The sequence below is a fragment of the Corythoichthys intestinalis genome, chromosome 9 (assembly GCF_030265065.1).
Source record: "Corythoichthys intestinalis isolate RoL2023-P3 chromosome 9, ASM3026506v1, whole genome shotgun sequence".
NCBI lineage: Eukaryota > Metazoa > Chordata > Actinopteri > Syngnathiformes > Syngnathidae > Corythoichthys > Corythoichthys intestinalis.
The window spans coordinates 32,958,581-33,061,975 of record NC_080403.1 but is presented as its reverse complement, the minus strand read 5'-3'; the positions used below and the strand labels follow the sequence as shown (position 1 = coordinate 33,061,975).

The 103,395-nt window shown below is 40.6% G+C and overlaps 1 protein-coding gene and 1 long non-coding RNA gene across 3 annotated transcripts; one reads left to right on the top strand and one right to left on the bottom strand.

Moving 5' to 3' along the window:
- Positions 1-6,696: 6,696 nt before the first annotated feature.
- Positions 6,697-74,282, top strand: LOC130922350 (uncharacterized). Of its 2 annotated transcripts, none has more exons than XR_009064493.1 (3): positions 6,697-6,938; positions 45,117-45,224; positions 72,012-74,282. It is a non-coding gene; the product is annotated as an uncharacterized LOC130922350 (long non-coding RNA). The 2 variants fall into 2 exon arrangements; XR_009064494.1 differs by lacking the exon at positions 72,012-74,282 and adding an exon at positions 48,266-49,423.
- On the bottom strand, positions 7,422-8,478 carry id1 (inhibitor of DNA binding 1, HLH protein). Its single transcript, XM_057847084.1, has 2 exons — positions 8,036-8,478; positions 7,422-7,954 (listed from the first exon to the last, which is right to left on the bottom strand). The coding sequence occupies exons 1-2, from the start codon at positions 8,399-8,401 to the stop codon at positions 7,919-7,921; spliced, it is 402 nt and encodes a 133-aa protein (XP_057703067.1). The 5' UTR covers positions 8,402-8,478; the 3' UTR covers positions 7,422-7,918.
- Positions 74,283-103,395: the final 29,113 nt, after the last annotated feature.

Sequence of the window (103,395 nt, the reverse complement as noted above, 5' to 3'; positions counted from 1 at the left end):
GAAGACTGCTGTTCACAAACACTCTCCATCCAACCTCACTGAGCTCGAGCTGTTTTGCAAGGAAGAATGGGCAAGAATGTCAGTCTCTCGATGTGCAAAACTGATAGAAACATACCCCAAGCGACTTGCAGCTGTAATTGGAGCAAAAGGTGGCGCTACAAAGTATTAACGCAAGGGGGCTGAATAATATTGCACGCCCCACTTTTCAGTTTTTTATTTGTTAAAAAAGTTTAAATTATCCAATAAATTTTGTTCCACTTCACGATTGTGTCCCACTTGTTGTTGATTCTTGACAAAAAATTAAAATTTTATATCTTTATGTTTGAAGCCTGAAATGTGGCAAAAGGTTGCAAGGTTCAAGGGGGCCGAATACTTTTGCAAGGCACTGTATATTTGAATGCTTAATCTTACAATTTACACCATGAAAATATTGTGTGATGCAAGAACGCGACAATAAAATGAGAATGTAGACATGAAAACAAAACAAAAAAAAAGGAACCGTGTGAAATGAAATGAGTTTAGTTTTCTAACGTGAAAATCAACAGCAAAATGTTTTTGTAGTTAATTCGAGAACTTGAAGAAATTTGAACAGTAACTCACTTAGATGTTAGCTTGCCTGGTTTTGAATATTAAAAAATGGCTCTATTAGGAAAATCTGAATGGTTCGGTGAATGCACCTGTGAAACTGGTGGGGTTCGGTACCTTTAGCAAAGTTAAGAACGCATTACAGAATACCTTTCTTTAAATGATAAAGAAAGTGGAAAGATATTTGCTTCCATGTACAGTATCCCGAGATGTAATTTTGATATACAGTATTTGATACACTGCCAATGGGTTTTCCCATTGACTGTGTATCAAATACTTGTTCTCCCCACTGTAGTTAGTCATGTCCATTTTTTGATAATTAATACTAATGTCAGGGTTCCTATTCCAATTGTTAACCATTTATAGGGGACGTATTGAACTCATTTGCTGCAAATGACATCACTACATGTCCAGTCCAAGTGCGTGGGTTTGCATAGGAGTGGGAGAGACATAACACTACCAACTTTTCAGGATGCTCAAATTGTCCCCACCAACTTTTAAGCCACATTATTTGCATTATATCATGAGTTCAGTTATCCTAATTTCTGGACTACAAGCCGCAACCCACCAAATTTGACATGAAAACGGCATTTGTTCATAGATAAGCCACACTGGACTATAAGATGCAGTTGTCCTCATTGTATTATGGGATATTTACACCAAAAGATATTAACTGGTAACACTTCATTTGACAGTGGCATCATAAGATTGTCAAGAGACCAAATGAAGCACCAGTAAGCTTTGAACCAATTGGGTGCAAAGCCTTATTGTTTCTAAAAGCTTCATTTGGCCATCACTGCTCCCTTGGGGGAGACAGTCAACCTCTGCTGCCACCTGCTTTCAACACTGTTGTCTTCCAACGTTCCTCCTAGCATGCATTGCAGTGCTACAGATGTAAATAGCAATCAAAATTCATGTTCTGTGCTGATTATTTCTTCAGTTACTGTTCCAGTTGTTTCATTAATTGCTAGTTATGGTATTTGGTAACATTTTCTTGGATAGTGGTGCCATAATACTGTCATATGACAGTCATAATTATTACATGACAAGGTCATAAGCATTAATGAATGCTTATAATAGAGGTCGGTTAGTGTCATGCAGCAAATTATCTCACTTTTGAATGGCCGTAAAAGATCTGAGCTGGACATAAATGGAGTTAGTGAAATAATATGCCACATGACACATATTGACATCTGTCATAAGCATTCAGTAATGCCCATGATAGCGTCATGTCATAATTATGATGTTCTTATGACAGTCTTATGATGCCGCTGTCAAATAAAGTGTTACCTATTAACCCAAATAAATCAACAAATAAGCCGCACTGGACTATAAGCCGCAGGATTCAAAATGAGGGAAAAAAGTAGCGGCTTATAGTCCGAAAATTAGGGTATATAGGTAATTTAGATTGTTTTCCCACATTTTGTAATGTTGAGACCAAACCTACGCCCGTGGTCCAGTCCATTTGGGCTTGGAAAGGCTGGCAGCAAATGATTCTAGTAACAACTTTCAATTTAAAAAAAGATTATCTAGTCATTATTATGATATAGTCAAACCCTTAAAGCAGAGGTGTCCAAACTTTTTGCTAAGGGGGCCAGATTTGATGTGGTAAAAATGTGGGGGGCCAAACTTGGCTGACGTCCTTTAGATTAGAACAATATATCTGAGCAAATTTTAGCAAGCCATTCTGTGTGTCACATTTGCTTTATTATTTTTTTTTCTTAATTGATAATTTCAGCAATCTCGCAGCTAGCCTTAGTGGTGTTCTCTTTCAACTCTTGGCCTCTGGCAAAATACTGCTGCTGTGAAATTACACTAGCTTCAAGTTGCTTCAATAATCCGCTGCGAATCTTCCCTGTAATCTCGTCGTACATGTCAGTGTGGTTTTTTTTTTTTTGTAATATCGCCTCACATTGAACTTTTTAAAAACAGCGACTGTCTCTTTGCAAATGAGGCAGACACAGTTGCGTATTTTAGTGAAGAAATAGTCCAATTTCCACTTATCCTGTCGCCATTTTAGAAAATTGGAAGTAAAGGGTCACACGGGGTAATGTTGCTTAGAGTGCTGCTGCCTTTTAGTGGGTAAATGAGGAGCAGCATTTAGTGTGTAAGCTACTTCATATGCTGGTAGCAGTACTGCTGACCATTTTATTATGCGGGCCAGACGTTATTGATTTTACGACAGAGGCTGGGGGCCAGATGAAATTTGACCATGGGCCGCATTTGGCCCCCGGGCCGGACTTTGGACATGCCTCCCTTAAAGAAACATTTTAACCTATCAAATCTCATCTACAAGAGACCTGGCTTATCTTGTTTTTTTTTTTTATTATGAATAATCTTTTATATTTTTTATTCTATTTATAATGGTTTCTATTTGTTTTATTACATAAATTGCTCTTTTTTTCTATAGCATATATAAAAAATAAACCGTTATTATGTGCGTTTTAATATTTTTTGGTCAATTAGATATATTTGCTAGTTTAAATAAACATTTCTTTAAAAATTGTTTAAAAAATATTAGGGCTGTCAAAATTATCGCGTTAACGGGCGGTAATTATTTTTTTAAATTAATCACGTTAAAATATTTGACGCAATTAACGCACATGGCCCGCTCAGATTGAAATGACAGAAGTGTAATGTCCGCTTGTTACTTGTTTTTTGTTATTTGGCGCCCTCTGCTGGCGCTTGGGTCCAAATGATTTTATGGGTTTGGGGAGTGAGCATGGTGTAATGACATCAACAATGGCGAGCTACTAGTTTGTTTTTTATTGAAAATTTTACAAATTTTAATAAAACGAAAACATTAAGAAGGGTTTTAATATAAAATTTCTATAACTTGTACTAACATTTATCCTTTAAGAACTACAAGTCTTTCTATTCATGGATCGCTTTAAGAGATGTTAATAATGTTAATGCCATCTTGTTGATTTATGGTTATAATAAACAAATACAGTACTTATGTACCGTATGTTGAATGTATATATCCGTCTTGTGTCTTATCTTTTCATTCCAACAATAATTTACAGAAAAATATGGCATATTTTAGAGATGGTTTGAATGGCAATTAATTACGATTAATTAATTTTTAAGCTGTAATTAACTCGATTAAAAATTTTAATCGTTTGACAGCCCTAAAAAAATATATTTTTTATTGAGCATATTGCATTTGATATTATATCTCACAAACCAACGTATTTTGCACTTCAGCCAACAGGAGGCAGTGTTGCTTTCTAATGTCAGTCCATCAGTGTATTGCACAGTTTTTCTCATCTTAAATGAATCGCAAGAGGGCGCTGCTCACTTGCAAAACATTGCATTATAATTTGCGATTACACGGTGCAAGGTTGCGGTCATCTTTCCTATTCAACCAACATAAAATCCTTAGAAATATTTTCCTAAATGTAGACTACATTTCAGGTGACATTAATCCGTAGTTAAATTAGTCGGATTCTATCCGGGTCGCAGTTTATTACGTTTATTCAGAGTGTGCAAATATGACGTGTTGCAGCAGATCTCAATCACGAGCCAGTAGTGTGGGAATCTTTGCCAATTTCTCTCTCTCTCTCTCTCTTTTCTTGGCAGGGTTCCCGGCCCATCTGCGGCCTGGCCCGCGGATTACTGTTTGTTAATGTTTCAATCAGCTGTGTGTTGAGGAATGTGGAGCTATTTAACCTGAACTTCCCCAGGTGTGCAGCGGCGCCGCTCAGTCTGGGCCCGGGCCGCCCCCCTCACTAACCCTCCCATCCTCCCTCTATCCATCCCTCCTCCCTGCCCTTGGCACAAAGCTATCGCACATACAAACACAATCACACGGCGCCCGAGCGGCCACGCCGGCCCGCAGCTGTGCGCATCGCACCGCAGGGAAAATGGGAAAAACATTGCACGGGGGAGACTGAATAAATCTTAGCAGCCATCTCAAAACCAGAGTCTGTTTTTAACCCGTGCGCCGCCGACACACATGCTAATTTACGCAATTTTCCAATTTGAACGTCTGACGCCTGACTCAGGGAAACTCCTTAGCTTCGTCATTTGACTTCGGGCAGAGTGAAACTCGTGCGAAAAATGATTAATAATGGTCCACTGTTTGCGTCAATGTTTCAAAGCTACGAACAATCCAATCAACCCGTTATTTAGCACTCATTTAACTCACTGGATGCCATTGACGGCGCTAGAAGTCCAATCCATGGGTGCAGGGCCGGCCCAGGCCATTTGGGGGCCCTAAGCAAAATAATGCCAAGGGGCCCATATTGTTGGCCCACCATTTCGTCACAGTGTACTGTGAAACCCATACATGCAATCCAACCTATATGTCCCTATTTTGTATATTAATCAGATTTTGTTACACTGCATTCTTCAAACTTCTCACCCCAAATGATTGTCAGTACTTACAGTAGATAACGCCAAAACTTTTTCTAAAAGAGGAAAGAAAGAAGTTAAGGAAGAACTTTTATTTTTTTAAGCTTGTAATCAAGTATCAAAACTCACAAAAGTCAAACAAAGCAAACTGTAGTAAAGACAATAGAATATAAATTAAACAATTGCCAGATTGCCCCCTATCTGGGCCCCCTAGTGGTCAGGAGCCCTAAGCAGCTGCATATTCTGCGTATAGGCTGGGCCGGCCCTGCATGGGTGGCAATGCTGCCAGCCTCTCCCATTGGACGTCTAGCGCCGTCATTGGCAGCCAATGAGTTAAACCACTTTAAAAAATAATAATTTTTGCATGACAGGGTTTGATTTAGTTTTATACATTTTGTTTTCATTTGCATTTTATTCATTTATCAACGTATTTATTGATAAACATTAAAATAATTTATTTTAAAAAAAACTATTAATAGGACAAAAAAACACCACTTAGCAGGTAATTTTTTTTTAATGTTATGTTTATATCATCCGGCTCAGATGGAATGAAAAAAATACCTGTTTTTATTTTTTATTTTTTCAAAATGAAAAAGTCACTTACTGCATAATATTCTAATATTATACAAATATTCTCATTTTGTAAGGGGGGGAAATTATATGTGCGTGAATTTGTAATTTTTCAGAACAACTCTCCATTTTACAGCAAAGTTAAAATATTACAGGGGGGAAATAATAAGTCCCTTTTTGACATGACAACCAATAATTAAAAACAATTAAAAAATCAAGAAAATTCAAAACAAAAATAAAAGTTGTAATATTACATGACAACCATTTGTATCCTAGGATACACAAAAATTTGATGCAAAAAAACGTGTACATTTTATAGGGGGGAAATGAAGCATTTCATGGGGGATTAAAATGTAAAGCGGTTAGATTTGTAGGAGTGTAAAGGTGTAAAAATATTAGTGGGAAAAAGAGGAAAATACAATAATGAACAACCTTGAAACATGGAAAAAAAGGTTTTTTTTTTTTTTTAAATATATAATTAAGCACACAACTGTAACACTATGCAGTTAAAATAAATGCCATACAATTAATTGTATTCTACTGCACATATACATCTTTTTTTTTTTTAATCATAAAGATTAAATGCAAATGTCCTGAAAAAAAAAAAAAAACATACAAATTACGTGTACGAAACATGTTTTTCACACTCACATTCACTCCAAGGAAGCATGGCGCCTGACTGGTTAGCCAATCGGCCTCACAGTTCAAAGGTCATGGGTTCAAATCTCTGTTCTCTCTATGGTTGCTTGCATGTTTTTCCCTGGGTAGTTCAGTTTCCTCCCACATACTGAAAAACATGTTCCATAAGTTCAATGAGAATCCTAAATCACTTTAACGGTGTGGTTGTTTGCCTATATGTGCCCTGCGATTGGCTGGCGACCAGTCTGGGGTGTACCAACTTGAGCTGAATATGCGGTTTTTCGTATAGCTTCATGGTGTTTTGGGTAAAAATGACGTTAAATCTAGTGAGGAATAGACTTTAAAATGTTCTGATTTTGTAAAGGTTCAACCGACGACCCCATAGAGACGAAATACTCGGGAAAAAAAATCTCATTCTATGTCTTTATTTGTTTTAATTTGTCCTGTGTTTATAGTTTTTGTTGTCTAATGAGGTTTGCATATCCACCTGTTCACACTTCCCTTGTGTTAACCAATCAGCTTTACTCATGTCTTCGACAGGTGTCTCGTCAATTTGTTTGAATCTATTTGTTGTTTCAGGGCTAAAAAAAAAAAAAAGTGCAATAAAGCTGTCACATGTTAATTTTTTCCCACAAAAAAAGGCAACAACAAAACAGTTAACGTTCTCACATCAACTTTCTTTACGCCATTGTATGTAATTGAAATGTTTACTTTTCGTCCAATGAGTTTCTTACTAAGTGACATGCGTATGCATTCTGGACTTGGACAGAAAGAAGACCCCGGCAACAGTAAGAAAAATGACTAAATGTTTAATTTTGGTAATGTTAAAATTAGCTTAAAGTGATTTGTTTCAAAAATTGTATGATTTTGCACAAGAGCACTGAAACCCACCGCTGCTGCTCTTTTCTCTAAGCTAATTTTTAAGCTAATAACATCGTTTTTAAGCTAACTTAGCATGAGTCAATGTTATGGTTAACTCTGCTAACTATATTTTCCTGAAGAGATTCAATTCAAACCTTCTCTTGTAACTTCATAGCTTCTGAAATCTCTCGAGGTTTTTGGCTTTCTGATACCAAATACAGAATTTACTGGCAACTTCTTGAGTGTGACAACGCTTATGGCATTCCAGCTGACATTTCGGTCCAATATGGCCCGTCACAGCACCATAATAGCAAAGTGTTAGTTTTCACACATAGATAAGAAATCCGCGCGCAATGCCTTGTGTGTGGAGTAGATGCAGCGATACATGCAAAGAGTCAAGTTTGTCAAAAATAATTCTTGTTTTAATAAAAAACACAGTTAAAATGTACATTGTAAGAAAACAATATCTTCACACATAATGTGGCATTGTAATATACAATACAGTTTGTTGCTCAGGAATCTGAGAATTTTCTTAAAAATACAAATTTGTGGAATGATTTTTCTTTTAATATATATACTATATACTGTAGTTTTGATACAAGAATGTCAAGAGAAGCTTTAGAGAACATGTAACAGGTTCTGCTGGTTGTGCTGGACACAACTCATCTCGGTCCCTTGCAGTGGCCAGCCCAGTCCGTTCAGTTCTTCTCTCTATGAACCCTCTGATGAATCGAGAGCCTCGAGTGACTTCTTGCTGGACGTCCTCTCCATAGTCGAGGACGTCCATGCATCGCTTCTCGCTTTTAGCTTTTCCTGGGGGTGTGAAGCGCCCACCATTAAGCAGTTCAAGGTTTTCTTGACATCTTCGGAAAAGCCTTGTTGAAGCTCCAGATGCTCCGTGAAGCTCTTAGCGGCACATAATTCTGTCATCCGAGCATCCGTTCTGAAAGAAGCGATGGACTATTAGGACACTATAACAGAGTAGACGTGAAATGAATGACAACGTGAAGTAAGTTGTTTTTACCTCCACGGTGATGCTGGCGAGCTCCGCGTTGAGCGCGGTGAGCGGCGTGCGAGACTGCACTCCACCGACTTGCTGGCGGCTCTTCTCCGGCTCGTCCAGCTCTACCTGCAGGTCCCAGATGTAGTCGATGACGTGCTGCAGGATCTCCACCTTGCTCGCCTTCTTGTTGGTAGGCAAGGTGGGCACGAGCTCCTTGAGCTTGCTGTAGCAGCTGTTCATGTCGTGCAGGAAGACGCTCATCTGCTCGTCCAACAGCGGGATCTTGCACTTGGAGATGGCGAGGCTCTGCTCGGACAAGCAGCGGACCATGTCCTCGCCGCCAACTTTGCTGCTCTTGAGGGCGCACGTAGATCCAACGACCTTCATATTTGACGGTTAGTACTTTCCAAAGAGGAGTCGGCGGATGTAATGTTGACAGTTTGCGACGTGCACATGGAGAGACTTGCTCGTTTATATCAGGAGACCGGTGGAAAGGGGCGAGGCCTCAGGGATGTTCAGCCAATAGCGTGTCCGCTTTTAGATAAAGGGGACGGCCCGCGTTTACAAAAGCGTCCAATCAGCGAGCTCGCCTGGTTATCGGGCTTTCCAATCTGTTTGAGGGATGGCGTTACAAATGGAAACAAATGTGTGTCTTTTATGGCTAATATGTGGGAATCCAGCTGTCCGTTGCGAGGCTTGGGGACTCTGCAGGTGGAGATTGCCTGGGGGACAGTCACGGGGTGCTGCGGTGGGAGAAGGAAGGAATGAATGCGCCGTGTTAATTAGGCTGCCACACATTTGGCCATTGTTGCTGGCGCTGCAGATGTGCACCCCTGTAGGCAGAGCTGCCCAGGGCGAAAGTAACCGTTGGGGGCTAAGAGTTTCTGTCTGATGTTGATGATTAAACTTATTTTGAACAAATCAAGAAATCTCAAGAATAATATCAGATATCAGGCCTAAACTGTATTTGGTCTCTTCATTATCGATGTTAAACACCATATAAAAAAAAAAAAAAAGCTATACAAAATGTTCTGTATAGGTAAAAGTATAATAACAAAATAGCTAGTGAAATGCAATATAATTTCAATGTGAAACAAGCAAGCAAAAAAGTCTACCATAAGGTGTGCATTAATTTTACATTTAAATGACCCAGAACTATCTGTGCAGTGCACAAAAACATCTCATGACTGGCTTGCCCTTGAGATATTGCAATGAGTTAAATAAGGTGGCTCCGGTTGAGTGAAAAATTCATTATGATAAAGAACAGATGAATATCATCCCTGTGTCTATGCTATAAGTGAATCCAGAATCCAGTGTAAAAAGCATTTATTGTACGTCATTGTGTTTATTTTGGGTTTGGTTTAATCTGTAGTCCAAGAAAAACCAAAGAAAATAATTTCGATATGTAGGACAAGTAACTCTTTATGAGGCATTTAAAAAGAAATAATAATACTAATAATAAAAAATATTTGGCAAACACATACGAGGACATCACATTCTGGGGCCACAATATTAAGATATTATTAACATGTAGATACCAGGTTTCAATTATCATTTTTAAAAATTGTTAATCCTTGTATTTATTAGCATTATTTTTACACAATGTTTTATGAAAAGAAAAAAAAATCACTTATGTTTATGGCCCTTATAAAAACTTTTTTTTTTTTTTTTTTGTACATCAGTATTTCATTTTAACAGCGAATACTGCCTGTTAATGCTCATATCCAATCAATTGTAACTGGAAAGGTTGGCAATAATCATTTGGTGTCAACCTCTTCCAGTCAAAATGGATTGGACGCCTAGCGCCGTCATTGGCAGCTGGTGAGTTAAATCAGTAAGGGTTTTAGAAAAGTATGAGATGATTGTGTTTCTTTATGAAAACTATTTAACGAAAACATTATGGTGGCCGAATGTCATTTTAATCTGTTTAAACTGAGAGAACTGATTTGCCCCATAAGAAAATGGAAGTACGAACTTGAATTGAACTCTCGAGTCTTTCTGCCCGCTTGTTCCCTTCTTTTGAAGCCTTTTCCGCATAGATACAACTTGGACGAGTAGTGTTCATTTTTGGCAGATTCCTTCACATGTTTCTGCAGCCTCACTCTCTCACTCACATCGCTTGTGTCTCCCCCTCCCTCTCAGATTGTCCAAACAAGCCCGCGTAGCGCGCAGACTGGCAGGCGCCAGCGCGGTGACGTCACCCATTCATTGGAGCCTTGACGCCTGTCAGCCTGGCGCCGCTCGGGCGGTCTCCATGGAGACGTCAAACAAGAGAACTCGCACCGCCTCGCTCCACCATTCACCTGCACGCCGAGAACAAACCGGCTTCGGAGCTTTGTCGTTCATTTATCACCTTGGAACAGTCAGATGAGATTACCGCCCAACGCACCTGCACAGGCAGCACTGTATATAGCATTGCAGGAGGATTTGAATTAGCATTTTAACACACGTCACTTGCATTCTTTCACATGGAAACTAATTGCATGTGTTTCTTCATTATGCATCACATGTTTTACTAAACCTTTCAACGCACATCAAGCTACAACTACTAATAGAGGTAGCGAAGTAATCAAAGCTAAGTAGAAGCGCAGCAACTCCTTGGCTGCAATTGACGGTTATAAAAGTCCAATTAATTTTGATCGGGAGTGGGAGGCCGAAAATGATCACTGTCATCCCTCCTAGTGAAAATGGGATTGGGAGTTTTTAAATATTCCTTCATAGAAAAGTTTCCGAGGTACTTCCGTTGTACTTCTGCATTTCTGCTCGCGACTTCCGTTTAACTTTTTCTAACCAAAACAACAGTGGAGCTGGAGTGGCATCACACTCATCAAAATCCCTCAAAAAAGACAATTTCGAAATACCACATCCATCTGCCATCATCACGACATGGGAGGACAACATGTTCATGATGGCAGATGTGGAACCAAGCCAGTGCCACCACAAAGACCTGGTGTTTGTGTAGTCATGTTGCCGCTGTGTTATGGAAGGTATGTTCTTTCTATCCCTGCATTTTCATGTGTCCAGTGCTCCAAAAATACAAAAGCTTGCGCATGAAACGACTTGTTGCCTTTGAAATTGTTTTAACGATGATGTATGTAAATATCAGTGTTGTTTTCGTCAACAATGATTATATGGAAAATATTTCGTCAAGGAACAATTTTTACATGACAATGACAAGACGACAACAAGATATAAACGTGTCTTGGGAGACTGAAACATATCGACACGAATGCCAGTTTTTGTCTGACGAGACAAGAACGAGACAAAATTGCGCCATAGTTTTGTCTGTTTGTCACTCATGTGATGTGCTATGCCCCCCCCCCCATTCACCTGCTAGTGTCCTCTCCAGTCTTCCCATTGCCTGTTTTGAGATACATGCGCTTTGTCTTCTTTTCTTGGCAAGAAGAGAGAATATGCAATGTTGCTTTAGCCTTTAAAGGTCTCTGCTGAGTGATCATCACCCACTAAATGTAACTCATAGCATTCACGTTCACGTTAGCATTAGGCTATTGCTAACAGCGAGTGTCCTTCATACACGAAATGTAACTCGTAGCGTTAGCATAGCATTCACATTAGCATCAGGCTACTGCTAACGGTGAGCGTCCTCTTAAACTCTCTGTGCTGGGTGGCGTGGCTCAGTCGTAGAGTAGTTGTCCCCAAACCCAGACGTTGTGGGTTCGATTCTCTGCCCTGATGAACTCTCTTAAGTATCCTTGAGCAAGATACTGAACCCCACATTGCTCCTGGTGCTGCGTCACCAGTAGGTAGATGGCAATGTAGTGTAAAGCGCTTTGAGCACCTTGAAAGGTGGGAAAGCGCTGTCCAAGTATAACACCATTTACCATTTGATCATCACACACTAAATGTAACTCGTAGCCTTAGCATAGCATTCGTGTTAGCATCAGGCTACTGCTAACGGTGAGCGTCCTCTTAAACTCTCTGTGCTGAGTGACCATCACACACCGCATGTAACTCGTAGAGTTAGCATAGCGTACCGTAAATGACGATAGTTTTTTTCTTCCCTAATTATTCTTTTTTTCTTACTGGTGATAGAAGATGGTTATGTTTCAGCTACATCACCTCTTTTTAACTGACAAATGGAGACATGCAGAAATATCACATGGGGTCAATAAGAGCAAAGCTGATGTACAAAAAACGGTGATCCAATTTAGCAAATAAAATCTTCATATGGGTTATTTAGGGAAAATCATTACCCAATATTTCAGACCAATTAGAATAAACATTTTAAAAAACAAAACAAAAAGCAACAACGTATCAAATATCTTAAAATTGGCATTCTTATCTCTTTAAAGCATATATCTTGAAAAATATGCATTTATTTTAGTATACCTGCCTTGCACAAACATTCAGCATTTAAACATTTTTGTTGTTGTTTTTAAATATTGGTTTCATTTTAGACTAAAAGCTATTAAAAGAGCCACTACGCATTGTTTTCTTTTAACCAGTCTTACTCCCCCTAAGGCTTTTTCTTCTCCCTGTAGCAGTAACCTGTAAAAACTTTTCTCTCAAACTTTCTTTTTTTTCCCCCTGCCCTCTGTCCCAGGTCGCAGCTGACAGGGCGGTGGGAGGGCCGGGTGGGCAGAACAATGGAAGCCCGATGCAGGGATTGTGGGAGAGAATCTAGGCTGGAGCCACAGTGTCTGGAGCGCCCCTCCACTCCCCTCATCCAGCTTTTGTTCAGCTGCAAAAGCTATCAGCACTTCCTACTGACACCAACAATAACTCCACACAGCTGGGCCCTTTTTAGCCTGTTTACAGCACATCAAGGCGAGAGGAGACAGAGGGAAGAGGCAGAGGAGGGCCAAGAAAAGTGAACCATATTAGCTCCTGATTTTAACTGACAGAATGGCAGTGCCCGCCAGCAGCGCCCCTTCATTGCCGACACGGGGTTCATTTCCCAGCGGACCCGTTAGCTTCCCCTCATGATCAATATTTTACATTTGCTGACAGGCTACCGTTTGTGACGGTCTGTCGCAACATCCTGCAGCCATCAAACAGCAGAAAAGCTTTTAAAGAACATTGCGTCTCCTGGCCATGTTTGGACTTTTTTTGTTTTGTTGGAGACATTGTTCCATTTGGTCCAGGGGAAGCATATTCAATAATACGCCCTCTTTATCACATGTGTGAGTAAAGCACATTAGAGGAAGTATCCAGGAAAAGTTGATGCAGGAATTCCTCCTGAGGAAATGGGACATTCCAACACACTTTTGCTGCTGTTTTCATTACTGCTGGGACAATACGTAGCAGTCTTACTACTTCCTGAAACATGAAAGAAGCCGAAGTCACAATAATGACAACTGGGAATACATATTTTTGGTTTCTTGGGCAGAGGGTTTCAGAAATGTATTATCATTCAGCATACTTACAAAAAAAAATTCTCACAATTATTGATTGATTGAGCATTTATATTTCCATGTGTGAGCTCTAACACAAACATGAGAGAAGGGAAAGTTTGGGACAAGCCTGATTGTGAATAGGGAAAATCCACAAATAATTAACTTTCCGTTATAATTGAAACATGAAAAAAAATAACAAAGAACGGGATAGTTTCCCCTCATAAAAACACAAATTGGTAAATTCACACACGTGAAATTGCAAATAGGAAGGGTTGAATTATACTACATATAGTACAAACGGTTGTGCAATTGCTAGCTCGAGCTGTCCTGGGACCGAAGGGTCAGCAGTTCGATTCCCGGCTGCCCACTGTTGAAGTGCCCTTGGGCAAGGCGCTGAACCCTAATTTGCCCTCAGTGGGTTGGCAGTGCCTTGCATGGCAGCCACACCATTGGTGTGTGTGTGAATTTCTGCATGAAAGGGTAAATGTAAAGCGCTTTGGACATTGTAACAATGTAGATAAATGAGCTGTATAAGTACTCTCCATCTCTCCAAACACATTTATTTATACACCCGCACAGTTGCAATGTACACTTTTACTCCTTATGTGCCTAAAGAGACAGGCAACAGCTTTTCCTTATGCATCTAGGCGGAAAAAATACTGTTTATAACTTATTTTTCTGACGTGTAATAGTGGGAAAATCGTAAATAGAAGGCAGTATTTCCAGGAAATGACCACCCTTAAGCCCCTTTCAGACTTATATCCTGGTAACGTCCCGTGTTAGGTGACGCTGATTGTGTCATGGCTTTCATACATGGGGAGGTATCCCGGGAATAACACGGGTCGGACACTTTCACTGACTTGCCCCATGTTGCAGCCTCGGCGCTCTCTGTGCGGGGAATTGCGGCTGGCGTGATTTTATAACCCGGACATTGCGTCATTTTTGGTCTGCATCATGGATAGATGGACGATGGACGCTCTTCCTCAGCTTTACCATCCAGTAGCAATTTAATATCGTTATGTTTTCAGTTTAATTTAGCTATTTCCATCTTGCCATTTTGATAATTGTGATGTTTTTTTTAACCATTTACCTCATCAGCCTTTGTGCTTTGACCCGGGAATTTAATGCCTGCTTTCACGCGTCTCATCCCGGGAAAGTCCCAGGCGTATAACTAAGACAAGACCCGTTAAATGTCCGCATAATCTCTGTGTCAGTCGACCCGGGAAATTTCTTTCACACATAAGGGCTACTCGTTTATATCCCCGTTTTTAAACGGTGTTCAGGTATATGTGAAAGGGGCTTTAGTGTGGGCAGAAATGTTGTTAGTGCTGATACTAATTTAGCCAAACAAATGGGAGTATCCCCTGTTCGTGATATAAATAATACCAATTACTACATGTACTTTTGAGCGAGTCTTTCGGTCTTATTTGTATGGGCATAAGTGATGTCACAAAACTACTGCGCTCATAAGTGGTGTCATTTTTTTGTGTGCTTAAACATTTTCTCTATTATCAGAGGTCTAAGAAATTGGCTACTTGCATTCTTATCTAGACAAAACAAACTATGCAAACATATCCAAGCTGGGATCACTGCAAGACTTCCCAGTCAAAAGGGGTTGGACGTCCATCGCCAATGGCGTCAAAGGAGTTAAATATTTTGAGAAAGTCTTTTACATGAAGGTCATTCATATTAGGTGTTGCCTGTCTCTTTAGCATGTATCAACATGCAACATGTTTTTCCTTATTTGGATTCAAATTTGATGCGGAACCGCTGTAATACATCCTTGCTGCTTCTCATTGTACTTTTTTTTTTTTTTTTTTTTTTTTTTTTAAATATGCTGTTGTGACAATCTAATCGTCCATCTACTTATTGAACACGCACGCACATATACACACAGGTTGTCTGTCGTACCTGTGGGATTAGTTTCCAGTTCCCAGTCAGGCTCTTCCTGTTTGTCTGATAAAGATCACACCTGTGTGCAGGTGCGTAGGTGACTGAAAAGTGTCATGTGAGAGCTGTGGAAGGGCTGCGTGCGCAGTGTCAACTACAACCGCATATATATACACATTGTAGCATCAGCTGGGTGACGATGTATACGCCCGTTACAGGAAGATGAATGTGAAATTTGGAGTTGCATTGTGTCAGCTGCTGTTCTCACACACCCCGCCTGGATTCCTGAAGATACTGGGGCGCCGCGGTGTGGCTTGGCACCTCCCTCTGTAATGACTGAGGGCCCGCGGTTGGGAGTCACTTCCTGTGGGAGTCCCGGTTCAGAAATGTGTCATCAGCAGCACAGACTGGCCGGAGCCGACCGTTGACTGTTTTTTTCTTCCCTGACTGGGTAAGTGGGTGCCCTTCTGTACTATCTGAATGGGATCCTTGAAGCCGCACAGGTGTCCAATGGTCTGGGTTCTTGGCCCAACAGTGACAGTTTGGTCTCTCGCCTATGTGTGTGTGCGCGTATTCACCAGACCCAAAACTTACCCCTCCTCACACCCCGGTGGCCATCTCCCACTGCCTGGTTCCCACACACACTATCAAAGCCCTTTAATGGCTTCTAATTAGCTCCCCATCTGCTGGTGACAGCGCACTGGTGGCATGCTAAAGCACCCATTGAGAGCACAGACATTGTACTCTGGAATACTTTCCACTCCAGTGGCAATTGCCTGGAGAGAGAGCTTTAGTCGGGGGTGTGAGCTTGGGGGGTGTTCGGCTCGAGTTTGGTGAGTAGGGGGTGAGACGAAGGGGATGCTCGCTAGTGTTCTCTACGGTCATGGCTTGGGGGACAGCAGGGGTGGGGGGAACACAATAGGGGACAGTGTTACGGCTTGTTGCAAATCTAATAATGCCGGAGTCCCTCTTCCGTCGGCTGGTCATCGCCCCCTCACGTCCTGCCGTCACCGGCAAAATTTTTCCCAAAACCAACTCAGCCCTCCCTCCGCTGCTTCATTCTTCCAGCAAACCGTCTTGCTGGTGACATCATACATTGTAGTGGACTGTCAGGCGAGTTTACACTGACTTTGCATTGAGGTCACAGGAAAACTGACAACACAAGCCAATGAGCCTCTCCATTGTCCTGACTCGCCCAGTGGTTGTACAGTGAACAATAGACGCACCTCTATAGAAACTGTAAGTGTAGTCTAATGAGGCCTCTTCATTAGGGGAGCCTGTCCATGTTTGAATCCTATACTCGCTTGTCAGATCCCATGAGGCCATCTCTTCTGTAGGACTCCAACAGAGTCCAGGTCCACTGGTAGCAGAAGGGGGACCAGCTGTTCCCAGCTGGTAGCCAGAAGATGCCCATGGGGGGACAGGCCTGACTGCTGCTGGCCAGCTGGATCATCTCCCCAATCTCCTTTTTATCAGAGCAGAGAAGACCTAACAAACCACAAAGCCTTGGTTAAATCCTTATGAATACTAGTGAACTTTAATCTCGTGAATATATTGTATTTATATAATGTCTTAAGATCCCACTCTGAGATATCTTATTTAAAAGTGAAATAAATCAAGCTCTTATCCCTTGTGTTCTATCAAGGTCAGCCAAATTTTGATATCACATTTTTGATTGTCCTGTCATGTTTTCCAGAGTAGGCTTATTCTCTGTGCTTTTTCTGCAGTACTTTGTACTTTTTGTGTGAAAGGCATTACTATAACAGTATAATAAGTAATATACATGCTGCCTTGACATCCTTCCTTCAAACTTTTTCAAAACTGTTTTTCATTGCATAGCCCCAGACATACTTCAGATTATATATACTTCTCTCCAAACAGGAGAGTTTCCACAGACTTTAAAAACTGCAGTAATAAAACCTCTCCTAAAAAAAACCTAATCTGGATGCCTCAACCATTAGCAATTACAGGCCAATATCTGACATTCCTGGGGAAAATTATCGAAAAGGTTGTGTTCGAACAGATCCAGACTTTAATGATGCAAAACAATCTTTTTAACTCATTTCAGTCTGGATTTCGGCCACAACACAGCACCGAGACCGTGCTTATCAAAGTCCTAAATGATATTCGTCGGAATACCGATGCAGGCAAATCATCTGTTCTGTTACTATTGGATCTCAGCGCCGCATTCGACACTGTTGATCACAACATACTACTCAGCAGATTGGAACAGTGGGTAGGGCTTACTGACACTATTCTTCAGTGGTTCACATCCTATTTACATGATAGGGATTTCTTTGTGTCAATCGGAAACTATCAGTCAGAACGAACCAAATTCACGTGTGGAGTCCCTCAAGGGTCAATTCTTGGACCACTCTTATTTAACATCTATATGCTTCCGTTAGCTCAGATAATGGAACAGTATGACATCTCCTATCACGCCTATGCAGATGACACACAACTGTACATTTGTGTCCCCACATGATTATAGTCCCTTAGTCTCCCTGAGTAAATGCATTCATCAAATCAATGAATGGATGTGCCAGAATTTTCTCCAGTTAAATGTGGAGAAGACAGAGGTGATCATTTTTGGGCCAAAAAAAGGAAAGGTCAAAGATAAGCAGGCAACTTAGCACAATGTCACTTACAGCTACAAATCAAGTCAGAAACCATGGCGTAATTATTGACTCAGACCTAAAATTTGATAGCCATCTAAAGTCCCTCACGAAATCCGCTTATTACCACCTAAAAAATATAACCAGAATTAAGGGGCTTCTGACTGAACAAGACATGGAAAAACTTATACATGCATTCATTTTCAGCAGATTGGACTATTGCAATGGTATATTTACAGGTCTTGGTAAAAAAAGTCAGGAAGCTGCAGCTAGTACAGAATGCTGCAGCCAGAGTCCTCACAAATACAAGGAAGCTGGACCACATTACACCGGTTTTGAAATCGCTACACTGGCTTCCAGTGAGTCAAAGGATAGACTATAAAATACTACTGCTCGTCTACAAAACACTTAATGGCCTTGGACCAAAATACATGCTTGACTTGTTAGATTCCTATGAGACATCTAGACCCCTAAGGTCGTCTGGAACGGGTCTTCTGCATATTCCAAGAACAAGAACCAAGCAGGGTGAGGCAGCATTTAGTTATTATGCTCCTCACCTCTGGAACAAGTTACCTGAACGTCTGAAGTATGCTCAAACTGTTAGCTCTTTTAAATCAGGGCTAAAAACGCTTTTGTTTAGCACTGCATATCCATAACTGGCTATATATTTCAATCTACCTGCTTTCTATTCCTCTTGTGCTTATCGCCATTGCTGATTTCAATTATTATTATTAGTAGTAGTTTTTGTTATATTTTTGTTTTAGTTTTATTTATTTATTTTTATTCTATTTGTGATTAAATGCGATCTTTTGTCTTGGTTTTTACGTTGTATTGATTTAAATGTGATTTTTATGATTTTCATGTGATGTAAAGCACTTTGAATTGCCTTGTGTTGAATTGTGCTATATAAATAAATTTGCCTTGCCTTGCCTTGCCAACAAAACAAAAACGGTAAAATCTTTAATCAGCACCTTTACAAATTGCTTTGACAGGAGGTATAACGCAAAATTAGACCCAATGAATATGGGTGAAAATCATAAATTCTGTGATTTCATATCTATATATATATATATATATATCAATTCTTTGGACAAATTTATTATTTTCCGATACAGTGATCCCTCATTTTTTGCTGTTAATGTGGACCACAACCCGCCGACATAGGTGAAAAACTACGAAGTAGGTTAATAAAATGTGTTTATTCAGATTTAGCATTGGAAAGAGATACACATGAGACATGTTTTTTTTCATTTTTTCCCCCAAAGTATAATTTAAAAAAACTTGTATTCAGTATATTCATATATGTATATTTTGTTTTCAAGCACTTCAAATGTAATAATTATGATACGTTTTAAACATGTGACTTTCCCACCGAATTATTTTTAAACAAGAATAAAGTAGAAAAATGCTTGTCTTGATTAAATGCTTCATTAAGTGGGTCCACTCAATCTGCTCACTTACAATGAGTTGCCACATCAACACTTTAACAAGTTAAATGATGATTGGCGCATGCGGCGCTTTGAAGTTTCGGCTTCCAAGCATCTCTGCCAAGATCAAACCTTAACGTCTGTCAAACATCGTTAACTTTAATAAGCAACTCCAGCGCACTGCCTGACGAAGAAAAGCAGCAGGAGGGAGAGTGAGACAATGTGATCGGATCGGGACAGCTCATCTGTATTTATTAATTTTTTTAATTGAAAAATAAATCCGCAATGGACTGAGGGTGTGAAGTTTGAAGTGCGAAGGATCACTATATTACAAAGTCTACCACGTTTCAATTCGATTCAAGGGCCTTCGATCAACTTTATTTTCGGTATGTCTACATTTAACACAATAAGTTAACATTTCACCTTAAGCAGGGGTGTGCAAACTGGTCCTCAAGGGCCGCAGTTTTTGCTCCAACTGATTCATCACAGACAGTTTAACCAAAGAGATTTCAGCGGAAACCAGAAGAACCTGACTGCAATCAACTGATTGCACTTGTAAAACACCAGATTGTTGAAAAGGTGACCTCTTGTTGGGTTGCAACAAAAAATACTTTGCCCAATCCGGACCTAAAGCAATAATAAATATTAAGCAATGTTGATGTTGCAAATTTGCAGCTGGAACATTTCAGACATTTGAGTGAAAACCATCCTTTCTAACAAGACTACCCTTTTGAAAGATGACCATCTTCCAGCTTTGTTTTGATCGATTTGATTGGATCGTTTTTATCTACCCGTCAAGATAGATGAAATGACATGTATAAATACACCCAAAAACTGCTTACCAACTGTCACATGACCTTTCATAAAACAACTTGAGGAACCCAGGCACAATAAAAACCCAACGACAAAACTTAATCTCTTTTTAATAAAAGTACTATTTACGAAGTGATTTACAGTATTTTTCTTTAACTTTAACCTGTGTTCCACGAATGTGTGTCATGTACCTAAAACAAGTCTGTGGTGCAACACAAAGTCATGAAGGGCTTTTAGTGGACTTAACCATAAGGAAGGTCAATGGTCAGGAAGTAATTACCCTGAAGCGCCTAAGGCTCTTTGCATGTATGTTAAGTTGACACACTTTTATGTGTATTTATCTTATTTTATTGATGGTTAAGCATTTGCAAGAATGGCGCGAGATTCCATGGAAACTGAACGCGGCATTTCAAAATGACAAGGGAGGGCCCACGTAAAGCCATCTATTTGTGCGTGAGACGAATAGTCCGTCACCTGACCTCTCTCTTCATCTGGCGCGCAAACAAACGCTCACATCCCCACAGCTGCACAGAGGCGTCCAGTCAGCACGGCCAGGGGACATTGGAGCCCAAGCCCAAAGATGGAGCATGGACAGTGGCAGCTGGGGAGCTGACAAAGCCCCATTCAGAGGGCCCAGGCCTGGGGACAATGGCTCGGCCAGGCTGAGCCCTCTCCTCCACTCTTCTACCCAAAGATTAATACTTCAGATGGGCTTCACAGTGGCAGGCAGAGCTAAAAGGAGAGCCCTCCTGTTTGTCACTGGGCATTGTGCAAGTCGCCTGAGAACCAACCTCTTGGATGGGCTTGACAAATGAGAGCCGCCATTGACAGTGAACAGATTGGGCCTGACACTTTTGTTTTGATTGTGGCGCGGCTATAATCAAGTTATTTGGGCCTCGGGAGCTTTTTGTATCGCTCTTGACACTTAAGTCGCACCTCAGCCAGCTTCAATGTATGCTTGCGCTCAGGTTTCCGCTCTTGTTTGTTGTTTCCCTTCATCAAATGTGTATAGAGGGCGCAACAAGAGCAAGTTAATTTCCGTGGGTGTGGGAATCAGCTTATCCATTCATGTGCCCTCCGGACAGCAATTCAGGTGCAACAGGTGTAGATGCATGTATTCTTGTCACCGTCAATGGGGCTACACTGCAAAGGCTTTGTAATACTCCACCATCCCCTGAGCACCTCACCTGAATAATGTACCAAGGTAGCGAGCAACCAGAGACCCTGTTAGGTGAGATGAGATGAGACGAGACACCGCCCCTCCACACCCCCCACCGCTGCCGTTTCTGCCTCACTCAGTGACTCTGTTGCAGGTGTTTAGCCTTTAGCAAGGCGGCAGTTCAGGTTAAACTGCAGGAACGCCACCCCGCCTTCACACTGGGATCCAGAAGTGGTTGCGGAATACACAGCGCCACACCTGCACACCTGCTCGCAACAAGAACCACCACGGAATCTTGCCCCGAGGGTCAATCACATTTAATTAATAATTTGTGAAGTTTGGCAAAATCAAACAGCTAAATACATTTATAAATCCACCACTGGACAACTGCCTGTTTTATTAGGCAAGGAGAGTCAGGTCTGTTCACACATGATCTGAATTCATGTACACAGTGCAGCATCGAATTACCTGAGTGAAAAAGAACTTCTATAAAAACGGTTTTTAACTATTACTGCTCAATGCACACTTATGAAATGGAATGTTTTGAACACATCATTTACCACATGGGGTGGGACAATAAATTACCAGTGTTATAAAACCACATCACTTTAATAGTAAATATTGACATTTAGTTATTGGATGACATTTTTCGACCCAAGTTTAAAATGTTTGAGAACTTTTAATCTTGATTGTTTGTCTTTGATCTTCTCTAGGTCACCCATGCTAATGCGTTGCAGTGGCCTTTTGAACATAGTTGGTAATAATACTTGTTTACTGTCTTCGTTACTGGCAATTTTTTCCCCAATTTAGTAGCAGTGGTGATGTGTGTTCACCAGTGTTCTTAAAAACGGCATTAGAGTAGAACAGCGTTATTTTTTTTTTTTATTAGTAGTGAGTAATCTTATGAATTACTTTTCCCATCTTTGCAACGCCGTTGCCGTTACTGAGGGATGTGAAGGGACGCGTTAGCAGGGTTACTATTTGGTTGAATGAACTGCGAGTTGTCTGATTTTGTCACAGCTGCCTGGGAGGAAGGAGGAGGAAAAGGCGTGGTGACGCCGTTGCAAACGCAAAGCTAGGTGGCTGGAAGCGTTACAATAGCATTCGTGTTCTTGTTAGCATTAGCATTTTGCGTGTCGAGTGTCATTTTAAACTCTCGGGCAACTCTTTTTTTTTTTTTTTTTTTTTTTTTTTTTTTTTTTTTTTGCATACAGTCCGTGGCTTCAAGATGGGTACAATTAATTGAAAATAATGTAGTTTTCCTGTTGAATATTCATAATCATCGCCAAGTTGGTGTTGCCCTTGTAGATGCTACAGTATAATATATATATATATTTTTTTATTACCAAAAAGTCACTTGTCCTAAACTTTACATGAATGATGGATCCATGAACCTTGTGTGATGTTTTTTAATCAAAATAACTAGAGCAAAGACAGGAGATGCAGGCGATCCTGAGCCTCACCTGCATATTGAAAAAGATATATACAGTGGGGGAAATAAGTATTTAGTCAACCACTAATTGTGCAAGTTCTCCCACTTGAAAATATTAGAGAGGCATGTAATTGTCAACATGGGTAAACCTCAACCAAGAGAGACAGAATGTGGAAAAAAAAAACAGAAAATCACATTGTTTGATTTTTAAAGAATTTATTTGCAAATCATGGTGGAAAATAAGTATTTGGTCAATACCAAAAGTTCATCTCAATACTTTGTTTTATACCCTTTGTTGGCAATAACAGAGGACAAACGTTTTCTGTAACTCTTTACAAGCTTTTCACACACTGTTGCTGGTATTTTGGCCCATTCCTCCATGCAGATCTAATCTAGAGCAGTGATTTGGGGCTGCCGTTGGGCAACACGGACTTTCAACTCCCTCCACAGATTTTCTATGGGGTTGAGATCTGGAGACTGGCTAGGCCACTCCAGGACCTTGAAATGCTTCTTACGAAGCCACTCCTTTGTTGCCTTGGCTGTGTGTTTGGGATCATTGTCATGCTGAAAGACCCAGCCACGTCTCATCGTCAATGCCCTTGCTGATGGGAAGAGATTTTCGCTCAAAATCTCTCGATACATGGCCCCATTCATTCTTTATTTCACACAGATCAGCCGTCCTTGTCTCGTTGCAGAAAAACGGCCCCAAAACATTATGTTTCCACCCCCGTGCTTCACAGTGGGTATGGTGTTCTTCGGATGCAATTGAGTATTCTTTCTCCTCCAAACACGAGAACTTGTGTTTCGACCAAAAAGTTGTATTTTGGTTTCATCTGACCATAACACATTCTCCCAGTCGTCTTCTGGATCATCCAAATGCTCTCTAGCGAACCGCAGACGGGCCTGGACATGTACAAGCTTCAACAGGGGGACACGTCTGGCAGTGCAGGATTTGAGTCCCTGGCGGCGCATTGTGTTACTGATAGCAGCCTTTGTTACTGTGGTCCCAGCTCTCTGTAGGTCATTCACTAGGTCCCCCCGTGTTGTTCTGGGTTTTTTTTCTCACCGTTCTTGTTATCATTTTGACGCCATGTGGTGAGATCTTGCATGGAGCCCCAGATCGAGGGACATTATCAGTGGTCTTGTATGTCTTCCATTTTCTAATAATTGCTCCCACAGTTAATTTCTTTACACCAAGCATTTTACCTATTGCAGATTCAATCTTCCCAGCCTGGTGCAGGTCTACAATTTTGTCTCTGGTGTCCTTCGACAGCTCTTTGGTCTTGGGGGGGTCAGCCTGTTAGTGCTCAGACCATACGTCATACTCTACATCAAATTGGTGTGCATGACTGTCACCCCAGGAGGAAGCCTCTTCTGAAGACGGTACACGAGAAAGCCTGCAAACAGTTTGCGAGAACATTTCAACAAAGCACATGGATTCCTGGAACCATGTCCTATGGTCTGATGAGACGGACGGGCTTTCTTGTGTACCGTCTTCAGAAGAGGCTTCCCCCTGGGGTGACAGCCATGCACACCAATTTGATGTAGAGTACGGCGTATGGTCTGAGCACTAACAGGCTGACCCCCCACCTCTTTAATCTCTGCAGCAATGCTGACAGCACTCCTGTAACGAGTCACATGACATTTTGGAGGGAAAATGACAAGCAGTACTCAAGTTGAACATTTAGGGATTTACGTATTTTCTATGGTGTGTACTCACTTTTGTTGCCAGGGGTTTAGATATTAATGGCTATATTTTGAGGGGAAAATAAATTAACTCAATTACATAAGCTGCACACAGACTGCTTTTCATTGTGTCAACGTGTCATTTTGTCTGTGTTGTCCCATGAAAAGATATACTTAAATATCTGCAGAAATGCGAGGGGTGTACTCACTTTTGTGATACACTGTATATTGGGGGTGTGACGATACACACAAGTCACGCTTCAGTACGTACCTCGGTACATAGGTCACGGTTCGGTGCGGGTTCAATACAACAGGAAAAACAAAAAGGCTTTTTTTCTCACAGCATTTGAAAGTTAAAGTTTGTATATCATTACACTCTTATATAGGTGTGCCATAAGTGATATAAGTGATAAAGGTGTGGTGATTTTTAACAATACAGTTAATAACATTTATTAATTATTGTCAGTGTCACTCTGCTAGGTGTGCAATGAGCACCAAAAGGAATTAAAGATGAGTACAGAAAAAAAATGTTGGCAGAAATTTTGAAACTCCCCATATCACCCAAAAAAGTTATTGCTTAAAACTCAACATTTTAAGTAAACCACACTTCAGTTAAGTAGTTTGAACTCAACATTTTAAGTGAACAAGACTTCAGTTTCAGTAAATTGCTCTAAGCTGGAATCGAAGCCAGGCCATCTCAATGGCAGTTGAGCGCGCACACAACTGAGCTAAACAACCTGGCTAACTGCCCAGCATGCTCTTTTGAAGGCATCGGGAGTGAGGCTAAGGCCAAGTTCACACAATTTAGCATTTCAAGTTAGTTGACTTAAGTATGACCTAGACATTTGATCATACAAGTTAATTCAACTTATTTGATAAGATTCACAATATTAACTTGATTAAAGAGCATATGACACGAGAAAAAAAGTCTAAAATGTCATTATTATGTGAATTAGAATCATATTTTGAGACGATTCGACTATATACAACAATTTAGCAAAGCACAGATGACGAGAAATTAGTCTTTTAATCTGCCGGTTAGCCACGCCTACCATTATAGGGCTTTAGCGTCCCCAACAGGTGGATGACGTCAGCGGTAGACTTGGCTCATTGATTTTACTATTCAGCCCATTGAGGGGAAAGTATTCAGAACGAGGAAAACGCGACGAAGAAAGCTGCAAAATGTCATTGTTTCAGTCTCTCTACTCCAATATTTTTACAGGATATTCTTTTTACCCAAGTATTTTTCCCCAATAGCTATATAAATGGCTTGAGAAGGACCATTCAGCCCGTTGAGGGGGAACTATTCACAACGAGGAAAACGCGACGAAGAGAGCGGCAAAATGTCATTGTTTCTGTCTCTTTACTTCAATATTTTTACAGGATACTCTTTTTATCCAAGTATTTTCCCCAATTGCTAAATAAATGGCATGGTCATGACAAATAACAGTCTTGTGCTGAATGGAATATGAAATAATAAAAATGCATTTATTCAGGACGACATGGCAAAATTACTCCATAATGATCAAAACTGTCGACTTCACCTTCACTGTCGCACCTCCCGAACGATATTTTATGACACCTAAATCGGACATATGTCATTTCCCTTCCCCGGCTTCGAAGAATGTAAACAAACCAGAAGGCGTGACAGCTAGCCGACATGCTAACCCGAACCGAGTGATGTTTCAAAGTCTTCAAAGTGGAAAATCACACATAGCTATCCTGGATTATTTGACATGACGACCCGGTTGTCGAATGTCTTAGCGGATCGGCAAACCGCCCGGCGGAGAGCAATTTACAGTTCGTTCCCCGGAGGAGGGTGGCTGGAGCTAACGCAGCTAACGTGCTGCTGCTAATGCATTAGGAGAGCTTTTTACATGCCTATCAATGATCAAACGTAAGTAGTCCTTCATTTAAAGGAAGTTTGTAGTGTTTACTTTGTAATCGCTGTATTCGTATTTGACATAATACAAAACAAGATGTTTACTCACTTCATCGTAAGTTCAATGGTCCCACAGTAAATATCCACGGTGAATGGGAACCTTTTGAAACTCCAAAAAGGCGCATACGCCTCTCCCTCATACAGAATGATTTTTCCGCAGCCATTTGTCTGGCGTGATGCGAAAAATAAACGTATTAATCCGCAAAATCAGCTGAATCCTTCGTCCTCATACACAACAGTACACTGTAGCGTGAAGAGGACGTCTTCTACCGTACACGTCACAGCGCCCTCCTCCTTAATGCAAGACCGAAGCCGGAAGTCACTCATTTTCCTGGCGCCGGATTCAAAAAACTAAATAAATATAGCGATCGCTTCCACACACATCCAAGCGGTCCATATCATTCAGGAGCATAAAATACCGCGTGTATTATGAAATAAACATGCTTTTTCGTGTCACAGGCACTTTAAATGAGCTAGGAATACTCAAAATAACAAGTTAACTTAATTTTTGGACTGTAAGGCGCACCCGACTATAAGCCACCCACCAAATATGACAACAAAAAGGCATTTGATCATCAATAAACCACATTGGACTATAAGCCGCAGCTGTCCTCACTGTATTATGGGATATTTACGCCAAAATATATTAACCGGTAACTGGTTATTTGACAGCAACCACCATAAAGCTTTGAACCAATTGGCTGCAAAGCTTCATTACTTCAAGAAACTTCATTTGACCATCACTGTTCCCTTGGGGGAAACTGTCAACCTAAGCTGCCACCTGCTATCAACACTAGGGGTGTGACAAAATATCGAAATGGTGATATACCGTGATACTTTGTTTCCCAAAAGGTTATTGATATGCTCCTGCCAAGAATCGAGATATCATTTTAAAAAGGTGTCAATGTCTAAAAAAAAAATTAAAATGAACCAACAAGTTGCGACCAAAATCTTCCATCATAGTAGTGTCTGAGTTAACTCTAAGGCTGCATTGACGGTGCTCGACATCCCATTCCATTTAGACTGGGAACGTACGTTCATTCGAAACCAGAGCATTCACAGTCATCCTGTCTGATTTTCAGGGCATTGACAGGCACTTGCTGTTCATTTTAGGGCATTTATGGGTCATTTTTTGTTGAGTTTGAGTCACTGCCTATTCATTTAGGTATTTTATGGGTCACTTCCTGTTTATTTTGAGTTACAGAACAAGACGTGACCCATAAAATACCCCCAAATAAACAGGAAGTAACTGATAATCAACAGGTAAATGACCTTAAATGGCAAAAAATTAACTCCATCCCTGACGCTGGCTGCCACTGACGGCGATAGACGTTCAATCCGTTTGAAGTGGGAGGGATGGCAGCGAATGAAGAATGTTCATTCGCTGCCACCCTCCCACTTCAAATGGATTGGACGTCTACTAGTGATAAACTCATTCTAATTCACAGCAGAAGTTTGTTTTTCTGTTTATTAGTTGTTTGCAGAATATCCTAGAATGATTTCCTGAGCAATGTATCGATAATCGTTGTATCGCCATATCGTCAGATCGTTATCGTGAGCTTTTTATCGCAAATCTTATCGTATCGTGAGGTACCATGAGGTTCCCACTCCTAATCAACACTGTCGTCCGACATGCCTCCTAGCATGCATTGCAGCGCTCTAGATGTAAATAACAATCAAAATTCATGTTCTGTGCTCATTATTTCTTCAGTTACTGTTCCAGTTGTTTCATTAATTGCTAACTATGGAATTTGATTGCACCTCATTTGACAGTGGTGCCATAAGACCATCATAATTATGGCATGAAACTGCCATGAGCTTTAATGAATGCATATGACAGAAGTCATTTTGTGTTGTCGGACAAATAATCTCCCTTTTAAATGGATGTAAAAGATCCGAGCTGGACAGAAATGGAGTTAGTCACATAATTTGCCGGCTGACTCTTAATGACAACTGTCATAAGCATTCTTTAAAGCCATTCATCATGTCATGTCATAGCTACGACTGTCTTATGACGCTGCTGTCAAATACTGTGTCACCTATTAACCTATTACCTATTAACCCAAACAAATCAACAAATAAGCCGCAGGATTACAAATGAGGGGTAAAAGTAGCGGTTTAAAGTCCAAAAATTACATACTTGAGAGACTTTAAGAATATGAGTCATTTCCACTACTTAAAATCTGAAGTAAGCATGACCAGTAGGAAGTTGTATTAATTTTTTTACAGTGCAAACATTTCCATATTCCAAGTGAGATAAAGATGGCTCTTTGATACACTGCAACTATATACACAATACTAGGGCTGCAGCTATCGAATATTTTAGTAGTCGATTAATCGATGGACTAGTTAGTTCGAATAATGGAATAATCAGATAAGGAACACGAAAATTAAAATACCAGAGCTGAGCCTCAAACAGTATATATACAGTGGGGCAAATAAGTATTTAGTCAACCACCAATTGTGGAAAAAACAGAAAATCGTTTGATTTATAAAGAATTTATTTCCAAATTAGAGTGGAAAATAAGTATTTGGTCACCTACAAACAATGCAGATTTCTGGCTTTCTTCTAACGAGGTCTAACAAGGCTCCACTCATTACTGTATTAATGGCACCTGTTTTAACTCATTATCGGTATAAAATACACCTGTCCACAATTCAGTCAATCACACTCCAAACTCCCCTATGGCCAAGACCAACGAGCTGTCGAAGGACACTAGAGACAAAATTGTAGACCTCCACCAGGCTGGGAAGACTGAATCTGCTATAGGTAAAACGCTTGGTGTAAAGAAATCAACTGTGGGAGCATTTATTAGAAAATGGAAGACATACAAGACCACTGATAATCTCCCTCGATCTGGGGCTCCATCTAAGATCTCACCCTGTGGCGTCAAAATAATAACAAAAACGGTGAGCAAAAATCCCAGAACCACACGGGGGGGACCTAGTGAATGACCTACAGAGAGCTGGGACCACAGTCACAAAGGCTACTATCAGTAACACAATGCGCCGACAGGGACTCAAATCCTACACGTCCAGGCCCGTCTGCGGTTCGCTGGAGAGCATTTGGACGATCCAGAAGAGGACTGGGAGAATGTGTTATGTTCAGATGAAACTAAAATCGAACTTTTTGGTAGAAACACAGGTTCTCGTGTTTGGAGGAGAAAGAATACTGAATTGCATCCGAAGAACACCATACCCATTGTGAAGCATGGGGGTGGATACATCATGCTTTGGGGCTGTTTTTCTGCAAAGGGACCAGGACGACTGATCTGTGTAAAGGAAAGAATGAATGGGACCATGTATTGACAGATTTTGAGTGAAAATCTCCTTCCCTCAGCAAGGGCATTGAAGATGAGACGTGGCTTGGTCTTTCAGCTTGACAATCATACCAAACACACAGCCAGGGCAACAAAGGAGTGGCTTCATAAGAAGCATTTGAAGGTCCTGGAGTGGCCTAGCCAGTCTCCAGATCTCAACCCCATAGAAAATTTGCGGAGGGAGTTGAAAATCCGTGTTGCCCAACAACAGCCCCAAAACATCACTGCTCTAGAGGAGATCTGCATGGAGGAATGGGCCAAAAGACCAGCAACAGTGTGTGAAAAGCTTGTGAAGAGTTACAGAAAAGTTTGTCCTCCGTTATTGCCAACAAATGGTACATAACAAAGTAATGAGATGAACTTTTGGTATTGACCAAATACTTATTGTCCACCATGATTTGCAAATAAATTCTTTAAAAATCAAACAATGTGATTTTCTGTTGTTTTTTTCCACATTCTGTCTCTCATGGGTGAGGTTTACTCATGTTGACAATTACAGTCCTCTCTAATATTTTCAAGTGTGAGAACATGCACAATTAGTGGTTGACTAAATACTTATTTGCCCCACTCTGTGTGTGTATATATATATATATATATATATATATATATGTGTGTGTGACAAAAGAACAATTGGCTAACTTATATAGAAAAAGTCTGCTAGCTTAAATGCTAGTTCTTTTTTTTACAATGCTCCTAACAAATCATTCAGACACATATTCCCACAAAAAACTGCTAAATATACCTATAAATTAAATTATGAATGCATTAAAAAACATTAGCTCAAACAAAAACCCAGCTTACGTTGGTGTTAACGGGGAGCAGTTGGATTCAGCCATGTGAAAAGAAGCACACCAGAGGTCAGTGTAATAAATGAAACTAAATGCAAACACTTTCAAAATAAACATTACAACGCTACTTTAATTAAACGAATATTCGAAGAAACAAAATGTTATTCGAATTTTTTTTTTTTTTTTTTTTAATCGAATACTTGAGTTAATGGATTCATCGTTGCAGCACTACACAATACATCCGTAAGCTTCGTTAAGCAATGAACATTTTGTTGGTGTCCTATGACCCCCCCACACACAGAATATTCCCTGCTCGTGCGGCGGCCCTGCATGTACAGTAACTACAATACACAGGACTTGAGGCCATCTGCCATGTCTGTGCCGGTGTTATCGACCAGCCATTCTCACGATAAAGGAATGCGGCCCCAGTAAACATACATCTACCCCCAGCAACGCAAAGGGGAGGGGAGATTCACTCCCTTTCTTTCATCATTCTCATCGGTTCAACCACTATGTCCCCATCACCTTCTCCTCCGCCCTAACAGGTCCCCCACCCTGCCCAGGAGCATCGTCCCCTGGTTCCCACGTAAGAGACACGCATCCAGGGCCCACTTCCAGGAATCTGCTAAGCAGCAGAAGGTGCCCTACTTTTAAACTTCATTCTTCTCCCGGGAACTGTTGATGAAGAGAAAAGCGAGGCTGTGTGTGTGCGCGTCTGCATCTAGGTTATACTTTGTGTGTGTGTTTATGTGACAAACTGTGAGTACACGTGAGGGGAGGGCTGCAGGATTATAAAGAGGAAGTAAATGGGAAGTACACACTTGGTGACAAATGTGAGGCATTCCTTTGCTGCCCCTCCCTGCTCCCTATATACCGCTCCACTATGGCAGGGCCCTGGGAAAATCAAACAGGTGGTTAAGGCCTGGCAGGAAAGCTGGCCGGGCCCGGGGTGGGCAGGTCTACAGCCTGCCGGGGGCTATCAAAAGCTCTTAGGCCCAGCTTTAGGCCAGCACTCTGAATGGCCCCTGGCTTCATTATCATGTGAATTCTGGGAACAGCCCCGGGCCCCCAGTAACACCAGTGAGCTGCCCATATGGCGTTCGCTTGGCAACTAGGGAGACCCGGCAACCCCCCACCTCCTCCCACCCTCCAGTTTTACCCCTCCATTCCAGCACTCTTGATATCAAAGGAGGACAAGGAGGCAGAAAACAGAGTCGGTCTTCTCTTGAGGGGGGGTGGACCACACAGAGGACCACTGGACACTCCTTAGGGACCCTGGATAACACACTTAGCCTCCGGGGCACTGTGGTGAGCCGGGGTGTGGATGGATTTAGCCATTGAAATCAGTATTAGAGACACATTCCAATGCTGTCAATTCAGCATCAGGGCCCGAAGCTTCAATAGATAAAGATGTCGGCACCCTCTTCACTTCACTTGGGAGCTTTACATCAACTGATTATCTCCCCGTATGGTATTTATCATGCAATATATTCATATTCATGGGTTGGGGATCAATACCAGCGACAGAGTGGTTCCTACAGGTGTCTTTGGATTCACGTTGGATTATTTTTTAATCCACCTTTGTGTTTGTCATGAAACAATAAGGTGGAATTTTACTACTCAGGTTTATGCGTATATTATGAGTCATAATAAAACTAGTGCTGGCAAAGTAAAAGTTTAACTCTGACACGACTGTAAATATAAAAAAATAAATAAAAATTTAAATGCATTTTCATTTCATTGAACCTTTTATAGTGCATGCATTTCACTCATTGGCTGCCACTGACAGCAATCCATTTTGACTGGAAGAAGCTGGCAGCGAATGACTAGTGCTGTCACTGGGACTGAAAGATGAGCATTCACAGGAATTCCTCCCAGTTGAAATGAATTGCACAATTCCATTTTTTCAATGGCAGACAATGAGTTAAATACCATAAAATTAAACAAAAAATAAATGTATTGGGGTCCATAACCAATGTGTATTTCCGGTTTTCTTTATTTCAATTTTATAATTTTCAAATTGACATTTTAATTAATTCCCAACTTTTTTTTTTTTTTAATTATTTGAAAAAAAAAAAAGCAGTTGAGTCCTGGTGCCGACATATTTGCATGTCACATTTAAAGTGTGGCCTACAAGACTCAAAATGTGATGTCTCATTATGTGGGTGCCAGGTCCTTTTTTTTTTTTCTTTCTGAAAATAGTGACTATAATTTTATGGTCAGAATTTTTTGTTTGCATATGACTCTTATCGGACCGGTGAAATTTTCACATACAGGACCTTGTTTGTACATTGAAATGGTCGTATGTCGAGCAAGATTTTCCCATATGAATAGGTTATAATTCCATGAATTCGTTAATTAACCCTTTAACACCTAAGCCTATTTTGGCCGAATTTGCATGCATTTGATTTTGCCTTTATATTTCAAAGAAAAAATTGTTTACAATGGCCAAGTTGGGTCCCTTTTTTCAGGACACCTTGAATTTCATGTGTAAACTGTTGTTTTCTTCACTGACCAATTATAATTCACATTTTGGACCCAAAAAAACAAAAAAAATCCCCAAATCTTTTTTCAAAATCTGTAATGTTGATGTGCCATTGACAACCAAACATGCTCGACCAACCATTTCGAAGCTTGATAATATTTATTCAACTTGTTAGGACAAACATTCAATAGAAAAAAATAAGATTGAATAGTTTTATGTTTGACAATTCAACACAAACAGCAGGTATGGTCATAGGCGTTTTTGGCCTTTACAAATACTATGGTCAAAACAGGTTATATACTGTGCAAAATAGTGAGAGAAAAAAATATATCATCTAACACAAAAAGGGTTTGGAGGATATCTCTTTGTTAAGTTAGGTGTTGTACCCATCACCTTATCAAAAGTATATACGTACATGCAATCAAGCTTCTCGAACACACATCTACATAAAAATTGAAAATATTATAGTGAAGAAAAAATATATATATTACTTTGGAAAAAAATATTTTAAGAAATATTGACAAGTAGTTCAGTTCAATTCAAAATTTTCAGGCATGCGACACAATAAAGTTTTTTTTTTTTTTTTTTTGCGCACTCAATAAAGCTTCTTCTTGAACAGGTCACGGCGCTGCGTCACACACGTCACACAGCCTACTATCGACGTTTGCGGCTTTGCGCGCTGCTGTCACTTCTATTCGCCGAGACGCCGACTCATCGCAAGAAAACAACAACAAATACGGCTCATCTTCTTCCTTGAGTTAATGAAATAATGCATTAACCTGCGCTAAATTTAGTTTTAGATTCATTCTGCACATTTCAAAGTCGCTCGCTCAAACCAACCGGCCGTTGCTTGCTTCGCATGCCTCCTTTTCCTTAGTTGGCGCCTCGCTCGGAAATTTATTCAAAATGATCACATTCGGTTCGTCCTTCTTGACATCACAACGGCTCTTGGGATATGTAGTCTTTTGTGTTGCTTTCGGTTTTGAAAAAGGACAAGAAATGATGGAAATATGGAGATGGATACATGGTCCATGCAGCGTTTGAATGCATATATATGAGTGCAATAAAACTATAAAACTCAATAGACATTACCTCCCGTTTTTCTTGGCCGATTGACTTCAAATAAAAACTGGTGTGGACATCAACTTCCGCACTTTCAAACGAGACCAACCAGTGGCACGTGGGTGACATAATTACAGCGTGACGAAGCTTCAAAGACGATATGCGTAAACGCGTCGCTGCCGAGACGTTCGGTGTTAAAGGGTTAATACTGCTAGTATTATTGCAAATAGCAACTACACAGATCAAAACAAATACATTATAAATAACAATCAGAATAATAATAAAATAATAATGATAATAATAATAATACCTGTAATGATGTAACGAATCTGGTTCTAATGTAGCAGATGTGTTTTGCGCGGTGTACCTGAAGGCACCGCGTGGCTGACGTGTCGGAGAAAAAGAGGTGTATTAGAATTTTTACTTTCACTTTTCATGTTTTGTTGTTGCCGTCAGCTGCGGCGGACAGTAGGCGTGTTGTGTTGAACAAGTTCTGAAATACATGATTAAAAATCTGACAAAGCTGGCAATTTCTTTGGCGATGTTACAGTAATAATAATTGTCACCTTAACTTCTAAAGACTGGAGAACGAAGGATAGACGTTCTACAGCCGTATTGTCGAGCCAGTTCACGGACGCGCACACCACGCTCATATTTTTCTATAATTTCCATCTTCATTTCAATGGTAAACATCAACTTTTTTTCACCACCCGCATTAACATTCTTGGAACCCATGTTGATTTCTCTCATAAGAAAGTCCGCCGTTCGTCTTTCTCATGGGAAAACAAAGTACGGCGCTGTCAAAATCGTCGTATTTTGAGCATTTCATCTGATGTAGAAACAAATAGTCAAGTTTTACATCGGATGTTAAAAATATCGTGTGTCGAAGCAATCGTATGTCGAGGTTCCACTGTACTTAGATTTTTTTTCCAGAAAACAAAACGGTGGAATTTTATGACAGTTTCGTGATTATATTACAAACTATGCTCCACAACAACAACAACAATAATGAATGTTTTTCAAGGAAAAGTTTATTTTTACAAAAAAAGTTACAATATGGATGATATTCAATTGTTTTTTTTTTTTTTTTTAATCATATATTTTTTTGAGGGAAAGGTGTATATTTGCTAACTAGTGCTGTCAAAGTTAAAAGCGTTAACTGACTGTACTATAGTGTGCATATACTGTATGTATTCTCATTCAAAATCTTAATATGATCAGAATTTTTATTTTAATACAACTCTAGTATAAGGTATTTTTAAGTTGGCCAGGTGTCATAAAGTGACCATGGAAGATCTCATCACATTTTAGTATATATCAACTTATTAGGAAAAAAAAAAACATTTTCTCTCTCTTGATATTGAACCATCTGGCAGCTGCAAGGTGCAGCTCAGTAGACCGGCTAATAAAAGTCGTCAAGGACCATTCCATAGTTTTTAAAAACAAAATTATCAGCACAAAGAAAGTGACAGATTTACAACTAAGTAGTTGAAGGGAGGGATAAAAAAAAGTAAACATGTTTGACATTTAACACAGAGTAAATTACAGTCTTCTGTTATCAATTCGGGAAGTGATTTGTTAATATTAGCATAATTAAACGTGAGGTAGACGAAGTAAAATGAGCTTGATGCTACTAGTACTGCTGTTTTATTTTTACAAACAGTATAGATAATACATTTTCCCTATCAGGTAAAATTCATGCTCTATAGGTTTCGGGTCAACGATTAGTTAATTAAAACGTTTCAAGTGATTTGTTAATATTAGCATAATTAAACGTGAGGTAGACGGAATAAAACAAGCTTGATGCTACTATTACTGTTTTTTTATTTTTACAAACAGTATCGATAATTAATTTTCCTTATCAGGTAAAATTTATGCTCTATAGGTTTCAGGTCAACGATTAGTTAATTAAAACCTTTCATATTTTACTCCTTATAAACTCTTTGCTGTTAAAGTGTACCACGGATAGAAAGACAAGTAGTTCTTAAAAGATAAATGTTAGTACGAGTTACTATAATTTGATATTAAAACTCCTCTTAATGTTTCCGTTTGAATAAAAAAATGTTATAGACCAAAAGGTGTCAATGGCAAGTTTTAAATTAGAGATCAAGCCAACGAGTGCGTTTTGACCCTCGACTGACGCCGTACTGCAGGTTATTTTTTTTTTACTGAGGGTTTATTGTACCTCACGTTCATTTGAGTGTGGTCCTCACAACGTAAAAGACTCCTGATAATATTGTGACTAATTATTGCCATCCAGTGTATTTGTTGAGCTGAAGGAGTTGTTAAAATGTTTAGTTTTTTTTTACCAAAGCCTGAGTAAGTTTTATGTGTAGTTTACATATCTTGATTGTGAATGCCAGTTCTCTTTGCATTGTTGTTTAACCGTGTGAGAAGAGGGCCTCATTAATACAGGCTAAAGCGCTTTTTTTTTTTTTTTTTTTTTTTTTTTTGAGCGATATGAATATTATTTTTGTTGCATTTTCACTGTAATATACTTATGTTTGTTGTGAAGGATTTGCCAAAGCTTATGCCAATAAATGGCGCGGTCCAATGAACGCCTGTGTCCACTCGCCTATCTCTGCCTCTATGGCTACGTTCATACTACAGGTCTTAATGCACCAATCCGATTTTTTCGTGTTTTTCCGACTCGAGTGAGGCATTAACTGGACGGTCTGAATGGGACAAGTCGCATAGAAGTGGACCATTTCAAATCCGATCTGGGTCCCTTTCGTATGTGGTTTAAATCCGATCTCGGCCACATTTTTCCGGAAGGTCGTGGCGGTCTGAACTGGTAAGTCTCCCAAATCGGAATTCATGCAGCAATTACGTCATCAAAGAGTGAGAGAGACTGTGCGCTACGGTAGCGGTGCAGCTGTCCGTTAGCGCCTAGCTCGCCTTGAGCACGTCTTTTGGGGAAGGGTCGGGCTTGGCAACAGTCATAAAAAAATAAAAATGGGTTTAGGATAAGCCTGAAAATGATCGTTTTTCTTTCTGCTCTATATGAGCAATATTTCAAGATTGCTTACATGGCCGAGAGTCATGTGTGACATGCACGGACAGCGCGTGCATGCTATCGATTCACAGAAACTTTGAATATAAGCCTAAAAGGGGATTATTTATGTCTGTTATTTTTGTCCTCTTTTTGGAATTCAAAATATGATCGCCCTGGAATGACGGATGACAGCCAGCATGTGTAGTCATTTGTTTTGATGTTTCTGCGCATGCGGGTCTTCTTGCTCAGCGCGTGTCGGACTGCGAATCAGTGCGCATGCATAATACTTGAACGGTCTCAATTGACAAAGGCAGTCTGAATGGGCACGCCAAAAAAACAGATATTACAAAAAATTGGATTTGTGCATTTTTGCATGTGACACGAAAAAATATGTTTATTTCATAATACACGCGGTATTTTATGCTCCTGAATGATATGGACCGCTTGGATGTGTGTGGAAGCGGTCGCTATATTTAGTTTTTTTTAATCCCGCGCCATGAAAATGAGTGACTTCCAGTTTCGGTCTTGCATTGAGGAGGAGGGCACTGTGACGTGTACGGGAGAAGGACTCCTCTTCACTATACAGCCTACTGTTGTGTGTGAGGACTAAGGATTCAGCTGATTTTTCGGATTAATACGTTTATTTTTTGCATCACGCCAGCCAAACGGCTGCAGGAAAATCTTGCTGTATGAGGGAGAGGCGTGTGCGCCTTTTTGGAGTTTCAAAAGGTTCCCATTCACCGTGGATATTGGCCAAAACAAGCCCTACTACTGTGGGACCATTGGACTTACGAGGAAGTGAGTAAACATCTTGTTTTGTATTATGTCAAATACAAATACAGCGATTACAAAGTAAATACTATAAACTTTCTTTAAATAAAGCACTACTTACGTTTGATCATTGATAGGCATGTAAAAAGCTCTCCTCATGCACATTAGCTGCACGTTAGCTGCACACCAACTGCAGCCGCCCTCCTCCGGGGAACGAGCTGTAAATTGCTCTCCGCCGGGCGGTTTGCCGATCCACGAAGACAATCGACAACCCAGTCATCATGTCAAATAATCCGGGCTAGTTATGTGTGATTTTCTGCTTCGAAGACTTTGAAACATCACTCGGTTCGGGTTAGCATGTCTGCTAGCTGTCACGCCTCTTGGTTTGTTTACATTCTCCGAAGCCGGGGAAAGGAAATGACATATGTCCGATTTAGGTGTCATAAAATATTGTTCGGGAGGTGCGACAGGAAAGGTGAAGTCGACAGTTTTGACCATTATGGAGTAATTTTGCCATGTCGTCCTGAATAAGTGCATTTTTATTATTTCATATTCCATTTAGCACAAGACTGTTATTGACCATGCCATTTATTTAGCAGTTGGGGAAAATACTTGGATAAAAAAAAATTGAAGTAAAGAGACAGAAACAATGACATTTTGCAGATCTCTTCGTCGCGTTTTCCTCGTTGTGAATAGTTCCCCCTCGACGGGCTGAATGGTCCTTCTCAAACCATTTATTTAGCTATTGGGGAAAAATACTTGGATAAAAAGAATATCCTGTAAAAATATTGGAGTAGAGAGACTGAAACAATGACATTTTGCGGCTCTCTTCGTCGTGTTTTCCTCGTTCTGAATAATTCCCCCTCAATGGGCTGTATAGTAAAACCGATGAGCCCAGTCTCCCGCTGACGTCATCCACCTGTTGGGGACGCTTGAGTCCTATAATGGTAGGCGTGGCTAACCGGCAGATTAAAAGACTAATTTCTCGTCATCTGGGTTTTGCTAAATTTTTGTATATAGTCGAATCGTTTCAAAATATGATTCTAATTCACATAATAATGCTATTTAAGACTTTTTTTTCTCCTGTTGTATGCTCTTTAAGACCTGCGGTATGAACGTAGCCTTGGATCCCAATGTGCAAAATAAGGCGTCATTATAATCTGTTGGGCATTAATTTATTCGTTTTACGTGTTGCATATTCACCGGGAAGCAACTGGCAGGATGATCAACAATCTGGACATCTGCTTTTACTTGACAAGAATAAGAGAAGACGTCATTAGACGCCTTGAGATGTCTCGGTTGAGGCAAACGTTTTCGTGTGTTGTGATGCACGGCCCCGGGCTATCAGCAAAACTAATCAAAACTGCTGTGTTTCACTAATAATGTGTAAAGCACACGGCAGCTCTGGATGATAACTATCTCCATAATAATATTGGAATAAGTTGGATTACACAATAGTTTATCGTGAAGATCTGCAAACAGTTTTTGACACCAAACACTCTCCTGCTCTCGTCACTAGAGCGGGGGAGTGCTGTCACTAGTGAACTTGACACACAAACGTGTGTCTTTTAAAAACTTCATGTCTTTCTATCCGTGGTACCCTTTAAGAGAGTGTTTTGTTCCTTATGTTTCCACATAATGATTATTTTCATATTTGCATATCATATATAAACAGCTTTGTTCCTTAATGTTGTAGTTTCGAATGTTGTTGTTGTGTTTTTTAATTCCAAGTCTCTTTGCAATGATTGATTTGAAGTATTCTGCAAGCTGTAGATTGTGAAATACCTTCACACCTGCTCTCGAGAGGTTGTTACTGATGTCACCAAAAGTTGTTTAGGATTCACGAAGTATTCCTGTTCAACGTCTGTTTCTTAGTAAACCAGAAATTTCGCAATGGTTGTGCTGAGTTTGGCCAATGTTTGTGCAGGGACTTATTTAACTGTTTGAATAATCACTGTAATAGAGCACTCCTAGGCAACAACACAGACTTGTCAGTCACATGTTCCAACAGTTGAGCTCACAGAAAAATTGGGTCTTTTCAAATGAAAGGTGCTGTCATCTGAGTTGTGTATCAGATCCAGATGGAAGTACAGTACATGGAAATAAAAGCTAAATGTTGAAGTCTCTTCTCATGTTACTACATTCAAAGAATTTTTTTTTAGTCCACAGCAAAAATGGTTTCAAGAAAAATGCACTAAAAAGTAAGTTTGCTCTTTGTCGCATTTTGCTTTCCATTGAAAGTGTTGATTTTGACCACCTGTTTTCAATGTCGACACAGAGTAGATTAAGTCCAGGTTTGCATAAATGGTGCTTCTAACCCAAATACCCACAATAAGTCATGTCTGCATCCAATGCAACAGGTGTCCAGGCCTTATGTGCAGCCCTCCTCCCCTCCAAGCTTCCACGTATTGGTAGTTGCTGCCATCTGAAGTAAACAAGCTCATGAGTCATTTGCTTTTCCTGGATGAGGACACTTGTTCAAGGGAGATGTCACTTAACAACGGAGAAGGAATGCTGCTCCGGCTGCTGCAGTCAGCCACCTGCACTGAATGGGGGGTGAAGAGGAAGTGCCTGTATTTGTGTGTGTGTGTGTGTGACTTTTTTGTGTTATATGTGTCACATGATCTCATGCTGATGAAGAAACTTTGGATGACTCTGGTATTGTTCATTGTTAATAGGGTGTGGGCGTGCAGGTGTCTGTGTATGTTTTCGCATCATTTTAGCTTGGTCATTTTGATCAGCTTACTTTTCACAATTTTTTAACAAGACATGATATGTGAAAGAGAGGAGGGGTGAATCGAAGTTGTTGAATTTTGAGGAACTCTGCTGGTGATTCATGCTATTACACATGTAACAATCCCCTCCCTCTGCAGCTGTACAGGTCACATGCGCAATATAATTTCACAACATCTTCCCTGTCCTTGGAAATTCCTTTTTTTCATATGTGCTCAGCCCTCCCCTCCCCTAACTCCTGTCAGCGTTGCAGCCTGAAAGAGAGGCAGGTGCACGGCTTAGTCATCCATCTTTCCCCCAAACTGGCTCCGCGCTTCAGTGAACCTTTAGTCAGCTGGAAAGTTTGGAGCAAAGGGCCTTGCAAGAGTTGTTTATCATACAGTAGGCTTCACGCCACTCGTGGCGCAGGTTTGTTATCATGCCACTCATTACTGATTCCTTTTTTTATGTCAACAGTCAGCTGTGGGCACTACTCTTCAAGGATGATGACTAACTCAGCATTATTATTTCACTGGCTTGCTGATGTATGCAAGTCCTAGCGATGGCAAAACTGAAAACGTGATGACTACTGAACCGAAATTGGAACCGACTTGAATCAGTGTTGTTTTCGTCAATGACGACTATAAAATATTTCATCGACGAGCAATTTTTTCCTTGACGATGACGAGACAATAACGAGCTGAAAACGTGTCTTCGGAGACTAAAACATAACAAAACGAATGCCAGTTTTCGTCTGATGAGACGAGAACGAGACCAAAATGCGCCAGTTTTCGTCACATGTTCACAATGTGTGACATTTTTATGTGTAGTTAGCCTGCATCGTAGCAGTGTGTGTCACTCATGTGACGTGCTGCCCCAACTCACCAATGTAATCTCCTGTCTCCCCATTGCTTGTTATGAAACATACACGGTAAGATTTGTTTTCTTATCTTGGCAAGAGAGAATATGCAATGTTGCTTTAGCCTCTGTGCTGAGTGATGTTCATGCACTAAATGGAACTCGTAGCGTTAGCATAGCATTCCCGTTAGCATTAGGCTAATGCCTAGTTAGGCTAATTGCCTAATTCCAGTTTTCGTCTGAACAATGTGCGCAATGGTTTCCGTCACATGTTCACAGTGTGTGACATTTTATGTGTAGTTAGCCTGCATCATAGCAGTGTCTGCTTGTGTCACTCTTGTGACGTACTGCGACACCCGCCCCTACCCCCACACACCAGTGCAGTGTTCTCCAGTCTCAAGGCTTGCCCACATGGTAGGATTTGTTTTCTTATCTTGGCCAGAGAGAATATGCAATGTTGCTTTAGCCTGTAGAGGTCTGTGCTGAGTGATTATCACACACTAAAATGTAACTCGTAGCATTAGCATAGCATTCGCGTTAGCATTAGGTTAATGCTGACAGTGAGCGTCCTCTTAAACTCTCGGACTTTTTTTATATACAGTTCGTGGCATCAGGTGTGTATTATTAATTGAAAATAATGTTTTCCTGCTGAGTGTGTATTATCACCAAGCTTGTGATATATTTGTTGATGCTTGTAGAAGCTACATTATGTGCTCATCTATCAATATTCATTCGAAATAGTTGGAAACTTTTTTTTTTTTTTTTAGTTTTGAAGACTTAAACACTGAGTAAACATCGACTAAAACTAGACGAAATTGGTCTGAGTTTTCGTCGACAAAAACTACACGAAGAAAAACACATTTTGAAATGACTAAAATATGACTAACACTAATACTTTATTTTTGGCCAGAAGACCTAGACAAAAATTAAAAGGGCTGCCAAAAACAACACCGACTTCGATACATAAATTCTTTTGAGATGTTGACTTTTGAGATGGGGTTTGCGTGGCTGAGTGGTAGAGTAGTTGCTCCCCAACTCAGAGGTAGCGGGTTCGATTCTCTGCCCTGAAGAACTCATCTAGGTATCCTTGAGCAAGATACTGAACCCCTGTGTCACCAATAGGTCGATGAAGATTTAGTGTCAAAGCGCAATACAAGTTACAATACAACTTTACCATGTGTGTAGATACCAAATACATTTGAACTGGGAGAAGCTTACAGTGCCCCCCAGTCCAAAAGAATTGGACGTCTATCGCTGTCAATGGTAGCTATTGGCTTAAAAGGTAGAACCCTGAGACACAGCTGACATGTCATTTCAAATCAACGAGAAAATGCTGTTATTAGCATGAGTTGGGTCGCAAGAAGCCCTCTGCTATTGGTCAATATCAGTAACCCAAATGGACACTTCACTCTACACTGCAATGACAGTTATGGGCATTCTAGATCAGTGGTTTACTACAACTAATTTTGATTTTTGCTGTTGATTTTCATATTGGTAAATTAAATTCAACTCTTTTCACACTGTTCCTTTTTTTGTTTGTTTATTTTCACGTCTACATTCTCATTTTATTGTCGCATCCTTGCATCACATACTCTTTTCATGGTGTAAAACGAAAAAATATATATGGTGGAAAAAACTCAGGTGACTTGAAATTCTGCTCTGAGACCCCCAATTTTGGCCAAATTTCAAAATTGTCCAATATGCATGTGTGATACATCATTGGAAAGCTTTAAATCACATTTTTGGGGGGGAAGAAAAATTTTGAACAGGAGGGCATTTAAAAAAAAAAAAATAAATTAAACAGCAAAACCCTATCTGGAGGTGAGAGGACGTGAGAGCAGAATTACAGACGCAATGACTTTAACGAGATATTGTGGCGTACTTACCTTGTTTTGATCAAAAAACTCCTTGTAGCATGTATCACCGAGTGTCAAGACACAGCTGTGAATGGCCTCAGCTGGATTTTTGGGGGATTTTATGGGTGAAACATGGCAATATAACAAGGGTCGGGATGCAGAAATCGTAGACATCAAGGAGTGGTCGAGATTTTCTTTTTCATATATTTACCCTTTTAAATGTTTTTTTTTTCTCAAATTTTCTTTGTTTGGATCTATTATTTATCATCTCACATATCGGAGAAAATGCGACAGTAACAACAAAAAAAAAAAAATGATGTAGATGAGGTAGATATCCGCGACTTTTTTACATTTTTTTTCATTGTGACGTCATTTGTTTAAAAGTTTAAAATATGCGAGTGAATAATATTTTAGTTTTTTTTTTTCAAATGAAATATACTGCAAGACATCAATTAATGATTCTAAGCTAAAAATGACATTTTGAATAATAAATATAATGAATTACCTTGGTTTTATGGCTGGGTTGAAACAAAAGCAGTTGCGCGACGTCTGTAAACGGGGGTTTTCAGGGTAAAACGGACAAATTAAAAATAGTTTGGGGTCTTAATGCGCCATGAATCTGCTATTGCAGCATACAGACATATTGTTCTATCAAAAACGCAACAGTTGTTTTGGCTTAAAATACAACAGTTTGTTTAGAGGGGTGCAAGAGCAGAAACTGCTTTTTCAGTCTTGTCTGTGTTTTCCGCCATATATCTACGCAGTTCATGCTGTCTGTAGGTCAGTTGTACTTCCTCATACCAAGTGCCAGTCAACCTTCCACTGAGCAAACCAATTTCTCCTTCCATTCGATATAGGGCTGTCATTTGAAAGAAATGGAATAAAGCCTGCAAATTGAGGGTAAACCAGTCCAAAACCTGGTCTAAAATGCAACTTTGCCTTGATTTAGTCTGCGTACAAAAAAAGGGCTCTGCGTTTCTTAACCTTCACCGAACCCCTGTGGCTTACTCATCGAACCCCAGTTAAGAACCAATGTTCTAGAATCTCCCTCATGGTGGCCTCAGTTTTTTCTTATCCACATACTGATATTTGATCGAGAAACAACCCTGTTAGCAGTTAGGATATTTGCCTCACAATTAAGGGTTCTGGATGTGAAAATCTATGCAGGCCTTCCAGTGAGGGCACAAGAAGACTTCTTCCTATGTTGTTTTATGGCAAACATATTGTAGGTAGATTACGGCAAAGAAGGCAGCTGCTATTGGTCAGCATGAACACAAATGGACACTCCAGTAGACTGAAATGACAGGTAGATATTCGTGAATCTCTCAAATGGTGCCCATTGTTCTTTTCTTATCCACAAACCCGGCACAGTATTTGATCAAGAAACAACTGGTTAGCATGTCATCGTTAGAGTTTCTGGATTTGAAAATCGACTCAAGCCCCCCTGAGGGAGCAAAATGACAGCCGGTATTGTTCTAATTCTAAATTCTAATTCCTTAAAATCCGATGTCCATTACTGTATTTTCTTTTGGAAAAACTCATCTTTAGACATATCACATATTTCAGAGCAGACTGTGTTGATGAACTTCCAATGAATTTATGATTTAATATAAAAGATTCGATTTTAAAAATATCTTTTATGGATTGGCCCTTTAGAAATGACCATTTATGCCATTTTTTTACTCATTCACTGGCATTGACAGTGATAGACGTCCAACCCATTTGAACTGGGAGTTTAAAATGGATTAGACATCTATTGGCGGCAATAGCGTTTAGTATGTTAATTGGCCTATGAGATATTTACGCTTGAGCCCTATTAAATCTGTCCTTTAACGAGCATGAACCTTTTTTGTCCCTATATAATTGCCACAGCTTATGCCGACCGTTTATTAAAAAGTATCACTCTCTATTCATCGCATTTTCTTCCATTCCAGCTGTTATCCAGGGGAGCATCTGTGGGTTCCCACCCAAGATTACGTGTATGTGTCGGCACAGTGATTCATCCCACAGCTGCCCCCCAACTGGCTGCAGCTCTTCAGTCGGTATGTTCAGCCTCCTCTGTTTACAACAAGCTGCTTTCACTCATGGAAACTCAAAATGTTGCCAGGTTAAATCATCCAAAAAATGTGATTGTTCCAGCTTGATTGGTCTGCACTCATGTGCAGTGTTGTCACAGATTACTTGAAAAAGTAATTTAATTACTCATTACTGATTACGCCTCAAAAAAGTAATCTAGGTACTTTACTGATGATTTTATTATCAAAGTAGCTAAGTTACTTTAAAAGTTATTTATTACTTTTCACCAATTTTTCACCCTTTGCTGCCTCAACATAAGAATGACAACAGAACAATGTCATCGTATGTAATTGACTTTCCGATAATTGAATTTAAAGGGGAAAATAAGAATTTTTCACATAAGGCTTATTCTTTGCGTTAGAGGGGGTTCAATTACTCGATGGAGTTGATTTCAACCACCATTGACTCAAGCTAGCTTAGCCACTCCGGAGCCCTGAAACTAACAAATAACTGACAAACTGCATGGAATTTGTTGAAATCAACTCCACCAACTAATTAAACCCGTGCTCGAAGATTAAGCCTAATGTAAAAAATTACCAACGTAAGGTTAGGGTTTAGGGTTAACAGCATATCAGTACCAATGTAAAACAATGCAAACTGACTGCACAATAATCAACAGCACACAAATGGATTGAACAGTGCAATAAACACAAAGGTGATGGTGGTGGGGGGGCACACACGCGGTCAATCTGGCCACAAAACGTGGCGGCAATTAAGCACTTTACACATCCAACACATCCCAAAGATGCGAAACGAACACATCACCTCACGGCAGAAATGTGCAACACGACTATGATGTAAAAAATGCTTGCCGACTTGGAGCAATGGCAACCCGCCGTTGCAACGGCAAAGCTACGAAACGGCCTGTTGCTGGAACCCTTCAGAATGAAGGAAAAACACTCACGATCATTCATGAATGCACACAGATCAACATTCCCTCGCACATCTCAACAGGTGGCTGCACTCGACTCGAATGTGCACTCATGCCTTTCTCGGTCCCAAAACAGGAAGCTATGAGCGATTACGATGGAAATGAACCCGTAGTGAAAAGATTGGAAACTTTCTAACATTTTCTATTTGAAATGCTCTTCATACATGACTACAATATTTTTCATTCTACATACAGTGGGGCAAATAAGTATTTAGTCAACCGCTAATTGTGCAAGTTCTCCCACTTGAAAATATTAGAGAGGCCTGTAACTGTCAACATGGGTAAACCTCAACCATGAGAGACAAAATGTGAAAAAAAACCAGAAAATCATATTGTTTGATTTTTAAAGAATTTATTTGCAAATCATAGTGGAAAATAAGTATTTGGTCAATACCAAAAGTTCATCTGAATACTTTGTTATGTACCCTTTGTTGGCAATAACGAAGGCCAAACGTTTTCTGTAACTCTTCACAAGCTTTTCACACACTGTTGCTGGTATTTTGGCCCATTCCTCCATGCAGATCTCCTCTAGAGCAGTGATGTTTTGGGGCTGACGTTGGGCAACACGGACTTTCAACTCCCTCCACGGATTTTCTATGGGGTTGAGATCTGGAAACTGGCTAGGCCACTCCAGGACCTTAAAATGCTTCATACGAAGCCCCTCCTGTGTTGCCCTGGCTGTGTGTTTGGGATCATTGTCATGCTAAAATACCCAGTCACGTCTCATCTTCAATGCTGATGGGAAGAGCTTTTCACTCAAAATCTCTCGATACATGGCCCCATTCATTCTTTCCTTTGCAGAAATCAGTCGTCCTGGTCCCTTTGCAGAAAAACAGCCCCAAAGCAAGATATTTCCACCCCCATGCTTCACAGTGGGTATGGTGTTCTTCGGATGCAATTCAGTATTCTTTCTCCTCCAAACACGAGAACCTGTGTTTCTACCAAAAAGTTCTATTTTGGTTTCATCTGACCATAACACATTCTCCCAGTCTTCTTCTGGATCATCCAAATGCTCTCTAGCGAACCGCAGACGGGCCTGGACGTGTACTTTCTTCAACAGGGGGACACGTCTGGCAGTGCAGGATTTGAGTCCCTGGCGGCGCATTGTGTTACTGATAGTAGCCTCTGTTACCGTGGTCCCAGCTCTCTGTAGGTCATTCACTAGGTCTTTTGCTCACTGTTCTTGTTATCATTTTGACACCACGGGGTGAGATCTTGCATGGAGCCCCAGATCGAGGGAGATTATCAGTGGTCTTGTATGTCTTCCATTTTCTAATAATTGCTCCCACAGTTGATTTCTTTACACCAAGTGTTTTACCTATTTCAGATTCAGTCCTCCCAGCCTGGTGCAGGTCTACAATTTTGTCTCTGGTGTCCTTCGACAGCTTTTTGGTCTTGGCCATAGTGGAGTTTGGAGTGTGACGGACTGAGGTTCTGTACAGGTGTCTTTTATACCGATAATGAGTTAAAACAGGTGCCATTAATACAGGTAACGAGTGGAGCCTCGTTAGAAGTTAGACGTCTTTGACAGCCAGGAATCTTGCTTGTTTGTAGGTGACCAAATACTTATTTTCCACTCTAATTTGGAAATAAATTCTTTAAAAATCAAACAATGTGATTTTCTGTTTTTTTTCCCACACTCTGTCTCTCATGGTTGAGCTTTACCCATGTTAACAATTACAGGAGGCCTCTCTAATCTTTTCATGTAGGAGAACTTGCACAATCGGTGGTTGACTAAATACTTATTTGCCCTGCTGTAAGTGCAAGCAAAAATTTTATGTAATACTTTTATGTAATATGACATCATCCGTTAACAAATTTCAAGTATACTTTGTTTTGTTTTAAATGGTTTCAATTTAAAATGCAAAGCATCACATTGAATATCTCGAACCATCATGGTGGCCCAACTATCCACTCTGATGTGGGCTCCATTTCTAATTGATTCAAACTACCTCTTTGATACAGCTATACAGTTTGTGTCAAGTGCTGTATTCATTGTGTCATCATCAAGCATTCCAATTTCTAATCCTCCTCTCCACGCACACACACATCTCTGAACTCTCTTGGCGCCAAAAGAGGCAGCAGGAGAAGCTTGAAAGAAAAGAGAATGGGCCATCGACCGGTGAAGAACGAGAGAGAAGCTGAGGAGCGAAAGAGAGGGAGAAAATGAGAGGCAGAGACAGCATGGATTCTTTTCTTTGGGGCCTTAAAGACGTGTTTCCCTCAGATGTTGGCTCTTCTTCAGATGCTAATGGTTCACTCTTATTCCCAAGCTGGGCCTTAGCATAACAATGCGGTGGAAGTGAAAGAGCTAAACCTCTGCTTTCTTAAAGAAGCCAAAGCTGGGCTTTTCTTGTGGACTAATGCCCCCTTGGCTCTTTGTGCTTCCAGTGAAAGGCGCGATGAACGCAAAGGCCAGGTGATCACAGAGTTTACTGAAAATGAGACTGAAACAACACGCGAAAATTGCTTCGGTGAAGTCATTAAAAGTCTCAGGAAAAGACCAAATATAGCACACTGGAACCGCGCCAGAACACTCATTCAGTTCTATGGAATATTATCAGCTTTTGCTTTCAAAGCTGTGCTGAATTATGTCTGTTGCAAGAATCCAAGCCAAATGTTTTGACTGTATGTTCGGGTCTGACTCGGAGAAGCGCGAGTCCCATCTGAAAAGCACTCGCAGGCATGAAGGATTTTTGGACCAACAGCGTTCTGACCTTGACGAAGCCTCAGCAGATATGCTTCTAAGAACCCGATAGGCTCTGATAACAAACGGAGAACATATGCTTTTGGTGTTATCATTTATCAGGGTAGAATGAGCAGAGTCAGAGGGAAAGGACATGCAGGAGGACACCAAGATACAGCACAGGTCGAACTTGCTGAACTGAGACATCGTGGCTTCATCTTATCCATCTTGGTGTGAAGTCAAAGTGGTCTCGCGTGTCATTCTGATGTCTGGATGCTGCATTTGAACAATACACTCAGACTGAAGAAGCAACACTGACACCTTGAAATAATATTGTATGTTGAGCCATTTGATTAGGTACTCCAACATCTATAATTTGATTTTAGGCTGCAGATGTACTGCATAGAACCACATTACTGTATTACACATTTTGGAGTTTTGGGATGTTCATTTGGGTAAATATATTACTATAATACTGTATATTTTAAAACGAGTCATAACTTTTGTCCTCATGATATGGTACTTTATTTCAATCATTTATTTTTGCATATAAGACAACAGTCAGCTCTTCTGGGATCTAGTTAAATTAGCGTAATTTTCACACTATAAACCGCACCCTTCAAATTTGGCATGAAAGCGGCATTTGTTCATAGATAAGCCGCACTGGACTATAAGCCACAACTGTCCTCAATGTATTATGGGATATTTACACCAAAAGATATTAACAGGTAATACTTTATTTGACAGCAGCATCATAGGAATGTCATAAGACCAAAGGATCCACCATGAAGCTTTGAACCAATTGGCTGCAAAGCTTCATTGCTTCAAGAAGCTTCATTTGGCCATCACTGCTCCCTTGGGGGAGAAAGTCAACCTCTGCTGCCACCTGCTGTCAACACTGTTGTTGTCCAACATGCCTCCTAGCATGAATTGCAGCGCTACAGATGCAAATAATAATCAAAATTCATGTTTTGTAGTAATTATTTCTTCAGTTACGGTTACAGTTGTTTCATTAATTGCTAATTATGGTATTTGGTAACACTTTGACTGTGGTGCCTTAAGACTGTCATTAGACGATCATAATTATGACATGACACTGTCATGAGCATTAATAAATGCTTATTACTAGAGATGTCCCGATCGATCGGCATTCCAATCGATCGTGTCCGATCACGTCATTTTCAAAGTATCGGAGTCGGCAAAAAAATATTGGCCATGCCTTTTTTAATATATATATATATTTTTTAATTAAATCATTTTCTAATTGTATTTAACGTTTCAGACATATGTTTCACTCTTCCAGAGTCTTTAGTTTAGGCTTAGGGTAGGGTTATCAAATTTATCCTAATAACAGCGGTAATTAATTTTTTTAAAAAATGTATCACGTTAAAATATTTAACGCAATGAATGCATGCGCTGCACGACCCACTCACGCATAATCGCGGTCAATCTGTAATGGCGCCGTTTTACCTATATAGAGAGATAAAAGGCAGCGTAAAATGAGTAGAGTGAATTTTGGCAGCCTTTGGAGCCTTTTTATAATAGGCTAAAACCATACAATCCCCCTCCCTAAGATTAGAAATATCATGGGAAGCAATGTGGGGAAGCAAGGTAGCAATTGATCTTTATCTTAACACCTTATGTTATTTGCCAACGCAGAGAAGATATATCAATTGGTAGCACTACGCACAGTCATGGTTCCACTACCCAGCATGCATTTGGGCATGACTACAGTATCATTTACTGAAAGTTCAACAAATACATTAGATGGCAATATTTAGTCACAATATACAAATTCTTTCCATGGATCCCTCTCACAGAAAGAATGTTAATATTGTAAATGCCATCTTGAGGATTTATTGTCATAATAAACAAATACAGTACTTATGTACTGTATGTTGAATGTATATATTCGTTCGAGTTTTATTCATTTTTTTCTTAATGCATTGCCAAAATGTATATGATCAGGAAAAATTATCAGGAATGATTGGAATTGAATCGGGAGCAAAAAAAACCCAATCGGATCGGGAAATATCAGGATCGGCAGATACTCAAACTAAAACGATCGGGATCGGATCGGGAGCAAAAAAACATGATCGGAACAACCCTACTTATAGCAGATGTCATTTTTTGTTGTCCGGCAAATTATCTCACTTTTGAATGGATTTAAAAGATCCAAGATGGACATTAATGGAGTTAGTGACATAATTTCCCGGATTACACTTTACGACATCTGTCATAAGCATTCAGTAATGCCCATGATAGTGTCATGTCATAATTATGACAGTCTTATGACAGTTTTATGATGCAGCTGTCAAATGACGTGTTACCTATTAACCCAAATAAATAAACAAATGTGCCGCACTGGACTACAAGTCACAGGATTCAAAATGAGGGAAAAAAGTGTCTTATAGTCCGAAAATTACGGTAGAAAGGTTCTGAATTGGTTTAAAGCTTGTTACCTCGTTCATTTAAAGAGTGTACGATTTACCGTCTACGTCTACACTAGGCGTGGGAACCTCTTGGTATCTCAGGATATGATACGATTTGTGATACAAAGCTCACGATAAAAATCTCACGACATTGCGATACAACGATTATCGAAACATTGGTCATGAAATCATTAAAAAAACAACTAATAAAGAGAAATATAAGCTACACAACACGCCTACCTAACGCCACAGCTGGCACCAAGAAAACATGTAAAGTAAATGTATAAAGTCTAATGCACCTCTCATGTGTCACGTCAGCCACGCGTTGTGTTCAGGTATAGCACGCAAACACGTCCGCCATATTAGAACCCAATTCGTTACATTACAGGAATTATTATTATTATTCCGATATATATTTATAGTTGGTTTTGCTATGTGTAATTGCCATTTGTAAGTATTTGTTATTTTAGTTTAGGTTTTCGGGCTGTGGAATTGTAATGTATTCTTATGGGAAAATCCTGCTCGACATACGACGATTTCGACTTACAAACAAGGTCCAGGAACGAATTAAGTTTGTATGTAGAGGTACCATTGTACTTGAAAACGTTATTTTGAATTACGGTATATTCGTATGTAATCTAAAAATTGGATGTATGTATTACTTTAAAAATTCAACACACGATACTCTTCACGTTCAGGTCTCAACGTTTAAATTAAGATCATTAAATTCAAATGTCATTTTTGAAGTAGCACACACCTGGGCACTTTTGGAAACTCAGTCGATGGTAGATAAAGAGCTCCATTTGGCCAATCGTTTTTGAACATGTGACTTTTGCCTTTTGTGAGCACGTAGTGCAAAGGCGGGTTTATGCTTCTGCAGCAGTCCTACGCCGTCAAGGCAGACCCGATTTACGACCCTGACTTGCACCTCCACAAAATCCTGACTACGCGTCACGTCAATGCATGGTGACGTGACGCTAAAGGACTGTGATAGGTCCGCTCAGACAGTTGTTTCCAGTTCAGCGCGAAATCGCCGCCATTTACATTCTTGCGCTACTCTCAAAAATGGACCAAGCCGGCGAGAGGAACATCGAAGAGGTCAGCAAGTACGACCACCTGTACAATGTTTTGTCAAGATTTCATAAAGATTTCCAAATGGCAGGCAATTCTTGGAAGGAGATTGCTGAAAATGCAGGGCTGGAGGTCAGCGAATGCATAAAAAAATGGAATAACCTCCGAGATAAGTATGTGGGTGTTCGGAAGTGAATGGCCACACGGAGCGATGAGCCAGCCGGCCAAAACTGCCGGCTTTTCATCAATTTATGTTGTAGTTTTGGTTGGTGCACTTTATCATTTACTTTGTACATATGTTTGCTGTGAGTCTGTGACTTATTTACATTTTACACTTGAAGTATATGAAGAATAAAGCACAGGTTTGGTGTCAAAATAGTTGTTTTGATGTTTAATTTTCAACAACAGTTTACATACTTTTCGGCTTCCACCCGATGCTCATATTCGTAATGTGACTGCCAGTTTCTGTGCTGCACCAACAGTCTGACAGACCACCTCCACAACAGTCTTCTGCGTCGTCTGTGCCTCAACATTTGTATGATCAACATTTGTTGTTCAGTGTTGATGAGCTGAAGATCCACATTCAAGCGTTCCATCTCCATTGCCATTGTTGTCTAACTGGAAGAAAACTCAAGGAATTCGACAAAAGTCCACCAAAAACACGCAAACACAACGCAACACCTTAGTGGCTTGACGTTGAATTACAGAGCAACACGTTCCCTTGACACAGAACTTCGAATGCTCGTTGACGTCGTAGGGTCTACGCTGTCGCTACTCCGTCACCGCAACGCAGAAGCATAAAATAGGCTTAACTGGGAAATATTTCTGTTAGTTCCTGATGGCGTAGCACAGGCATTTTTGCACACCACAATTAAGCTCCCTAACATGCAATTTTGCAATGCTATGTTAACTTTGTTTAAATTCCTATCGACTCCACTGGGAGGTTTGCTTGTTTTGTTTTTGCAAGTCTAGACAATACATAACTGAGGGTTTTTTGTTTTTTGTTTTTCCCCATATATCACTCGTGATCTCCTGAAACTGTCATGAACCAACTGAAGATGAATTACTACTTATCATTTGTAATTGAAGCCAAGATTCATTAGTTAATAGTGGAGTAGAGGAGCCAAAAAAGGTACAGTATGTGGCATGAATTCCATACGTGCCATTTTTAAATGTCAATAAAAATAAGGCCTCATCAGTTGTCTCACTGTGACAAAGGATGACTAAGTACCCTGCAATTATCAGGTTTTACTCCATTAACACCTCTGATGTCCCCCCTTCCCTTTACCCTCCCTCCCTTCATCCCACTTTATGCAAAAGATGTAAGCCCAGGTGCAACACTAAGGAAGTTATCGCCTCTTCAACACAGCCACGCATTTTATTTACATGCAAAATGACAGTTTAGGCGGTAAATATGTGAACACAGGTGTGCGAGAGAGGGTTGTTGTCACCAAGGCCCTTAATCTGTTTGTCCTGATGCTGTCTGTTTGCTCGGTGACTGTTGAATGTGTGAAGAGGAGCGTGAATGCCACATTTCATTTTCTGTTATAATGAATTACAGCAGAAGAATGGAAACAGCTCAGTAGGGAAAAAAAAGTTCAACGCTGCTAAACACAAGCCAGTGTTTACTTGCGTTGAAGTGAGCAATTTGTGCGTAGGCTGAAGGAAATGGTCGGCGGTGGCACCCGGTGTCATTTTAAGTGGAACGCCTGGCGCCACAGCATCAGGCACATCACTCACTGATGCCAGGCGGGTTTTTCTAAGCGCTTACTAAATGACACACAGCTGGGCGGCATGGAGACAGATGTCACTGTGCGTGCCCTAATCTCTCGCTCCCTCACTCCCACAGTCGGTTTTCCCCTCCTTTTTCCTTCTCTCTCACACTCTGGTGTGTAGTCGGGCTCCCTCCCTTCCTCCTCCCTCCCAAGATCCAGACTTGGTGGAGCCGATGCTGCAAAAAAAATCACTTCCTGAAGCTCGTGCTTACTTCCTTTGCTTTTTGTGGGACTTCCTGTGATCAGGCTGGATGGAGCTGACTCTCTGCAAGTGACATCCTGGTGCACAGACAGCTGCACAGATAATTCTCTCGTTCTGCTTTTGTCAGGACTTTTTTATTTCTCTCTGTCTGTACGTCTCCAGGGACTCTATTTTTCCCTGCGTACTGTATTTTCCATTTGAAATGCCGTGCAGAAGGTTTCATTAAGCAATGCCAAAGCAATTAGATCCCCAAGAGACATATCATTTGAAGGGCAGCATTGAATGGAAATAAAATTAGGAGGCTATCTCAAGGTGATGCGACAAAGTATACTCATTTTAATTATTTATTTTATTCTAACTTGTCTTGTACAGCAGCTTTGACACAGAGAATGGAAATTTGGGTTATGGGGCGTACAGAAAGGAAAATAGAAGAGACAGACTGGGCAAGGCAAATTTATTTGTGTAGCACAATTCAACACTAGGCAATTCAAAGTGCTTTACATCATGAAGATCCACAGAGATGAAATGATTCGTAAAAATCACATTAAATAAAGTTAAAACAAAGACAATTGAAACAGGAAATAGTTATACATAAAAATCACATTAAATCACCAGTAGAATTAAAAAAAAAAAAATACAATAACAACAATTTAAATCGGAAATGGAAATAAATCAGAAAATGAATAAAAAGCAAATAGCTTGAAATTTGAAATATAGCCTATAGGCAGTCATATGCTGTGATAAAAGCGTTTTTAGCGTTTTTTAAAGGAGTAACTTGTTCCAGAGGTTAGGAGCATAGTAACTAAATGCTGCCTCACCCTGCTTGGTTCTTGTTCTTGGAACATAAAGAAGACCGGTTCCAGACGACCTTAGGTGTCTCGATGCTTCATAGGGATCCAATTAATCAAGCATGTATTTTGGTTCAAGGCCAAAAGTGCATACGACACGAGAAAAAAAGTCTTAAATAGGATTATTTAGTGAATTAGAATCATATTTTGTGACGATTCGACTATATACAACAATTTAGCAAAGCGCAGATGACGAGAAATTAGTCTTTTAATCTGCCGGTTAGCCAAGCCTACCATTATAGGGCTCTAGCGTCTCTAGTCTCTCTACTCCAATATTTTTGCAGGATAGTATTTTTTTATCCAAGTATTTTTCCCCAATAGCTAAATAAATGGCATGGTCATGACAAATATCATTCTTGTGCTAAATGGAATATGAAATAATAAAAATGCATTTATTCAAAACAACATGGCAAAAATACTCCATAATGGTCAAAACCGTCGACCTCACCTTTACTGTCGCACCTCCCGAACGATATTTTATGCCACCTAAATCAGGGTTATGTCATTTCCCTTCCCCGGCTTCGGAGAATGTAAACAAACCAAGAGGCGTGACAGCTAGCCAACATGCTAACCCGAACCGAGTGATGTTTCAAAGTCTTCCAAGTGGAAAATCACACATAACTAGCCCAGATCATTTCACATGACAACTGGGTTGTCGAATGTCTTCGCCGATCGGCAAACCGCCCGGCGGAGATCAATTCACAGCTCGTTCCCCTGCTACTACAGACAGGAGAGCTCCCCGGGGAAGCAGCTGGACAATGACCGCTTAACATTTACATGCCAAACCAAAATCAAATGTACTGTAAGTAGTCGTTTATTTAAATAAAGTTTGTAGTGTTTAGTAGTGCTCTCCCGGCGGGGGGATGTGCGACAAGCCGCAAGCCACCTACATTTTAAAATGATCCCAGTATTTGACATAATACAAAACACGATGTTTACTCACTTCCTCGTAAATCCCATGGTTCCACAGTAGTAGGGCTTGTTTTGGCCAATATCCACAGGTGAATGGGAACCTTTTGAAACCCCCAAAAGGCGCACACGCCTGTCCCTCGTACAGCAAGATTTTTCTGCAGCCGTTTGGCTGGCGTGATGTGAAAAATAAACGTATTAATCCTCAAAGTCAGCTGAATCCTTAGTCCTTCTCATACAACAGTACGGCTGTATAGTAAAGGGGACTCCTTCCTTTGAACGCGTCACAGCGCCCTCTTTCTTTCCGGAAGTCACTCATTTTCATGGCACGGGATTCAAAAACCTAAATAAATATAGCGATCGCTTCCACACACATCCAAGCGGTCCATTTCATTCAGGAGCATAAAATACCGCGTGTATTATGAAATAAACATGCTTTTTCGTGTCACAGAGACTTTAAGTGTTTGGAGACGAGCAGTAGTAATTTATAGTCTGTCCTTTGACTCACTGGAAGCCAGTGTAACTATTTCAAAACCGGTGTAATATGGTCCAGTTTCCTTGTATTTGTAAATACTCTGGCAGCAGCATTCTGTACCACAGTGGTATGAAAAAGTAAACCTTTTGGAATCTCACATTTCTGCATAAAATCACCATCAAATGTGATCTGATCTTTGTCAAAATCACACAGATGTAAAAACAGTGCTTTAACTAAGACTACCCAAACATTTATAGGTTTTCATATTTTAATGAGGACAGCATGCAAACAATGACAGAAAGGGGAAAAATAAGTAAGTGAACCCTCTGCCTAAGGAGACTTAAAGAACAGTTGAAACCATTTTTTACCAAACAATTTAAGCCAGGTGTGTGCCCAATCACTGATGAGTGGTTTAAAGCTGCTATGCCCACTATAAAACACACACCTGGTAAGAATTGTCTTGATGAGAAGCATTGTCTGATGTGCATCATGGCTTGGTCAAAAGAGCTGTCTGAAGACCTGCGATCAAGGATTGTTGATTTGTATAAAGCTAGGAAAGGACATAAAACCATCTCTAAAAGTATGGCTGTTCATAAATCAACAGTTAGAGAAACTGTCTACAAATGGAGAAAGTTTAGCACTGTTGCTTCTCTCCCAAGGAGTGGCCGTCCACCAAAGATGACGCCAAGAGTTCAGCGCAGAATATTCAGGTTAAAAAAAAAAAAAACCTAGAGTGTCTGCTAGACTTACAGAAATCACTGTTACAGTCCAATATCTCTGTGCACACATCAACTGTATGTAAAACTATGGATAAGAATGGAGGATTCCACAGAGGTAGCCGCTGCTGTCTAAAAAAAAAAAACGCCGCTCGTTTGATGTTCGCAAAATATTTTGTGGACTGATGAAACCAAAGTTGAATTGTTTGGGAGTAACACACAACGTCATATGTGGAGGAAAAATGGAACAGCTCACCAACATCAACACCTTATCCCCACCGTAAAGCATGGTGGAGTGAGCATCTTGATTTGATTTGATTTTAGTTTCTTCAGGGCCTGGACAACTTGCAATCATTAATGAAAGAATGAATTCAAAAGTTTATCAGGTAGCTAACCAGCTAAAGTAGCTTCTACGCCTGAGAAGAAGCTAACATTAGTACAAATTTGCAACCCTGTTACCGTAGTTATTGCAAGTAATAATAAAATCTAACATTAATCTGTACAGTAACGTGAGCTAATCAAGCCTATAATATTTTAATTCATATTTTTGATAATTGTCACTGAAAATAAAGTGAAGGCATATTTGATAAAGAAATTTGATTCCAAATGTACTCCAATTCCGGAATGACCCTCCTAGTTAAAGCAAAGCATTTTTGGGCTTAACATTCAGTATCTTTACAGCATTTACAGCATCACATTTTATTTATTATGAGCATATGAGAGTGGATTGGATGGCCACCAAGACGTGGCCAGCGCAAGAATGCTATCACATGACAAACGTGATAAACAACTTTGCAAGTGTGATGACTTTGCCCTATAAAAGCAAACCCTATCATTATGCAAAAGTTATAATTGGACTTCACACAGGCATGGTTGTAAAACCCCAAGCTTACTATAGCTCAATGTACCACTCTACTCAACCAAGTGACATGTTTTTATTTGTTTTCAGTCTTGGCTAAGCAATGCATTCCTTGATTGATTGGCAAGCTTCGAAACAGAACAGCAACTAATTGCATTGAGCATTTTCATAGTTATTCACCACAATGATAATGACACACGTGAAATGTTTAAAACCACAATTAGTGGCCAGATTATTTAAAGCTAACGTAGATGCTTCTGTTTCTTCTTCTAGTACTCGCAATTCTGTTAGTCTGGATGTCATGTTGCGCCATTGGGCTCCTTATGGGTCAGTCTTGGTACTACAACTAACAGTAGAGATGTGTTATGTGATCTGTTGGTCATTTCTATATACAAATCAACACACATATGACATTTTGTTAATTAGGGTTTCATTTGTGGGGTCTTAGGGGTCTTTTACATGGTGACTCTCCGAGAATACGAAAAATTTCAAATTTGCATTTGCGTCTCCATTCGAACAATGTCGCAATTCCGCATGAACACGATGTAGTATTTATGCCAGGCCCTAGGGGGCAGTGCAGATTTACAGGGCGGCAGAGAATGATGCACTTTGGCCCCACCATGCTCCCTCAGCCCGGGAAAAAAATATGCCCGCCCACTCGAAGCAATGTCATTTTTCTTTTGTTCAAAAAGGCACAAAAATTGAAATGTTCAACATATTTAATTAAAAAATATTATTAAAACCGTAAATTAAATCTAACATTCCGCCATATTTGCTGTTTTAAATGTTTAGTAGCACCGCTCCGCACGCCCAATGTGACGTGTACGAGTGCTGACGTTAACAGCGCGGTCTCGCACCGCAGGAGTCTTTGATATGCATGCCGAGGAAGCCCCCCTCAACCCCTCGCAATCGGATTCTTCCACTTTGGAGGCAGGATTCAGAATCTTTCGTCTTCGCCTTCCGTTTTCGCCGACACCATATGCATGCGAGGCGAGTCCGCTAGTCAGTCATTGCGTCTTTGTGTCGCAGAGTCACCATGTAAACTGCCCCTTATGCTGTACATTACAAATGGTTAAGAAGCTAAATATCATTTTAATCAGCCCTTTTCTCACTTTCACAATCCTAGAGATTTGTATTTGTGATTCCTGATTCTGTTCTGTAATTTACCGTACTTTTCGGACTACAAACTGCTACTTTTTTTCATCATCATCACCATCATCATCATCAGCAGCAGCAGTTTACAGTCCAGCGTGGCTTATTTGTTGATTCATTTGGGTTAATAGGTAACGCTTTATGTGACAGTAGTGTCATAAGACTGTTTTAAGACCGTCATTATCATGACATGACACTATCATGGGTATTACTGAATGCTTATGAAAGATGTTGTGAAGTGTCATCCAGCAAATTATGTCACTAACTCTTTTTATGTCCAGCATGGATCTTTTACATCCAGGCAAAAGTGAGATAATTTGTCAGATGACACTAAATGACATCTGTTATAAGCATTCAATAATGCTCATGACAGTCTCATGTCATAGTTATGATAGTCTTATGACAGTCTTGTGGTGCCACCGTCTAATAAAGTTTTACCAAATACCATAACTAGCAATTAATGAAAAAACTGGAAGAGTAACTGAAGAAATAATTAAAAGAAATTTGATTTTTACATCTGTAGCACTGCAATGCATGCTAGGAGGCATGTTGGACAACAACAGTGTTGGCAGCAGGCGGCAGCAGAGGTTGACTGTCTCCCCCAAGGGAGCAGTAATGGCCAAATGAAGCTTCTTGAAGCGATATTGCTTTGCAACCACTTGGTTCATAGCTTCATGGTGGTTGATTTGGTCTTATGACAGTCTTATGGTGCCGCTGTCAAAATAAAATGGTACCGGTTAATATCTTTTGGTGTAAATATTCCATAATGCAGTGCGAACAACTGCAGTTTATAGTCCAGCGTGGCTTATCAAATGTCGTTTCTGTGTCAAATTTGGTGGTTGGCGGCTTATAGTCAGGTGTGCCGAAAATTACGGTAAATGAATGATCTGAGTGTTTCAGAAGCTGATCAGCTTTGTGCAATATTAAGGTGAGCCATTTTGCCGCATTTATTATTTAATATTGTTGGCACATAAATTGCTAATAAGATTTTTTTAACAACAACATATTCCTAGCCAACTTTGAGAACCAATTGTATACATATTATAGGTGTTAGATTATTTCCTTCATGGCATTAATGCTATAGAAAATATATCAAATGCTGTTGCATGATTGCTGCAACGATATCTGTTTTAGAGATCCTTGTACGCTTGGATCGTCGTCATATTCATATGGCAGTTATTAAAACATATTCAAGATGGTTATGATGTAAACATGGGCTCAGAAGAATCTCGGCAAACAGACTTCCCACAAGGAGGTGGCCTTGCTGGCTGAGCAAACATGGAAGCAAAGAGCTATAGAGGAAAAAGCAGCATGAGGAGCGAGAGTGTAGGAGGTGCAGTAAAAAAGAAGAGACTGTTTGACTTGAGACGCCTCTCTGTCTGAGCTCTGTTTTTCCCCATCCTGCGATGCATCACCTATCAGCCATGAATGTTATTTTACTTTAGAATAGGACAATTACACTCCCTGACACCCACTTCAGCATATGTTCACCTTATGTCACTCCCTCACCGTATGTTCTTTTTGAGCCACCGGTGACAGTAGGAGCAGCTGGGGTCAGGACAGTAAGGAGCAGGACTAGCCTGGGGAGAGAGGGTCACATCCTGCAGTGCAGGCCAATGCAGCCTATAGTGAGGCTACGGGCCGATGCCAGTGACTAAGCCACCTTGACATCTCCTGATGTCAAACTGTGTGCGTCTCCTTTGAACTGGAGGGATAGCGTGAACACATGGGCTCCTTACAGACGGACCATGCTCTTGGCTATTCACATTGCAGGGTGTGATACAACTTTTTTTAAATCAATTCAGACTTTGTGTGTGTGTCGATGACCAAAAGAAACAGAATTTGTTCATGAAAAATTGGAATTATAGAAAAAAAATCCAAATTGGGCATCACACACTGCGGCGTGAATGTTGCCTATGTTGCTATTGGTAGGTCTTGGCAGGTGCTTATCATCACACTTTTATGGCAATTTTAAGGATTTTGTGCTTCCGGAGCTAACTTATTCTAAACCTGGTGGCTTCACTTGTGGTATTGAGATGGTGTTTTCTGTGCCCTCTTCTGTGCCTGATGTCAGTTTTGTTGAACAGTAGTGAAGTTTTTCTCCTGCTGATGGTGTATAGGTTGCATGTGTAAGCATGAGCATTCATACTATAGACCAGTGATTGTTAAAGTTGCTAAAGGTACCGAACTGTTACAAGCTTCACGTGGGCATTCACCGAACCCTTCGGAACTAGATAATGAAGCAATTTTTTTGTTAATTCAAAACCGATCTAGCTAAGCTAGAAAGCTAATAAATGCAGTCAGTGAATTCCCGTTCAAATTGCCTCTAATTTTGGCAGCCGGTTTTTAAAACATGTCAAAATGTTACGTTTTATGTTTATGTTACAGAAATAGAGATCCCTGAAGCATTGACCAAACCACTGATGTTTGACTGAACCCAGGTTAAGATCCATTGCTATAGATACATCTCAAATATACCTGATTTATATACACTAACGTGAGAGATCTAGGTTAGAGTTAAAAAAAAAAATGGACTGGGATTGTTCACACTTCATTAAGAAAATCGGATACGTGTAAACGTGTCGCATCTCGGCAAAGAATTTGGAAGTGACCTGCATTGTGAGTGTAGCCTTCGCCACCACATAGACTTAAAAAAAATCTATTGACCTGACACTTTGTCATTCTTTGCGTCACGCCTTATCAGAGAGGGCCGAGCTTCATTTAGTAATAGCCGAAGACCGCACACGCTCATGTGGGATTCAAGCTTGGATTTACTTACGATTGGATTTAACTACGAAAGCTGTACCGCATACAAACAGGAAGGATTGTCTCAGGAGTGATTTGTTCGACGATTCAAGGTAAATATTATATTTTTCGTACCAAGCATGTGTGATTGAAGCATTAGCAAGAATTTTCTTTTTTGTTTACAAATGGAAGTGTTGGCAATATTTACGCGAAATAAATGCGACCTGCATGGTTTCTTTGCTTTTAACCAAGAATTGAGACTGTTTTACGTCCATATCTATGAAGAATTCAGGGATTTAAGCATTTATTCACAAGAATTTTCGCCAGAAAAGCTCCTTTTACACCAGGCGGCCGCTAGCCTCGTTCGCTAACATAGTAGCAAGGTACTTCGTCAATATATGTAAAATAAACGCTAACTGTATGGTTTCTTTGCTTTTAACCAAGAATCGAGACTGTTTTACGTCCATATCTATGAAGAATTCAGGGATTTAAGCATTTATTCACAAGAATTTTCGCCAGAAAAGCTCCTTTTACACCAGGCGGCCGCTAGCCTCGTTCGCTAACATAGTAGCAAGGTACTTTGTCAATATATGTAAAATAAACGCTAACTGTATGGTTTCTTTGCTTCAAACCAAGAATAGAGACTGTTTTACGTCCATATCTATGAAGAATTCAGGGATTTAAGCATTTATTCACAAGAATTTTCGCCAGAAAAGCTCCTTTTACACCAGGCGGCCGCTAGCCTCGTTCGCTAACATAGTAGCAAGGTAGTTCGTCATTATATGTAAAATGAACGCTAACTGTATGGTTTCTTTGCTTTTAAACCAAGAATCGAGACTGTTTTACGTCCATATCTATGAAGAATTCAGGGATTTAAGCATTTATTCACAAGAATTTTTGCCAGAAAAGCTCTGCTTAGCCAGGGGGCCGCTAGCCTCATTCGCTAACAGTGTATAGTGTATAATGATAGTAAAGGGATATTCTATTCTGTTATAAGTTGTGATTGTATATAGAATTCATTATCTATTTACATATTATTTATGATTGATTCTGCATGTTTTCCTCAAGTATTAAGTTTCTTGATGTTAAATTGAGTGATTTATTTGCTGTTGAAAACTTGCAGTAAATAAAAAATAAGTTGCTATTTTGGTCAAAAACTTAAATGTAAATATATGAAAATATAGGTGATTATTTCTGCATTTGCTGGTTTTCGTACATCTAGTGTAAAATCTGAGACTTTTATAGCCATTTTAAGTTGTGTTTATACTTATATAGAAAATAATTAACCGGGATTTTATATGGGAACGACTTTGATTTTTTTTTTTTTTATGCTGCTGCTCATGGAGATTAATTTATGGCTAAAGTAGGTGGCGTTTTGGTTTTAGGTCGTTAGCAGCTTTGGTTTTGTAAATATTTGAATTTAAAGTTTTTGAAAATGGGCCCCCTACGAATCGGCCCTGTTTTCCGTGTCATGTCAATAGGTTAGGAAGTCTATAGCCACCAGATTGTATACTTCGTATTCTCGGTTTTTAAATAGTTAATCTCCTCTTTAGCCCCTTTCACACATACCTGAGCACCGTTTAAATTCTGCGATTTAAACGGGTAGCCCTTATGTGTGAAATCAATATCCTGGGTTGACTGACACGGAGATTACACTGACATTTACCGGGTTGCGTCCCAGAATAATGTCTGTGCCCGGGACACAGCATGTGTGAAAGCAGGCATTTAATTCCCGGGTCACAGCGCGAAGGCTGATGCCGTAAATATCATTGTGGGCCGAATGTCATTTCCTCTTTCTTCGCAGTAAGATGAAAAGCAGTAAACAAACATCCCAACATGCCAAACTGAAAATCATAGGCGGAGTTTGACTTCTGTGGCGGGGGGGGGGCAAAACATGTTGATGACCCCGAAACGCAATGTCAGCAATAAAATTAACTTACAAGATATATGCTCTGATAGTATATTAGCCCATGCTTGTACATAAAGGCATCCCAGCTGCGTGCGTGTGTGTGTGTGTGTGCGCGTTTTTCTGTCTTACCTAGTGAAGTAGATGTCGCATCCTTTTTGACTGATATTCCAGCCAGGAATTTTTATCATCACAGCGTATATATTGTTTGTTTGTTTCCCATCATTTTTAGGGGAATACTAAATCAGGCTGCTTAGGATAGCTACGCGTGGTGGTGGCTCTGTTGTACGATTAACGTCATAGTGGGGCAAACTGAAACTCCGCTCACTATTTTGGCAGTGCTCTCCGGTGTTTCATGGTCCACATCTTCAATCCTTGGTTCTCGCTCAGTAGTTGTTGTCACTTTTGGTTTGAAAAAAGTATGTATATCCATTTTGCATCTTCTGTCCTCAGGTGGTTTGGGCTAAACAAAGCTAATGACCATCTCTAAGGTGCTAGTCACATGATCTGTTTGAAAAAATAGTTTTTGACCCATTATAGTATTAAAAAAAATGTTTTATTCATTTCATTCATCTTCGTTGTTTGTTTTATTGCTTTATAACTTTTAATAGACAACATTTTACCGGCAAAGTCTTAATTTTAAATTCATATACAGTGGTACTTCTACATACGAAGTTAGTCCATTCCAGGACCTTGTTTGTAAGTCGAAATTGTTGCATGTCGAGCAGTATTTTCCCATAAGAATACTTTATAATTCCATTAATTCGTTCCACAGCCCAAAAACCTACAATAATCCTTAATAAATACTGCTGTAACTATTCCAAATGGCAATTACACATAGCAAAGCAAATAAATTATACATAAAAATCGGAATAATATAATAATAATGATAATAATTCCTGTAATAGTGTAAGGAATCCGGTTCTAATGTGGCTGACGTTTTTCGCGAGCTGTATCTGAACGCACCGCTTAGACGGCTGAGCTAGAGAGTGCGGTAGAGATTTTACTTTCTCTTAACGTTTGGTTGCACGCGTCAACTGCGACGGACAGTAGGCTTGCTGTGTTGCACAAGTTGATGAAATAAAAATGAAAAACCTGACGCAGCTGGCGTCGTTTTTTTGGGCGATGTTACCACAATAATAATTGTCACCTTAACTTATAAAGACTGGCGAACAGAGGTCGGAGGACGACCGTCGAGATTGTATTGTAATACGGCTGTATTGTCAAGCCAGTTCACTGATGCACACACCACGCTATTTTTCTATCATTTCCATCTTCATTTCAATGGTAAGCGTCTCCTTTTTCACCACCTGCACTAACCTTCTTGGAACCTGTGTTGATTTCTCTCACATGAAAATTCTCCGTGCGTCCCTTTTGAGGGAAAACAAATAAACTGCGGCACTGTCATATTTCATCGTATTTTCAGCATGTCATCCATCGGATGTAGAAAAAAATGGCAAGTCAAATTTTATGTCGGATGTCGAAAAGATCGTGTGTCGAAGCGATCGTATGTCGAGGTACCACTGTATAAGAAAGTCAATTAAATGCAATGACATTTTCGGTCAACCCTTAATCTCCGCGTATGCTGAAAATAGCTCAATTATACTGGAAACATAATGAAATAAAATTCTTACTGGATCGTTGAGCCGAGGAAGAGACAGTCTATCGTCCGTCTTTGGAAATGCGTGGTTTAATTTGTTGCGGCTGCCGACCAAAAATGATGTCGTGTCCTGGTTATAAAATCCAGTCCCCCACCATACCCATAAAGAGAGGGCCGAGTCACCAACAAGTCTGAAACTGTCCAACCCGGTTTATTCCTGGGATATCTCCCCATATCAAAAAGCTATGAAACAAGTAAATCCCACATCACCTTACACAGGAATTTACCGAGATACAAGGCTGAAAGGGGCTCTAGTCAGTAAATTATTGCATGAACACTCATTTTGAGGTCAAAGAAGCCCATGGAGGTTGATGCAGCTGTCAAGACTTTTGGATTGCCTGCGCAGATCGTATCAAAGTGTCCACAATCTGAAGTATTTCACACAGCTAAAGAATAGCCGGGTGATAACAAACAGTCAAGATTTTGCTGAGAGATAGAAGTATTTAGCAACAACCTCTAGTTGGCTGTTTCACTTTTCTAACTTGGGAAAACAACAGCACCGCTGATAGGATCAACTTCATCTCACTCTCAAGCCGTAACAATTAAGGCAATGTAGTATTTGGCACTCAGGGAAGCAAGGATGAGACCGATACTGATATTTCAGCTGTGTCATGCACCGGGCCTAGCCTGCATGGTTCAGCATGGATGGCTCTTGAGTGACAGGCGGACATGGCAGCCAACGTTTCCACATGTCCTCCCCTTCCTGAGATGCCGCTTGGCTCAGCTGTGCAGCCCCAGGAGCCGCACATGGCATCGGGCTAAATACACACACAGGAAGGGTGACATCTGAAATAGCAAATACTGACTAACTTTATTTGTTGTCTCTTAAATCGCACGAAAATTTGGCATGTTTTCATCATAACCATGGAATATTCCGTGCGGGCCTAACGCTGACAGAATAATCCAATTGTGAATATTTAACTTGAAAATAAATATAATGCTTGAGGTAAATAAAAACATATTTCTGACATATTTAATAATTACATAGTAATAATAATTTCATGTACAATGCATCTATTGGACCTATGCTGTACAGAAAACTGAACACAAGTAGCTAAAAACAGTCAAATGTGGCTTGACTAATTTTTTGTTCTCAACCAATTGCATACGCATTAGAAGCCGTATTGGATGTTTATCAAACATCTATTTCTTGAGAATATTCAAAAGTCGCCATCCTGGTATTTATAAAGTATTTTTTATTTGTTATGTTGATATCTTGCTGTCACAATGAAGATTTAAAGTTAAGTTGGTCCTCTTTCACATAAGAGGACCAAAATCTGGTTGAAGAGCTACCTCTCAACAACACTTGCAAATGACTTGTTGAAAAGGTTAAGCATTCACATTGCACCAAACAAACTTTCCGAGAAGCAAAACGTTGACGAATGGCGCACTCATTGATTGGAGGAATAGAAAAGGAAATACCTCCTCCTCCCTCCCTCCTACCTGGGAGTGGAGGGGGCGTGTTACGCTGTTTGTAACGATGCTTAAATTAAGTTACCGCTCCCTCCCGACTCTATTCCGAGTGAACTGGAGTATATAAAAAATGCTTTGGGGAAAATTACACCACAAAAGGGAACAGTGTGGTACCCCAAGTCACACAGGGGCGGAGCCGCCCTCACTTTTGTGACTTTTTGGACTGTGAAATTGGCGTCACTTCAGGAGAGTGAGACTCAAGAAACGGCTACCTCGAGTGGCTCCGCCTGTCTGGGACACTGTCACTCTCACCCGGTCCGTTCAGGAACAGCATGCAAAACACAACTGCCGCATTAGAACCCGATTCTGTGTATCAAATGCAACTGCTTAGCACAGCACAACAACATTTGGCCATGCCTAAATGTCTGCCATCTTGCCATTGTTGATTTTGAATAGCGTTCACACTGTACTTCCGCTTCCAAGGATGCCCTGCATGTACTGTCACAGCCTTGAGCATCACAGTTCTACGCTGTGATGCTGCACATAAAGTAGCAAAAGTGCACCCTGCTCCGGTTGCATTCACAAGCGAAGCAGAGTGGGCTGAAAGCGGACCGAGAACCACGGTTTTTGAGCGGACCAGAGTTCGTTTGCTTGATCCAAACTAGAGTTCGGATACGCGTTCACATTTACAAAACGAAGCAGACTGTCTGAGAACTGTAACTCTGGCGATGAAGCTAAAGCTTTAACGGGATTTTATATGCAGAGGTGTGTAGAGTAGCCAAAACTTTTATTCAAGTAAGAGTAGCGTTACTTCAAAATAGTATTACTCTAGTAAAAGTAAAAGTAGTCATCCAACAAATGTACTCAAGCACAAGTTAAAAGAAACCAGTGAAAATAATACTGAAGTAATGACTAACATTTTGAATAACTGCTTATTTTTATAACTGCTTTATTTTTTTTTCTCTCTCAGCACAAACCTACTGTATTTATATGAACTGTTGTTATAATGATACTGCACAATTCCCATTACAGATATGCAAAAAAACAAACAAAAAAAAAACATTTAATTCCGGCGAGAGTAAAAAAAAGAAATGAAGCATTATTTTTCCAAAGAGCATGAGTGCCCTCTAGTGGAGAAAATAGCTCCCAGTTTGAATCGTGAACAGTTCCTTCGTAGTTACTATGATGAAATTAAAAGGATAATACATATCTTCGGTTTTCCATGGTCAATCGGTGCTACATAAAAACTGGTGAGAGGTTTAAATCCTCGCTTTCAGTTAATGTTGAGGGCAGTGCTCTATGTCAAATAGTTTATTTTTTACGATGCTTTAAAGACTCCACATGATCGAACAGGCTGGCATGATCATAGAACGGCAAGCTTGTGTCAGATTGGTGTAATGGAGTCATGTGATTATTGTTGCGACGTCTCATTGGTGAAATTGGTAGAGGCAGTCTTGGCATCACTGGCAAAAAAAAAATATATAGATAATACTGTACGTAGAATAATAGGAAAAATGTAACAACTCTTGTGTAGCCAAAAGTAGCGGAGTAAGAGTAGCGTTTTTTCTTCAAAAATCCTAAAGTAAATGTAAAAGTATGTCTTAGTAAAACTACAAGTATGGCTTAGTAAAACTACTCTTAGAAGTACATTTTCCTCAAAAAGTTAAGTAAATGTAACTGAGTACATGTAACACGTTACTACCCACCTGTTTATATGTATAGTGGGGCAAATAAGTATTTAGTCAACGACTAATTGTGCAAGTTCCACTTGAAAATATTTGAGAGGCCTGTAATTGTCAACATGGGTAAACCTCAACCATGAGAGACAGGATGTGGGGGAAAAAAACAGAAAATCACATTGTTTGATTTTTAAAGAATTTATTTTGCAAATCATCATGGAAAATATAATACCAAAAGTTCATCTCAGTACTTTGTTATGTACCCTTTGTTGGCAATAACGGAGGCCAATCTTTTTCTGTAACTCTTCACAAGCTTTTCACACACTGTTGCTGGTATTTTGGTCCATTCCTCCATGCAGATCTCCTCTAGAGCAGTGATGTTTTGGGGCTGTCTTTGGGCAACACGGAATTTCAACTCCCTCCACAGATTTTCAATGGGGTTGAGCTCTGGAGACTGGCTAGGCCACTCCAGGACCTTGAAATGCTTCTTACGAAGCCACTCCTTTGTTGCCCTGGCTGTGTGTTTGGGATCATTGTCATGCTGAAAGACCCAGCCACGTCTCATATTCAATGCCCTTGCTGAGGGAAGGAGATTTTCACACAAAATCTCTCGATACATGGCCCCATTCATTCTTTCTTTTACACAGATCAGTCGTCCTGGTCCCTTTGCAGAAAAACAGCCCCAAAGCATGACGTTTCCACCCCCATGCTTCACAGTGGGTTTGGTGTTCTTCGGATGCAATTCAGTATTCTTTCTCCTCCAAACACGAGAACCTGTGTTTCTACCAAAAATTTGTATTTTGGTTTTATCTGACCATAACACATTCTCCCAGTCCTCTTCTGGATCATCCAAATGCTCTCTAGCGAACCGCAGACGGGCCTGGACGTGTACTTTCTTCAGCAGGGGGACTTGTCTGGCAGTGCAGGATTTGAGTCCCTGGTGGTGAGTTGTGTTACTGATAGTAGCCTTTGTTACTGTGGTCCCAGCTCTCTGGAGGTCATTCACTACGTCCCCCCGTGTGGTTCTGGGATTTTTGCTCACCGTTCTTGTTATCATTTTGACGCCACGGGTTGAGATCTTGCATGGAGCCTCAGATCGAGGGAGATTATCAGCGGTCTTGTGTGTCTTTCATTTTCTAATAATTGCTCCCACAGTTGATTTCTTTACACCAAGCGTTTTACCCATTGCAGATTCAGTCTTTCCAGCCTGGTGCAGGTCTACAATTTTGTCTCTGGTGTCCTTCGACAGCTCTTTGGTCTTGGCCATAGTGGAGTTTGGAGTGTGACTGAGATTGTGGACAGGTGTCTTTTATACCGATAATGAGTTAAAACAGGTGCCATTAATACAGGTAACGAGTGGAGCCTCGTTAGACCGAGTTAGAAGAAGTTAGACCTCTTTGACTGCCAGACGTCTTGCTTGTTTGAAGGTGACCAAATACTTATTTTCCACTCTAATTTGGAAATAATTTCTTTATAAATCAAACAATGTGATTTTCTATTTTTTTTTCCAAATTCTGTCTGTCATGGTTGAGGTTTACCCATGTTGGTAATTACAGGCCTCTCCAATCTTTTCAAGTGGGAGAACTAGCACAATTGGTGGTTGACTAAATACTTATTTGCCCCACTGTATCTAATATATATATAAATATTTAACAGCGCAAATATATATATATTGTAGCGCCACAGAGGTTCAGCACCATGGACTGCGACAACCCTGGGAGGCGACCACCACACCTGCAGGCAATTGCCTCATCAGGTGTTACTTGATGAGGCAATCAAGGCACTCTTCCAGTATATAAAAGGGGAGAGACTTTAAAAAGGAGAAGAGCCACGGGACATACCTGAAGGCATTCCACGGCGCGGCTGGGATCCCCTAAATGAGATGGAAGTTTTGATTAGTTTTGCTAGTTAATTGTTTCCTTTTTGTTTTTTGTTAAATAAAAGTGGGCCACAACGGCACAGCGTGGTCACAACCTCTGCTTACTGTCCTCTATCGAACCCTGTTATCTTACAATATGTATATGGCGGAAAACACAGACAAGGCTGAAAAAGCAGTTTCTGCTCTTGCACCCCTCTTTAAAATAAACTGCTGTATTTTGAAGCCAAAGGAACTGTTGTGTTTGACAGAACAATGTGTATATGCTGCCGTAGTAGATTCATGGTGCATTAAGCCCCCAAACCATTTTTAATTTGTCCGTTTTACCCTGAAGACCTCCGTTTACAGACATCGCGCAACTGCTTTTGTTTCAACCCAGCCATAAAACAAAGGTAATTAATTAACAACAAAACAACAAAAAACAAAAAACTAACTAACTAAAAGTAACAAAAAGAATACAATTAAGCGATAGTTATGAGGTAGATATCCGTGACTTTTTTTTTTACAGATGCCATTTTTTTCATTGTGAAATAATTTGTTTAAAAGTTTAAAATATGTGAGTGATGTTTTTAAACATGTTTATAAAGTCGTTTTTTTTTTTTTTTTTTTTTTTAACGAAATATGAGACATCAATTAATGATATTAAGCCAAAAACGACAGATATTTTGAATAATAAATATAATTAATTACCTTCATTTTATGGTTGGGTTGAAACAAAAGCGGTTGCGCGACGTCTGTAAACAGGGGTTTTCAGGGTAAAACGGACAAATTGAAAATAGTTTGGGGGCTTAATGCTCCATGAATCTACTATGGCAGCATATAGACATCTTGTTCTATCAAACACAACAGTTATTTTGGCTTAAAATACAACAATTTCCTTTATAGAGGAGTGCAAGAACAGAAACTGCTTTTTCAGTCTTGTCTGTCTTTTCCGCCATATATTTAATCTCCACAGTTTATGTACATATCATTAAAATAACATTCCTCCTAAACCAATGTATCAGGATTAATATGATTTTGTTCAATCAGTATTGTGTGTAAATATCTTTTTTGAAAAACCATACATTGATGATAGGCAAATTAGTCTTAAAAAGTGTATAAACGTGAATAAATGGGATTTAACTAAGACTGGACATTTACTTGGTATTGTCGAATACATACCTATATATAATTTTATAATAATAATAACAATGTTTTTTTGTTGTTGTTTTTTTAATTAACTGGAAAGCATTAACAAACTTAACAGAGATATGTTTTTTTCATCCAAAGGGAGATGCTTTAGGAAAGCCCATGGATGAATGTGTAATGATCTCGAAATAACCTAAAGCCTCTTTTTTTCCCCTCTTTTCTCTGTCCACCCTCCCTCCTCCCTTGTCTGTCCTTTTTTTCTCCCCTTTTGGGAAACATGCCTTTCCCAGCTGCACAGCCCCCACAGCAAGAGGCCAGGCCAGGAGCACAGCTGGCCAGACTTGGTGGAGCCAGTCGACAGGCGCATGGAGCGCAGCCCGCCCAGGGCCCGCTTCCTCCACAAACATGCCCAGGTGTGGGGCCTCCGAGCTGGGCTTCTGATCTCTAAACAGCACAGTGTGTGTGTGCGCACGTGTGTGTGAGTACGTGTTGTAGGCAGGGACGATATAGGATGAGGGATCAAGAAGGCAAAGGGGGATATGGTGTGATTGTGCGGGGATGGTGGGGGCATCCCTGCCGAAGCTGTGTCAACATTGTGTGTTAATGTGTTTGAGTATGTGCATCTGTATCTGCATGTGTTTGCATTTCGGGAAGCGGGGGTCACCCTTGGGGTAGACAGTGGGCAACAACAATTACCGCAGAACTGAAGCTGAATCGTCTCAATTGTTCATGCTGTGGCCTTCTTACACAATTACAGTACAAAAATACTTTGGCTATAGGCAATAAGTGAGCACATATCTCAAAATTCATAGGAATCACATCAGACAATTGTTCATGCTGAGCTAGGGCTTTAAATAAAACCACTAGTCAACATATCCAATTCAGTGCTCTATTATTAATCACTTTGTAAATCACTACTTCAACAGAACAAATCCATGTAACTGTACAACACAGTACTGCCTTATATGATATGTGACCCTCACTGGCCTTTCCACTTGGTTACAACTAATGGCAAGCACACTTTGGCCTGGTTGTCCTCCAAAAAAAGCATTTGTGAATTCCGAGACACTTTCAAATTCCCTCAAATGCACACAGGCCATGAGTACACGGTGCACCAGATGAAACATGGTGTTACAGGAGGCGTTTGCACTGGGGTCACATCAGATAAGACAAGGCCAGACGGCCTAGATAAGCTCTTTGAACGGCTCTATCTGCGGAGTCAGCGCTCGCAAGTTTCTCCCCTGCAGCCGTTTCACATGATGACTGCTAGCCAAGCCACTGATGCCGGTTTGTTTGCAGCCTAGCACTGCTACTAATTAACTGGAGGAACCCAAGGCCTTCTGACTGACTGCCTTGTCTATTGCAATCCCCCCACTCAGGATTGCTCATGCATGCATGACACTCACGCAAATACATGCACACACACAGCCTGCTATCTGTTGAAGACCCCAGGAGAATCTCAGATGGTGTAGGTGGCCCTCTTGTGGAGGACTGGAAAACGAGGGGGTGGCAAAGATTGCTAGGAATGGGAGTTTTTGAGCTAGTAGTATTTGTTTACTGTAGATAAATTATTTTGTTTCTAGCTATCTATTCCCTTTGAAGTTCCTTTTAGATAAAATCTTTCTCACAGACCAACAACAAAACAGCCCAAAAGGGAAAGTCTTTCAATGAAAATCCAACCTTTGAACTATTAACGGTCCCTGGCTTGGACTAGGAACACGTGTTGCCCTCAAGCTCACTACGCTACATTCTGATTAGCAATGATGAACGTTGGTTCAGGCAAGATACATTTTAGGGGGGCAGTTTACATGGCGACTCTGCAACACGAAGACGCAATGACTGTGTTGCGGAGTGGCCTCGCGTTCGTATTGTTTCGGCGAAGACGGAAGGCAAAGACGCAAACCTTGGAATCCTGCCTCCAAAGTGGAAGAATTCGATTGCGGGGGCATGCATATCAAAAGCTCCCACGGCGTGGGACCGCGTCGATAACGTCAACACTCGTACACGTCACACTGGGCGTGCGCATTGGTGCTACTAAACATTAAAAACAGCAAATATGGCGGAACGTAGGCTTTAATTTACTGGGACCATCTGAATGATGCAGAGGGATCATGGGAGAAAGTCATGTGGTCAGATGAGACCAAAGTCGAACTTTTAGGTACAAACTTTACTCGTTGTGTTTGGAGGAAAAAGAAGAAGGAGTACAACCCCAAGAACACCATCCCCACTGTGAAGTCTAGGGGTGGAAACCTCTTGCTTTGGGGCTGCTTTTTGGCAAAGGAGACAAGACGACCGTACTGTATAAAGCAGAGGATGAATGGTGAAATGCATCATCAGATTTTGAGCCACAACCTCCTTCCTTCAGTCGGAAAGATGAGTCGTGGCTAAATCTTCCAACATGACAATGATCCAAAGCACACAGCCAAGCTGACCAAGGAGTGGCTGCCTAAAAAGCATATCAAGGTTCTGGAGTGGCCTAGTCAGTCTCCAGACCTCAATCCAATAGAAATCTTTGAATGGAGCCGAAACTTTGTGTTACTCAACCACAGCCCCGAAACCTGCCAGATTGCCAGATCTAGAGAAGATTCCCTGTTTCCATATGTGAAAACCTGTTAAAGAACTACAGAAAGCGTCTGACCTCTGTAATTGCAAAAAGAAGAAAAAAAAAAAAAAAAAGGTTTCTATACTAAACATTAGCACGGACTTTTTCAGGGGTAGAAATACTTACGAACCCCAGTAAGTTACAAGTAAATTATTGAAAAATCATACAATGTGAGTTCCGCCTTTTTTTTTTTTAGATTATGTCTCTAAAAGTGGGAATGCATCTATGATTGAAATTTCAGACCTCTACCTATTTTCTAAGTGGGTGAACTTGCAAAATCACGAGTATATAAGTATTTAGTCAAACACTAATTGTGCAAGTTCTCCCACTTGAAAATAGAGAGGCCTGTAATTGTCAACATGGGTATACCTCAACCATGAGTGACAGAATGTGGGGGAAAAAAGTGAAAATCACATTATTTGATTTAAAATAATTTATTTCCATATTTGAGTGGAAAATAAGTATTTGTTCAATACCAAAAATTCACCTCAATACTTTGTTATGTACCCTTTGTTGGCAATAACGGAGGCCAAACGTTTTCTGTAACTCTTCACAAGCTTTTCACACACTGTTGCTGGTATTTTGGCCCATTCCTCCATGCAGATCTCCTCTAGAGCAGTGATGTTTTGAGGCTGTCGTTGGGCAACTCGGACTTTCAACTCCCTCCACAGATTTTCTATGGGTTAGCATAGCAAGCAAGATTTCTGGCTGTCAAAGAGGTCTAACTTCTTCTAACGAGGTCTAACGAGGCTCCACTCATTACCTGTATTAATATCACCTGTTTTAACTCATTATCGGTATAAAAGACACCTGTCCACAATCTCAGTCAGTCACACTGCAAACTCCACTATGGCCAAGACCAAAGAGCTGTCGAACGACAACAGAGACAATATTGTAGACCTGCACCAGGCTGGGAAGACTGAATCTGCAATAGGTAAAACGCTTGGTGTAAAGAAATCAACTGTGGGAGCAATTATTAGAAAATGGAAGACATACAAGACCACTGATAATCTACCTCGATCTGGGGCTTCATGCAAGATCTCACCACGTGGCGTCAAAATGATAACAAGAACAGTGAGCAAAAATCCCAGAACCACACGGGGGTACCGAGCAGAGGTTGCGCTAGACTTTTTCGTTGTCTGTCATTTTGACTGACAGGGTCATAAAAATTCGGTCATAATCTATTTTTACCCGTCACTTAAATTTTTAAAATGATGATAATGACATTGTGGTGACCCTTTGTTTGGCATAATTCACCTTCCGTACTTGTGTGTCCATTTGGCCGAGCGCGTTACCGGCTACGACACAGTCACGTGACAGAGACACTTAAGAGCCGCGCACGTTCCGGCTTGAATAGAGAGTTCACAGAGAGCAGCAGCGCTACAGCGGCTGGACACAGCAATTCGAGCTAACAAGACTCTTACCATTGCATACCGCTTCAACATATTCAATAGTATTTAGTTTTCATTCATTTTAAACTAATATTCTGTCCGAACAAGCAGAGAACAGAGAATCAACACCGTGCCATCATCACACATCAAGCAGATGAGGTTACATATGGAACAATGAAATTAACAGTTCACCTGCTATGGCCTGAACGCAGTCTCACGCTTTCCTCCTGGTGCTGATGGACTTGAATTGCGTGCCCGCTTGTGCAGTCCCTCTTTTTTCACCTCTTTTATCAGCACCATCGTTGTTTTGGGGCTTTTTGAAGAAACTTCGGACACTCAGTTGCCTTGACATTTTTCAGAGTAAGGCCAACGACGTCATGCATCAAGAGAGACAATAGCTAATTAATATGCTCACTCGCCACCCTGTGGTCTGGGGTGTGAATTGCAACCTGTCAAAATGACAGATGGACTTCAGTTTTTTCCGTCACCGTTTAAAAAAATCGGTCAACGACGGAAAATATTCGGTTAACGCGACCCCTGGTACTGAGTGAATGACCTACAGAGAGCTGGGGCCACAGTAACAAAGGCTACTATCAGTAACACAATGTGCCGCCAGGAACTCAAATCCTGCACTGCCAGACATGTCCCCCTGCTGAAGAAAGTACACGTCCAGGCCGGTCTGCGGTTCGCTAGAGAGCATTTGGAAGATCCAGAAGAGGACTGTGAGAATGTGTTACGGTGAGATGAAACCAAAATAGAACTTTTTGGTAGAAACACAGGTTCTCATGTTTCGAGGAGAAAGAATACTGAATTGCATCCGAAGAACACCAAACCCACTGTGAAGCATGGGGGTGGAAACGTCATGCTTTGGGGCTGTTTTTCTGCAAAGGGACCAGGACGACTGATCTGTGTAAAGGAAAGAATGAATGGGGCCATGTATTGAGTAAAAATCTCCTTCCATCAGCAAGGGCATTGAAGGTGAGACGTGGCTGGGTCTTTCAGCATGACATTGATCCCGAACACACAGCCAGGGCAACAAAGGAGTGGCTTCGTAAGAAGCATTTGAAGGTCCTGGAGTGGCCTAGCCAGTAGTGACGGGATCTGTCGTTCACTTGAGTAAACGAATCCATTCCGGTTCGTTCAGTAAAACGATTCGTTCAAACGAATCGTTCAACGAATCGTTCGCCCCCCTCATCTCCCTCCCCACCCAAATGAATCGTTCGGTTAGTGAACGGGAAGTGACGTTGCCGAACGAATCACCAAAGACCGCTTCGCAGTATAACTGAACGGGAAGTGACATTGCTTGGTCCCTCCCTCTCTTGCACATTGACCACTCGTCGTAGTTTCAGAAATGAGTGACAGGCGATATCATTCTGCTCTCAGAGACAGCCTCGTCTCCCTCCCGCTGCTGCAAAAGCGAGGGAGGACTTCCGCGTCGTCTGTCCTAGTTCTATGGGCTCAAAGTCATGGCTCGTGCTTGCATTTCGAATTAGGACACGGTTAAACATTTTCCTTTTGAGGGGGAAGTCGGGGTTTGGGGTCGGGGGCGCACGGACTTTCTTTAGCATGATCTTGCTCACATATACAATGCTGCTGCTAACAGCCAACGCGGCATGCTTGCTGTCACGAAAATAAAAATAAATCGAAAGTTTAATTTCTAATTATGGAACGGCCAACACATCATATTAACCTCTCGCTCTGTTGTATTTTTGTTTTTTATTATTAAGATGATCGTTTTGAATTTTTGCACTGGTATTAATAAATAAAATAATCCGGTCAGCTCCCCTGTCGTCCCCGCATCTCAGATCGTCAAATGCTGACGAGAAATAATTGTTTGCTTTATGATTTCGCCTTTCTACTCTTATTAGTCTGTTAAGAAAAATGTAGACATATTGCGACATCTCCCGTGTCCGCGCGCTTTGTTTTTGGGGCGCTTGAGTAGCACATGATGGACGGATTGACATAATTTGTCAAACCAACCGACACCCTCTGACACGAAAAAAAAAAAAAAACACTCGGAAAAAATTGACATGTATATACAGTTTCATTGCAAATCAGTATTATGGTGATCATACTAAATATTATTTTTTTTCTGTGCACATATGAGGTACATATCGCTGCCATGAAGCCTCCATATAGTGACAGTTCTCTGCCCGCTTCACTGCCGTCACGCGACCGCAGCTCAGGTTTTGCTTGCCTCGTAGCTACGTGTGTTTTAAATTACTGTAAATTTGATAGTATATCGTCATAGGCACAGTCCCGAGTCTGTTGAGAAAAGTAGAACACTAAACCATGCTCGCTAGATTTGTGTGGTGTTTTTGTCTTTTTGAGCAGCATTTGATAGGCTCCACGTTAACAAATATGTGACAAAGTCGTTTCCTTTCATTTTATGACTCGTTCACCGCATAGTCATTACTGGAAAGTCAAGTTAGCAGCAAGCTAGGTCAGGAACCGGAGGACCGAATCACTGAACGGGAAGTGACAAAACTCAGTCTTTCCCCCCTGCCTGCACGCTGGCTGCTTATTGGCCACACGTGGAAATGAGTGACATACGCCATGATTCTGTTTCCGCTCCCTCCCCTGCCCGCGATGAGGCTGGCGTCTGATTGGTCGTGTGCGATGTCAGAAGACGCTGCCGCTTGCTCAACGCCCTCCCACGCAGCGAACAAGCGCCACCAACTTCATAGAACGAATCAGTGCAGATGGTGATTAGTTCGGTCTCGTTCACCCAAACAATTCGTTCAAAAAGAACGAATCGTTCGCGACCGATACAACACTACTAGCCAGTCTCCAGATCTCAACACCATAGAAAATCTGTGGAGGGAGTTGAAAGTTCATGTTGCCCAACAACAGCCCCAAAACATCACTGCTCTAGAGGAGATCTGCATGGAGGAATGGGCCAAAATACCAGCAACAGTGTGGTAAAAGCTTGTGAAGAGTTACAGAAAACGTTTGGCCTCCGTTTTTTCCAACAAAGGGTACATAACAAAAGTATTGAGATGAATTTTTGGTATTGACCAAATACTTATTTTCCACCATGATTTGCAAATAAATTCTTTAAAAATCAAACAATGTGATTTTCTGTTTTTTTTCTCCACATTCTGTCTCTCATGGTTGAGGTTTACCCATGTTGACAATTACAGGCCTCTCTAATATTTTCAAGTGGGAGAACTTGCACAATTAGTGGTTGACTCAATACTTATATGCCCCACTGTATATACAGTGCCTTGCAAAAGTATTCGGCCCCCTTGAATCTTGCAACCTTTCGCCACATTTCAGGCTTCAAACATAAAGATATGAATTATTTTTTTTTTTTGGTCAACAATCAACAACAAGTGGGACACAATCGTGAAGTGGAACAACATTTATTGGATAATTTAAACTTTTTTAACAAATAAAAAACTGAAAAGTGGGGCGTGCAATATTATTCGGCCCCTTTACTTTCAGTGCAGCAAACTCACTCCAGAAGTTCAGTGAGGATCTCTGAATGATCCAATGTTGTCCTAAATGACCGATGATGATAAATAGAATCCAAATGTGTGTAATCAAGTCTCCGTATAAATGCACCTGCTCTGTGATAGTCTCAGGGTTTTGTTTAAAGTGCAGAGAGCATTATGAAAACCAAGGAACACAACAGGCAGGTCCGAGATACTGTTGTGGAGAAGTTTAAAGCCTGATTTGGATACAAAAAGATTTCCCAAGCTTTAAACATCTCAAGGAGCACTGTGCAAGCCATCATATTGAAATGGAAGGAGTATCAGACCACTGCAAATCTACCAAGACCCGGCCGTCCTTCCAAACTTTCTTCTCAAACAAGGAGAAAACTGATCACAGATGCAGCCAAGAGGCCCATGATCACTCTGGATGAACTGCAGAGATCTACAGCTGAGGTGGGAGAGTCTGTCCATAGGACAACAATCAGTCGTACACTGCACAAATCTGGCCTTTATGGAAGAGTGGAAAGAAGAAAGCCATTCCTCAGAGATATCCATAAAAAAGTCTCGTTTATAGTTTGCCACAAGCCACCTGGGAGACACACCAAACATGTGGAAGAAGGTGTTCTGGTCAGATGAAACCAAAATTGAACTTTTTGGCCACAATGCAAAACGATATGTTTGGCGTAAAAGCAACACAGCTCATCACCCTGAACACACCATCCCCACTGTCAAACATGGTGGTGGCAGCATCATGGTTTGGGACTGCTTTTCTTCAGCAGGGACAGGGAAGATGGTTAAAATTGACGGGAAGATGGATGCAGCCAAATACAGGAACATTCTGGAAGAAAACCTGTTGGTATCTGCACAAGACCTGAGACTGGGACGGAGATTTATCTTCCAACAGGACAATGATCCAAAACATAAAGCCAAATCTACAATGGAATGGTTCAAAAATAAACATATCCAGGTGTTAGAATGGCCAAGTCAAAGTCCAGACCTGAATCCAATCGAGAATCTGTGCAAAGAGCTGAAGACTGCTGTTCACAAACACTCTCCATCCAACCTCACTGAGCTCGAGCTGTTTTGCAAGGAAGAATGGGCAAGAATGTCAGTCTCTCGATGTGCAAAACCGATAGAAACATACCCCAAGCGACTTGCAGCTGTAATTGGAGCAAAAGGTGGCGCTACAAAGTATTAACGCAAGGGGGCCGAATAATATTGCACGCCCCACTTTTCAGTTTTTTATTTGTTAAAAAAGTTTCAATTATCCAATAAATTTTGTTCCACTTCACGATTGTGTCCCACTTGTTGTTGATTCTTGACAAAAAATTAAAATTTTATATCTTTATGTTTGAAGCCTGAAATGTGGCGAAAGGTTGCAAGGTTCAAGGGGGCCGAATACTTTTGCAAGGCACTGTACACACACTGAGTAAAGTGGTGCCAGTAGTGATCGGGACACTAGGGGCAGTAACCCCCAAACTGGATGCATTGTATCCAACAGATACCAGGAACAACGTCCGACATCTCCGTTCAGAAGAGCACAATCCTAGGGACAGCTAAGTTCCTGCGCAGAACCCTCAAGCTCCCAGGCCTCTGGTAGAGGACCCGAGCTTGAAAGGGGAGACCATACCGCCCCGGTGGGCGAGACAACAATTTTATCTATACATATATAATATACTGTATATAGTACACACTGAGGAGCAGAAGTATGTGCACCCCCTTGTGTCTTTTGAGCTTTTGTTTTATATCTTTGGTTTGCCCAATTATGCGAAGAAGGACATTTGAATTTGGCTGTGTCGAGTGCTAGCATGGTTGCTCATGACCAGAAAAGGAAGAGGTGCTGGGTGGTTTTGATAGACATGCTAACAAACAAATCACAAATCTATATACAGTACTTGAATGTTGTCAAACAGTCTTGGGAGAAGGGTAAGTAAATTTGGCCAAGGAGAGTGACAGAAAATGTAGAGGCCCTTCCTGCTTTTGACTGAAATCCCATCACGCAAATGAAATGTTTTTGACCAGTTTTCGCCACTTACGTTTTTATCTATGGTTGCCAGTGGCCTGGCCAATTACGTAGAATGTGTGTTTTTGTGTGTTCTCATGATGACTCCCAAAGCTAAGTAATAACTCTGTAGTTAGCATGCCAGTCTAGTAGTTGGCAATATAAATCTGTAATTAAATGCCACAAAGTAATACCTTTCTAATAATAATGGAAAATTTACAGTTTACAAGTTTGTACGTCAAGTCTTGAGTCATGTGTAAAGAACTGGTTACACGAGATATTCTCATTGACGGTAAATAAGATAGTTGATCCTTGTCAGCCAGGGAATTTTTACGTTGATGGTGCAATTCACACACGTGTGTCCCAAGTTCATGGTAGAATAATTGCAGGTAGAAATACTTGTCTGACTCTCTGCGTCATCCTAGTGATTGACTGGTGATCGGTCATGGGGTTACAACCTCCTGACCCTGACTATGATGAGCAGTATAATGAATGGTTGGCAATGGTCAACACCAACGTCTTAATTGTCTGTTAACGCTTAAATATTTTTCACAATATCATCAACAATCAGTCCCATATTTTCTCATATTTCTCATGCAGAAACTTCATTCACATTCCACTTGGTTCACTTGACTGTCCAATCAGCCTTTGGTGACAGTCTACTTAGAGATGTGTTGTTCTGTGCTCCCACAGAGCAGAGGTTAAAGCCTAGTTAACCTCTCATGTCCAGGAGAATTCCACAAGCTGTCAGCTGTTTTTTCCAGGAGCTTCCCGCCGTGGGTCAGACCCTCAATGCTGGGAAAGCACTCGATGCATCTCTGTGACGTGTATCAACACAATTAAAGTGTTTATACAACCCTAATGTGCAAATACACACACAGTCCACAGTAAGCAAGCCTCTGTATATTTGCAATAAAGGTTGGGAAGAATTAGTTTAGGAGGATCAGATGGGATTTGTGTGAGTGTCAATTTGTGCGTTTCATTGTTTTGCTTGTTCACATAGGCGGAACTGCAAATGGCGGCTTGCTCACCTGTTCACACAAACACACACACTCGTCAGCATTCTGACCTCTGCATCTTTCCCTGCGCTCACCTGTTTGTTCAGAGGACGTCTACACCCAGATCAATTTAAACACAGCGCCAATGTTTCCACGCTACCTGTTTGAACAGCTGAGTGAGGCGTTGACTCTCACACTTTGCACAATAGCCTAGACCGGGTTGGAGAGACACAGTCACATGCATAGGCCTCGTTCCGCTCTGTTCCTCTCATTTGGATTTGGATGTGTTAAATGCTGACCCACTAAAAGACATTTTCCTCCTCCTTTAAAATAGCTCCCTGATGGACTACAATGAGAGTTGCGGTTTTCGTAGCGCATGCTTGTGGTCTGCATTGCTTACTATATATGGTGCAACGTCTAATTATGTGTGTGCATTGATGGAAACAGATTGAACACACGTACTGACTTCCAGCAGGAATCTGTAATTGTGTAAATGTGCTCTGTGGATATAAAGTTGGGAAGCAGCAAGCTATTGAAGGAATGCCCTGGTGCCAGTGAGACTGGGGAGCAGGGCAACAGATGAGCTGTGGTGGAGCGAAATGAGGAGAGGCACCAAAAAGCACTCCTCTCTGATCTATAGGCAGCTGCACGTGCATGTGTTCATACACAAATTAGAAACTACAGGAAAGTTGTATTGCCAATATGACCGATATTACTTTGGGTTTGTTCATAAAAATATTATTCAAAACATTTCTTCGAAATAACAAACACTAAACTGTTCATGCTGCGTTTGTGGTTGGCAATGTCTCTTAGGGCGTTTTTCCCTTGTAAAGTGTCAGTTTGGCTCATCTCAATCCGGCTCTAAAGTATGTTGTGATGGTTGACTTTTGAGGGATGTGCTGAAAATGAGATGTTAAAGCATTAACAGTTATGTACTGTTGGGAAAATGAGTTGAAATGTTAATATTTACCTTGTAAGTCAACTCACATAATATTGCAGGGGTCGAGAATATACTGTAAATCCCCTGTGGCCTGGACGTACTCTTAAAACTGTCAGGGCCACTGGAATGCGCCAACCACGAGCCCGGTGGGGCAGGTAAAAATAATGTGTCGAACTATCGATTTAAGAAAAAACAAAATCTTATTTCACATGAATTCCAAGCGGTTCCTTGTTTTGATGACGTTACGCTATTCCGATCAAAGGCAACTTTACAATATGCAGCCAGCCGTTGCTCTCTGTCGGGTGTAAATACACCTCGTTTGCTTGCTCGCTCCCACGTGAACATGCGCAACCTGATTACTGCTGCTGATTTAGGCTACGTCTACACTAGGATGGATAATGGCCTAAAACGTGTAATTAGTTGGACTATACTGCATGTCGGCTACTCTAGTTTGCCTATTATCTGGATTAGTTGTTAGACAGATAATGTTGACAGGTAACATCACACGCCGCTTAATACGGACAATCAACAATCGGATACTAAGGAAGTGACGTCATGCCGACGTCATTTTTAGTGCGGCATGACGGCATCATAAACAATGGAGTTCTTGAACCTTTGAAAGGAATAGTTACCTTTCTCGCACACACCATATAATTGTTTGCATTAGTCTAACACATTCATTGTAGTAAAGCATGTAACCATAGTTTAGGCAGACTTCACTCCATGCCCTTTGACACAGTAAAGTGAATCACCTTATCAGACCTTGCCTGATAAAACGAAGGAAAGGACATCAACGGCTCTTCGGTGGGTCAGGGCACTCTTGCCCTACCGAGGCAACAACATGTTGATAGCGCGGCGCCTTGGACGTCAAGACATGCGTCGGTAGCCGTGGCAACCACGAAAGATGACGCATGAACTTGACCGCCCAAACCTGAAGGAGGATCCCAAGACAACACCCAGGCACGCCTTCGGCCCGGCCCACTCCACCGCAGCTTTCAAAAGGCTGAACATTTAGATAACAACTGTCGCTCCTCGGGTACATTCCGATGTAGCCGTTGTTTTGTGGACCTTGGATTTAGCATTGCCTGTCTGTCGTCTGTTTTTGCCTTGTTTTTGACCATTGTCGACGAATAAATTTTTAACCTGTTTTCAATGAGCCTTCTTTAAACTGCTCAAAATGGAGTCAGTACAAAGGGTTAACGCTGGAGTGAACGAACGGGATTGGCCCCTCCTGGCCGACTTGCGGGAGCGGTGCCAGCGGAACACCATTTGGTTCGGCTGCCGCTGTTTCCACGGCTTGGCCGGGGGGCCGAATTCCTTCACCTTCAAACTACGTCCCAATCATATGCTTCGCTTCAGTGCCCATTTGTGGTCCTCCCATCACGGATGCGGTGGAGATGAGCGTTTTTTACAGAGCTCTTCTCCCGCGTTGTCTCCGATCAGCCAGCTGCAGGGCTGGCCCCTCCCATCTCAATGCCGACTGAACATGAGTATATAAAAATGCGTAGGGGAAAATTAAACCCTGAAATGTGACCTGCGTGGTACCCCCAATCAAAGAGGCCTACGATCAGTTTTTTTCCATAACATTTCTGCCTGTCAAAACTGTCGCCACTCCCAGGATCACCACTGTTATGCACAAGCAGTCCTGGTTGCCGCTTCCAGGAAATATACGCAGCGCCACACCATATGCTTCTGTTTGTTATTTACCAAGTGGTGAGTGCACAAGCAGTCCTGGTTGCAGCTTCCAGGAAATATACGCAGCGCCACACCATATCCTTCTATTTGTTATTTTCCAAGTGGTGAGAGCGCAGCTGAGCATAGATTGTAAGGTCCCAAGTAATGACGTCAGGCTTATTTCAATTACAACTTGGCGACTGCTCGTAAAAGCCGAGCGAGCTCTCCCTTCACACTCGCTCCTGCGTGATGCGTTCAATTGCGTTCACGAAAAAAAATTGTGATCTCAAAATAATGACAGTCTAGAACACAGATGTCAAACCGATTCCAGAAATGGCCAAGTGGGTGCTGGATTTTGTCCCAACCGATACCGTGCAGAGAGTTTAACCAATGAACTTCCTACTGAAACAAGCAACACCTGACAAAGTTTAACTGATTACACATGTAAAAGATCTGATTGGTGAAAAGGTGTCCTCTTCATTGGTTGGAAAGCAAACCTGCACCCACTTGGCTCTTTCTGGAATCGGTTCGACACCTGTTGTCTAGAAGGTGTAGTAATTTCTAAATTTGCCACTGGCGAGTAATGAGTTTCCGGTTCAGAGGTAAACCGCGCAGGTGATGATGTAACATATGAGGCTGCTCCTTTCTACGCATGCGTAGTTTGCGCAAATGCAGGGGAACCTTGCAGAAGTGCGGGTGGCCTTAAACGCACCTTTAACGTGAGTGTGGATGGGTATAAAAATAGTCGGCAAAAACCCTGGAGAAAATTATCTGTCCGAGTGTAGACATAGCCTCAGTGTCAGTATCTCAGTTCTCACCTAACGTCATACTACAAGATACATGTATCTGAAACCCCCAGCACCCAGCCAAGCACCAGGGAAAAAAGACCACTCAAGACAGAGCGTCACCGGAGGAGTTCAGGGAAAGCAAAATCCAATATGAATAGAAAAGGAAGAGAAAATTTCAGCCCCAGTTGCGAGACCACTGGAATAGGCTCAACTACGAAGAGAAAAAAAACAAGATTTACTGTGAGGTGGCTTTACTGATCAATGCCCACATATGCAGACAAGAAAGTTAGATAAAAGTTAACGAGTATGAAACCAATGGTATAAACTTGTGATAATTCATACGCGTGACTACGGAGAAAATATCGTCATAATGACAGTCTAGCTTGAAAATAATTAATAATAATTGGCTTAGTCATCTCTTTGACCTTTAAATTGTTGCTAAGACAACCAAGCCAGGAGGAGACTTCCCGAGGTCGGTAAGGGGAGGACAGGAAAGCTTCGCCGAGGCTCTCCTGCCGGTCCTTCCGCTTTCCCCTGGAAGTACAACGGGAATTTTTTTTTTTGTCTGTGTGTTTCCCGAAAACATTACAATATGTGTAAGTGGTCAGCGGAGTCGAGATTGGTTTAATCATGTTTCTGGTTGGGTTATTCATTTTCTGGGATGGCGCACCCCGTAAAGTTGAAAACGGGTAAATGCTGATGTCACATGTCAGTTTCTTACACGCCGACGTTACACAAAAATAATAAAAATGATGATCACCATTTTTGCGTAAATACTTTATTTTTCTGCACTATTCATTAAATCAACCTCAAAAAAGAAGTTTTTCAAGCAAATTGTTCTTTCTCGTGACTATTGGGATCAATAACTGACGCGTTGACCCGTGGTTTTGATAGTGGGGCCAGTGAACTTGAACAGCCAGTCGCTAGTTCCCCTTATTGTCTACCCCTGTATTGTGTCAGGTTTTTTACCTCCTTGGGGACCTAAAGTATCAAGTCATGGACCACTGTTCTCATGATAAAATGAAAAAAAATATATATGTAGGGAGGTATGTAGTAGAAATTTAAATCACCGATTTCATTCCGATACAGAATGATTTTGTTTGGACACCATGCAACATTTGCCAATATTATAATATCTGCTTTGAATCGATTTTGATTCATTTCAAGGGCCTCTGATCCATTTAATACCATATTATGTTCACATATGACATGGCTACATTTCACCTAACATAAAAAAAATGATACCAAACAATTTTGACATTTTTGTTGCTGAAACAAATGGCATATCTAAATAATAACGATATTGTTTGATGTTTTGCTTTTCAATTTGATTTGGAGTGTTGCTTAACCGTTCAATGTATCGATCTAGATTATACATCTTTGTACACCTACCGTAATGTTTGGACAATAAGACGCCACTTTTTTCCCTCATTTGGAATCCTGCGGCTTATAGTCCAGTGTGGCTAATTTGTTGGCTTGTTTGGGTTAATAGGCAACACTTTATTTGACAGTGGTGTCGTAAGACTGTCATAAGACCCTCATAATTCTGACATGACACTATCATGGGCATTACTGAATGCTTATGACAGATGTCATTAAGTATTATTCGGCAAATTGTTTCACTAGCTCCATTTATGTCCAGCTCGGGTTAATAGGCAACACTTTATTTGACAGTGGTGTCGTAAGACTGTCATAAGACCCTCATAATTCTGACATGACACTATCATGGGCATTACTGAATGCTTATGACAGATGTCATTAAGTATTACTCGGCAAATTGTTTCACTAGCTCCATTTATGTCCAGCTCGGATGTTCTACATGCCTTCAAAAGTGAGATAATTTGCCGGATGACACAAAATGACATTGACATAAGTATTCATTAATGCTCATGGCAGTGTCATGTCATAATTATGATGGTCTTATGACAGTCTAATAGCGCCACTGTCAAATAAAGTGTTACCAAATACCAAAACTAGCAATTCATGAAACAACTGGAACAGTAACTGAAGAAATAATTAGCACGGAACCTGAATTTTGATTGTTGTTTACATGTTATTTGTATGCTGCAATGCTAGGGGGCATGTTGGATGACAACAGTGTTCACAGATGTCATGTTGACAGCAGGTGGAAGCAGAGGTCAACTGTCTCCCCCAAGGGAGCAGTGATGGCCAAATGAAGCTTCTTGAAGCAATAAACCAATTGGCTGCAAAATTCATGGTGGTTCATTTGTTCTTATGACGCCTCTGTCAAATAAAGTGTTATCGGTTAATATGTTTTGGTGTCAATATCCCATAATACAGTGAGGACAGGTTGGGCTTATACTGTAGTCCAGTGCGGCTTATCTATAAACAAATGCCATTTTCGTATCAAATTTGGTGGGTTTTGGCATAAGCCTGAGTTATGCTCCCGCGTTGCGGGTACGACGCAGCGACTACGGCGTCATATGACATTCGATGGTTCTCCGTCCAGGTGACGCGTTGCTCTGTAATTCACCACCAAGCCACTAGAGGGGTGTGGCGTTATGTTTGTACGGTTTTGGGGCATGCTTGTTGACTTCCTCTTGTCTAGTTTAACGAAGAAAAAAAGATGGAACGCTTGAATATGGATCTTCAGCTCATCAACATTGAATAAATGTTGATCATACAAATGTTGAGGCGTAGGCGACACAGAAGACGGTTTTGAGGCAGTCAGTCCAACTTTTGATGCTGCATAGAGAGTTCTAATCGCGGGTGGAAACCACCTAGCTGTAGCGGCTAGCTTAAAACTGGCGTCGAGCACTGCGTCCAGCGTTTTGTCCGAGGTCTGCAAAGCCCTCCTGCCCGTTTTGTTTACCGTGTCCTGCAACACGCTAGTGGGAAGCCATAGCAGATTTCTGCCGTCTATGGAACTTCTCAAACTGCGTTGGAAGCCTTCATGTTAATGTTATCATAAAAGCACCGAGGCACTCTAAATCAGTGATGATGTATCGTGTGTGAACTGTCTGTTGTTGAAAATTAAACATCAAAACAACTCTTTTGACACCAAACCAGTGCTTTATTCTTCATATACTTAGAGTGTGACACGTAAATATGCCAGGCTCACAGCAAACATATGTACACAATAAATGATGAAGTGCACCCACCAAAAATATGACATAAAGTGATAAAAAGCTGGCAGTTTTTGGCCAACTGGGTCACTGCTTCGTGTGGCCATTCGATTCCGAACACACACATACTGTACTTGTGTCGGTGGTTCTTCTTTTTTTTTTTATTCAATCGCTGGCTGACCTCCAGCCGCGTATTTTCAGCAATCTACCATAATTTTCGCAATATAAGGCGCACCTGACTATAAGCCGCCACCCACCAAATTTGACACGAAAACTGCATTTGGTCATAGATAAGCCGCTCTGGACTATAAGCCGCAACTATCCTCACTGTATTATAAGTGTCTGTCATAAGACTAAATCAACTACCATGAAGCTTTGAATCAGTTGGCTGCATAGCTTTATTGCTTCAAGAAGCTTCCTTTGGCAATCACTGTTCTCTTGGGGGAGACAATCAACCTCTGCTGTCAACACTTTTGTCCACCAACATGCCTACCAGCATGCATTGCAGCGCTACAGATGTAAATCACAATCAAAATTCATGTTCTGTGCTAATTATTTCTTCAGTTACTGTTCTAGTTGTTTCATTAACTGCTAGTAATGGAATTTGGTAACACTTTTTTTGACAGTGGCGCCATAAGACTGTCATAAGACCATCATAATAATGACATGACACTGCCATGAGCATTAATGAATGCTTATGACAGACATCATTTTGTGTCATCTGGCAAATTATCTCACTTTGGAATGGATGTAAAAGATCCTAGCTGGACATGGAGATGGAGTTAATGACATCATTTGCCGGATGACACTTAATGACATCTGTCATAAGCATTCATTAATGCCCATGATAATGTCATAATTATGACGGTTTCATGGCACTGTCAAATAAAGTGTTACCTATTAACCCAAATAAATCAACAAATAAGCCGCACTGGACTATAAGCCGCAGGATTCAAAATGAGAAAAAAGGAGCGGCTTATAGTCCGAAAATTACGGTACTCCCACGAATTGCTTGCCATTTGGCAATTTTCATAATGTCTTGACAAGACATTTTAGAAGTTGTCGTACTTGCTCTTCGTTGATACTCTCGTCGGCTTGATCCATTTTTGCGTGTAGAAAAATTAAGTTTGAGAATGGCGGTGATTTCGTGCTGAACAGCAAACAACAGTCTGAGGGGACCAATCATAGTCCATTTCCACTACGTCACACACTTTGACGCAAAGTCAGAAAAAAAAAGAAGGAGCCAGAGAGGCTACGGCGCAGGGTCGTAAATCGGGTCTTCCTTGACGGCGCAGGTCTGACGCGGAAGTATAAGTCGGCCTTTATAGTCAGGTGCGCCTTATAGTCCGAAAATTACAGTAGTTATAAAACCAAATTGATGACAATCCAATATGACTTTGGACACCGATACGATTCAGGCTGATGTCTCGGTACAACCTTAAAAGATGGATGGCTTAGATGGATGCAAGTACGTAAAAATGTATTCAATGCTTACGTTATCAGCTGTATTTGATGGCAACAGCGGTATGATTTATTTGAACTGGAAGGGCTGGTGGTGATCATTTACTTATGCGCTACATTGGTCCAGCATAGCTCCAAATTGCTTATGTAAGTGTTCAAAACTATTCTGTTAAAGTTTAAACCGTAACAAAGTTGTAAAGACAGTGGCTCGTTCAAAATTGAGCTTGTTTTTTTCTATTTAATAGGCAGTCAGAGAGACAATTAAGGATAAAATTGAACACAGTGGGCTCATTGGCGTCTTTCTGTCGCTGGCCAGTCAAGTTTGGGGGTCTGTGCAGAGGGGTTTTGTGGCTGCGGTGCAGCCTGAGGCCTAGCTGGACAGATTTACAGGCGGCGTGGGGACATGTGCTGGGGATACTCCCAGAGCAGCCTGGTGGGGGCCAATGCAGCCACTCTGTTGCTGCCTGCACATCTGGAGTCTAGACTGAGCGGCTCTTCCTAGCGCCTCATTCCCTCCTTTCGTCGCTATCCACATCCATATCCATCCATCCTTCGGCCTCAGCTGCCGCTCCTCCCTCCAGCCTTCATCCAGTGTTTGCGTAGCTGCCGCTCCGCAATTGAAACATAAGAAGTGGGCTCTTTTTCCCTCCCTCGTACTGGTTTTCCCTCTCCTGTCTTTCACTTTTCTCTCTAATTTTTGCACGGCACATTTGATGATGGACAAAATAGTCCGAAATTAAGCATGTGTCACAAAGTGCATGTGGAAGAAATCACAGACGGGATTGTTATTACTCCCTCTGAAAGCTGAAAAGTAGGAGGGGGGGCCTCCAGTGATCTTTTAAGGAATCAGGGATCATACATCAGAGCCAAAGATCAGTCATTGAGGCACATTGCCTCTGACATACTAAATAAACGGCAGTGTGATAAACATGATCGCTCACACGATCATGAGTGGCTCCTTTTGGTTGGTGGCAGTTAAATAGAAACACACCTTTTACAGCTCAACGTTGAGAAGATAAAAACATCTTACTCGTGCTTACACACGTTTGGTCTTTTAATCTCTTTGGCAACTTTGCGTATTTTGAGTGATGCTAGATTGGATATGAGACCAAACACTTTGCAAAAGAAAAAAATCAACCACACAAACGCAAAATGACCACATACGAACTAGCCTATAGAATTACAACAGAAATTCAGTGATTCCTCGCAACTTCACGCCCTCAGTACATCGCAGTTTAAAAAAAAAAAATTAATATATATTTTTTAATTAATATAAATGCATGAATACATGTATGAAATGTTCATGTTAGGTGCATGTCCACTGTGAGAGAGATGATCTAAAAAGTAGGACTGTCAAATTCATCGCGTTAACGGGTGGTCATTAATTTTTTACATTAATAACGTTAAAATATTTGACGCAGTTAACGCATGCACAGAATGACCCGTTCATGCATTGCCTCAAATTGTTTACGTTGACGCAGTTTTAGCACATTGAGAGCGAAAAGGCAGAGAGTGTGAGTGTGCCTTTTATTGGCTTAACCTTTGGCAGCCACTACTAACAGTCATGGTTGTCCAACTTCCCATCATGCATTTGGGCGGAGCAAGAGACGTTTTTTTTCTTAACATGCCTAATTGAACACAATGCAGATCATACTGTATACCATTTGCATCCACCACTGACAGTCATGGTTGCCCAACTTCCCATCATGCATTTGGGCGGAGGAAGAGACGTTCTTTTTCTTAACACGCCTAATTGAACACAACACAGAACAAACTGTATACCATTTGCAGCCACCACTGACAGTCATGGTTGCCCAACTTCCCATCATGCATTTGAGCGGAGCAGGAGACGTTCTTTTTCTTAACACGCCTAATTGAACACAACGCAGAACATACTGTATACCATTTGCAGCCACCACTGACAGTCATGGTTGCCCAACTTTCCATCATGCATTTGGGTGGAACAGTTAAGTCGCTACAGTATCATTTAGTGAAAGTGCAAGAAAAATATTCCTATCTCTCAAAAAAATAATGTTCACAAAAAGAAAAGCGACGAGGCTGAAAACGAAAATATTAAGAGAGGTTTTAATATAACATTACTATAACTTGTACTCCAATTAAGAACTACAAGTCTTTCTATCCGTGGATCCCTTTAACAGAATTTACTGTTATAATAAACAAATACATTACTTATGTACAGTATGTTGAATGTTTATGTACGTCTTGTGTCTTATCTTTCCATTCCAACAATAATTTACAGAAAAATATGGTATATTTTAGAGATGGTTTGAATTGCGATTCATTAAAATTAATTTTTAAGCTGCGATTAACTCGATTAAAAAGTTTAATCGTTTGACAGCCCTACTAAAAGGAAAAATCCAGAAATCACAATGTATGATTTTTTTAACAATTTATTTTTGTGATACAGCGGCAAATAAGTATTTCAACACCTGAGAAAACGAATGTTAATCTTTGGCACAGTAGCCTTTGTTTGCAATTACAGAGGTCAAACGTTTCCTGTAGTTTTTCACCAGGTTTGATCACACTGCAAGAGGGATCTCGCCCCACCCATCAGTCAGATTTCTGGGCCGTCGTTGAGAAACACGGAGTTTAAGCTACCTCCAAAGGTTTTCGATTGGGTTTAGGTCTGGAGACCAGCTAGGCCATGCTCCAATCTTTTTATGCTTCTTACAGAGCCAATCCTTGGTTTTCTGGTCGTGTGCTTTGCGCCATTGTCATGTTGCAAGACCCACCCATGACCCATCTTCAATGCTCTGACTGAGGGAAGGAGGTTATTGCCCAAAATCTCGCAATACAGTGCCCCAGTCATCCGCTCTTTAATACAGAGCACTTGTCCTGTCCCATACACAGTAAAACACCTCCAAGCATGATGGTACCATCCCCATGCTTCACAGTAGGGATGGTGTTCTTGAGATGGCACTCATCATTCTTCTTCCTCCAAGCACGGTTAGTGGAATTATGACCAAACAGTTGTATTTTACTCTAATCTTACCACAAAACTTGTTCTCATGACTCCTTTGCATCATCCAAATGGTCATAGGCAAACTTAAGACGGACCTTGACCATGACTGATTTAACCAAGGGAACCTTCCGTGCCACGCATTATTTCAAACCATGATCGCTAGTGTATTACTAGCAGTAACCTTGGAAACGGTGGTCCCAGCTCTTTTCAGGTCATTGACCAAGTCCGGTCGTGTAGTTCTGAGCTGATTCTTCACCTTTCTTAGGATCATTGAGATGCCATGAGGTGATATCTTACATGGGGCTCCACTCTGATTGAGAATGACCGTCATTTTTAGCTTCTTCCATTTTCTAATGATTGCTCTAGCAGTTGACCTTTCTTCACCAAGCTGCTCGGCAATTGCTCCATAGCCCTTTCCAGCCTTGTGGAGGTGAACAATTTTGTCTTTGGTGTCTTTGGTCTTGACCATGTTACAATTTTGAGTCTATTGATTGTATGGGGTGGACAGGTGTCTTTATGTATCTTTCGACCTCAAACAAGTGCATTTGATGTTCTTGTTTTCTTTCTTTTTGACTGAGGGAATCGACATTGAGGGTTCGGCCCTCCCGTTACATGTGTCGGGGAAGGATGTATTCTATGTAACTAAACAGAAACAGGTTGCAGGAAAATAGTTTATTATTTTGATGATAATTGAGAAATCGGGGTGGGATTTAATAAGTTTTCTTCATCCCACTCCCTTTCAGGCATTTTGTTTTGTTTTGTGTCTTTTTTTGCCTCTCTGTTGTTTCTTGAACGCAAAGATCTGTATTTGTGAAGATGAATGTAACTGCCTGAAATGAAATGAAATGAAAGAAAGATGATTTAGGATAATACATGGAGTGGTGTTCAAATACTTATTTTCTTCACTGTAAGTTCACAATATTTACTTGTTAAAATGTGTAAGGAATACTTTAAATAAACTGAAGTATTTCTTTGGTTAGCATGACTAATGGGGAGTTTTATTTATTCATTTATTTTAGGTTTTGCAATGAGTCAGGGCCTGTAACACATTTCTGCTGGCCTAAACACGATCAGTAGAAATGACTCAAAGTTACAATTTACAGTAAGTCCCAATATTTGCTCCATGAAATCGACTGATTGTATTGAAAATATTTGGCATCTTAAGGTTTAGCTAGGCTGCACTGCTTTTAGTATGTACAGTATGGTGATGATCTCTTTTAGTTGGTCAAATCAGATCCCATCCATGAGGATTTTCATGTGATTCTAACCCTTCCCATAGCCTTCAGAAACGGCAGTGCTGGCCCAGGTAAACTCAATTTATGTACATTAGCAATGGGACTATTAAGTAAGGTAAGGTACTACTTTGGCGTGCCACTGCTTAAATCACATAGTATAAATTTCACCATACGCTTTACCTGGCATCAGGGGCGGACTGGTAATCTGTGGGTTCTGGAGGATCACAGAACGGCCGGTGCCCTGGACGGCCGGCGGCCGCAATTCATTATTATTCATCACTGTTTCTATCCCCCCTAGCCTCTGATTATCTACAGTTCGCATCCAATCCGACAGGTGGCAGCAATGCGCCTGGCTGTTAGAAGAAAGAAGAAAGCACTGAGTAGCCTTCATTGGTTCCTTGTGCAAGCAAAATAGCGACGAGCGTTAATGCACAATATGGATGGTGGTGGCAAAAAAGAAAAAGAGAAGGGTGGCGCGGAGAAGGTTAGGGAGAAAAAAATTAAAGAAACTGGAGAGGGAAGCATTAAAATGTCATAAGTTGACAAATATTTTCGCAAGCAGCAGTCTGGCTGCAACGGCCAGGTCGGGTAAAAGCAGCCCAGCCCCCGGCGATGGTGAGAGGGAGAGGGGGAGCGGGAGCCGCTCTGTGACGTGCAACCGGTACAGGGAGAGAGAAAAGAAGAGGAAGGGGGCAATGACAAGCTGGTGGAAGTTCCTCAGTCAAGCGCAGGGCAAGTAAAAAGGGATGAAGAGGGTCACTTGCTCGGTGTACTGGCAATTGTTATCCACCAGGTAGCTACATTTTAAATGAAATAAATGACAATTAAAGGGTTAGTGCCAGTGAGTCCATGTACCCGTTTGCAATCATGTCAAGTTAGCTAGTCCTACTATCATTCTCCTCAGAAAAAATATTTTAGATGTAAAACAACGTATGCACACGCAGCAGCAATATTAATGCAGAAGAAATATAACAAAATATTAATAAAATGAATGGTTTCACTTTAAAGTTTAGGTAGTTAAATTGATATGATATATATTTTTAATCATTTATATATCGTTTTGTTTTCTGGTTAATACTTTCCAATAAAGGTTATGTATACAGGATTTGTCTTGAAATGTTTATTGTATTTTCATTGAAATTTATTATTTGTATGGCAAGATTAATTATAGCAGGGGTCTCCAAACCGGTCCTCAAGGGCCGCTGTGGCCCTGGTTTTTGTTTCAACCATCGAGTACCAACAGTTTAACCAATGAAGTTTCTGCTAAAACAAGCAGCACCTGACTGCAATCAACTGATTACACTTTTAAGACACCAGATTGGTGCACAGGTGTTGTCTTGTTATGTAGGAATTAAATCCTAAGCGCTGCGGCCCTATGTGGAATAGTTTGGAGACCACTGAATTATGGCATAAACAATGAAATCATTTTATAGACAGAGATATATAGAGATATATTATAATCCATTGGATACATAAAACTTAAATTATAAGAAATAAATTATTTCATTTGTTTATTCAGGTTGACCATAGAGCTAGACCAGAAAATTAACCCAACTCCAGTTCAGCCTTGCAGTACTTTAAGTGCCCCAAGTCAGAGAGTCACAGGCTAGACACATTTTCTTCATTTTCTCTCAAAGTGCACGAAATTGATGCATTTTACAATAAAATGTTTAAAAAAAATTTTTTTAATCGCCCCTTGGGGGGCATGCCCCCGGACCCCCCTAGGGGGGTCTGTGTTTCCCTTCGTATAGTGATTCTTGTGGGCTGGGCTGAGTCAAAGTCCAGGGCTGCTTTTTAGTCCCAGTCCGCCCCTGCCTGGCATGCAATAGACATAAAAGATGTGTTGTCTTCAAACTGATGGACAGACTCGGCTTCACCAAATTATGACCTCCACTTGGACAGAGTTATAAAAATGTTGTTTACATTAATAATCTCTCGCGGATTACCTCTAAAGAACACAATCTCACATTTGCACACAAGAATGTTACAGAAGAAACAAACCGTTGGGAGTGTTAGTACGTAATTTACTACAGGCTTACACAGGCCTCCCTTTTTTCCATGTAGTCCGATTTCCTCTCCTAGTAACAAACATGCTTTTTTTTATGGATACGCTCACCCTATCTTATTCACACTGTGCCCTACAACTGTAGGATAAATGGCTGCGTTCAGCTCTGGGGTGTTTAACAGGTCATAAAAGGCAGCTATGTGATACTCTCCAACAAGGCCTGAACCTGTGTGGCTGCCCGCCTGACTGTCGCCTACCGGCCTCCCTGTTCTCTCCCCTCAAATGGAACAAATTATCCAGCTGCTTGGGTAAAACAAGGTAATATTCATGTTAGAATGAAGGAAAGAGAGGCAAATACAAGAAAGAAAACATCTGGATAGCGCCACTTGGTGTTTGCCCTCTCTGGAAGCCATTAAAAAACAAATGTAGTTCCTAGTTTGAATGGTGGTCTCTCACTCGTATTTAACACGAGTTGAACCTTTGCACATCGTCCCCCCACCTGTATCAACTGTGACTTCAGCTCTGATCTTTTGTTGTGCCCAAGCAAGGGGACAGTTGGGAAAGTGGGAAAAGACCCTGAATGCGAAAGAGGAGTTAAATCATCGCAAAGCCTAATTTTCCTAACTGTTTTTGTTTTGACTAAACTCAGTCATAGACTTCATAATGTATTGGTGGGACACCGATTAATAGGGGGCCCGCATTGTTGGCGAGGCCGTCAAAGCTGACCGAGTGGAATCAGATACAAAGAGCTTTTTTCGGTGAAAATTCTTGTGAATACATGCTTAAATCCCTAAATTCTTTATAGATATGGACATAAAACAGTCTCGATTCTTGTTTGAAAGCAAAAAAAAAAAACTGTGCAGTTAGCATTTATTTTACGTAAATTTGTCAAAGTCTGTTAGTGAATGTAGTTAGTGGCTGCCTGATGTAAACAGAGCTTTTCCGGTGAAAATTCATGTGAATAAATGCTTAAATCCCCAAATTCTTTATCGATATGGACGTAAAACAGTCTCGATTCCTGGTTAAAAGCAAAAAACCTGTGCAGTTAGCATTTATTTTACATAAATATGTCAAAGTACAAAGCTAGTCTGATAGTGAATGTAGCTAGCGGCCGCCCGATGTAAACAGAGCTTTTCCGGTGAAAATTCTTGTGAATAAATGCTTAAATCCCCGAATTCTTTATAGATATGGATGTAAAACAGTTTCGATTCTTGGTTAAAAGCAAAAAAAAAAAAAGTGCAGTTACCATTTATTTTACGTAAATCTGTCGAAGTACAATGCTAGTCTGTTAGTGAATGTAGCTAGCGGCTGCCTGATGTAAACGAAGCATTTCCGGTAAAAATTCTTGTGAATAAATGCTTATATCCCTAAATTCTTTTTAAATACGGATGTAAAACAGTCTCAATTCTTGGTTAAAAGCAAAAAAAAAAAAAAAAAAAAAACTGTGCAGTTAGCGTTTATTTTACATAAATATGTCGAAGTACAACATTAGTCTGTATCTAGTCTGGTAGTTAATGTAGCTAGCGGCCGCCTGATGTAAACAGAGCTTTTCTGGTGAAAATTCTTGTGAATAAATGCTTAAATCCCCTAATACTTTATAGATATGGATGTAAAACAGTCTCGATTCTTGGTTAAAAGCAAAAAAACGTGCAGTTACCATCTATTTTATGTAAATATGTCAAAGTACAATGCTAGTTTGTCAGACAATGTGGCTAGCAGCCACCCGATGTAAACAGAGCTTTTCTGGTTAAAATTCTTGTGAATAAATGCTCAAATCCCCGAATTCTTTAGAAATACGGACGTAAAACAGTCTCGATTCTTGGTTAAAGGCAAAAAATCCGTGCAGTTAGCATTTATTTTACATAAATATGTCGAAGTACAATGCTAGTCTGATCATGAATGTAGCTAGCGGCCGCCTGATATAAATAAAGCTTTTCTGGTGAAAATTCTTGTAGATAAATGCTCAAATCCCCGAATTATTTATAGATATGGATGAAAAACAGTCTCCATTCTTGGTTAAAAGCAAAAAAACTGTGCAGTTAGCATTTATTCTACGTAAATATGTCGAAGTACAATGCTAGTCTGTTAGTGAATGTAGCTCGTGGCCGCCTGATGTAAACAGAGCTTTTACGGTGAAAATTCTTGTGAATAAATGCTTAAATCCCTGAATTCTTTTTAGATATGGACGTAAAACAGTTCCGATTCTTGGTTAAAAGCAAAAAACGTGCAGTTAGCATTTATTTTACGTAAATATGTCGAAGTACAATGCTAGTCTGATCGTGAATGTAGCTAGCGGCCGCCTGATATAAATAGAGCTTTTCTGGTGAAAAGTCTTGCGAATAAATGCTTAAATCCCCGAATTCTTCATAGATATGGATGTAAAACAGTCTCCATTCTTGGTTAAAAGCAAAAAAAACTGTGCAGTTAGCATTTTTTGTACGTAAATATGTCAAAGTGCAATGCTAGTCTGTTAGTGAATATAGCTAGTGTCTGCCTGATGTAAACAGCTTTTCCGGTGAAAATTCTTGTGAATAAATGCTTAAATCCTCGAATTCTTTATAGATATGGACGTAATCGATTCTTGGTTAAAAGCAAAAAAAAAAAAAAAAAACGTGCAGCTAGCATGGATTTTACATTAATATTGCGAACTGTAATGCCAATGCAGTAGCGGCTAAATTCTCCCATTGATTTTTTTTCACAACGTTTCAAAATGCATGCATGGTACGAAAAATATAATAATTACCTTGAATCTTCAAACAAATCACTCCTGAGACAATCCTTCCTGTTTGTATGCGGTACAGCTTTCATACTTTTTCAACAGAAATCCGGCGTTGGATTGCTGCATGCGTGTTTGTGAATAGCTCCTCTTGATGTTGGTGGCCACCTACTTGAATGCAAGGCGCAGTGCATGACCGATCTGACCCGTCAATACATTATGAAGTCTATGACTCAGTGTTGATCCTACTCATTGTAAATGGATAGAGGCAAGTAAATTCAATATGAAAGCCTTGACAAAACATAGACTATGACGAGTCACTGTCATTATAAAGCCTTGGCCTGTGTTCCAGAGAGAAAGTGGTCACAGTGGGTTTCACTATGCATGAGTGACAATGGGTTTTTATTTTTGTGATGAAGCCAAATAGGCAGACTGTCATTGTGGCGTGTAAATCAACACAGTTGTCCCATTTCAGCTCACCAAAACAAACAAGCAAACAAACAAAAATCCTCATTTGAGGCATTGAATATTTCCCATGTGGTTGATTTTGTTGTTTTGAGTTACAACACAAAATGATCATCTGCACCCACCTTTGATTCTAACATTTATTTTAATACACATTGCATATAGTGAAGAAAATAAGTATTTAAACACTCTGCTATTTTGCAAGTTCTCCCACTTAGAAATCATGGAGGGGTCTGGAATTTTCATTGTAGGTGCATGTCCGCAATGAGAGAGATCATCTAAAAAGAAAAATCCAGTAATCACAATGTATGATTTTTTGTTTTTGTTTTAACAATTTATATGAGTGATACGGCTGCAAATAAGTATTTGAACACCTGAGAAAACAAATGTTAATGTTTGGTACAGTGGCATTTGTTTGCAATTACAGAGCTCAAACCTTTCCTGTAGTTTTTCACCAGGTTTGCGTATACTGCAGTAGGGATCTTGGCCCACCCATCAGTCAGGTTTCTGGGCTGTCGCTGAGAAACACTGAGCTTGAGCTCCCTACAAAGGTTTTCTATTGGGTTTAGGTCTGGGCCATGCTAGAACCTTGTCATGCTTCTTACGGAGTTACTCTGTGGTTTTCCTTGCTGTGTGCTTTGAGTCATTGTCATGTTGGAAGACCCAGGCACAACCCATCTTCAATGCTCTGACTGAAGGAATGAGGCTGTTCTCCAAAAATACAGGGCCCCAGTCATCCTCTCTTGACTACAGTGCACTTGTCCTGTCCCATGCACAGAAATACAACCCCAAAGCATGGTGTTACCACCCCCATACTTCACAGTAGGGATGGAGTTGAAATGGCAAACTTAAGACGGACCTTGATATGTGCTGGTTTAAGCGGGGGAACCTTCCGTGCCATGTCCAATTTCAAACCATAACGTCTAGTGTAATATCAACAGTAACCTTGGAAACGGTGGTCCCAGCTCTTTTCAGGTTACTGACTAACTCCTGTCGTGTAGTTCTGGGCTGGTTCCTCACCTTCCTTAGGATCATTGAGACGCCACGAGTGATATTTTACATTGTGCTCCATTCTGATTGAGATTGACCGTCATCTTTAGCTTCTTCCATTTTCTAATGATTGCTCCAATGGTGGACCTTTTTTCACCAAGCTGCTTGGCAGTTGCTCCATTGCCCTTTCCAGCCCTTTGGAAGTGAACACTTTTGTCTCTGGTGTCTTTGGACAGCTCTTTGGTCTTGACCATGTTACAATTTTGGGTCTTACTAATTGTATGGGGTGGACAAGTGTCTTTATGCTGCCATCGGCCTCAAACAAGTGCATCTGATTCAGGATAAGACAAGGAGTGGAGGTGGACTTTTAATAGGCGGACTAACAGTTCTTTCAGGGTCAGAATTCTAGCTGATAAACAAGTGTTCAAATACTTATTTGCAGCTGTATCACACAAATAAATTGTTTTAAAATTCTGCATTGTCTTATTTCTGTATTTTTCATTTTTAGATTAACTCTTGCGAGTGGACATGCACCTACGATGAAAAATTCAGACTCCTGTATGATTTCTAAGTGGGAGAACTTGCAAAATGGCAGGTGTTCTACTACCTATTTTCTTCACTGTATACTGTATATACAGTATATGTGTGTATATACACTACTAGTGTATCATATTGGATTTTTCATTATGTACGATGTTGTAGTGTATATGTATATACATGTATATGGCGGAAAACACTCAGGTGACTTGAAGTTCCGCACTGAGACCCCCAATTTGGCCAAATTTCAAAATTGTCCGATATGCACGTGTGATACATCACTGGAAATCTTAAAATCTCAATTTTCTTGGGGAAGAAAAATTTTGAACAGGAGGGCATTTAAAAAAACAAAAAAATTAAACAGCGAAACCCTATCTGGAGGTGAGAGCACGTGAGAGCAGAATTAAAGACTTTAACAAGATATTTTCGCGTACTTACCTTGTTTCGATCCAAAAATTCAATGTAGCATGTACAGTGCCTTCGATAATTATTGGCACCCCTGGTTAAGATGTGTTTTTTAGCTTCTAATATTTTTTTAAAAATTCAAATAATATGGGACCTTAATGAAAAAAAAGAGAAAAATCCAACCTTCAATCCAAGTGCATTTATTCAGTGGGGGAAAAAATCCCGCATAAAGAAATAATTATTTGACATCAAATAATGTGTGTCACAATATTAGCACCCCTGGTGTTAATACTTTGTACAACCCCCTTTTGCCAACAAAACAAGGTCTGGGGACTGAGATGGCCATGGGCGGAGCTTGATTTTGTGTCTGGTGAACCATTTCTGTGTGGATTTGGCCATATGTTTAGGGTCATTGTCTTGCTGAAAGACCCAGTGATGACCCATCTTCAGCTTTCGGGCAGAGGGCAACAGATTTTGATTTAAAATGTCCTTGTATTTCAAAGCATTCATGATGCCATGCACCCTAACAAGGTTCCCAGGGCCTTTGGAAGCGAAACAGCCCCACAGCATCACTGACCCACCCCCATACTTCACAGTGGGTATGAGGTGCTTTTCAGCATGCGCATCTTTCGTGGCACGCCAGACCCACTTAGAGTGTTTGGTTCCAAAAAGCTCAATCTTGGTCTCATCTGACCAAAGCACATGGTCCCAGTTGAAGCTTTATTTTCCATTAAGGTCCCATATTATTTGAATTAAAAAAAAAATATTAGAAGCTAAAAAACACATCTTAACCAGGGGTGCCAATAATTATGGAGGGCACTGTATCACTGAGTGTCAAGACATACCTGTGGATGGCCACAGCTGGATTTTTTGGGGAGTATCGCTGAGCATCAAGACATAGCTGTGAAGGGCAATAGCTGGATTTGGGGGGGATTTTATGGGTGAAACATGGTAATATAACAAGGGTCGCGATGCAGAAATCGCAGACATCAAGGAGTGGTCGAGATGTTCTCGATCATATATTTACCCTTTTCACCTTTTTTTTTTTTTTTCCAATTTTTCTTTGTTTGGATCAATTATTTATCATCTAACATATTGGAGAAAATGCGACAGTAAAAAAAAAATACAATTAAGCGATAGTTATGGGGTAGATATCTGTGACTTTTTTACAGACACCATTTTTTTCATTGTGACATAATTTGTTTAGAAGTTTAAAATATGCGAGTGACTAATTTTTAAAAGTTGTCCTTTTGTTTTTTACGAAATATTAGACATCAATTAATGATTCTAAGCTAAAAATGACAGACATTTTGAATAATACTGATAATTAATTACCTTCGTTTTATGGTCTGGTTGAAACATAAGCGGTTGTACGATGTCTGTAAACGGGGGTTTCCAGGGTAAAACGGACAAATTAAAAATAGTTCGGGGGCTTAATGCGCCATGAATCTGCTACGGCAGCATGTAGACATATTGTTCTGTCAAAGACAACAGTTGTTTTGGCTTAAAATACAGCAGTTTATTTTAAAGAGGGGTGCAAGAGCAGAAACTGCTTTTTCAGTCTTGTCTGTATTTTCGCCATCACTCAGATGACTTGAAGTTCCGCTCTGAGAGCCCCAATTTGGCCAAATTTCATAACTGTCCTATATGAATGTGTGATACATCGTTGGAAAGCTTAAAATCTCAATTTTCTGGGGTAAGAAAAATTTTGAACAGAAGGGCATTTAATTTTTTTTTTTTTTAAACAGCAAAACCCTAACTGGAGGTGAGAGCAGGCGAGATCATAATTAAAGACGCCATAATTTTAACGAGATATTATCGCTTACGTAGCTTGTTTCGATCCAAAAACCCCATGTAGCACCAAGTGTCAAGACACAGATTTGAATGGCCACAGCCGGATTTTGGGGGGATTTTGTGGGTGAAACATGGTATTATAACAAGGGTCACGATGCAGAAATC

Bases quoted from the DNA above. Each gene is read 5' to 3' on its own strand.
- id1 (XM_057847084.1), bottom strand. From the start codon at position 8,401: ATGAAGGTCGTTGGATCTACGTGCGCCCTCAAGAGCAGCAAAGTTGGC. The intron at 7,955-8,035 runs GTAAAAACAACT...CGCTTCTTTCAG, and splicing joins TCGCCAGCATCACCGTGGAG to AACGGATGCTCGGATGACAG.